The sequence below is a fragment of the Mastacembelus armatus genome, chromosome 24 (assembly GCF_900324485.2).
Source record: "Mastacembelus armatus chromosome 24, fMasArm1.2, whole genome shotgun sequence".
NCBI lineage: Eukaryota > Metazoa > Chordata > Actinopteri > Synbranchiformes > Mastacembelidae > Mastacembelus > Mastacembelus armatus.
Window position 1 is genome coordinate 3,892,866 of NC_046656.1, and position 144,179 is coordinate 4,037,044.

At 39.3% G+C, this 144,179-nt stretch overlaps 1 protein-coding gene across 2 annotated transcripts; it reads right to left on the reverse strand.

The window, feature by feature from the left end:
* Nucleotides 1-11,705: 11,705 nt before the first annotated feature.
* Nucleotides 11,706-99,841, reverse strand: epha7 (eph receptor A7). 2 transcript variants are annotated; one of them, XM_026318114.2, is made up of 17 exons: nucleotides 99,652-99,841; nucleotides 98,013-98,077; nucleotides 96,745-97,414; nucleotides 77,831-77,986; nucleotides 69,602-69,937; nucleotides 39,242-39,366; nucleotides 37,652-37,820; nucleotides 30,489-30,597; nucleotides 29,111-29,166; nucleotides 26,154-26,279; nucleotides 25,510-25,695; nucleotides 25,111-25,172; nucleotides 24,674-24,883; nucleotides 23,862-24,011; nucleotides 18,707-18,900; nucleotides 17,913-18,068; nucleotides 11,706-16,246 (listed from the first exon to the last, which is right to left on the reverse strand). In XM_026318114.2, the coding sequence occupies exons 1-17, from the start codon at nucleotides 99,743-99,745 to the stop codon at nucleotides 16,132-16,134; spliced, it is 2,979 nt and encodes a 992-aa protein (XP_026173899.1). In that variant the 5' UTR covers nucleotides 99,746-99,841; the 3' UTR covers nucleotides 11,706-16,131. The 2 variants fall into 2 exon arrangements, with proteins under 2 accessions (XP_026173899.1, XP_026173898.1); XM_026318113.2 differs by having other exon boundaries at nucleotides 30,453-30,597.
* Nucleotides 99,842-144,179: the final 44,338 nt, after the last annotated feature.

A 144,179-nucleotide genomic window follows, 5' to 3' on the forward strand; every position in this document is an offset into this window, starting at 1 on the left:
CAACCTGGAGAGGAAATTAGAGTGAAAATGTATGAGGCGACTAAATTAATTTATTAGCACCTGCTCCTGCTGAGTGCACGAAGCTAGCGAAAAGCGCAGAGGGTCCCCGACACAAACTCCTCCTCACGCGGTGTCCAGTCATTGTCCACTGGGTCCTTGGCGGGTCAGAGCATTCTGTTACGATGTGGTGGTGGTGGTGGTGAAGGAGGAGAGGAGAGGACCCAAATGCAGGACAAACTGGTTTATTTTCCCTGGATCGTCCAGGGCTCAAGTACAAACAGAAATTATCTCCGCCACTCGGCAGACAGGCAGGCAGGCAAAACGCCACTCGGCGTTACAGACACAAAACAGAGACTCCTTCTCACTACTGCAAACAACGCTAATGCTCTAACACTGAACAAAGGAAAACAGGGGATATAAATAAATTCTGAACCAAGGACTAATCTAACAGGTGAATCTGATCAAACTAATTAACACAAAGCTACCTATGATCAACATCAGAGAAAACAGAAACCTACCAAAACAAGACCGGAACTCAAAAATCCATCCCCATAACAGGAGCTAATCTCCTCTGGTAGGGAGTGGGCTTGTGTGGCCTGCCGGTGACACGGACCATTACAGAGACCAGCTCTAGGAGCGCTGTTCTGTGGTCTGGGTGGCAGCAGTGTGTCCTGTCTGGTCCATGCCTGCCAGGTGTTTGGTCTCTATCAAGGATTTGAGGCCCGTGCTGTGCTATCTGTGGTCCTGGTGGTTTGTGGCATCTATATAAATGCATGTCATTGTATCAAAATCACAATACGATGTCACACTAAGCAGTATTTCGCAGATAGTCCAAAAATAAAATACAGCATGCATACAGGTCTGTATGTTTGGAAAGTCTTTCGTTTTTTTTCATATCTTAATCTATTTGTTTTTATTTATTTATTTATTTTTATTCCTGTCGCATTGTATGTGAACCACAAGGAGAGAGAATGTCTCATCTAGAACATTGTGGCCCTTTAGCTTGTAGAAGTAAGCAGATACCCCAAATCCAAGAGGTAGGCAGATCGAGTCTTAGGCATCTGTTTTTATTCACGAGCACGTCAGAAGGTATTAGAGAAATGCATTTTATTATTGTGTAGGTTTAACATGTAAATTAGCAATAGATACATTAGGGGCGCTGTTCTGTGGTCCTGCGGTCTGAGTGGCACGGACCAGACAGGACACAGAGGCCAGCGGGTGGCATGGACCACTGGCCTGTGTCGCGGCAGTGTGGCCTGTATAGTCCGTGCCTATGGTCAGTGGACATTGTTGACTAAAAAGTAGTAAAAACCTCTCACAGGTCGGCTTTATTTAGATTTTCACTGGGCTGGTCACAATAGTGAAAAGCCGATTAACAAAGAATGAACGAATGAATCAAAAGGGGAAAATCATGTGGAAATACTGTGTGAACATTAGCTAATATTCTGGTCCATACCACTCACACCACAGGCAGGAACCAGACAGGCCACACTATTTCGACACAGGCCAGTGGTCCGTGCCACTCAGACCATGGACTAGACAGGCCACATAGGCCTTTTCAGAGTTCTTAGGTCCTTCAGACCACTGGCGTTTGTGGCCTGTCTGGTCTATGCCTGCGGTCTGAGTGGCACAGACCACTGGCCTGAGTGGCCTGTCTGGTCCGTGCCAGTGGTCCGTGCCAGTCAGACCACAGAACAGCGCCCCTAGCGCTGGTCTCTGCAATGGTCCGTGCCACCGACAGGCCACACAAGCCAGTGGTCCATGCCACACAGGCCACAGAACAGTGCCCCTAGTGTCAGCTCATGTAATGGTTCGTGCCACCGACGAGACAGGACACACTTTTGGCTACAACCCCCTCTCCATTTCAGCCAAACAACTTTCCCAGTAAGTTGGTGGCTCATATTAGCCTGCTACGTGATTAGCTTAATCAGTTTTTTTTTTTGTTTTTTTTTACATGAAATGCATTACCTGCCTGGTTTGCTCAGTAGGACACTTATAATTTCCATTATATGCAAAGAACATCTGAAATGCAGGCCAGCTAATGTTTATAACAGGCTAACACTAGCTAATGTTAAAGCGTTACTTCCATCTCAATGATTCCAGTGAAACGTGTGACATCTGATAGACGCTGTCACTGAGTCAGAAACAACAATATGACTTTAGCTGCTGCACAGGGTTAAAACTGGGGTTGAGCTAACAAACCTGAGCTAACTAGTTTGTTCTGCTGCTGGGCAGAATGTCCACGTTGATATTTGCCTATATGTATGCTCTGTGAGCCAGCCAGGTCTGTGGGTTTCTGGTTAGCTTGTGTTGGGAAAAATATTATAAACAGTTGCTTTCTATTTATCTTGTTAAATATTGTTTATGCACACATTGTTGCAAAGAGTTATGCAGACCTGACACGCTAAAGAAAGAAGGTTAAAAGCACTGTCTCCACAGTGTGAAGAGAGACACAAGGTATTGAAAAGAGCGTAGGTCCCTGCAGAAGAAACACACCGTTTACAATCACACTAATATTGCATACTAATATACCTATGTAGATGTGGTTATGAATAGCAGGTTAAGAATGCTTTGTGACTCAGGGTAATTAGACACTGAAAGCTGAAGGCAGAGAAGAGACTGCACTTCAACACTGCTGAGTGGTGAATAACTCCAAATAAGGGAATGACAGATAAGACTGAAATTTCTAACTTCCTAGTTCTCACAAAAGGGCGCTGGCCCCCAGGGATTGGAGGAGATAAGTGCCAAGGGGCCGGGACTGGCCTGCACACCAACGACAGGTGAGTCAAGTCTAAACCGTGACTTCTCCCACCTGTAGTCAACCAATAAGGTGTGATTTTTGGCTGACATATAATGTCATGTTTTCCTTTGTTTTGCATCTCTTTATTGCGAGGTTGGTTGCAGGTAACTGCTTGCAGACTGCGATTTTCTGACCAAGAAATGGTCCTTGTACAAGAGTTTGGAATTTCAATTAAAACTGTGTGTGAACCGAAAGAACTTCTCCTCTGCTAATTTCCAATAAACGAACATGCTTACACTTGCTACTAGCCTAGCCCGACTAATATGGCATGAGGCAGGTCAATACTGCTGGATTGGGCAGTCCACTCAGTAGCAGAAAAACTAAGCTGGTAGCTGATGCCATTAAAAACCACTAACTATTGCTGTCCTGACTGACTATTTCACGAAATGTTATGAGACTGGGTTGGTACACAAGCAGTATTCGTGTTATTAGTCACATAGAGGGTAAATGTCTTTGAAAACTGAATGATAAACTAAATTCCAGATGTCCTGTGATAATCTCTTGTGCAAGTGCAATGAATGAAAATAAACATAAAAGATATGTTAAATGTGAATGTATTCAATACGTTCCTAGTAAACGCAATCAAAGACAAATTACGTTTCGTAGCAAAACGTAAATGAGAATGCAGTTTAGTTGTATAGGAACGTAATTTTTGGAGACAGGGTTGCAACCTGCAATGCCTGTGCTGAAAACAGAGCTGAGATTTTCTCAGCAAGCACTGAGCTAATGGCAGCAGCACCATCATTCATTCTGCTGCACTCTGTCTTTGAAGAAACCACTGTATCTGCCAAATCCATCAACCTTTCCCACAGAGGCATTTGCCAGCCTGTGAAACTGATCATCTACCTTGAGGATTGTAGACCATAGCGGGGGGAGCCATATTTTACTGCCTCCTTAAATACTTAATACAGGAAGGTGCCATGGGTCCAGCCATAAAAAGGACCCTATGAATCCCAAACAGCCCAGCCAATCTCAGTCAGCCCAAAGCATCCTGAGACACTGACTACAAACATGTGATGAATCGGACTGTAGCTGCAACACTTAATCATTACGAAATTTAGTTCCAGGAAAAAAAAGCAGGATGGGAACGCAGTGTCATCAAGGTAATGCTGCCAGATTTGCAGAAACACATTATCCTTTGGTTTGCCAGGAACACATGATTGTAATCAACTTGTGGTGTACTTATCTATAGTATTCTATCTTTTATAAATAACACTCTACTTAAGACAGATGTCCCATTAAGGAATGGCATTATTGTAGATGAACACCCGTAGACCAGTCTCCTTTGGGGACTGTAGTAATTATAACAAGAATAAAAGAGGAAGGTGATGTAGCATAGGGCCACAGTCTGTCTTAGTTAGGGTGGACAGGGTGGACAGGCAGGTCAGATAGCACATGAGTACTTATTTTAATCCAAACCATGATTGAGTACTGTATATAAGTTGTGTTTGTGCCTAAGCCTAACCCAACTGTAATGTTTTGTAACCTGTACATTATAATTGTGTGTTTATTAGTGTTATTGTGATAACAAAGGTCTGACATGTCTGGCACATTGTTTGTATCAAGGAGTAGACAGGACAGTAGGTTGGAGGTAGAGTAGAGTACTTGCTGAACCTCATTGTGCAGATAAAAAAGCAAGCATTCTTAAAATGTTGCAACTGGACATAAAGTCACTGAATGTAATCAACTTTTTTTCTGTGGGAATGAGAATATTTAATGTTGCAGTGCTGCTTTCTTGGCATTTATTTATTATTATTTATTTAGTTTTTTAACAATATTGTGTTTTTACTGTGACTATACTTTGGTCTGCACCATATCCTCAAAAAAATATCTTCCTCTCCTCCTCTCCTGCTGAATGATATACTACACTAAATTGTGTCTATTTACAATAGACAGCCCTGGTTTTAAGAAAAAAGGACAGGAAATACTTAATCTTGATTAAACGTTTTTTCAAGAAAAAAATATTAATAAAAGATAAATGTTGATTACCAAATTCCTTTTTGAAGATTGCATTTGATTATGTAATGCCACTGCTCATTATTTACTCAAGCCCAGAGATGCAGTTCAGATGCCCTTGTAACTGTCACTTAGGCTTCTTAATTAGCTCTGCTATAATAATTCATTCTCATTTGTCAATAAAGAGCAGTTTCAGAAGAATGCAAATACTCTGTGCTGAAAATATAAGATGTTTAAGCCAAGAGATGATGTTTGATTTCCAGATGAGTGTTGACATCTGACACATGGAGCTTGAGTAGAATTTTAGGGTAGCAAAGGGAATTTTAGTGCAAAGTTCTCCTGTTTGTAGAATCAGCAAGTGATTCATTTTGTTCAGTACTGAAAAAATGCAGCAAGAGGGGGAAGGGGTGACCCTTATTAATTTCCACTGGTTTGATGTAAATGCATTTGTTTGTATTCAACTTGTAACCGATCACTATAAGATTAAAGCTTTGATGTAGAACATCAACTTGAACTTGAGCAAGCTGTGTTGCAGGCATGTCATTAATCAGAGCCTCCACATTGGGGTCACTCAGGATTATACTTGTTTGATATAAAACATGCAAAAGGATATGGTATTTACAACTTGGTCTGATTAGCAAAAACACTGGAATTAGAAACTATACAATCCACAACATAATGAGACTAAATTGATGTTGTATTCCAACAGGCAAGTCAATAGCTAAACTTTTGATGAAGTACCAACTCTTTTTTAGGATATAGGACCTCTTTCTGCAGAGATCACCTCTATTTTTCTTTAAGACAAGAACAACAGATTAGGCATGAAAAGTCTAGTTTGTTGCATCTGTAAATACCACATTATATTTCCCCAAAGGGTACACCTGAACTGTGAAAAGCAAAGCTTTTGTTTTCTAAATGGGTCGTGATCTGTTTTCCCTGTGGAGTCCAACAGGTAAACCATTAGTCAGGCTTGCACAGGCCTCCTAATCAATTTACACACTTTAAAACCATTCATCTCCATATCCCTGTTTGACTTCTTTATTAGATGTAAAATGTCAGATACTGTAATAACAGTGAAAGAGGGCTCAGGATTATTGCAGAATTGCCAAATATAAATGATTTCTTTCCCTGTTATCTTCCCCTGGCAGTCTGCCAGATTCCTCTGTTTTTCTGTGGCAGAACACCATTGCAGAGATCTAGATGAAGACATTTTGTACTCTGATATATAAAGATCTAATGTGTCGTGCATTACCGGCTGGAATCTAAGTTGATTGCTTTCACTTACATGACTGTTACTTTTTGTCACGTTTCTCAATGATTTAGAGGACCAATTAAAGCCAACACCGAACTTAGTGTTTTCTGGTTTCTTTATTAAACAAGAAACAAGGCATGAGAAGATGACTGAGGAATGTGGAGTGATGGTTGACCAGTAGGTTGTGAATGCGTTGCCAGGAAGAATTATGGAAGCGATGATTACTGTCTAGGCCCACTCCCGGTAACCTCGGGGGAGTCTAGATGGATCGAAGCCTGAAACCGGAACTGGGCCCACAGAGCAACATCTGATGGTTCTGATAGTCCTGGTCAGGGAACCCGGATGGTCTGACAGAAAAAACTCAAAACAGTCCGTGGTTACTATAACAGAAAATCTCCTCCAAATAAAAAAACTCAAGATGTGGTTGGAGGGAGAAGGTGCTACTCGCTTGGCTCATTTACAGACCAAGGAACACTAAACTTGAAACGAAACCTCCAGTAATATAAATTGTCCAAAAAAAACTTCTCCAGAGAAGACGAGGCTTCGTGTGTGATAATTTATTTACGGAATCAAACTTAATCCTCTTCAGTCTAATAGGGAAAAGACGTGGCTTACTTGACTCGCGGAGTTTTCCTGGTTTGGAGAAAAACACGTTTTCTTCTTTTCTCTCGGCAGCGGAGAGCAGACAATCGCAAGTATGCATTGATGCATTGCACCAGCATACAATTCCTGGACAATCCGGCGATCTGTCTGTGGCTGGAGGTGAGTATAAGAGCTGTGGGTCATAAGAGAGTAAAAAGACATTAAGACCAGATGTCAGGTGAACAGGATGATTGGGATAACTAACCAATTTGGTTGTTATTCACAACAGGCGAACAATGTTGTCACGTTAATTAGACCGGAACCTGGGAAATGATATGCCGCACGTGGGTCCTTCAAAACAAAAGTAGGAACTAAAACTCGATGTTGCGGAGCGTGACACTTTTCTCTGAGTCTTCAATGTCAGTCTGTTCTATGAATTCAGCACAAAATGAGTAGGGGATGTTTTTGGCCTAACTTAACAGAGAGACCAAAAGCAATAGGAATACTTACTTTACTGTCTAAAATAAAACACAAACACAATTTTCCAATAATTCAAAAGGTCAGTTTTACTTAATTACTGCATTTACTGGACTTATGCAGAGACAGGATGGAGCCTAACCCTAACTTTCCTTTGAAATTGACTAAATTTTTTGTATAATCATAACTAGCTTGATAGCTGCATTGTGTCTTTGTAGATTTGGAAAAAGCGTATGACAGGGTGCCGAGAGAGGAGCTGTGGTTTTGTATGAGGAAGTCTGGAGTGCCAGAGAAGTATGTTCGAGAGGTGCAGGACATGTATGAGAGCTGTAAAACAGTGGTGAGGTGTGTTGTAGGGGTGACAGAGGATTTCAAGTTGGAGGTGGGACTGCACCAAGGATCGGCTTTGAGCCCCTTCTTGTTAGCTGTGGTAATGGAAAGGCTGACAGATGAGGTTAGACAGGAATCTTCGTGGACCATGATGTTTGCAGATGACATTGTCATCTGTAGTGAGAGCAGGGAGTGGGTGGAGGAAAGTCTAGAGAGGTGGAGGTTTGCTCTGGAAAGGAGAGGAATGAAGGTTAGCCGCAGTAAAACAGAGTACATGTGTGTAAATGAGAGGGACAAGACAGTGGTGAGACCAGCAATGTTGTCTGGTTTAGAGACAGTGGAACTGAGAAAAAAACAGGAGGCAGAGCTGGAGATGTTGAGGTTCTCTCTGGGAGTGACGAGGATGGATAGGATGAGGAATGAGTACATCAGAGGGACAGCTCATGTTAGATGTTTTGGAGAAAAAGCCAGGGAAGCCAGATTGAGATGGTTTGGACATGTTCAGAGGAGGGACAGTGAATACATGGGTAAAAGGATGCTGAGGTTAGAGCTGCCAGGAAGGAGGCCTAGAGGAAGACCAAAGAGGAGGTTCTTGGATGTAGTGAAGGAGGACATGAGGATAGTTGGTGTGGGTGTGGAGGATACAGAGGATAGGGTTAAATGGAGGCAGATGATTCGCTGTGGCGACCCCTGAAGGGAACCCCTGTTCCTCTCTGATGCCACAATAAATAAAATGCATAAAATCCTGCAATTATTCTAACTTGTCAGTCAATACCGTTCTTTGGCTTCTGACTGTTATGGAGCTGGCCAAGTCTCCATATGGGGAGAGTCCTGATACTGATTAATGTGCTCATGCCCAGTAGTCACCTGTATAATGTAAACCCACAATTCAAGTTAAGAAACTTTAATGCCATCAAAAAGAAGTACAGCACAAGAAATTTAAACAGTAGACCAAGATGCTCATGGTCCTCATTCTCTTCCTGACTGTTTGCAAGAAGGGAGAAAAGGTAGGCCTCCAGCACTACTGTGAAAAATTTTGGAGTTATTTTTGACCAGGACATGTCCTTTAACTCACACATAAAACAAATCTATAGAACTGGCTTCTTTCACCTGCGCAACATTGCCAAAATTAGGAACATCCTGTCTCAAAATGATGCAGAAAAACTAGTCCATGCATTTGTTACCTCAAGGCTAGATTACTGTAAGTCATTACTATCTGGATGTCCCAGTATCTCCATAAAAAGCCTCCAGTTAATCTAGAATGCTGCAGCCAGAGTCCTGACAGGAACTAGCAAGAGAGATCATATTTCTCCTATATTAGCTTCTCTTGATTGGCTCCCTGTAAAATACAGAATAGAATTTAAAATCCTTCAAAAATCTTAGTTGTTTATTGTTGCTGTTCTTCGCTCTGTATCCACTCACCCCAACCGGTCGAAGCAGATGGCCGCCCAAACTGAGCCCGGTTCTGCTGGAGGTTTTTTCTTCCGTTAAAGGGAGTTTTTCCTCTCCACTGTCGCCAAGTGCTTGCTCATAAGGGATTGTTGGGTTTTTAGTTTTTGTAAAGTGTCTTGAGATGATTTGTATTGTGATTTGGCGCTATACAAATAAAATTGAATTGAATTGAATTGGATGGATAAAGGGCAGCATGGTGGCTGAGTGGTTAGCACTGTTACCTCACAGCAAGTACGTCGTGGGTTCGTAACCCGGCCTTTCTGTGTGGAGTTTGCATGTTCTCCCTGTGCTTGTGTGGGTTTACTCCGGGTACTCCAGTTTCCTCCCACAGACCAAAGACATGCATGTTAGGTTGATTGGTGACTCTAAATTGCCCATAGGAGTGAGTGTGTGAGGTTGTCTGTCTTTGTGTCTATATGTGGCCCTGTGATGGACAGGTGACCTGTCCAGGGTGTACCCCTGCCTTCCACCCGAGAGAGAGCTGGGATAGGCTCCAGCAGATCTCCGTGACCCTGATTCAGGAAAAGTGGGTATAGAAAATGGATGGATGGATGGATAAATGAACACTGACTTTTTCCACTAAATTAATGACAAAAGTGACTAACCAAAACAAAATTCATGCTCTCAGTCATTATAACTGAACTCCTAACCTTAGCTAAATAATATTAGGCAGGAGGATGCTAGCTGGCTAAAGTACCTTTGCCATGATGTTGACTTATGTAACAGCACCATGTCACATACTGACAATTCTAAACAAAACTTAACACCGTCATACCTTCCACGTTAGCCACCAAACTTGGAGACCTAGGCATCAATGCATCACTATGCAACTGGCTCCTGGACTTTCTGACCAACAGGCCCCAGCATGTTCGGATAGATCGCCAATGCTCTTCCACCCTCATCCTTGGCACCGGAGTACCACAAGGCTGTGTGCTGAGTCCCCTCCTCTACTCTCTCTTCACCTATGACTGCAAGCCTGTACACAGTTCCAACACAATTATGAAGTTTGCAGATGACACCACGGTGATCGGACTCATCAATGACAACGATGAGTCAGCTTATAGAGAGGAGGTGGACCTGGAGCTGCGTGGTGCGCTGGCAACAACCTGCTGCTCAACACTACGAAGACCAAGGAGCTCATAGTGGACTACAGGAAGGAGAAAGGTGACACACACATTCATATCAATGGAGAGGTGATGGACTGTGTCACTAGCTTCAAATTCCTGGGTATCCACATCTCCGAGGATCTCTCCTGGACTACCAACAGCTACAGTCTGGTCAAGAAGGCTCACCAGCGCCTATTTTTCCTGAGGGCTCTGAGGAAGATCCATCCTTCTTAAGCTCTTTGCCCTCCTGAATCTGGGAGGTGCTACAGGAGTCTCCGGACCAAGACAAGCAGGGTTAGGAACAGCTTTTTCCCCTCAGCTGTCTCTTTTCTGAACTCTGCCTCCACCGGATCACACACACATTGAGTGAACACATTATTATCAGTGTATATAACCTTTTCTGTATACAGTTTGCATATACAAATTATTTATACAATATCTTCCTCATTTTATATAACTCCTCTGCATACTGTTTACATATTTGCTCATTTGCACTCACTGTGTTTACCTCCCTCTGTATACTGTTTATATATTCAAATTATTTATATATGTTTATATATTGTTTATATATACAAATTATTATAAACTGATTATAATATGCTATTTGCACTGCGAAAATGCACTTTTGGTTAGATGCTAACTGTATTTCGTTGCCTTGTTCCCACATGTGCAGTGACAATAAAGTTGAATCTAATGTAATCTAATCTAATAAAGCATTAGTATAAGAATGAGAAAGCCCTGTATATGTGCACGTCGCACTGTCCATTGCTGGGATTTCTAATGTTTAAACTCTGGCATGGTGAAAGTTGTTGTTGTGTACTGTATGACCTGAGACCCCACAGCAGGTGAAATAAATGTCTAGACCTGCTGACTGAAGGTTTCTTTTCTTCTCCTGGCCCCAGACAAGGCCAGGATTGGCAATGATCATCAAAGACACAATCATGATTTTTATGTATATAATGCCCACCTCTATTAAATTTACTTTCAAGTAACAATTAAAGTAGCCATAAAAAATAAGCATTTTTAAAAACTATTTCAGTATTGCACATCAAAAGGAACAAATAATGGCTGCAACAGCTCTAGAATGTTTATGTTTACATTAGTGTATAAACAATTGAACTGTTGCGTTTTCTTTGGAAATTTAAAATGTGCTTTTGATATCTATATTGGGAGTGGGTAACCATGGACACTGCCATGTTGTGCCACAATGTTTTTACAGTAGCTCAGAAATAACAACCTGCTGTCTCTTGTGAGATAACAGCTAGTTAACATTAGCAATAAAAGTCACCAAAATGTTGGAAATGTCACAACTATATTTACTATCTTGCATGGAAGCCATGACTTATAGTTTTACATACTAAATAGGTTAACTTACTACAATTTCTAAATATTCAACTATACCCTTGTCATAAAGCTACTCAATGCAGTTGTTGAAGATGGCATGGCACCAGATGGTGAGTGGTATTCAGTTCCAATCTGCAACTTCACTACAAGATGACACTAAATCGTACACACTGAACCTTTAAATTCTGTGACAGACACCCTTCAGTATCTGCGCTTTCAAAAAGGATTTTTGTCATGAAATGAAAACTGACTTTAAATATAAAATATGCCATTGTGTAACAGTCAAGATCACAAATGTAAACATCTAAAAATAGCTTATAGCTATAGTAATAGCTATAAGCTATAACAATAGCTTACCACCAAAAATATGAGAAACAAAAAAAAAAAAAACACTGCAAATGACACCTGAAACTTCTAAAGAGATTGTATTATATTTCCAAAAATATATGTACAGTCTATTACAAAGGTTACAAAGCAAAAAGAATTGTCTATGTAACAAGAAATTGACTAATTAAATGATCTTACAGTTCTGCTGTTGGGTAAAATACCTTTGACCAGTGAATACTCTCAATACTTTCATCACAGAAAAATAAATAATAAATTGACGATTTGCATTTCTGTACAACCATTGAAAAGGCAAAATGAAAACAAAGTCAAAGAAAAGATGGAGATCCTATTGGCCGTCTTTGGTCCTAAATGAGAAATTATGTACAACTGAAGTCTTGTGGGTGACAATAATTAATCTGCAAGATAGAAAAATATAGTGCATTTTCAATGTATTCAGAGCTCTCTACTGAGTAATATGTGTAAAAAACAATATAAATAAAATGTACAAGTTTTACAATTAGACCATATACAAAGATTTCCTCAAATCCAGGCTCCTTCTAACACAATCAACAGTGCTTCGCTCTTTGGAATTATCCACCAGCTCTCTGAAGTGGTGAAATTAATTTCCAACTGCGGAACCACAAGATTTGAAAAATAACTTCATACTATCAGCTATTCTTGATTACAACCAGTCTTCTAAACCCTGTAGGTTTCTCTTTTTTGTATTTTATTATTATTGTGTTTTTGCTGAAATAGAGCCACAATAAAAACTCTTCCAGAGCTGAACAACCTGAAGTTCAGAATGTGATGAAACAAGCTGAAAGAGTGTAAAGTGACCTTGTTGGTGAAGGTTACAGGTGGTTTGGATTGGATTGTATCATGGTTCTAATCTCAATTTGGCTCAAACTGCTGTGTCCTCAGCACAAAAAAGGGGACAGAGGCATTCTACCCTGGAATTTGAGGGCCCGGTTTTAAAATCAGAGAGGGAGTCTGGGATCTGGGGGCTTGGAGGAAGTGGGGTGGGGTGGGGTGAGACAGAATGAGAGAGAGTGCTGCCTGACTGGAGAGTTTTGTGCCGACTGAATGACTTCATGCTGGTACTCAATTCAAAATTCTGGCCAAGGTCCAAATGCTGAGCTTTGCTGTATGGATAAACAGAGGGTGTGTTTGACACAGGGGCTCAGAGCTGGTCAGGCCAGATTCCTGTTGTCTCCTCTCCAAGGTGAGTCCCACAATGAAAAGGACCAAAGCACCCTTCCACACTAAGCTTGGTAATTCAGAAAAAAACAAGCTTTTATCAGCGCTTTTGACAGACAAATCAAAAGTTTCAGAGCTGTAATATAGTGAAATTACATGTTATAGAGCATCAGTTATTAATCACTGTATGTCAAGCTGAGCCTGGTGAACTCATTGACTTCTCAGTCTCAGTTTAATATTTGGATGGAAGAGGGACAGAATAACTGGTGTATAATTTATCAGAAACCATCCAAGCGGTATAAAAGCAGTTATCACAGCCCAAAATCATTTTTACTTGCCCAATTAAATAAAATGTAGCCCAATGGGTAAGAAAACACTGCTGGCAAATTATCCAGATTAGGATATAAATTAATTTTATAACTTTTAGATTTTACCCAGCACAGAAATTGCTGGCTAAAATACAAGGTCAAGGTCAATATCAAAGGTCAAGTCACTGGCAGCAGTAATGGCCTGGATTGGTAAAGTGAAATTTTTGCTGATGTCTATAATGTTCTCTTTACAAGCTGTTTGTACCCACCAAAGATTGATGGTGAGGGAAACGAAACATAACAATATGATAAGGACGTAGTCCATTTATTCTACTGAGTCTCTGTTGGTTAATCCTCCATTCAGTCTCCTGTGATCACTTCTGCTGTTTTGCAATACACACTCGTGAGTTCAGAGTTTTAATTTTTCTGTTTGTGTTGTCAGACCAAGAACAATGATGAAATCTCATCTGATGATCTAAGTGTGGTTCAGAATAAAAAAGCAATTTGAAGACATGTTTCACTGTTTGCTGACATCTCAGTCCAAACAATTATTCAATTAATGGAGTAAATACTTGACAGAGACGTCAGAGCGTTGCTTTGTTAACTTTTTACTCACACAGCCCTTAACCATGATGCGCAGACTGACGCCATTGTTTTCCAAAACTGCCATTAAACTAAAATACCAAACAGGAGTTTTCAGCTTTACCCATTCTGGACAGCATTAAGTGTGAACAGGAGGCCCAAGCAGAGAGAAAAAGAGGAGTTGTCAAATTAATTTAGGTTAATGTGGACCTAATCTAAGAGACAATGAAGAGAAGAAAGAAGCTACTGTACTATTAGGTTTACTGCTGTCAGTGAGCTCAAGGCTGAGTCTTGGAGTTTTTTCTATGTATCTGTTTAAAAGATTTGAGGAAATTAATGATGTTTGATAATATAATACTCTCTCAGCACTAAAATAAATTCTAATGGTTTCTGTTACCTCTCTTCTTCACAGGACAGCTAAATAACTGTATTCTCTTATCAAAGAATACTGCACTAAAACTTTTTTTTCTTTTTTGTATTTGAAGTGGTGACAGATGGCACCAAATAGTTTGATTGGCTTTTAGCATATCTTCTACAAAGGCCCCTTGTCTCTGTTCGCCATACAAAGCTTTATGGAAGAAAAGAGGAGCAATTTTAAGAGACACTTTAATGCATCTAAGCCTGTGAGGGATGGGTGGTGGAGATGCATGAATAAACAAGGGAGTAGGCATCGCTGCCTACGGTGGTTGAATGGCTGGGATTTAACATGACAATTTGTGTGTGATTCGGGCTTCATCGTTTGGTCCTGCATTTTCATACCCAAACCCTGAAGGGTCTCTTTGATATCTGGGTGGCGCATTGGTGTCAGAAGATGATGTGAGCATGGCTAATTGCCACCTTTCTAGTGTTTCCAGTGGTGCCTCTTTTATCTCTACAGCCACTCCAACATTTCCATGCTATGTTAGCTTTTCATTAAATGTTTAGCATATCATAGTGGCAAAATGAAACATGATTATTTTATTTGATGACATGACACACACGTTTTTCAGAGCACTTTCCAAATCATTTTTAGGGCAAAGAGGTACATTCCTTTCCTTTCTGATGGTAACTCTGCCCAAAGGGTTTGTCTCAGCACAGCACACATGTTTATACCTAGCACCTTAAAAATCTCAGGTGAGGACCATTTCTACCTGGTAGTTATTGCTCTATTTAGTCTATCTTGTCTTAGCTGACTGTGTCACTCGTGGCATTCATCTGTGTCTGCGAAGTTGATTTCACCAGTTCAAGTTGTAGATCATAAAGACATCACATTATAAAAACAAACAAAAATATCAGGAGCTTGTCCTCTCACATAATGAACCACAGAAAGCATTGCAATTAACTTGCCTAAAACAGAGGCAAAACTTAATCTACACATTTTAAGGCAGTATTACATCTACACCTTTCTTTGATCCACCCTTTAAACTGTATTTGCAGCTGAGCAATGGCCCAAACACTGTGCAACATTTTATGTGAAATGATGTGAAAACAATATGTGGTGGCTTCAATTTCAATACAATCTTTTAATTGTCCTAAAACAATCTACTAAATAACCAGGTAAATGTTTCTGTGTTTCTTGGTGAACACTAAGACAAAGGATATTGCTACTCTAATATAAAAGTCTAGTGATTCAAAGAACAATTCATGTCTTGCATCGTCTCAGCTTGTACTCTTCAGAAAATTCATTAATAAAAAATTCAAGAGGTTGAAACCGCATTAAAAACTGACTCTGGCAGGCCGCACACAAAGCCTGTTAGCATACCATTTTCAACAGCATGAAGGAAACCATGAGTGACTGCAAACAGTTCAAACTGTCCAGCAGGTCTGCACACAAACAGTACCTTTGAATCTGCATGTAAAGAGTTCCCTCCGCATGGGGATTAAGTATACCCTGTTGTCAATTCCAAATAGAAGAGAAAAATGGATCGCTGTATGCACAACGACACCGTGGCAGACACACACGCACACACACACACACACACACACACACACGCACACACACACAAATCAACAAATTAGAAAAAAGAAATAAGTGAATCCACGGCAAGAAGACAAGGTGTTTTTTCATAGCTATGGTGTGCACTTAAATCATTCATTAATTTAAAGAAGCGTCAAACTCCTTTCCGATGCGCCACTTGATATGTGGTTAAGTTCATAAGCGCTTCTAAAAAGAAAGAAAAAAGAAAGTTGTCTCATCCAGGTAGTTTCTTTGTTGTTGCTGTTTTTTGCCATTTTCCTCATTTAAGTGTCCTCTGAAGAGGCAGATTGCAATCCTTCACTGAGGACCAAAGGAATGATTTCACCCTAGACACAGCCGGAAGAGTCAGACATGACAGATGTCCGTTAACTTTGATGATTATCCCCGTTATGTCCCCGGCGCTGCTCCAGATAAGTTCTGCTGAAGTTTCGGCCCTGCTCTAGGCGGCCCGTTGAAGTCTGTCACACTTGCACACCTGTGCCATGGAGATGCAGCATCTGGGCTCTCATTGTCTGTATGCTGCTCATAATCTTTTTCTGATGGCCCACCAGTGTAATTCCCAAGCTCATCACGTCCCTGGAAGACAGGACAATGTATCAGTCAATGCACTGGACCACTCATGGAGAAAAAGAGTGAGATTTACAGCCTCTATAACAAAAAAAAAATCAGCCAGAAGCACTTATGAATCTCAATACATTTTAACATCAACTTCAAGAATAATGCTGCAAAAACTGATCTGAAGTCTTATTTTATTTTCTTGGCTCATATGCCCAGAAAGCTGACTTGAACCCTTAAGATGGATGTTGACATCTGATTGGGACTACATGTTCTGAGTTAGAACTCAAGGGGAAGCTACAGTTTACATTATTATTCATTATTATTATTATTATTCACGTGTTCTCAACCAGTAAGATTTGAAGAAAAGAGTATTCCCACAAGATCATACAGGTTAAGGTGGGAACACGCTATATGAGAATCTTTAAAATGGGATGGTTGGAGACACCCTTAAGGACACATTTTTACAATACATTCACTTTTGTATCTTTAACAGAGATTTCTCATAAAAATTGGTATTGGGTTGATTCAGGTATAGAGGAACGGTAATGGCAAACTTTGGAGTATAGACTGGATTCCTTAGCAGCTAATACCTACTACTAAATAATTTATCTTTAACATTTTAAAACATGTTTTATCTTCTGAGATTTTGCAACCGTTATACATTTATAACATTCATATGCACAGTAGCTTTCAGATAACTATACTGGTGAGTGTACAATGTAACTAAACTAAACTAAATAAAGCTAAACTAAACCAAACTAACATAAAATAAATACTGATTAAAAATAAGCTTTGGGTGAAGTTGGTTCTTACAATGGGCTGAGCATGGCTTATCAGCCCTCACTGGTCATGACAAATTTACCAAGCTAAAATAAAATCTGGAAAGATTATTGTTTCTGTTGTTGTGTTTGTCAGTCATAGATCTCCTCTTTTGTGTGGTCAGTTGCATTGTCATTTATATTTTTTTTAACATAATCACTGTTTTCTATTTTAAATTTCTAGTTTTCCCTATTTTCTTTTGGTGTTAAGCTACAATCAACACAGCCTAATACTTTCTTTCCAAGTACGAACCAGGCGTGGACCTGCATCCTAGAGCTGGCAGGATTGGGCACTTGTGGCCGTCTGCTGATTCTTTTAGGGTTACAATAACAGGCAGTTTTTCTGATATATTTCTATATCAGAAAAATTTCCTGCTTCATCTCAGAAAAATTGCCCTTGTTAAGCTACCTGCTCAGAAAAATAGAACAGTGAGTATAACTGTGCATAAATGACTAGATCGAATCAGTCCTGTAGAAACATGCACTTTATAGATTTATCAAGCAAACAGGTTAACAAAGAGGAAGTGCTGAGTTTACTATAACAGCAAATTAAAACAGTAGCAATTATCAGAGAGGCTTATGACTTTATAATATAGTAAATTAGAAGTAAAAATGTGTCTCATATACAGGCCTGTATTTTCTGAAGTTTAGGAAAATTAAGTCTCAGCTACTATTTGTAACTTGTAATCCTCTTGTGGTGGCAGTCAACTAAGTCTACACCTGAATGGAAAATGCAAGAAAATAGATTTGCCAACTCCGACTCAAATGGTAGAAGGTGAATTGTGAGTGAGCTCACAGTCCAAATGTGGCTGGTATTAATGTTCTCTAGTGATGCTTAACCCACTAGGGGCTTCATATCTACTCACTCGATTGACATCCTGGCCACAGATTCCAGGGAACTGTAGCCAGCTGCTGTGAAGTTGTCTCGGTATCGCTCCATCTTGATGGCTTCCAGCCACTCCCCCACTGAGCAGAAAGCAGTGAAGTCTGGTGTGCTCTGATCTAACAGTGGACTAATTGGTCTGCGGGATGAGCACAGAAAGATGTTTATGGCTTATGTGAAAGGGAAACATTCTGATAAAAACACAGTCAAGCAAGAGATGAGACAAAGCGGCAACGAAAGGGATCCAGCGGTGCAGCAAATTGCAAGAAGGGGGAAAAAACATTGCTGAATAGAGGCTTCAATCAATACAAAATTCACCAACAGATGTTGTATGTCAGCTTTTTGCTTCTGTTAAATATTTTTGTCAGTATCTTTTCAATCTGAATACATTTACCCCATACCGTCTCCATGTAATAAAGTGGTTTTTAACGCGTTATAACCTCTGACTCTCAATCTCACCTCAGGAAAGTATGGTCTGACTGCAAATAGAATTCATTTGACAAATGTCAGACTGAGCTCTGGAGTTCCCTCTGCACTGTAAAGTACCAGAACTCATTACAGAGATTGATTTAAAAGCCCTGCTATTGACCATAAAACCATGGAAACTGCTTTAGGGTATCGATCCCCTGGGATTTATCTTTTATCTGTGAACCTCTGGGGCTAAACGATCCAATGGACAATTTGGATCATCTACAAATGTGCTAAAATAAAAGTTACAGTTCTTTACTACACAAAGCCTTATTATTAAATAAATCATTTATGGGTTTATTTCCTCACCTTGTACATGTTCCCACTGGGGTTTTCAAGGTGTTAGGATTTCGGATCATCTTATCAAGGATGCCAACTATCTGGTCAAATTTGGGACGTTCGGCTCTGTCTTTTTGCCAACAGTCCAGCATGAGCTGATGCAGGCCTGGTGGACAGTCCATGGGAGCTGGAAGACGGTAGCCCTCCTCTATCGCCTTTATAACCTGGAGAATGCAAAACACTTGGATCATTATGAGCATTTCATATCACCCTAGCCCCAAAAAGCCTTTCAGATCAACATCACCCTCTAGCTAAATATAAATCCTAAACAATTTTGTATCAGTCTTTAATGTTTCCTAAAACCAGCCCTAGCCACCCTAACCAAAATGCCTTTCAGGGTTACTAATTGTGAATAGTTTACTATTATTCATGCCCATTTCATCATTTAATCACTGTTTTTGTAAACAACAGTAACAGAGCTTAATCATTTCATTGTTAGCTACAACAGGTGTTATACACTGAAGAATAAATGGCCTAACTGGATTTGATGGTTGTGTGCCAGTGTTGTTATAGACAATGAAAGTTAGCGGCACTGATGAGCTTTGAGGAGGAACTGTGAAGCAACAGGTTTCTCATCATACCCAATTCCATTACACTGATAGTGTATGCCACTCAGGTACTGTACATGGGCAAAAGCTCTAACAGCTCTTTCCATATGATGCCACTACTAGTGTCTCTTCTTTTAATGGAAGTGAAATAATAAATGGGTAGAGTACTCCATTAAGAAACTTATTTTAGTCATATCCTCCAATATTTCTATCAGTTATGACAACAGTTAATTCCGTAGTTTGACTTCTGAGATCTGGGACCTTTATTCAGTTTTACAAATCCCCAGCTAATTATCTAGGCCAATTATTTAGAAGAGAATCTGAATGTAAATGGACCTAAAGTGTCTACAATACAATAGTTGAATACTATGGTAAAGTGTATAGGTAAACTGTTTGTTTTTGCCCTGTGCACTCTGTTGTTGTCCCACTGTTCTCTAAGTCTCTACATCTCATCAGTGTAGCTGGTAAGCAGAATGTTATAATCATAGGTGGCCAAAACAATGAAAATAAAATACAATATGTAAGTAAATTTAATTCGATAGTCATGTTGAAACATTGCAATTCATTCAACTCAGACACATGTCATGGTCTTATGTTTTGGGGTTTCTGGTTTTGACTTTTATTTTGATTCTCCAGTTTCCAGTGTTACCTGTGTAGATCCAAGTAGCTTTATGTTTATTAGTAGAATTAGTTTCACCTGTTTTCCATTAGTTTTGTGCCCTAAGGTATAAATACCTCCTCCCATCTTTTGTTCGCTGTTGGAGGATTAATGTTAACTTTAAATTCATGTTCGTTTGTGTCTAGTGAGGGACGGAGGTTTATTTTGTATGCTTTCTAGAGAGTGTTCTCATTTGTGCCCGAGCCTGGTGGATCCAGGAATAATGAAAAAACTACTCTACTGCATTTGGGTTCTGCGTCTCTTCTCCTTCACCATCACCACCTTACCACCTAACAACACATTATCAAAATCAGACCTTTTCTGCAATTTACTGATTCTGGAAAGGTTGTGCATGTTTCTATTTTGCCTCAGCTAATTGTTGTCTTCCTTTACTGATGGACTGTGAGGTTCTGAATTGATTTTAAGATTTTACCAGTATTGGGAGTAATGCATTACAAAAGCAATGTCAATACAGTGATATTTTACTTCTTTGCTGTAACACAGTATAATGCATTACTAACAAAACCCTTTGCAATATCAGTAACACACAACACAAAACGCATTCTAACCCAAAATAAAGTGTTTTTTTTTGTTTTTTAAAAATAATTCACAAACAGTGAAACATTTAAGCACCAGAGAAAAAATTGAACAGGTAAAATTGCTGATGACTGAAATGACTATCGACAGGGTGTCTACATGTGCGTGATGCACATGCTCCTATTATTTTCAGTCCATCAGAGAAAAGGACAAGACTATAATAGTTAAGTGTAATCTATGTGTGACACCAAAGGTACTTACTACACTGAGAAACAGCCGACGTCCACTGGATGAATCATGGATTAATAAACTACATTTTAGCATTTTATAATGCCTAGTCATACTTTGGTGGTTATTTTGCTGAAAGCAACTCAAAAGGAATGCAAAAGTAGTGTATCTCATTACAATTCAGAGATTGTAATGTAACTAATTACTTTCAAATGAGAGTAACTAATAGTATATGATGTAAGAGAGTAGTTAGTGAGATACAGCAGGTAAAATAATTATTGAACACATCAACATTTTTCTCAGTAAATATATTTCTAAAAGTGCTATTGACATGAAATTTTCACCAGATGTTGGTAACAACCCATGTAATCCACACATGCAAAGAAATCAAACCAAATATACCCGCTGTATATTCCACAGTACAGTCAGTTTCTTCCCAGAGATTTATTTCCCACACTAAACAAAAGGCTGTATTTGTACAGCTGTGATAAAGAAGAATAAAGATCTATCTGCTGAGCCCTTAAAACCTAATCCATTGCAATGTGCATGCACTTTAACACAGAACTCATTAAAAGTTACTGCTGTAAGAACAGTAGGTGCAGCGGGCACTCTGATTTGAGGTTTTAGTTTGCTTCCTTTTTTATATGGATAAGGAGCTCTGTAAATTTCTGCATCAACTATTCCTGTCAGGAATGTTCAGACAAAAATGAGTCATGGGGGGGAAAGGTGTCAAAACTGTTGCTAAAAATGCATATAATGTTCTGCATCCCCAGAGGATGTTTGCTGACAACTTGACAAAGCGCAAAAATTTCTGACAGTGATTTCTGTCAAAGTAGTGAAGTGGCAAAACACCACTTTAATGCCCAGACATCTTGTTTAGCATTTATAACACCTGTTCTGTCTGCAGGCCTCTGCTGTGGAGTACTGAAGAATCTTAATCATGTTTAGCTTTGATGCTTCAAGTGCTGAACGCTGGGCACCATACAGGACTTAAGGCCAGATCTCACTCTGCTTCTACCATCAACCAAAATATATTGACTGTCCAACAATAAGGAAAAGTTTCAAGTGGCCTGGCGCAGTTGGGCTCCCACAGTGGGAAAAGTGCAGGAAAACAGCAGGAAAAGATGGCAACAACACTCAGAACTGCGAGTGACTCAGTCATTATAGCAATTTGTGACGTTTGCAAAAAGGAGTGTGGGACTTCTTTGAGGAAGAAAACCTTAGGCAATGTCAGGAGTCAGCTCAAACAATTTAGTTGATGGCAGGAAATAATCAGTATGAAAGTGATCACCTGGATTATGAGTCATGATTAGCCATCATGATTCATGATTCAAATTAGTTCCATTTCTGCGCTTTTAATACACATTCTTTTATTGATTTACAGAAACTAATGGAACCCCAAAGTCTCACTTTTAGCTCTGGTGCATGTAACACCAGCAGTGAGGTGAGAGAAAATATGGCACTTTGAAGCAGTGTGACTGCTTATACTGTGTATGAATTTTTTGCTACAGGAGCTGGAAAGTAGTGTTTTGCCTATATTGTGGTTGACTGAGGTGCAACTGTATTTGAGTAGCAGCAATTCTGTCATTTATATGGCGATTATCTTATTACTCTGAGGTACAAATACAGCCTGATGTTGCTGGCTGACATAAATATTGTAATTATCCAACATAAATCTGTACAATACAAGAGAGATCTAAACTAATGCCCTAATGCAGGGAATTTAAACCAAAATGAACCAAAATGAAACATTTAATTTTTCAATTAAATGTTCCAAAACACCCACAAAAGGAGTACTTAAAGAGGTACTACATAAAGTTGGGGGACTTCAAGACACAGATTAAAAAATAATGGTTATATTTGGATATATTTGCTAGTATTGGTCCAACTTTAAAAATGCAGAATACCTCATTTCCACTAATGCACTGATTTATATAATCACAAAGCTCATCTAGAGCTACAGAAGAAAGTATTAACCACTGACACACACTGAGAAGTACTACCCATGATGAGTAAACCTGATTAGTGAATTTGTTAGAGATTATCTATGACTTTCTGATTTATATGTTTAAAACAAAACACTGAGTTCAGTGTAACATGTTAAAATGTCTAAAATGTTAAGGAGTTGTTTGTCGTATAATCGGTTCAACACCGCTACTCGCACTAGTCCCCATTACCATAAGTCATTATAAATCTTTAAAGAAATTTGACTTAAAACCTTGCTGTTATTCATACTAGCACCATCCATTCCATGTTTTCAGGACTTCATTTTTATGCCTGTCCCATTTCGGGTTTGTTTCTTCTTCAAATGGATTCAAAGTTCATGAATATAACAAGACTTCTTGAACCAATTAAGACCATGGTTACTGTCCCTGGTGAGCTGTCTTCATGGGGGTCTCATAAAAAACAAACAAACAAACAAAAACAAAACTTTTGGTCTCTTGAGTTTCTGTGTTTAATGGGATGGCTTCATTAGGGATAATTTGAGGTGATTTCTGGGAAACTTTTTTGTATTCTTTCAATTCATGTTCCCCTTTGGATCCTTAGTTAAGATTGCAGTCTCAGAAGAGACAGAGGTTGGAGCTCATACATAACCAGTAAAGCAATATGCTTTTCATGGATTTATAATTTGAGACCTTTAATACACCTCAAAAACACAATACTCCACAGTTCTATACTGTACTAATGACCACTGTCATTTTTGATCTGTTCTGTTTTGTATCAAACTTCCAATGACATAAAAAAATGAAAAATGTCACATTTGAAAACAGGATAAATTTTCACACTTACTATTGATATACTTTTGTCAACTTCTCTATTTGAATAAATCCTAAAATTGAATGTGAAAATATTGTCTATGTGCCATACTGTAGAAATCAAATAAAAAAAGGATTAGGATAAAAATAGGTTTTAAGACTATATCAAAAATATTTTGCAGTCTTTACACTAAATTACTAACCCAGTCCTAACTCAATTTGCTCCCAAATTGCTAAAATTCCTAAATGAACATGAGAAATGAGAAATATTAACTAATGTAAAGCTCTGTTACATCTTCTGCCCAATAAGATTGGTACAAGATTACAGTCTGTGATTACTAGTCCATCAGCAGAATAGCAAAATGTTTGTAATGACTTGTTACCAGGTAATAACTCACGTCTTGATTGGACATATCCCAGTAAGGCCGTTCTCCATAGGACATGACCTCCCACATTACAATGCCATAACTCCACACGTCACTTGCAGAGGTAAATTTACGATACTGGATGGCTTCTGGTGCAGTCCATCGGACGGGTATTTTGCCACCCTGTTTAGTAAAATGCAGGTCAGTGGCTGAAGCAAAGCAAATTTTCTATATCCTGCATCTTCCCCCAAAAAAATCATGAAGGGTCAAAACACAAACTTCCCCATCAACAAAAATAATTAAAATATGTATTTACAGTATAAGGATTTATAAACTGTAACTAATAAAATATTAATGATTAACACATCACCTATAAATGCTTTACAGGCCAATGAAAACTCATAAGTAATAACAACAAATGTCCTATTTTTGGTGTATCTGTAGTGCAACAAAGTATCTGCACCACGGTCAGTTTATTAACATAAAAATCCAACTGCAGGTTTGTTTGCTCATTGTAAATGACTAAAAACAGAAAAACATAATGGCTTATTAGAAAGCAATACGCTTAAATACTCAATCAATACTCAATCAGTGAGTTGTTTTATATAATGGGATATAATGGGGTCATCTAAAAAAAACATTACTAAATGATGATTAACATTAATTAGTTACAAAAATGCTTTATTTGAACATTGTGCTGAAATACATCTTGTGTTGCATATTATGGTTCAATCTAAAAGGCATATACTCATACTGCTGCTCTATTTTTCCGCACCAGCTATGACTGGATTAGAGAATTCACACAGGTCTCTGGGCAGAGAGAGGAAGCACTTTAATTGACTCACAGTTGTTGTGTAGACAGCCTCGGGATCGTCGTCTATCACCCTTGACAGGCCAAAGTCAGATACTTTACATACAAGATTGCTGTTGACAAGGATGTTTCGTGCAGCCAGATCTCGATGGACATATCCCATATCGGAAAGATATCTCATGCCTGCTGCTATGCCCCGCAGCATCCCCACCAACTGGATGACTGTGAACTGACCATCGTGTTTCTGCACAGCACACACAGGAAACACAGGCAGGTCAGCCATCTTCAGTGACCAGCAGGGAAATATAGGTCACAGCACTGTAGCAGCACTAACACAGGATTTATGATTTTCATACAATGCACAGATTCTACAACAGATTGTCTGCTCTTTGGTACACTTTCTGGAAAAAGCAAAGAAAACTTATAAAAGATGTTGCTTTTAGCCTCCTATGCTTTGAAGGTGATACTTACCCTGAGGAAAGCATCTAATGAGCCATTCTCCATGTATTCAATGACAATCATGACTGGTTTTCCTAGAACAAAAAAAGGAGATGATTAATTGATATCTAAATTTTGTTTGCTTACAGAATGCTTCCAAACAAATGATTACGCTGAAACTGCTTCCAAGCTATTTTTAGCTGCGTTTTTCATTGGCTTTTAATTAAAAGTTGCCATCTGCTCCTTTTATTACAGTGTCTAAATGAGAAAATGTTAAACAGGTACTGTGGCTAATTTAATCAGATATAATGTCATTCTAACTATGGCACTTTTACCTCCCAAAGCTAAATATACTCCAATGATCACGGTTTGAATTGTTTAATCGCATCAGCATAGGCTTCACAGTTAACGCTTTCATCTCTGTGTTTATACCTCTTGTCACAACTCCTTCCAAATGAACAACATTGGGATGGTCAAACTGTCCCATGATGCTGGCCTCACACAGGAAGTCCCGCCTCTGCTTCTCTGTGTATCCTACTTTTAACGTCTTGATGGCAACTGACACATCCCGCTTTCCAGGCAACTTCAGACGCCCGCTGCACACCTCCCCAAACTCTCCTGTGTGGGGGGTGGAACCATTCATGAGTGAGGGGTTGGGGGTAAAAAAAAAAAATCCAGCACTTCACAATGACAAATTTATTACTGTATTCTGAGACAAAGCAGCTGTGCTGTGGTGGAATACAAATTTGAGTACAACACCTTGTTATTCACAGGGGAGTGAAACCAAGACCTATAATAAGACATGCTAGAGATGCATAGATACTTTCACTGACCGCCTCTGTAAAACCCATGTGGCAGCAATTTTTCAGCTTTGGGAATCTCTGTGACTGCTACTACTAGAAGCAACACACACATTAATTGCAATGAACTTTTTCCCCTTTTTGCAATTGCACTGTCAATGTACAATGCATAAAACTGTGTCCCTACTCAAGGTGTAAATATTTGGCTGTCAGTGTGATAAATGAGAGCATGGAGTGACTAAACAACAAGAGCTGGGAGACACAGGATAGGCTTACCTGCTCCAATAACCCGCTCAATTTTAATGCATGAGGCATCCAGCTCTTTGGCAAATTGATGGACAGCCCTGTTTGGGTCCTCGTACGTTTCAGGGTCGATGTAGGTTTTGGTGCCTGGAAATTTAACTGTAGAAAGGTAAGAGGATTACTGTAATGATTAAATATGCACACCGTGCACCAGCAGTCACTTGACAGGCAAACGATTACCAAGACCAGTGATTCAGAGGGAACTGCTGAACAGCAAGCGGCCGGTGTCAAAAGGGTTTTTGCACAGGAGAAGTCATCACAAAAACGAAGCAAAGATTTGAATAACCCGTGTATGGTGCATTTTACGATGCTGCCAGTTACCTTTCACCTCCCTGCAGCTGAGACTCCTTCACTGAAGAAAAAGAGTCAGCCATTTTGGTTTATACACCTATCACACTTTCAGTTTGATCAACATTCTTCTTATGGCCCAAGTTGTTAAAAAAAAAATAAAAAAAACTTGTGTGACAGTTTTCTGAAAACAAGGAAGCACTATAATAATTTGAACATTGTAAACTGAATATCTAATATAACAATAAAATTTTAACCAAGATTTAAATTCTACTTTACAAGATTGTACATGGAAAATCTTCATATATAAGACTTGAATTCTCATTAATACCCAGTTTGTTCAGTTTTGTCAAGGCTTGTTGGCAAGTTGCCATTCTATCAACTCTAACTCAGCATATATGTTAATGTTTTGTACCCATGGTGCCTGTATGGGGAGAAAGGAAGAGAGTTGCAGAATAAACTGATTATGCAGAGGAAATAAACATCCTAAACTACAAGAATTTTAATGTGGCAACTAATTCATTGCGTGATAAATCTCTTAAGAGACCCAGCTGAGCAGCAGGAACTGGAAACCTAACGCATTAATGTTAGTGTTTCAGAGTTCACAAAACCCCTGACAACGCTCTGGAGTTTTCACCCTCACCACGCTTTATATCTGATTGGTGGAGATTGTTGACACTTATTTCAGAAAATAAATCATTTCATCTTTATGTTGTTTCCAACATTGCCACTAGAATTGAACATCAATGGCGGATAAGGCCTTTTCAGTACAGATACAAACGCTGCATTATCTACCATAAAATAAGTCTATAAATGAAACTAAATAATATTTTGCAGGGAAGTGGGATACTGTTGGGTGCAGTTCTTTTGTTACAGATTGATGCCTCAGGGAAGACATTTGAGATTTTGTAAAAAAAAAAATTAAATCCATGCAGTTTCAAATAACACTGATATTGAACCAGTTCATGAATATCAATAAGGTGAGAATGTAAGCAGTATTTTAGGAAATAGGGAAAACAAACAAGGTTGGATAAAGGCCAGAGATGGGGGAGTGGGCTATCATTTTAAACATCGCTCCAAACAGCAAATTATAGTATTGTGCACCATTAACACCCCCTCTACGATATACTGACTAAACAGAGTAGCAGCTGCAGTGGGAGACTCATCTCACTGTGCTGCAGAACTGAGAGGTTGAGGAGATCCTTTGTCCCCACAGCCATTAGACTGTTTAATAGTAATTGTTGACATGTTAGTTATATGTTATTGACTGGGTGCCTTTATCTGTTTATTATATTTTATACTGAAATTTCTATGTTAAAGTTATAAGAGCTGCTGGACAATCTGAATTTCCACCAATGGGAGGTGAATAAAGTATCTATCTATCTATCTATCTATCTATCTATCTATCTATCTATCTATCTATCTATCTATCTATCTATCTATCTATCTATCTATCTAGTGAACAGGCCACTTATGGGGCCTATTACACTATGCATTTTAAATTCCACTGATAACAATATAACCTGTCAACATCAAAATTTAATGAGTACAGTCATATTAACAGGGGATAAACACTGGACCAAACAGCCCAACTGAACTCCAAGCTCACCAGCTGAGAGACACTTATTCTTTGTTTTGAGGAAAGGCAAGTGGGACAACCTAACAACAAAAATACAACAAATGCATTGTGCAGCGGATGCTGGCAGCTGAGATTTCCTTCCACTTGGACCCATAATTGTTTCGTCCATCTGAGATGCCAGTGGATCTGATAAGAAATGTCTTATCAGGTCTTCCTCGCTGCTACATGGCAGACAAATTATGTCTACATGTTGAACTCCTGAGCTATCTAGTTCTGTCGCCCAGGCAGCCTCTTGTCATTTGATATTGCATGGCAGATCCCTCCATTAAGCTTGACACCAGCCTTGTTTGTGTTTTCTCCTATTTTCTTTCTTCAGGAGTTGAGACCTGTGAGCTGCTGAGGTGCATCTGTCATATACTTAGTAGTAGCCAACTTGGGCTCCCTGGCACTGCCTCTGCTTTATTCTGTATGTTTTGTGACATCCCTGACCCTTTGTTTCCAAATCAGCAGTTTGCCTACAGCGCACATCATTATGGCTCCACTTGGGGAAGCTGTCTACAGCTGTGTCTCCAGGGGCGTTATTAGGGTGGTGGATCAGTGTTAAAAAAAAAAAAAAAAAAAAAACATCTAACTGATAGAAGGTGCCTAGAAGCAGCACCTGGCACAGAGCAAACCATGTGTACACCAGAAATCCTGCTACTTGCTAAAACCTTTTGAGCTATGGCTTTTACATTTTTTTTAAAGAACACTTCCTCCTCATGGGTCAACCCGTTGCTGCCTCCCTGACAGCTGTCACACTCATGTGTTTGTAGTTTCCTGACTTCTTCATATCTGCAGATTGAGTCAAGCCAATCAGCAGATGACGTGAATCTTGACTGTCCCTGGCTTTGACTCACATGAAATAAAGTGGGACAGTCATACATTTAGGGCTTTAAAGCACCCTTTCTGTTGAGTATGCAGTGATTGAGATGTCTCTACATACAACATGTGTGCATATGCATGTACATACACGTGTGTGTGCATGTGTATGCGTGTGTTTGTGCAGACACATGCAGCCTCTTACACTGGAAGTAGAGCTCTTCATCTCCCTCCTGATCTGCTTTGCTGTACCCACAGTGCCTGCACGGGGGGAGAGGAAAAGAGGAGCAGAATCAACTGACTGTATGGGAGAAATAAATGCCCTAAATTACAAGAATTGTAATGTGGCAACTAATGTCGTGCCTGACAAATCTCTTAGGAGACCCAGCTGAGCAGCAGGAGCTGGGAACACAACATCCTAGTCTGGTAACGTATCAAATCATGTAACATTTCAACAAATACATGCACTGCAAAGGATTGTTTAGCCTGTAATATTAATTTGTATCCATTTGCTGAAGGGTCCCTTGAGCAGTGGATTTGCTGCACAAGGTTGGTCTTTGAGTACTAACTGAAAAAAGCAGTGATGTGAGAAGGTGAAATAAATCACAAGTGATGAACATGCACTTACTGCAGATAAAAGAGAATGCATGTGTATCGCAGGTTTCTGTATACTTTAACTCATAGAAACCCAATCTCTTTTTACTTGGTTTTCACTGCTTTATTTACAGGAATGTGGAACTATCACTACTTGTCTTAGCGCTGCACTTCTAGTTAGTTTTAATACATTTTATCTGTGGAAAACCTAGCAAGTGGAATTTTAGTTAAGATATTTAGTCAGACTATTGTTTTCAATGTTGAGAGAGACATTCTATACTCATGCAATAAGTTGTTTTATTCACAAAAATTAGGCTACTCAAAAATGTCATCAAAGACAAAGACTAAAAATGTTAAATTGCATAAAAGTGAAAATCACTGTATTATGCAATTATTTTGAAATTGCTTGTTTTTTGCCTGCTTTTCCACTGATTTACCTTAGAAGGTAAAATAAGAATTGCTTAGAGTGTCAGATGTGTATGATATGTGTATGTTCTGTTTAGACTAAGTTAAGACTTAGAGAAGAAGACAGGCACTTTTTGATATAAAATAGGCCAAAAAGAAACAAATACTGATAAACCCACCATTAAAAGCAAGCGCTGATGAAACGCCATTCATGCAGATAAAAACACAGATAGGGTATGAAGTATACAGATGAATGGTATAAATGATAGTGGGAAGGTTATTGTGAAAAAAAACATTACCATACTTCATCCTGCCCTCAGCAACTCACACACAGGAATGCAGAGCCAAACCTTTCTCATTCTGTTGTATTTGTCTTATAATGGGTCTGCATACAAAAAAATATCTGGGCTGGGGGGAGTGATGCATCACAACCCATTAGCACAGCATGCCACAAAATGATGGGTGCATGTGTGTGTGTGCGGGTGACAATTCCACAGACGTGGAGGCCTGTGAGTGACAGAAAGGCTAATTGACAAGCGCAGACTCACAGGAGCGGAGAGTCAATGGGGCCCGCGAGAGCGTACCTTCTCCCAATGATGAAGCCGAACACCATGAACACCAGGATGATGGTCCCCGCCACAGCCACCACCGCAATGATGATGACGGGATTCTGCTCGCTGGAGACAATCGCAGCTGATGAGACGGACACACAGAAGCAGACAGACATGGACAAAGACAGAAAAGCTCAGAGTGAACAGCACATCAAAGTCTACAATCTGCAGGATATAATTGAGCCCAATGAGCGGCATGGAGATTGATAACCTCCTCCTCCCCCCTTCCCTCTGAGACAGTGGAGGAGGGACGCTTCTATTTTTGAGCCATCCTTATACACACAGCTCTACTGTTTCAGAAAGTGGGCTTAATAGTCCCAGACGGCAATGGCAATGCCCTTCATCTCAAACAAAGACACATTCAGGTTGGATTGTTTCCCATTCAGAGCTCTCACAGTGCTCAGACTGTTTGCGTTGACAAACTGCTGATTGCTCCAAAGAATGGCTTACCGTAGCATTGTATAAAGTCAATGCAAGTGGTCTATAAGAGCGAAAATTCATGCATTTTAAATTAAGTAGATCTGTGCTATATAAATACCCAGAAAGAGAACGGAGAGACTTTTTTGTGACCTATCTGAGAAGCATTGATGATAAAAAGCTGCTGACATTTGATCTGTTACTTAGTCAGGCTTTAGTATGTCACCACTTGTCTGTATTCGGAGGAATTAGATAGATAGATAGGTAGAAGTACTTTATTCATTCCAAACTGGGAAATTCCACTGTTGCAGCAGCAAATTACAGGCACTCAACATAAACATAAATCTCACAAGGAAAAGAAAACAATATAAGAAATTATTTTTAAAAAGATAGAGGAATATATAAATTATACACAAAAAACAATATACAATAAGTGTGCAAAAAATTTCAAAGAGAGAACCTGTGTGGAAATATTGCCAGTTCAGACAGTCAGTCCAGGGTGTTATCTGACACACAGAGAAGATGTGTTGTACAGAGTTATAGCATGAGGCAGGAAGGATTTCCTGTAGCGATCCTTAAGACAACAAAGCTGTCTGAGCCTTTTGGAGAAGGTGCTCCGTTGTCTGTCCAGCACAGGATTGGAGAGGGTGGTCAGGGTTGTCCATGATTGATAAAAGTTTGTTTAGTGTCCTCCGCTCCATCACAGCCTCTCAAAAGTCTCCTGTCTGCAGCCAAGGACAGCGCCAGCCTTCCTTATCAGCTTATTCAGTCTGTTAGAGTCACTGGCGGCAATGCTGCCACCCCAGCAGACCACATAGGAGAACAAAGTACTGGCCAGACTGGTAAAAGATTTCCAGGATCTTGCTGCACACGTTGAAGAACCTCAGCTTCCTCAGGATGTAGAGTCTGCTGCAGCCCTTCTTGTACATAGCTGTGCTATTGGCCTTCCAGTTCAGACTGCTGTTGATGGTCACTCCCAGGTATTTGTACTCCTCCAACACCTCCACGTCCCTCCCTAGGATGCAGAGGGGCTTCGAAGCAGTTCCCTTCCATCCTGAAGTCAATCACAATTTCTTTGGTCTTGTCCAGGTTAACCAGCAGGTGATTCCCTCCAGCCCACTCCACAAATCTGTCCACCAGTCCCCTGTACTCCTCCTCCCGTTCACCTCGTATACACCCAAATGCAGAGTCATCAGAAAACTTCTGTAAATTACATGACTCTGAGTTGTACTGAAAGTCTGAGGTGTATAAGGTGAACAGGAAGGGAGAAAGCACAGTGCCCTGTGGGGCTCCTACACCGCCTCATCACCACATCAGACAGGACACCACCCAGCCATACAAATTGTGGCCTATCTGTCAGGTAATCAGTGATCCAGGAGACAGTGATCCACCAACACCCATCAGCTGTAGCTTCTCTCCCAGTAATATAAGCTGGATGGTGTTGAAGGCACTGGAGAAATCAAAGAATATGATTCTCACTGTGCCACCACCACCATCCAGGTGTGACAAAGCTCACTGCAACAGATAGATGACAGCATCATCCACCCCCAGACGCGGCCAATAGGCAAACTGTAGAGGGTCAAGAGATGGTCTCACCTGCGGCCCAAGGTGGGCCAACACCAACCTCTCCAGCACCTTCATCACATGGGATGTGAGGGTAATTGGATGATAGTCGCTGAGGCCAGATGGAGATGATTTCTTGGGTACAGGAACCAGACAAGAGACCTTCCTCAGCTCTTCCTGGTCTCAAGACCTGAAGGCTCTCTTTTTGTTGTTGAGCAGAGTCTTCAGGTCAATGGTGATCCACGGCTTGTTTTTGGGGAAACAGCAAACAGTCCGTGAGGGCATGACGGTGTCCTCACAGAATTTTATGTACTTTGTGATGCAGTCTGTCATGCTGTTGATATCCTCCCCCATGAGGCTGGCAGAGTGCCTCCCAGTCAAAGCAGTCTTGCAAGGTCTCCTCAGCCTCCTGCGTCCATCTCCTCAAACTCCTTATGGACACAAGCTGCCGCTGCACAAGAGGGACATACCTTGGTGTGAGCAGGACTAAGTTGTGGTCTGATCTGCCAAGAGGGGAAGGGCAGTGACACTGTATGCATCCTGTGAATGTGCATACAGTAAGTCCAGAGTTTTATTGTCATGAGTTGGGCAGTCCACATATTGGATGAAATCAGTTAGAGCTGATTATCATGAGAACATTTGGGTGCTCTGTCTGCAGCAGCCTCGGCAACAGCTGATGCGGGGATGTAAACAGTCATCACAATAGAGGATGTAAACTCCCTCAGCAAATAATAAGGACGTAGCCCGACAGCTAGTAGTTCCACGTTTGGGCAACAGAGACATTCCTTGACACGGATATGTCCGGGATTGCACCACCGTTCACTCACATACAGCACAATCACGCCCCTTCTTCTTACCGCTGTCAATCACATCCCTGTCCGCCCGCACAAAGCCGGGTGCTGCCACACTGTTGTCCGGGATGTGTGGGTGCAGCCACGTCTCCGTGAAACTCAATAAACTGCACTCACAGAACTCCCTCTGGGTGTTGATCAGCGCCACTAGCTCTTGTTGGTGAGAGAGTGTAAATTCCCCATAATAATCCCAGGAACAGCAGCTTTATGTCTACTCCTCTTAGCCTTCACCTTAACTCCAGCTCCACATTCCTAGCGTCTCCTCCGTAACTCCTTTGAGATTTCAGGCCTGGCTCCCAGTGGCAGTACAGGCTTTCCCAACGCTAACAGCTGGTCACTAGAGTAAACAATGGGTATTGCCCTCCGTTACAGAAAGTAACGAAAGCAGGAGTAAAACTAACACTGCTGAGACAGGCATCCACCTCCGACGGCGGTGCCAACGATAATGACAGTAACAATTAAGAGCACTCAACTGTCGTATTATACACTTGCAGGTTTCCTTCTTGAATCTTCACTGAGGGTGAAGATGTGAAGGTTGACTGTGCCAATCAAAGACACTTTGACTGGACTGCAAACTTCTAACCTTGTGACAGGACACACTCTGCATGTGGTATGAGTAATTAATGCAGAAATGTAGGATGTAAAGTGGGTAGGATGTACATTTGGTTAGGCAGATTAAAAGAAGAGAAATGAATGAAAGCCTGGAAGGTGTTAGTTCACAGAATACCTGGACCAAAAGTTATTTATTATGCATTCAATAACATTTACATTTGTAGCAATTTAAAATGTCACTTTTTTTTTTTTTTGTTTAACTGCAGTATGTTTGTGGTGCCCTGATGGCGGCATTGTGTCAGGAATGCAGTGATTTTAATCCTCCACTAGGCTAAAGAAATTCAACATGCAGTTCTCCTTTCTGCCACCAGATGTCGCAAAACCTATTAGCCTGTTTGTGGATGTGTAAACATACAGGAACTGTAGTAGATAAATATTTTTAATCTGTTACACCAGGTCTCATGTATCTAAATGATCTATTGAACATGGAACACAACGCCATAAGTTACCAATTACGTAGCCCAGTTACGTATAGTATGTATGTAGTTTGCTAGAATGAAATTGCAAATTTGATATACCACACAGCTGTTGTCACAACCATATGTTGTCTTTAATTTTATCAGCAAAAATATTGCCAACTAGGCTCCATTAAAACACTTTAGAGCTGATCACAGACAGGGGAGACTACAAGTTTAACAGCGTACTACTGCACTGTCTATTTTAAATCAACTTTCCCAGATTACTATTTTATAGTCTACTTCAGCTCAAGTTCGATTCTGGAGTGCTGCTAGAGTTCTGTAGCAGCTGCTACAGAACTGCTACAGAACACTGCTGCCATGTGTCAGTAAACTGACACATGGCAGCAGTGCACATATCGCACACGTAATGGCGTAACTTCATTAATTATTAATATCTACAAGTTTATACAGTTGTTTCTGCAAGGTATACAGTACCTTTGTTACAGAGAGGAGGCTGACGCATAACAGCTGAAACAAAAAACAGCCAAGCTAAGCAGGATATACACAATACAAATAAAATAAAAAAATATACTATAATTAGGGTATAAACACTGAGTAAGCAATTGTATCCAAATTGTGCAAAGAAATTTTGTTACGTTGCGCATTCACATTTGAGGCATTATGAAACTATATTGCACATTTCAAATTTCTATGCTGAAACTGTATTGGACTTTACATTCAGTAAGCTGAACATATTCACAGTTTTACAGTCAGTATGTATGTGTGTGTGAGAGCGTGTGTGTTGTATATACTGTATAACAATATAACAATTGCACAGCTGGTCAATAAAATTATTTTATAACTGCAAATAACTTACTAAGTCTTAAAGAAAGATGGATGTTTACAAAGTAGCTAATGGCTTATTCTGAAATCAATATCACTTGCATGTTTGCATGTTAAGCAAAGACCCTGAGTGAGCACACGGCTAGCTTAGCTCATCCTAAATACTGAAAGCAGTGGGAAAAAATGTATTCACTACATCTAAGCCTCAGTAATTAATCACAGCTATGTGCAGGGAATGGGCACGGTATCCCAGAGTCTTATGCTGTGCTAACCATATCCTATAACACATTGATATCAATTTGATATAAACTTTATCCCCTTGGTCTGGTAAAGCTAATGAGCATATTTCCCAGAATGTAGATTTTCCTGTAGCATATGCCCTGTTATTTACTTATTTCAAATCAGGAGCAACACGATGGTTTAGTGGTTAGCATTGTTGCCTCACAGCAAGAAGGTTCCTGGTTTGAAACCCATCAGGAACCTTTCTGTGTGGAGTTTGCATGTTCTCCCTGTGCTTGTGTGGGTTTTCTCCAGGTACTCTGGTTTCCTCCCACAGTCCAAAAACATGTATGTCAGGTCGATTGGTGACTCTAAATTGCCCATAGGAGTGAGTGTGAGTGTGTGAGGTCGTTTGTCTCTATGTGGCCCTGTGATGGACTGGTGACCTGTCCAGGGTGTACCCCTGCCTTTCACCCAAAGAGAGCTGGGATAGGCTCCATCAGATCCCTGTGACCCTAATAAGGATTAAGATAGATCATGAATGAATGAATCGATTTCAAATCAGCCCACCTGCTGCTAATGTCCTGCATTAATGTGAGGTTTTCAGACAGGCATAGGTTACTAGCCTGATACCCAACCCTTGCAATACCTAGTATTCTGTGGAAATCCCTCATCCAAGTACTAACCATGCCCAATCCTTCTTGCCTCCCAAGGCAGTCCAGACTGGGCTTAACCAGGGTTAAGTAAAAAGATGCCATTCATTGCCAAAATATTTAAAAAAGCCACCCTAGTGGAAAGTTTTGACTACATTTGAAAAAGTCCAAAAGGTGGCAGAAAGAGTAAAAAGACAGCAACTCTGGCCTCATCTTATGTGTTTTCATGTTTACAGTATTTATAATGCTAGACATTATGAGCCAAAGCTCAAACTGCTCACAGACACATCCCTTGCGAAAAGTTACAATAACTTACTGTGACACTCGGCAAAGCTAACATAACTGATTAGATTTAAATCAGCTTGTCCTTCTAGTTAATGATTTTTCAAGACATTTTTTGTTTGCTTTGCTTGAAAGCAAATTATTTCCCTGAGCTACATCACTACAGTAACTAGAAAAATTTAACAGGTAATGCATTCATATGGAGTCATCCGCCTGTGATCCGAAACACTGCGCTGATATACTGATGTGGTCAAATGGTAACTCTGTTGGGGATTTGGTGCCTTTGGAGACATGCTAATGCTCTCTGTGAGCTTCTCATTCAAAGGTTGATTAGACAGGTTACAAACTTGAAGGAAGATTGGAATACAGTAAAAAAGACTATCACAATGATACATCAGTGGTTGCTTAATGTTATAGTAGCTAACAAAGCTCGTACTTTACCACCTGCTAACTAATAGATCCAATTCATCAACTCTTTCTTAGTGTCACTTAATGATGACTTCCTTTTGTAAGTTTAGGACTACGTTTGGAAAAATGAGAAATAGACTAATTATGATGCAAAACCTATCAAAAAGAAGGCTGGACCAAAAATGACATAAAAATGTTTTGGTGGTGTCTTGTTAACCAAAAACATTTCCCCAAGTAAATCAAACCCACTTCAGTGATTCTTTTCAGCGAGCAGTTTGCAAAGGGCTACACTAATGAAATACACTAAACAATATGGCTGTAAACCAGAAGCTTTATATTTATTCAAATGAATAAAAAGAAGGTCTAAAGTTAAAAAACAAATTTTAAAAGGCATTGAGGAAATGGATGTAATAGTTGCAAATAGAAAAGTGTGGGTCTAAAGAAAAAATGCTATTTATTTTAAGGTGCCAGAGGGTTATGGACAGAAGTTTTAAAAGTGCCATTATAAAAGCTATTTCAAGACAGTCCCTAACTTACTCTCTTTGTGGTCTTATCTACTTTCAAGTCTTTCAGTTAGATCACACTGGATACTCATACTGGATCATCAGGTAAAAATAATACTTGTGGAAAATCAGTCAGCTTTATTCTGCACTGCCAAACTAATCCGGTGAATGCTGATAAAGGTACTGAGCATAAACCATGCATACTGAACAGAATATTACAGATACCTGATATCTGCCGAGAGCACATTTTCTGTTCATGTCTGAATAATGTATACATTGATTGTGTACATCCTTATTATACATAAAACATATAATGCTGTTACCTGCAGCAGTAATCATGGAAAATGCTTTTGTTCATGGATCTGTAGACAATGTGTAGCCCCCTACCCGTGGCCTCTTCCTTGGTAGTTATCTCCAGTCTGGGACCATAGGTGCCGTATCCTGCCTCTGTGAAGGCCCTGATCTGGAATACATAGGCCGTGCTAGGCTTCAGGTTATTCACAGTGGCTGATGTGGACTTGGACCTCACTGTCGAGTAGATCCGGTCCTTTTGATCCTATACAGAGAATAAATAATCTTTTTACTCCAAAACATTTTTGTTTACCAATTAGGCAACAAAGGGAACATCTAACTGCTTTATAAAAGGCCAGTTAATAATTGAGTGCTATTGAAATGTTGTTATCTGAATGCTTTTGCTTTATATTAAGCACTGCAGATATATTTCAGAAGATGTAATTACCTGCACTTTGTAAATTAAATGAATGTGATTTAACAGTATTTCATCCAACCAGATACACAGGGGGGTGATTTAAGATGAAACCTTTACTATTCAGTCATGTGTTTCACAAATTGTAATGTAGTGTTTACTGTATCTTATTAAGACTTTACTAATTTAAATTCATTTAAAACAGGCTTTCACACGAAGCATGGCTTTATCATGAATGTTCCCTGTTCTAAGTACCCTATACTAGCATCTACTTTGGTGTTTCTTTGTAATCACTTTTACACTACCATTAATAAAACTTTAAACTTCCTGCATAGATGTTTCACATTAAAAGCCTTCATCTACTGGCTTTTCAATTGCATAATTCCATCACCTTATAGCAGACATAACATGTTTAACAGACAACATTGATTTCTGTTAAAAATAATTAATTAATAATTAATACCAGGTTTTCTTTGAGAATGTAGTAAATTAAATTGTTACAATAAAACATTTTCATGTTTTTAGAAGTTGATCTGATTGTGGATTGCAGACCATTTCATGTTTGAACTAAACATACTGTCTTGTTACCACATAAAGAACATAAGCACATATGAAAACATATTCTCCAATGAAGAATTCCATTTGAATGCAGAGACTGCGTGCATTGGCTACTTTGTTGTTTATCTGTAAATGTTTTTTTTCTCTGCAAAATCCCAAATGGAATGCCAGGGTCTGTTAGTGGTGTAGTCGTTGTTTCCAATTTTCCACTTTTACAGCTGGGCAGACCACAGCCACAGTACGTGACATAGGAGACTGATTTAGTGTGTGTGAGAGGCTGTGGCCAGCAAGACTGGCATCAGAGCTCTGCTGCCCTGCCTTTGATTTGCTGGGTTAAATTCGCTACATTAAACCTCGCTGTAAAAAGCTGATGTGTTCAGACTTGAAACACAGGGAAGCAGCAGTACAATGTATGTGGAAAGGGAAAGGCGATAACAGTAACCAATTACTAATTCTGGCAGTGCAGCAGCCACGGATGCTAATGTGTGCAAGGGGATGACTGTAAAGGACTACAGTGTGATTAAAATCTTATGAGCATCTCATTCATTATTGCAATTATGAGACAAAGAAGGCACTTGCAGAATCTTGTGAATTCCACTCAGCAGCATGGACATGGAATACAAAATGAAGAGTTGGCAAAAGTGAACATGAAGTGAGAGATGGTGATGGGCAGAGGTTTTGAGGAAGAGAGAAACATCTACTGCAAAACTCACTTTTTCATAGTATTTGATTTCGTATTCCGTGATGACGCCATTGGGTTGCTGGGGCTCCTGCCAGGAGAGCTGGATGCTGCGCTGCTGCACTTTCTCCTTGATGACCTCACTGACCTGGGATGGAGCTGTTTAGAAAAGAGCATGTTAATGAATAAGCAGAGGGCAGGCACATGCATTCAGTCAGCTGCAAATCAGCTGCACTGAGCCCTCCACCAACACTCAGAGGCCCTCACCAACTGATGAATATTCACGTGGATGCTTCAAAATGTTTACAGCTAATGATTGAAATTTCAATTATAGTGCAAACAGTGGAAGATGGCGTTACCCCAGCTAGTGGAAAACTGTAACATGTCGATTATGAATAACAATTCAGTTCAATTAATTTCAACATTTCCAGCAGAACAAGCAGTCACTTACTCTCCCTGATGACAGAGCTATTCATAAAGCCTCCTGGAGGGAGAGGGCTGTACCTGTAACCTTCTGACACCAGTCTTATGCACACCAATTATTTCTGACTCTTGACTCATGACTCATTTTAAGTATCTGGCTGTCTGGATTCAGATTTACTAAATAGCACACACACTAATCTTTTAGTAACCAGTAGCTAAAGGTAATTGATGGTGCTGAACATAACAACCTTTTATGCATGGAGCTTAGTCTACATTGGAGCCATGTAATTTCTCAGCATAGGCCTACAGCCTTAACATTTACTGTTCCTATCCTTAATGCGCCTGCTGCAACAACTGGCACTGCCACTGGTGCTGTCACTATTATCACTACTATCACACCAAACTACTGCTGCTGCACTTCTGATTTCATTACTACTTCAGCAGCTCATGTTACACTTACTGCAACTCCTTTTGTAATTACTATTTTTAAATGTACAATTATTGGTACATGTGAATCAAATAAGACAGCTATACAAAATCTGAATTTAATTGAATCTGAGGCTAAATGGTCTTCTTTTGACATCTACTGATTTCTGACTCTGGGGCCAGAGAAAAAGCTGTAAACACAAAACTGAAATATTATCACTTTATAAAATTGATACAATTAATTTGTTTACAAAATTGTCTATTTACACATCAGCAGATATTAGCATTCCTTAGAGCTGTCTTTCTGTCTACCTGTTTCATATAAATCAAATATTTTGATCTCATGTTTTCATGAAGGATCTGACCAACTCCTAACGTAAATATCTGTCTCCTTAGCTGCTAAATACTCCACTATATTCAAAAGCTTGTATCTAACTGTGTCTGGTGTTGTGCTAGGAAAATAGTGTACACTTTTACAATGACAACAGCTCATAATACATATCGATTAGTGCTGCTTTATACTGAATTTTATTGAAACAAGAAAAGATGTAAGATGTAGCTTCTGCAGTTTCAACCTCTTTTTAATTTAATATTTTGTTTTGCAGAATTCCATTTTGCTGTGCAATAAACTGCCTGATTTTATTGCCTTAAGGTGTGAATTCTCATTTCCAGGAAATTTCTGAAGATGATTTTTTTTTACTAACAGGTTAAACTATTCAAAATTCACTTGGAGACTTTTTCACTCTTATAAAATGAGGCTTTATGACTTACAATTTGTTGACATGGAGCACTGGTACTGGTTCAGTAGCTGTGCTCGCTGTGTTGAGTATAACTTCCATTACCTTTACATCATTATCATAATCATCTTAATTATAATCACCATCATTTTTACAGCGCTTTTCTTAAAGACTCCAGTGAGAAAGAAAGAGGGCAAGCTTTTTGGATTACCAAACCTCACCCCAAGGAGATGATGCTTTCAAAAATATGCTTATTGCAAATCTGCACTCTAAAAAGCCCAACTACATCAAAATCTGCTTCTCTTGGGGTAAAACTTATTAATTAACACATTGTAAGTCTGAAAACTCAGCCTTGGGACAACTTGAACTCCAAGGTAAAAGCCACTTGTCAGACAACATGGATGCTTTGTCTCCTGGATGTTTTACTGATTAGCAAATTGCTATCAAATTAAAGGAAATCTTAAGAAAGAAGAATTAACACCAAAGAAGAAAAAAATGAGCAGTTTACAAAAGATAGAGCTGAACAAGAAGCTACGAGGTGTCCACTAGCATAGCATCTGGCATTGTATTAAGTTCCAAAATCTGCTAATCGTGGTCACAAGTGACAAAGATACCCTATATTTTGGAACACTGAATAATAAGGAAGACAAAAGCCATTTCCATAGACAAGCTGAAGTGTATGTGGCATGTTTAGTGACCCAGTGGGAGTGGACCTCTGCAGACCTAATGCAGGCTGACCCCAGATTGTTTTAAGATGACCTTCCACTAATGACTCTGACTGGATTAAAATCTCATTAGGCCTCATCAGCATTCCTGACAGTAGCACACACGACAGCAGACACCCTAGACCTTGTCAAAAACCTGCTGTTGTGACATGTCCCCTCATAATCCATCCAAAACACAGGAACAATGTACCCTTTCTCAGCAGAGTCAGCCGGTCAAAGGGATGATTGCGTTTTCACTCCCTAGTGACAACAAGCAGTTAGTGCAGCTTAACTTCATCCAATTTGGCTGCTTTCTCTGCCCCCATTCAGATGGTGTCCTTGAAATATGGACCTTTCCCTTCCTGTTTCTAATTCTGGTTTGGGTTTATGGGCACTGAATGATGCTTCTTGTCTGTATTTACTGCTTTAAAACGACAGCTGAGATGAAAGCAAATGTGAGGTACAGTTGCTTTCATCTCAGCAGATGTCATTTTATACCCAGCAGAGAGAGTGCATAGGGAGACAATAGTCCACGACAGACTATTTACACTTTTACAAACTCTTGGACTTGGGCTAAAGTTAATGTTAAATTGTTAGGCTATAGTTGTTTCATATCAGCCCAGTGGTCATGTTGGTTGTTTCGATGTTTAAGACCCTGACTAAGAATATGTTTTATCTTTTATAGCATATAATTGCCAAATAGTGATTACATTCACTTTGTCTTTATTTACAATAAAAGGTAGTATTCTATTATCTATTGGTAGTATTCTATTATTGTCCTTAATGTTTGGACACAGGAAGAGACTGTGGCTAAAAGCTAAGCTATACAACATGCTGCATTAAAAATAAATCTCCTGAAGGACAAGAGTGTTATCTTTTGTTGTCTGCGTGACGTGCTCTATTCTTCTTACTTTTTTTATTTAATGAATCAATAAGAAAGGCAAGCATCCCCATTTTGTTTTAAGAAAGAAATAGGAAAAACAAAAGCATTTGGGTGAAATGTCTCTTCATCCAAATGCTGATAACACCACCTAAACCCAGCTGTTTGTTTTTTTCTGTATTGTTTCCTACCATAGACAAATCATATTGTAGACCTGTGCCTGTTGCAAAGCAGCAGACCTATTTTTAATCTTAAAACTTGGCCTTAAATATTCAAAAATATTCAGTGACATATATTAATATAAAATGGATGATTACTTATCACTGACACAAAATAGTCTCCTTGACAAGTACAGTACACGACTCTGAAGTTACAGCAATTTATTACAAAACATCCATGAAATTTGGGGATTTACAAGAGACATAAGAAATAAAATAGTCAAAACTAATGCAGCAGAGGCAGAGGAAGCCAGGGTTTTAGTCCTGTGTAGTCTGAGTAGTGTGTTTGGATAAAACAAGCAGCAGGTGTCTTAAACTGTGTGCCTTTTGAATGCCCAGATACATTTGAGATAATTTTTTTTCAATTTCAGTCTGTTATTGGGTAAGCTTTAACAGTGCTGCATATTACAATTTCCATTGCAAATGCCTCAAACTACTAATCCCAGACACAGATCTGATATCTATTTGACATATCCTGACTTTTAGTCTTGAGCATGAGTGAAGCCACTTTTTGGGTATTACTTTTTCCATCTTTGGCCCTTTACATTCTCAAATACAAGGTAGAAACGTCATACAACATGGAGTACCCACAGAGGTTACAGTGCAATGTAATGTTACATAACTACAATGCTCATCAAATGGGTCCAGCCTGTGGCCCTCATACATCACATAGATAAGAGTTTCATCAACCCATTACTAAATGAAAAAAAAGATGGCAGTTGCAGAGAATTGAGGACTGTTTAGTCATGGTGTAAGTGAGAGCAGTGACATCGCCTGAGCGACACAGGCAGTGAGCAGCATGGTGAGCTACTTTCCCACACAGCTTCTTCTCCTGACACAGTCTCAGGCACCAGACCTGCTACATTTACCCTCCTTTGGCCTGCAGCTGTAGCAGCAATGACTCAGCTCAGTCCAACACCACCCCCTTACGTGAGGCAGAGAGTGTTTCCACAGAGATTATGAAAATAATAATCTGTATCAGCAGACGCTGCGTTCAACAGGTTAAAAGGTGATCAATACAGGAAGGTGATTTTCAGAGTGGAAAAGATGTCATTGTCCATTTCTCTGGGCTGAAAATGAAGACCAGAGCTGAGTACTTCTAAGAAACCCCTGCTCCTCAGACTTTTTCTGCCTCCCCTCTGTAGAGCAGTCAGGCAGCATGGTGTGGTGGCCATTAATGACTGAGTTGATAACATAGAGACCGGAACCAGTCGGCCACACTCAGCCTTTTAACATACCTATGTGGTGGCTTATCATAGCAGACAACTGAATTGTAGTCTAAAGACTCTGAGAGAAGACATTTGTGCATTCGTTTTGCAGTATTATGAAATGTGTTAGTGACCCCAAACACATTCTCCTGTAAAGCTAACTGATCCAGAAGCCAGTTGTCATCGTGCTCTGCATTTGAATATCTTATGAATACATTAGACAGTGGATTTTTAATATCCTCTTCTTTCATTCAGCTGGCTGATTTGGCACAGAGGCAGAAAGCAGAGCGGAGATAGCTCATTACATAAGCATCTTTCTCTGCCTCTCTGCTCACCTCATGGACCATACCAATGCTATAAACTCATGTATTAATTACTGCTGTAAGATGTGCCCATGTATCTTAATGCACCATAATGGCACCATCTATTTTTGAGGTGCACAGCACTGGTGGTATTTAACCGTGTTTTATAGGTTTTTACCAGGATTTTAATTTGAACAGAAAATGTCTGTCTTCTTAAGAAAATAATCCAAAAAATCCTTTGACCCAATAATGGCAAAAAAGCAAACTAAAAGGAAAGAGTGCAGACATGTTTTTCAGAATTTAACTATATAGAATTTGAATAAAAGAGAAAGTTGACATATTAATAAATGTTTTTTATCCATCTCCAGCTTGTGTCTCTAAGAATCTATGTTAACATACTTAAAATCCTGCTATGCCAGTTGGCTGTCCTCTCCATCATATTAAGTATTTCACACACTGACAGCTATTGATACATTTGACATATTGTATAGGTCTAATGAGTTTCCTCTTTCATCGCCGCCTAGCTGAATAGTTACAGTTCAGGGAAGTCTGGTTATTAGATTAGGGTCTTTTTTAAAATATCATCTCTAGAAGTCTGTCAAAACAGACTAGTGACAATTTGTTCCTGGGCTGGGTTGACACTAACGAGGGATGACTTAATCAAGAATACCTCATCTACTTAATACTCGATGTTGTGACTCCCATGACAGAGCAGAAAGGGACTGTTGATCTATGGCTATGGCTGCTCTGGAGAAATGCCTATTGTAGAAGTGTCTCAACATCACACCCAAAAATTATTTGTTGTGAACACACATTTGTCCTTTTGGACTTTCTGAGACATAAAGTTAAAGGTGCACTCTATTTAGAAGACCTCCATAAAGCTGGGAGGCACATGCGACCAAGATTAGCAAAAGAATGGTAAAAATTTAATTATTCCCTAATACGGTGCAAACTGCAAACATGCAGGATCCTACAGTTGTCATGATATATCATGGTAGTGTCTTTGGTTAGACCCTGTGTCAGGATCTACTGGTCAGTGGAGCCAAATCTTGTAGCTAAATCCTACACATCCCTCTCTGTAGAGTCTTTTGTTTCAAAACCACAAGCAAATAGACCAGATCCTGCCTTTCAGATGCCTTGAGATACTTGACAAGCTCCTAACAGCTCAAGAGTGTAGAGCCTCAGAAGACTAGTGAACTGACTTTGATGTGCAAAATTGGTGGAAAATCCAAGGCTAGGCAGTGTGGTTATGTTTTGCTCATCGTTAAATGAAAACCACTTCAGCTGAAAATAAAGTCTTCACTCGAAAAAGTGTCCAGTTCCTGAGTTGAGAATTACTCAGTTACTAGACTGAAAGGCAAGCTGAAGAATCCATCCCTCCTCTGACCTTCACACCCTTACCCCACTCTGTTTTAGTGGCCTGCTTTAAATGTAATCTTGTGACTGTTTCTCTCTGCCTGCATCGAGGATTCAGTTTGCATTTTAAGACAGTATGATCATTCCACCAAATTTCACATGACCCCAGCTGGTTTTTACAATTGGAATGGTCATGTATGTTTGTGTGGGTGTGTGGCTGTTTACTTGCTTGTGTGATCCACAAGAATATGTGTGGATGGATGTTATTTGCCCCCTGGTTACCCTCCACCTGTCAGACTGAAACTAGCTTAGCTCTGAAGGCCATTCATCCACTCAGTGGGCAACAGAATATGTTTAGTGAGTCACAGAGTAAAGGATGGGAGGCGTTAATAGACTCAGGCTCTGATGAATGTCAGAGGAACTGTCAAAAGTGTGCCAAGTTTTTTGCTCCTGGCCTACAGCCACACCAATGGCATTGACCCACTGCGTTTCACTAGCCACTGCCACTCGCTGCCATGTCACTTCCGCTTAGACGCAAACAGGGAGGACTAGTACAGTCACTTTACAATTTTTGAGGGGATCGTAGCTTTAAGTTGCATGTGGACAGCATCCAACAGTGCATTATTTTGATAAAGTTCAATGACTCATCCACAGACATAACAATATGTTTACCATCAAATGACAATGCTATAGGTGTTGCACATAGTGACAAATTATATAATGATTGGTTTTAGTCTCTTTTATTATTTAAATGTTTTCCTCATCCACAAATCACATTCTTATCAAACCCTTTCTATCAGCAGCACCTAACTTTTTCCAGAAAAATCTGATAAACCGAATTGTGTCCCCTCACTTTTGAAACCAAATCTAAACCCTTTTAAAATCTATATTATCCAATCTGCTCAATATAATTCCTTTACAAGTTCTCAATTTGCCCATACATAGCTAAAGCCACAGCATATCCTCCTATCAAAGGGTAGTATTATTATTCCTGGAATACTCTGATAGCACGATGATTCCTATTCACAGCAAACACTTCAGGTGGAGGTGCATGAAATATCCTTGAACCTAGTGTGTTTGAAAACAGTGTTTTAAAGAACCTGGCAGAGGACAGAGTGCTTGCTGCATAATAATGGGGACACCTTTAGTGACCATGCAGGGAGGTGAAAGGCAGCTCTGTTTGAAAGCAATTAGCTAGACCTGATTTGAAGAAGACCTAGTCTGGACATTTTATGTTCTATAGGGCTGACAGCTCCAGAGGTGATGAGATGATTGTTAATATATATCTTATGCTTTCACTGCTGACAGCTCAACACAGCCATCAAATTCACCCTCATTATTTTCCAGTTTAAGGACCTCACTATGATATAGTCATATAAATTCTCAGGATCAACAGTTAGGTAGCAAATCTAATTGTGTTTGCCTCAGAGCCTTTTCTTTTCTATGTAACCGTCAATGCTGAGGTGTGCTGATCAAATGATGGTTTGATATATTTGGCTATAAAAAAAGTACATTAGATGTCAATAAGAATTTCCTCAGTTAATAGAATCCCTACTTGAATTGTCCCTGTGCTCAGGTGAGTAAATGTTTTTTTGGTGTGTGATTTGCTGAGTGCATCACACATACGCACACACGCACACACTCACCTAACAGCCTAAGTATAGCCCTGTGTGCAACTCTGAAGCCAGGAATCAGAAGCACATTGGAAGGTCAGTGAGGGAAATTGCATTCATGCTACACTGACATACACACACAAGGCACACTGTGCATGATTGGCCCTCAAATGCCTCCTGACAGGGAGTTCATTTTAACCTGCAGCAGTGTTCCACACTGCATGCACTAGTGTAATATCAAAATGCCATTCAGTAGTGTAACAGATGCAAAAATCATTGGTCAGCTTCGTTACATAATTGTTGAGCCAGCAGGGACCCCGCTTATTGAAGAAGCACTCAGCTTTCCCATGTCAGTGTCCAAATTAGGGAGCAGGGCTGGCAGCCTATCATCAGCAGCTCTTAGCACACTCCCTGATTTCTCCAAGTCAGCTAGAATTGGGTCTGCAATAGCCATATTTATTTTCCCTCATGCAGGGCAAAAATAGAGTCATCTCAAATCTATTGTACTATGGCCTAAATCTACATGATCAACAGTAATGGTGAAATGATTTGTGCTGGGCACTAAAATGTATCTTGGGGTGATCTTTTCACAAATCGACAGATCTACATAAAAGGCACTAATACTGACAAGCTATTTGGCTGACGGTTTTTGGCTTTTACAGATTTTTCTGAAAAATCTAACAATTTTCACCAGATGAGAACATGCATCTATTGTTGTGAATATAAGTTTATATCAGAATCAGACCCCAAGCAATAATAGATATTTGATGCTGATATTGATAGTTTGCTAACAGCATATCAGTGATATTCAGCTGTTTTGTAAAGAATTACACTCAATGGGAAATTGTACAATATAGTATCAGTGCTCTCTGGTATCACATTGCTTCTATATTGCATTAAAATTATATGTGACAAAATGTTCTTGCACTTCAGTTGATAAACTGAAAACATTAACCATGGGGGAAGGGCAATGCCAATCTAGACAAAGTTTTGCATTGTACAGAAGAATCTGTAAATCCAGTGTTGGGATAAAGCAGTTCTGAATAATTTGTAGCATAGATTGCAACAGCTTTATATACCTGGATGGGACATCTACTGAAAATATGTTTCCAGTGAAAAAAGTGAAGAGAAAATTATAAAATGCAAAAGAGCTTATTATTATCCTGCAGAGAAAGCCAGACTCCACCCATTTTGTCTTGTTAGGATAATGTGGCTGAGCTCATAGATGTTCGAAGACTCAAGCCAGATTTTTAAGTGCTCAGGGACACATGTGACCACATTCCCAGTTCCAAATGTGCGCTTCCTCTTCTCACTGTTCATCCACAGATAACACAATACACGCACTAGTGTAATATCAAAAACATGCTGACAAGCAATCACTTGAGATGTCTTTAATAATGCCAGGTATGAAATGTAATTTCCTCCTCTGTTGTGCAGAAGCCAGGTAAGGTTGTAGGAGGTCATAATTATAAACTGGACAGATGGGGAACAGCAATGTGGCTCTAAGAACAATGACATGGTACATAAACTAAATGTGTGCTGCAGCTTGCTTGTGCCAAAACCATGAGTTTACCACAGACATAAAACTGAGGCTCTTGATTTAAAATCCTCAACTGTTCACACAGGGCACACTTGTTTGTAATAAACATCCCAGGCTGCCAAATAAGAACATTTGTTGACTTACTCTGGCAATCATAATTATGGTGACTATACACAGCAGGCGAGCATGTGTGTGCAGGGTGTAATGCGATGTGAGGTGGCATGGAGGGTTAGAGCTAAATGCTCTGACATGCAGACTTGTTCCAACGAGGTTGCTGCAAATAAATGATAGGGTCAGAAACAGAAGAAAAGCTCTGTGAGTTTGTGCATAAACCTTGGTTTTGTTCACCACCCAGTTCTCTTTTGACATCACTTGAACAGAGTAGCTCTGAAGAAGTGCCTGCCTGCGTGATGTAGAGCCTGATATCCTTGTTCATAATTGCGTAATTTCCTGAAATCTGCAGAATTCATAGCTTAGACAGTCTGATGAAGTCATAAAAATGCTTGTCCAAATCCCTTTTGCTGGTGAGCTGTGTTATAATGATGCTATCTTAGGAATACGCTGCGAAACAAACAAACAACATAGTCCAGATGAGAAATGGAAGAACATTATATACTTTATATAATGCATACACTTGGCTTTGCTTATGTGCCGCCTCACTGACCTTTTTGCTACAAGCAGCTGCAAGTCATGTCTTCTTAAATACATGACCAGGCTAAGCAGTGATATGTGTCTGCATACACAATAGTGTTATCATTTATCTTAATAAAACAAAGACTGTGGAGTGAAAAAGCACTGAGCGAATTACGGTGAGAGCATAGCACAGTAACCACAGATATTTACAGGAGCTCCTAAGCAGCCAAATGGCCTTCCACCTCTTTGCTTCCCTTAAATGTCAAAGCACAGCCCGAGGGCCGCGTGCTCCAATCTGAAATCCCGACTGGACATCTGAGCTCCACAGGGATTGATAAGTGAGATAATTCACAAAATGCACTGTGCTATGGACTGATGGAGCACACCAGGTCAGAATCCTGGGGCACTGCTATTATTTTGAGGTTTCAACCCCCATAGTCACACTTATCTGTAGAGTCACACAGAGGCAGCTGCTCCTCTCTCATCGTCCGTGAATAAATCTAATGCTTGGCATTCGAGATGAGAAATATTAAAATTTCACATTAAACCTACTGCCACCATTTTGCAGAATGGTGGGACATATGATCGCTGAGGGCTGGCATCATAAACATCCATTTATTATAGAAATACTACTGTCATCAGGAAGATCATCATATTAATCAGTGCTCATATGCTCTTTAATCACAGGCTTGGACAGGCTCCATCTCAGGGAAATCACATCCAGGACCCCTTCAGCCGCCTCTGTAATTGTGTACGGCGCAGTCTAGTCTAACACTGCTGATTGCCAACAGATCTAGACCAGGACTGCACCTCTCTAAGACATCATACAGTTAATAGTCCAATTCAAGCCGCTAATTACAACCCTGATCATACTGCTGTGACCAGCTGTGAAAAGTGCTACATCAGTGCAGATTCACGGTGCTCAAAATCCTGAATCTGTCAGTTAGCACCCTGTCAGATGATGTTAGAATCACACGTTCCATATATATGGTAACAATTTTTAATACTGGGTTAGCGTGTTGATTTCATTTTGCAAGAAGTCAGAAAAAAATCTGCCATGCGCACAATGCAAACACACCTTATTCTATGGGGATCCCCCTCATGTCAAAAGTTAAACTTAATGAGGAAAAAAAAAACACAACAGCACAGCTACTGGCAAGAGGTAACCTCTTCAGTTCCACTGATCCTCTCAGTTCAAGCTCATGCCTTGCAGTCAAGTTTTTGTTTAAACCTTTCAAATTCAAGTAGTTATCCCACAATCTTTGTAAGCCTGAATCTTGGGGAAATGGTCATAACATCAAAAATATTTCTATTTGATAGAACTGTTTAAAGTGGACAACTGACCCAGGTATTCTTAAGGGCACCTGATCTGCTGTGGTGTCACAGTCTGTCTGATATCCAGATTAAGTGAACACACAAAAGGGCACATCTTGCAAGGAGTTTAAACTAAATAACATTGTAAAACCTGCTGATAGACTGAACCTGCTACCTGGAGGTATCTCATAAAAAAGGACCATCACTTATGGACAATTTACAACAGTACTGAAATAACAGAAATAAACTTTCCTTGAACAGTGGTTTAAAGGCCTCCAAAGATTTGAACTTGTGTGGTTAATGTCAGTGAATTGCCTGTGTAATTGTCTGTGAATTTGCTTCACTAGCTGTGAAGACCTGACATAATCAGCCTAACTGAACAACCTGAGCACAACTGGTATTTATTAGCTGCCATTTGTTTGTCACCTCTGCCTCCTTCTGAACATGATTTTGAAGTAAAACCAAAAGCTATTAACTCCCACCATGACTCAGTCCTTTATTGGTGTATCTTTTCTCTTGTGTTAAATATCAGTGGATCCCCTGGCATAATTATCTAGAGTCCCTTTCTTGTAAAGGGTTAAATATTCACTAGCCTTGTTTTAGGACCTTTATATTTAGATGAAATATAAGCTAAAAAATCAAGTTAATTTCTGGAGTTCCAGCCTCACTGAACAAAAATGCTCTTTTGTATATGAAGAACTGAAAACATTTATTTAGATAATTTAATATTTTAACTTGAAAAAACTGTATTTGCCATTTCTCCATAAGATCAATAAGATCACTGGTGTCAGTTTGCAAATATGTAGCATTCTTAGTCATCTATGATAATAAATAGAACATTTTTGGTTTTGTATTGGTGGTTGAATAAAATAAACAATAAAATATGTCATCTGGTATATGTTGTTTTACATAACAAGTGAATAATCTTGAAAATAATAATCAGATTATCAGTAGTTTAAAAACTGCTTTTATATAGCACCTACACAAACTGTATATATTATACTGCATAGTGCTAACGAGGTCATGTTCCTCAGGCAGCATGGACTGAGATTGTTTGAACAGCCTTAAAGACTTAAGGAGAAACTAAACGATTAAATGTTTGAAGAAAGGGAACCTCTCTGACCAAGCAGCAACTCCTGATGCCTTTGTGATTCTGATGTCTCCATTTAAAAAATACCTCTTGTACAAAGATATTAATGCATAGCTCACATCTATGGCAGTTATAAGGCATACACGCTGACTTTTTAAATTTCACACTGATACATTAAATGTCCGCTTGGAGGCTCCGCCTAGCACCATGTGATTCAGCCTGAGAAAACAGAAACTGAATGGCGATAATGACCTTATACAGGAAGCGTAGAACTCATTTGACTGCACACTTGGTTTGAGTCAATTGAGTGCATCTACAGAAAATCGAGCAGTACATAGCTGGAGTAAATGCACCTGGTGATATGGGATAAGACTGGAATGGCCAGCCGACTCAGCAGCAGCCCTGTAATCAGGGGGATGGCCTGATGCTGGCAGCCGTGCTCTTGATGAGTAACACCCGAGCCAGACACTCCAGACAGGCCTCCAGCCAGACGGCATGTGGGAGAAAAAAAAAGGATTGCACAAAAGCCTACTTAGTGGCTGACTGTAGTTTTGGGATTGACTTTTTTTGTGTCTGTCATCAGCGGTGAGCTCTTCTATCAGTCATCTGTCTGCTATGAGCTCACTTGATGTTTTCTTTATGTGCAGGCAAAAAGAAAATGACAGGACATGAATAGAACCAGACGGCAGTGCACAAATACTTATGAAGGGTGTGTCGCAACCTACTCAACAAAAACAGCAGACATATCTGTTCTGGAAGAACACTTTACAGTGGAGGCAGCTCATCTGCATCACTACGCAGACAGTGTTGATCCTATAAAAGTCTGACCTCCTTAGCCACAGCTTTTCTTTTTAATGTGCTGTTAACTTATGGAACAGCTAGCTAATTATGATTAACGACTACTAAACAGAGAGAGAGACAAGCAGTGATTCGATCTCTGTGTGGCTTATGAATATTGTGTGATTGCCTCTGAACCAATTTCAGACTTGGTTTGCCACAACTCAGTGCATCTAACAATCTGTTTAGATCAAATTCTTAACTATGATATATTATAGAGTGTCATGTAAAAGCTGTTTGTGGTGCTGAAAAGCTGCCATGTGTAACAATAGCTGATTATTCCCAGACTCAAAGCAATACAGCCTGTGCTCTATCCCTTTAAAAAGTTTTACACCGAAATTGCACTGAATGAGTGGCCACCCTCCTGCCAACCCCCCATTCACCACTGGCTTTGGGTGGGTGTGACTGGCCGTAATCATTGGGTACAGAGTCAGATTCAAGCATGCAGAGACGCCTGGCAATGCTGTAGCACCTGCTAGATAAACAAGAGAGTTCCCAGAGAAAGCGGGAACACAAATCCTCTTCACCATTCTTAAGCCAAGGCTTAGAAATGACCAAATCAGACCTTTTACTGGATAGTGAATCGGAGGAGGCTCAGCGAGACGCTACTGTTTGTCGCTGTATTTGTTCCAAGATAAAGGGAGACTCAACCCAACCCCTCAAAACATGTGAAATAATGGTGCACCTATTAGTAACCAAATAAAGTAGGCCCCAAAAAGTAGGAACATTTCCTTGTCAGAAAAGAGGATTTATCATGCAGATGCAAAAGTCACAAAAATTTGACTGGAGAGGACTGTATTAATCTGGTATATAAGTGGACAATGGGGTCTTAATGGCAAATTTATGCAGGACCCTCCATAACACATGCTTCATGCCCAAAGCTCTAAAACAGGGGTGTCTAATCCTGGTCCTCGAGGGCCACTGTCCTGCTTGTTTTCCAACTATCCCTGCCCTACCCACTGCTCATTACCTGGATCAGATGTGTTCAGTCAATTAGAATCTGCAAGATACCATCTCAGATGAGGATGGAAGTGAGGGAAGACAAAGTGAAATGGTATCCCCCAGCTTCTGATTGACTGAACACACCTGATCTAGGTAAAGAGCATTGGGTAGGGCAAGGATAGTTGGAAAACAGGCAGGACAGGGGCGAGGACCAGGTTTGGCCACCCCTGCTCTAAAGCATCTTCTTCTCATGAACCATCCTTTTACATCATTATTTAACGAATGAATGGTTGAAGAAATCCAATCACAGACGAGAGAGCAGTGCCAGTTTCTCCAGCCACAGAAGTATACTAGAATCACGCACAGCCACAAGCCTATTTCAGTCAGGGTCGTGACTTCCCTCAACTCAACTCTTTCTCTCTATGTTGCTACTTTCACCTGTGCATAAAACCTACAGCTGACATCAACATATTCACACCACCTTTCAGTAGGTTGTCAAAAGCCTGGGAAACCACTTACTCAGAGCAGACAACATATTGCACACCAGAGACAACAATTTAAGAGCATCATAAAGTGGAATTCAATTTTAAAGCTTATGTTTAAAATAATTAATCTTAATAGTAATATGACATAAATGAATACACCTTCAGTTTATTTGGATGTGTGAGTTATTATCTGTGAAATTTTCTCTTTTAGGTGACAAAATGTTGTGCATGGCAGTATGTGTGAGTACTGTGTGAATAATGCTTCATTCTTCAACAGTCTGAGCTCTGGCTTACTATCATTATAATGATGTCATTATTGCGAGATAATTAGCCTTGAAAATGTATCTTGGGAAACAATCTCATACCTCGTGCTTTTCTCCTTCGAGCAAAGGATCTCTGTTTTGCTGCCAACTATATATTGGACTTGATAATGACTCTTTTCTTCTTTGGCTGGTTACAGAAATTTACTTTATAATATCCAGTGTGACCATTTGCCTTAGTGTGGGTAATACAAGTAGCAGACATTCTAATGAGATGTCAGAGATCATAAGTGAAGCTAGGGGAGACAAGTATGGTGATACTGAGAGGGACTTCAAAATGCAACATGACACACCCAGCACAGTCCAGGAGGCACCTTGTGGCATTTTAATTTTTTTTTTTGTAATAGCGCGATTAGTTGTATAATCTTCACTCATTTTTGGCTGTTTCATGGCTTTGTGACAAGCTTATGAAGAGCTGCTTAAAACAACAGAAGCAGATAATAGTCTTAAAACTGCAGGCTGAGAAGATGAATCTTTTCCCTACTGGGCAAGAAAATGGCCTGTACAAAGAATTGTACTTCCTTGAAGCTGGCAAAGTGATTAAAGTTTGGAGACTGGCCAGACAAAATTTAAAATAAAATAGCTCTGCCTGTACTTAACTTCTGTTTTGCTCAGAATCATATTTCTGTTTTGTTTGGGGGGAGGTCGGCAAGTACAACACAAAGAGAAGTTGTCAAAGAGGTTCTTTACAAATATGAAATTAATAAAGGAATAAAAAATTCTTAATCCAGTCCCACCTCATATGCTATCCCCTGGTAGAATAAATCTCCAGACTCTACATGAAAAGAATCAGCAGTCAATGCCTTGACCACACTTTGTTGTCTCCTAAAATGCCCAGCTTAACACAACTGCCATTAGTCACACAGGGACAATTAGAAAAAAGCTGCCCCAGTCTGTCCTTTGTAAATCTGTCTGAATTGCCTTAATCCTTCACTATTAAACTCAAGACTAGTTGGTGGAACTATTCATATCTATATAGACGGCTGCTCTGTGCTGCCTCCTCACAGAGCTGTGTGGATTCAGGCTAAGAATGAAGCAGCAGGGGGTGGGAGGGTGGCAGGCTGTTTGTGATGCAGATTCCCTACTAGAAAAAAGACCACCAGCAGTTTGGAGCACATACACACTCAGTTGGTTAGTTAGTTTGTCAGTACATCAGGCACAGCCTGGCCTTGTAGAAGTCGGACGACAGCCAGTCACTGTGGTGTCCTGGTGATGTGATGGAAGGAGGTTTAAGATTTTACTCATCAGACGGTGGAGGTGTCAGTCTGCCCCAGGCTGCTATTTTCAAACGTAGTCATTACATAGTTCCTGATTTATATAACTTCAGTTCTTGTGGTGAAGCATTTAACATAGGTGGTAGATTTGAAGTAGCTACTCAAATTTTATATTATTGTTTTTAAATGCTACATGATTATTTAATAAGCAAAAATAAGTATGAGCCTTCAAAAAATTATATTGGTCCAGTTTAATCATATTCCCAGACTTATGTTTCCCAGAGTATGAATGCAAATTTGGAAAAACATACTTAGAAGTTTTTAAAGGTAGGAAGCAGTCTGAGTTAATGACCGTCAGTATATGAACTCCCTTACAGATGGTTTCTTTCCTAACAAGGTGCAAATAGCACAATGGCACCATGTACAATTGGGACAAACAGCTTAAAGTTGTGCACCAAAGCAGTGGATTTGCAAATTGAGAAATGAAGCCCAACATCCTGATTATGACCAGCAAGGTCTTCCATCATCGTCAGCCTTTGTGTATTGGCCGCAGTATTTTACCATTACTGTAGTTGGTGATTTCTGTGTGATAGGTGGCAAGGGAGAAAGGCCTAAGACTTAGTGGGAGGGCTCGGGTGAGAGTTTGCTTTTCAGGGTGTGGAGCTTCTCCCAAACCCCATCCCAATTACCCCTGGAACAATGAGACAGTGCCTTTTGGCTCTTTGTGTCAGATGTCCAGTATGTTTACTTAGCATATCTCCAGTCCACTTTGTCACCAGTTAATTGGGAAGCAGTGAGTTATTCTAATGCAAATGCCAGGCATGTTCACACAATTTAAAGCAGGCTATCTTCAGTTTGCCTGAAGTGACAAAATAACAAAAACCATATAGGAAGTCTGGGCGGGGAAGCCTTCACTATGCAGCACACTATGATAAGCTTTTACTGTTTGGGGGGCAATGACTTTACATTATGCACTCATCTGCAGTGCCTGTCGCACTTTAGATTTCCAGACTGCATTCATCTTGTGTTATCACTGCAATTTAATTTCAGCAAGAAAGCACAGGATGTTATCTTTAATATGTCAGTTTAACAAGCCCATACAGCTGAAATGCATCCAGTCAATGCATTAAGCCACTAAATCTTGCAATTTCATTTTACAAGGTAGATAAAATCAAATAATGTTATGACATTAATAGGAGATTATCTTTTTCACTTTAACAAAAGCCAAACCTGCTGAAAACATAGGGGGCTCTGAACGTCTTTAATTTCATCTCTCATATAGACATCTATTGCCAGAGTATACTGGTCTTAACACTCTGTGACATGCTTTTTTGGCAGCACTCAATGGTCACCAGTGTGATACAGAGAAGATCTGGGAGAAATTTACAAATTTAATTAGCTCAGTCTCTGAGGATAGAAGCTCTTCCAACTTTCATTTAGATGTAATCTTACTTCAGAGAATATGTTTCAGCACACAGTTCTCACAAAAGAATAGTTCTCAGTACTTTAATTTACTGACACAAATTTACTGACAGGAAAAATGGTAAAAAATAATACACACCATGAAAAAAACTAATAATCAAAATCCAATTAAAAAAAAATCAAAAATCCAAATAACAGCATACAAAATTCACATCTTGGGGCATAGACTGATTTTTTGAATCAAGTTTTGAATATGATATTTATGTTATATAAAATAATATTTTTACTATTATTTTTTCTGCATCCATTGGTGAAGACAGTAGATAATTGTGGCTGTTTATATGTGTCACTATCTTGTATTATTTTCTGTTGATTCCCATGTTGGGACTCTTATGGTTATTACTTCCTGTCTATTTATTGATACTTCTGCTTAATTGGCAGTAAATATTAAAAAAGTTTTAAAAAACAACACATAACATCACGACTTGCGGTAACCTAGAACTGTCTTAAAACATAGTTTTTCCTCTAACTGACATAAAAAACAATTTGGTTTCCGAAAAAACATTTTTTCTCCACATCTATGTCCATGTAAACTGTTTTTCTGAAGGTCAACGATCTCTGAAATCACAAGGCTAAATGGGTAATTATTTTCTCCCAGCAGGCCCCGTGGTGCCTCAGTCAGATTTAAACACTTCCCACTAACTCTCTGTACCAGATGCAACAGAAAGAGCCGAGATGGCAGTCACTGGAAGGAACTGATAGATGTCACTAAAGCTCTTGGCCATGTTACCTTGTCACAACATCCCTCACTAAGTTCTTCTAAACCAGATGTGAAGCCCATCTTCTCTGCAGCCAATCTCAACGTCCTTCTAGAGCCTCAGCTGCCATCAGCTTTTTACTCTTGTTTTATATCAAATAATTAAAAGCAGTCTACCAGGTGGCTGTCATGCTTTGAAAGCAAAAAAAAAAAGGTTTTGGTACAGTGGTGGTTTAAATCAGAACTTGTAGTACAGTTGGTGAAGCTAGCAGGTGTGCAGGATGAAGCTAAGTCTTGCTCAAGCCCTGAAAGAATCGAGGCAACAGCTTTCGAGGGTCAAAGGGCCGTCCGTAATTGGTAGCAGCCTGTTTGAGTGGAGGCAAATGGACTTTGTGGATTTTTTTCCCCTTCCTTTCTCCAAAGCCAAAGTGGCCTGCCACAAACTCATTATGATTTCCAAGTGTGATGATCTGAATAAAAGGGGAGGGTGGGGGTGAAGCAGGGGGTTGAAGACATAATTAGTTTTCCTCACTGCAGGAGGCAGCATGCTGATGAGATAGTGAAAGACAGAAAAAAGCCCAGCTGTCAGTCTTCTTCAATTCTTTCATCTCACAAAGCTCCAGTGAGTAACGCTGACAGACCCCCCTCCACCAAAAAAAAAAAAAAAAAAAATCTGCAGCCACAATAAACAGCTGTATTCTGCAGTGCAGATCTCAACCAGTTCTACAGTTCTATAACCATAAAACATTTCAGAGACCTTCGGAAAGAAGAAACAACAAAAATTTTCAAGGAGGATGCTTTCTATTAGACATAATCCAGAACATGTTCAGTCAAAGAGTTAGAAGTGAATGAAAATGCTCAAAATTTAAACAAATTAAATTACAAGGTTCAGGGTAATCAAAGTTCTGATAAACCTACTCCTCAGGAAAGCTGTCAGCCATCTGAAGGGGGTGGTTCTTAATCCTGATCCTCAAGGACCCCTGCCCTGCTTGTTTTCCATCCACTATCTCTGTCCTTCCCACTTCTGACTGGCTGAACACACCTGATCTAGGTAATCAGCAGTAAGTAGGGCGGGGATAGTTGGAGGACTGAGAACAGGGGTCCTTGAGGACCAGGACTGAGAACTACCGATCTAAGGAATACAAATGTTTTTAAGTATAAGTGAAAAATGACACACATTTATCAAGAGACTGCTTAAAACAGAAAGAAAAATGGAATCAGCAACTGCCTAGTTTCACATTCACCAGATAGGAAGCAAAACATATTCATTTTGAGTCATGTTTGTGACCACCTGAATGTAACGATGTAACTCCAATAGCCTTGAAAAAAAAATCTTGCTGCTGCAGCTTGAGTGTAAACCAAAACAATAAGCTAGCAAAGGCTGAAAAGCTTAAAACAGCTGAGAGTGCAGAGTAGAGAATAATGCTGTTTTCCTGTGTGGGTTAAGTGAAATATGCCTTCTCTGGCTAACATTGTAACTCTCTCTAGGCTATGAACAATACCTCTGTTCTACCAGACCAAATACCTTTGCCTACAGGGCAGAGATCAATGTTTATCTATTGATTGGTGATTGTTGTGTGTGTTTGTCTAGTAAGGGGAATTCACTGCTCTTAGGCACCTACAACATGCAAACCTGCTATGCTTTTTATTACCCTTGGAAGTCCTTTTAACTCCTTCAGCAGGAAATGAAACACTCGATTGGCTCTACTGCAAAGTGCTGGAGCCATTTGCAGCCAGGGTCATGACATTCCCAAGCATGTGCTCCACATAAAGCGAGGCGCTGTGAGTCACAGGTGCACGTTGACAGGGTGAGTGTGGCATGTGTGGGAGCATTTGCATGAATGTATAAGACAGATCAGACACAGTGCAAGCAAGCAAACACTCAGTGTCAGGACAAAAAGGGATTTTGGTGTTTATTGAGGCCTTACAGTTACCCATAGGCAGTAAACAGAGAGCTGCTGCATTCCAGCACCAAAGGCAGCTCCCTTCACTGACCACTCATCACTTGCAAACACACAGGGCAACCTTAAATTAGGAAGATGAAGTTCTCTCTTCAGTTAGAACTTTCAGAAAGGAAAACAAGTGCAGTGAGTGCTGATTTTCTTGATTCATTGCTAGCCATCACATTACAATCAGCAACTACTTTCATTATTGATTAGCTGTTGATTACTTGATTGATTATTTAGTCCATAAAACTCTCCATAGCAAATTGTAAAAATGTCATTAACAAGTTCAGTCAGTCGGGGTGACTGCTTGTTTTGCAGTATTTTGTGTGATCAACAGTCCAAGATAGTCAATTACCAATAAAAACAAGTTAGTAGCATAAGCTGGTGAATGGCAGACAAATTACTTAAATGATTAATATGCTCTCAAAACTAATGACAAGGAATTTTCAAATGATCATGTAGTGCTGCTTTAATTTCAATAAAACATCATATTCTGGCTTTTGGAGTTTGCTTTTACTCCTATTGCATACTGTGTTTTTCAATGCCTAGCAGCAAATGAAATAAATAAATTTTATATCTTCATCAACTAGTTTCCAAATTAGATTATTATTTATATCAGATTGCTGATCAGAATGCTGATTTAAACTCACCAGCAGAAAAAAAAGCTCTGCAATGAGACCTTTGTTGTTCAGCTTGAGAACATTGTGTGATCTGAATGCTTCATAGCTCTGTTAAATATGTATATTCTCATTGCAGCTCTTTTGTTCTCAGGTCACACTGTTATTTGTCCCACACTTCATCTACTGCACTAGCCTGACTACCTCAATTAGTGGCACTCACTGAAAGACATTAATAAGCGTCCAACAAACCTGAAATGGAATATATTAGAGTTCCATTTTTGTCGACAGTGATATTTCTCATCAACTACCCCTCAGGTCTGTAATTTCACTGAGCAAATTCTTTTAGCTTGTGTCTGCAGCAATGACATGGATATGTCTTGGGCCCTAATCTGCCTGTGTGCTGTTATCATATACACAGAAGAGCTGCTGCTGCTACACACAGGAAGCACATTGAAATATAATCAACACGGTCAGTTCACCCAAATTCCAAAAATGAAAAAACTACTGGTTTTATTTATCCACTTTTTGAGGTATGTCAGTCACTTTGTCATGTTTGACATCTTAAAAAAGAGGTAATTAAATCATGTGTCCCTGTTAATCCAAACATCTGCTGTCAACAGGGACTACCCCTCTGCAGTAAATTCCCAATGTAAACCAGGTCTGAATGAGAGATGAGATATTGGTATTTCCTGGGGAATTATGTTTATAACAAAAAACCCTGGAAAACGTTGTTTCTAAATGCAACATTTTGACATTTAAATAGCATTATTATGGTAATATCACCACCTTCAGATACTTTTCATGCTATAATGATTTGAGTCTAGCAATGTCTCATTGGTTTTTCATAGAGATCAGCAGGTAAAAGTGAGGTCTGTGAACTGCCATGGTTTTAGCAGCGTTCACCAATTTCAATTTAAGACTTTTAAAGACATTTTGTGATATCACAGACAATGCAATTTAAACGATTTTTCATGATCATACTAGCCAAAGCTTAAGACAAACCAACAGGAATAACATGGCCTTGAATTATTAAAGTACTAGAATACATTTACATTTATTTCAGCACTTCAGAGCAGTATATAACACATCTTAATGTCCATGTCCAACACATTCATGTCCAAATGATGTAATTAATTAATAAAAATGAACTGGAGCAGAAAATAGATGGATTAATTTAATATACTCATTAGGTTGATTTTCATACACACATACACACTATTGTGTAAAAACTCACATTAAGGGACAAATCTAAACAGTTTTGCTGTACTCCCCCACTACATCATCAGTTAACTGAGTCTTGACAGTAATTATGTAGGAAAATCAGAAAAATCAGCTCACCATCATCAGCTAGTTTTTACAGTATCCTAGTCTGTCAGCGACTTTCAAAATGATTCAACGGTGATAAGAGACTACTGTGCTTGGCTGTTCAGCTTTGAGAACCAGTGCAGTATCCATGATTTCACCCATTTGCTGCAGTTTCTCCCTGTTTTCTTAAACACCAAGGGGTATTTGCAAATAGTTATTAGGCATTTTGTATATTGACAGTAGATGTTTTCTGCTCTCCCTTTTTTAATAATGAATACACAATAGTGTGACCTGCTTGTAGAGCGAGTTATTTCCTGTCAAACAGGTGTAAAATGTACACACATGTTGGCTGTCAGCTGTAGTGTGGGTGGTGTGTTCAATTGACAATTTTTGGCCCAAGCAAAGGCAACATGAGATGACACGGCCTTTTTCACTAGTAGTTGATTGGTGATGGCTCCGTAAGGTGAACTGTCACTCTCACTACTCGGCCAGCCTGTCACCAACATGTGAACATGCACTGGAGTCTAATCAACATTGTTCAGTGGTAGAACTCACTGACTTAAGCCTGCAGATAAATCCGTATTTGTTTACAAAAGGATTTTAGATACTACCATGAAAAAACACAAAAAAAAATTTAAATTCGTTGATAAGTGCAAGAGTGCTCTGGGAAACTTGTTTGGTGTCCAACCTCCACAAAAAAAATTGTTGTCAAATGTCTGAACTGATAAATGTGAGCAGCTGATGTCTGAGAGAAATGAAGTGATTCCAGAAAGGTGAGGGTCTGACTGAAAATACAAGCTGCTATGTGAAAGGTAAACAGCAGATTGACTGCCAAAAAAAAAAAAAAAAAGAAAAAAAGTTGCCTCAATCTCTTTCAGCTGCAGAGGTCTGAATAATTAAAGCCGTGTCTGTGTCTGCTCCAGGGAACACAGCCTATAGCATGAAGCTGAATGCGAATCAGCACCCCCTTTTCTACTTCCACATATTCCCAGCTGAGCCCAAAACATCAGAATGTTGCAATGTTTCAGACAGTTTTCAGAATGGAATAACATCACTCTGTGCAAATGTTCCAAATTAATAACACTGCATCCAAGCACAAACTCACAGAGTGAAAGAGTTTCTGTGGAAATAAAGTACTCCACAGAAAATAAGGAAGACTTAAACACAAACAGTAAATTAATCAAGACTTATTTTGTTTGCACTTATACTGATAACAGTAATACTACAACAACACAAAATCTACAGTATGTGATGATACAGTACATAAATACTTTATAGCATGTACAATGTCATTTCTTTAGTGACTGTAAATTCAGCTTTAACAGCTACATTGTATTAGAGAAAGGTTTGGCTGGCCAACCAACAGTGACAGGTGTTTCTTGATATTTATGTGTATGTGAGCATCTAAACTACATATTTTCAATCTTAACACAATTTTATTGATAAGGTTTTTCTTGGTCAATAACTGGATACCAACAACCCTTTTTTCTGATTTACTGTAATACTTCCAATTGGAGGTTCCAGTACTGGCACATCTATATTAACAGTATTTACTTAATTTTAGTAAATAAGACTTAATTTGTTCTGGCTCTAGTTATGTCTTGACTTAACCAGGTCTAATTGAATAAATATAACTAGATCTGGTTTTGGAGCCTGGTTACAATTTTGTGAGCATTCCACTGATATCTGATAGAGGGCATATTTAATTTGAACCCTCTGGGGTCTGAGGGGGTTTTGGGGCCCTGGACAAATTTTGACATGCCCTGACATTTGTGCTTTTTTCAGTTGCTTTTAATCATATTAATGTCTAAAGTCTGATAACACTGTAATCAGCACAAACTGGGCTACAATAATATGTGAGCAGCAAGTTTATACATGATTGTGTTTTGGAGAAAACAGTGTTTATGCATGGTTAGTGAAAAACTACAATTGTTAAGTCACTGAAATAAGACCATAAAACACAAACAGAACACTGGTTCACAAGACTTTGGAGAAATTAATCTTGTAGTCTAAAGTGTTTACTTCACAATGATGTGAAAGTCATCTTGTTCACTCATTCAGAGAAAACAATACACTGATTTAAATTTTCTAAGACACTTTTTGTTTAGAAGGCATATGCAGGAAGGTGTGTCTCACCATGAATAGTCGTGATTTGCCTGAGAAGACAAAAGACGCACTCAAAGAGCCGCACAAAGACACGCATAATGAGCCTTTCAGTTATTGTAGCTGAGAGGGGATTAGCGCAGCACAATACAATATCAATACAACATCCAAACGTTCATCATTTGAGTCGTGTTTTACTCCGACGAGAATGTAAACTATTCGTCTCTGTCTGGAACATACAAAGCGCTTCATCACCTGCATAACGTGCCATCATCTAAACGCACAGAAAAAAGTAAGTAAATTCTGTGATGGAGTTTGATGTTTTATGTCATTTCTGGGGGGGCGTGTACAGAATTACCTGGCTCACCTCAGATTACTTCCATATGAACAGTGCGCTCAGTGTGAGGCGGGATCACATTAGCTATAATGAGGTGAGACAATCCGTATGAACGTTCATACGGATTAAATAAAAAGTGATGATTTGTTTTCGACTTGATTTGTTTTATTTAAAAGAAAACATTTCAAGCTTTCTAGTCATATATTTCTTATTTTTATGAGGCAAGTATTTGCTGAGATTCTGGTTGTTTTATTTACGTGTCTGTGAATAGAGATGACAGAGACAGAGAGCACACCCTGTCGGCTTTCTTTATTTAATAAAAGCCCAGCATTTTGTTGTTATTATGAATCTTTACAGATTTGAATGATATATTTATTTTATCTGTACGATCAAAATTGAGGAAGTAATTTAAGTTTGTTTCGGCGTTATCAGGAGAAGATGCCACAAAACGTGCCGGTGCGTTCGTCGACCCCTTAGAGTCAAAGTCAGCTTTTAACCTGAAGGCTATTGCACATTTCCTATAGTAGTAAATATCCATATAAAAGTATAGTAATCACAACCAAGCAATATGTTGCAGAGTGCAACAATATGGCTTCTGACAAGTTTTTAATATTTATTGGACTTCTAAGTTGCATAAGACAGATCAGCCTTTAAATGCAAATACAATACTTGTTAGCAGGATACACTGATGGTGAGTTCAGCTCATTTGATGACAGTATGAAAAGCATGGAAGATCATCAGCCTATCCACTGTTATCAGCCCCCTATGTTAGTGGAGTCCTATTCTTTACATGGATGTGTCTGCCTGTGTCCTTTTCAAAGCAGTGAAACAGCCTGTTGCTCTGACAGGCTGCCTGCACCAACAGAAAGGACTGTCCTACGGCTCCAATAGGGACCAAGTGAAGGGGAAAGAGGCAGCGCCAGCTTCAGTGAGGGAGGGCCTATTCAAGCATGGCAGATTCAGGGGGATTTGGGGAGCTCGTCTGCCAGCAATAAAAGGCTGAAACAGGATACTTGGTTTGATTAATTAGCTAGATAGGCCACGATAATGCCATTTAAATGGGAAAGTAATTAAAGTGCACCTTCCATGAAAATTATTCATTGCTGACGGATTGGGTGACAGACAAATCAGGAGGCATTTACAAAAAAGCTACAGGTTAAGTGCTCTGAGCTGCTGCTCTGAGACCACCACAGTTTTATTGCAGCTGTTGAATCTTACTGCTTTGCCCAGCTCTCATCAAATTACTGCAAACATGTGGAGTTTGGGGGGGGGGGGGTAGCGAAAAGAAAGAGGTTCCAGGTAACATAAAACTGGGGACAAATGCTACAAAGGAGGATCTGCTTAACTAGAAAATTACACTGGCTGGCACTGGTCAGTGGGGACTCCACAGAATCAACCAGTCCTTCTGTTAAAGACCATCATGGCATATCACAATACAAAAAGGAATAAATCAATGACTTTGTTGTTCACAACTGCCCTGAATAATATCCATTTAGTGTTAGAAAGTGTCAGTAAAGTGGTCACATAACTTACGACTGAGGAGCATGAACACTGAATATTTTAAAGGTCAACGCTTTCTTCTAGATGTAAATAATTAACAAGCCACACCACAAACTTTGCTGTCTTTCTAAACTCCAGATACTAAACCACTGGAAGACCGTGAAGAAGACTTTAACTGAAGCAGACAAACTCTATAGGAATATTTGCTTTCAGATTGAAGTACAAAGCTTATCTCACAAATGAAGCAAAGAAGGGCTAAAAATACTGAAGATACCCTAGTCTTCCGATTTCCTAAGTCTTCTGATGTGTGAAAGTTGATTTCTTATCAAATGATGACTATCTGGTGATATGTCCTGGCATTCAAATGTTTGTAATGTAATAGTTTAGATAGACTTAAAGGTAAAAGAACACTGGTGCAACAATCTGAGGGGTACCATGTAGGCAGCCATGGTGTTTGTCAGAGTTGAAATGCATGATAGTAAAGTGGACAAACAAAAACTGATTTTAATAATATAACTTGTAAAATCCAGCAGTGATGCAGAGAGATCATAAAATACTCTGCATTGTACAGTGTGTCTCTTTCCATAAATGCCTTGTCATGAGGAACATTTCTATAGTGATCACCTTTATCTGAATCACAAAAAGCCAATATTTTAACAAATATAAAGTCAGAAATGTCTAAAAAGGGTTTCACACAAAGACAGACCAGGAATGTGAAATGATGTCTCCATTTTATCAAAAGTTTGGATTGAGAGCCATTCCATATTTAACAGACTAAGCATTCCTAGTCAGACTGACTGCAGTCTGTTCTGACTCACCCATGGAGCCTTAAAATACTTTAGAGTACCTCTAAACTATTGTAAAAGTTGATATCTTACTGTAACAGGCTTTGTGCTGCTGGATAGTACAAGCAGTCAACATTAAAATCAATTTCCACAGACTCTTCTTTTCAGTCATTATATTGTTTATACCTTTTGCTGATCGCACCTAAACCCCATTTAACTGGTCTCAAGCTGAATGCGTACACAGCATATACACACAAACACACAGGCCCTGTAGCCTTCCCCATAACCAATTTCAAATCCTATTTCTGTGCCCTTTTCCACGGTGATTTTTCTGGCTCGGAGATGTGAACACCCCCTTAAATAAATATTAATAGTTATTCTATGAGCTGTGCCCACTCACAAGTGTTCCGGAAGAACAAAAGGCCTTGTATACAAGAGCGCTTGAGTAAAGCCAAAGTGTGGAGGGCCCTCGGAGGGCAGCTCTGTGGTGCTGCGACTCACAATGGAGTGCTGATTGAAACACACTCTTCAAGCATACGGCAGTAGTGAAGACAGCAAAAATCCTCAACAGAACAAATTTCTATTCAACCACTGTGAGGATGAAGCTGGAGAAATCAGGCTTACGAAACTCACAATCTCTACTTAAACTCATTTAAGACAGAGCTGAGAGGTAATTAGGATTTTGGGAACAATAAGCACGCAGTACCTTGTGTAGCTCCAACTTTGCTCCAGACACTTCCTTTGGTGTAATTAGGGGACGTGTGAATTCCTCATCAGATGGATCACCATCTGCATTCGCACACTGCGACTTTATTCCCCCATTCCCCAGTTACAGCACAAGCCTATGTTCATGCTGATTATCATGCAGGAGGTGGAGGTGAGAGAAATGGAGGAGAGTACTTTGTTAAGGTTCTTTCAGTTGCACCAGGCTCCAGCACCTTGCCATGCAAAGGTTAATCAATTCTGAATGATGAGCCATAAAAGCTTTAATAATTCTGATTCTCTAATGAGTGGTCCTGCAAGCTTGCTCAGGATGGGCCGATTGTTTGAGAAAGCTCTGACCTTCTAATTACAAAGTGCTCAAGCATTTTGTGACCATGCAGAGAATGCAAACACAGTGAGAGTTCAATGAGCATGAGAATGAGTCATGTAGCGTGCTGATATCTGTTTAGGATAGTAAACAAGGCCCATCACATGGCCATCAACATCAACCTCATACTGACGACTGGCCTGCCAAAAAAATTCATAGAGAGGAGCTTGGGGTAGGTAGATTGATCAGCAAATAATCTTTGCCACAGAGTACTTTTCATTACTCAGTTCCAGTCAGCACTAGTTTCTTTTAACCTTGGCCACAACTGTTCACTAACCTTAACCAAGTAGATCTGTTTTTAACCATGAAGAGACATGGATTCTTAACAAAGTAAGTATTTTTACACAGACCATGATCTTTACCCAAACCTTTCAGTATCTCCATCTTAAGCTTAAAATACAAATCATATATAGAGCCTGTGGTGCACCCATATTTCAGTTCATGTTTCTCAATCATACAAAAGTTCTTCTCAAGTACAACTTGAAAAATGTCCTCCAGGGTAACATTGCTATTTGGGGTAATACTGACCTCTTAACAAGTGCGTTAACTTTCATGCCATGCATGATAAAATATAATAGACCTATGCTGACTTACTTTCTGCACAATTAATTTATTGTTTTCAGTGCTAACTTCTGTAGTTTCAGCCTTTGTTTAAAGGTATTACTCTGTCCCAGAGGCGCTCTACCATTGAACAGATGGACTGGGTCGCTCTGCCTTGAAGAGCTGCTAACCCTGAAGGAATTTAATTAGTCTGGGTTTCAAAGAGGAGTTTTAGTATTGCATCATGGTCTAAATACTGTTTGAGAGGCTCTTCCATAAAACACTTAGGGAAAACCACATTTGCAGATACTGATGATTGGCTTTAACTATTAGAAAACAAATATAATATAATTAAAAATGATCAACTACATGGCACTTAAGCCAGTTAAACTAATTACAGTGTTATAGCAACTCAAGTGGTGCCACTTATTTGAAATGATAAACATGACACTGTCTTGGCCACGAACGCCACACTTTAACAATAGCTAATGGGTAAATAATTTACTGGGTTAAATGAGTAATTGCCTGTTGTCAACATGCCACATATAATTATGAGTGACTCACAAAAAACTTCTTAATTTTTTTTTAATTTATTTATTTTTTTATCCTTCTGTTGATGTCCTCCTGTCCTTGGCCAGAGAACCCCTTGACACAAAAAAGCCCCACCACTATATCTCTCATATTTTATTCACCAGAACTCCTCTTTCTTTCTGTCATCCCCTCAGAAACACACATCTAGTAGACTGACATATTTACTATGTAGTCAACTGCTTTTTGGTACTGTAGCAGTCCACAGCCTATTGACATGGGTGTTTCAAAGAGAAAAGTGACAGGTGAGCAGCTTTAATGGCCTTTATCATTACTAAAATGATGACATACATAGCAGTGATTATTAACAGTGATGATGATGATGTAAAAGCAGCAGGACATGACTATCGCATGGCAGAGGACAACTAAAGCTTTGGTTCAACTTTCTTTTAATCGCCATAGTCAAAACATAGTCTTTTGACTCAACTTTGTTTCATGGATGTTCAATAATAAAAGAAAATTTTGTTGAAGTGGTCTCCATAGAAACCAAAAAAAGGCTTTAGAGATTGTCACTGCAAAATTCATTTTCATTTTAATTACAATACATTCCCTTGAGAATGAGTGGAAAACACAGTACAGGTTCTAAGATGCCACTTACTCTGCATCATTGCTAAGCTAATAATGTTTGCCACTGTAGTGCTGGTATACACATTAAATTCATCTGGGTAATATGCATCCTGGAAATATTATGGATCATATCAGACTATGGTCATTAATGCTAATGGGGAATCATCACTGTAGTTTGCATATGAGAGATTTTCAAAATTAAACTGTCAACCGCCATGTTGGTAATGCCTAATGCTCTCTCAGCTGGAGCAAAGGGTGAGCTGCACACTATCACGCAGCATACCCTGTAAACTGTGTATAGATAGATGAGAGCCAGTCATTTTACAACTTCAGCTCTAAGGAAACAGTTTGAGAAATGCAGTCACTCGGTTTCATTCAGCTTCAGATTAACCTCATGTCTATGCATTATGTACAAGACAGGGCATGGTTAGCCTACTTCCAGCTCCTTCAGAGTAGTTCACAAGATCAAATGTTTCCTACAAAAGCATCCAGTTTCATTCCACAACCATTCAATGAAGATGCACTTTTACACCTAAGAACATTGTAGAGATGTTCCAAGTGCAAATGAACAATGAACAATTTAATCTCTTACCTGCTTGACCAGTAGCGATGCTAACCGCTGCAAAAAGCCTCTGTGTGCGGCTCAAGTCTGACACCCCGTTGACAGCCTCCACCTCAAAAGTGTAGTTGGCATGAGCGAGCAGGTCCATGATGGTCACATAAGTGTCCACTAATCCTGACTGTGCGGGAGAGTATCCCACATTTGGCCCACATGGAACACACTCCTCAGGTTCCCAACTGCAGCGGCGGCATATAACCCTATATGTGACGTCGTTGCGGCCACCTGTGTCGGCCGGTGGGCTCCATTCTAGGCTAACAGTGGTCTGGTTGATGTTGTAGACCAGGTTCTGTGGTGCAGAGGGAGGTCCTGTCAAAGGTGGAAACAGAGGAAGCTCAAATTAAGTGCCAAGGAAAGTGACAGCTAAGAGTGTGCATTGACTGGATCTGTGCTTTCACTGTTCTGTGAGAAATAAAAAAAAAAAAAAACACTTTGGGACATGCTAGCTCCAGTCCTGGAGCCAAACACTGACACTCAATTATAATAAGACTTAGATCCAGAAAAGAAATTACTGCAGGTACATTGAAAGAAATTTTTGGCATCTTTGGCAGGCATGAAGGTCAATGTGAGAGTGAGCCAAATGAAGGAGCCCAGTGTTTCCAAGGAAGGATATTTTCATACTTGAAGTAACAGTTTTTATGTTTCTTTTACAAATATTATTATTTCCATTAATTAATTCTATCAGCTAAAGCTCCTTGCAACTCCTGAGAAAATCATCTTGTGCCTTAGCTGTTCTAAGTGCCCCATGATGTTTCTACATATTTTACCCATAGGAAATACTTGCTACTTTGAAAACATCTGCAGGAATCAGTGACAACAATCAATTCATTATTTTTTACTACTTTGCTTTTCAAAAAGTGTAAGAGCATCCTTGTATCAAACTTGTCAAACCTAGACATGACTCTCCTTGCAACAATAACAGCTGCTCTTATTCACACATACAAAAAAAGAACCTTTCTCTAAACTAAAACTTTTCTTATGGGCAAAAACCCTGAGACAAAATTTGCTGTCAAAACAAAACAGCAAAACAACTACGTATAATTTAGTAGCAGCTCTAATCTAATCATTCCTGTGTGACAACAAAACAAGAAAGAACAAATAACAGATAATACACCAAGCCAAGTTGCTTAGCTGGTAGGTTGTAAAATGCTAAATGAAGCAGGTGCCACTTGTATAGTTTTTGTCTGATCCACTCCCTCACGCAGCTCATACATGTAAACATTCGGGCCTACAGGCACGCACGCATGTAGGCCGTTTGTAGTCCGGCAGTGGTAAAACATGTCAGACTGATGGACTTTATTCAATCAAATATTAAAATAATGATGTGGTCGGTATTGTGGCAACGTAATTCTTCATATTTTAATTCTGAAACAATTTGATGCTTTTTACAGTATATTTGGGCAAAGACAGCTGGTGATTCATCCTGATGGACTAAGGGCTTTGTTTTCATAGCAATTGTTAAGAGCGTAAAAACAGCAGCTGCTATGAAAATGATTGAGAGATGTTCACACAGACACTTAGCAGGGAATCAGAAGCCCCAGACAATCACTCTCTAAATCTTCCTGCTCTAAAATATAGAACAATGACCCAGCTCGAGACAGTGGCTTTACTGAGTTTCCTCGAAAAAGGTATATCATGCAGACAGCAGAACCCTTAAAGTTAATCTCTTCCAAAAAAGACAAAGCCTGACTCATCCACAGAATTTATGGAAAGATTTAAACCTAGATTATCACTGCCCTGTAACTGCCATAAACAATTTCACTTGACATACAATAACAACTGACTTAGTGGCATCAAATGTGCACACAACCACAGACCATTTGCCTGGAAATGTTCACATAATAGCATGGAGATTAGCTCATCTCATAAAACAATGAATAACAAATTGCTGCTTTTATCTTTCAAATTCCAGACTGTTAGCTTTTATGGCCCAGATGTTGATATAAATAACACCCCCCCCTCCCAACACAGTAAAGATTATATGACTTGTACTCTCTGTTTATGAATGTTTTAAGAACATCTTTATTTTGTTCTCTGGGAGATTTAAACTGTTCTGTTTTCTCTGGAAATATTCTTTGAGGGAATCCTGTGGAGGGACCTCTCAACTCATTAAAATTGTCTCATTAACAAAATAGGTCATGCATATTCACAATGTCAAATCTGCTATCACAATAGTCATGCTTATTAATACAGCTCTTGTTTTTCCCTGTTGCACCCATTAGAAACGAGGGCTCAACAAAGACATTTGTATCTTGATTATCGGTTAAGATAAGAGACATGCTGTGAACTGGGAAGATGAAATAGCCACCTGTGGCAGGTGGAGAGGACTGACTGCTGATAGCCCCACTCGACTGCAGCCTTGGCACTGACACTCGACCTGCACTCTCAATCTTCCCTGCAGACAAAGGGAAGGTGTGCCAGTGGCCACATGTGTGCTTAGACACATGCGCCTTCCACCTCCAGTCCAAACCTCAGGGATCTTCTGTTTTGACATTTCTATGACCACACACAATGATATCATCTCATTTTGCTTTTGCCACACTCATTTCTGTCTCAGGTGCAACAGATTAAATGTAAAGGCAAAAAGAAATTAGATTAGACTGACCTGTGTCTGTGTGACCTTTATCTTTTGTCTTGTTTTTGTTTTGTTTTTGCTAAAGGAAGACAAAGCATGTAGGTTACATGCTTTGTCTTCCTTTCTCTGTAGATCTAAGTACATATGTCTGAAACCAAGCCCCCCACACACACACACCGCAGGTTGTCTTATCTTTTTCATGTTCTCTCCTCTCAACCATCCTCCCAAGTCAAGTTTCATTTCATGGATTAGCCTGCCAACCCCCACAGCCTCAAATGTCTCAATCACTTGCTATGTTCCCTCCAATGCTGCCACTGTGACCAAGCATGAGTGAGTGCATGTGTGTGAGATTATTTTTGTTTTTGTGCAAAAATAAGGAATACATGTGTGCATAGTTTATGTTTCCTGCTACATCATTTGCATGCTAACATGCAAAGAATACAGTACCTTATAGAAAACACTGAATGATAGCTGATCATTTTATTGTCATGTTTCAAAGCCCATCTCCACTCTGTGCAGAGTTGTGAGACCTGAGTAAATCCAAGCTTAGGAGAGAAGAATCCGGCGCTTATCGGCCTTGAGAGGTGCTCAGGGCTGCCTTAACCCTCCACAGCATATTAGCTGGCAATGCTCTAATTGGGGAGCTGTGGGGAGAGGGGCAGCAGGGGTGAGTGGTATTCAAATCACCCATGAGGTAATCCTCACTCTACAAATGTGTGTTGTGACCCTGTGACCTCCCCTCTAATGATGTTGCTGCAGCAGAACCTATGAGAGAAGGAAAGGAGAGAAGAGCTCGAAGAAAAGCTTTTTTTAGCTGAAGGGCCCCCAATTGCTGTTGTTGTAATAACCAAAATTTCAATACTACTTCAATACCGCACTGAATTCAATATTGGAATTGCTACCCACTCAAAATGTGTGCTGCAAGCTGAAATGGAATTTCAGCTTGCAGCACACACTCTAGGGAGTGTATGATGACACATGGACAGGAATACAGGATGTGGATTGGAATAAAAAAATAAAAGGAACCATCCCTATAACACTAAGGCTGTGTTAGAACAACAGACATTTTCGAGCACCTTATAACAATGATCACAGCTACTGTGAGGGTGACGCCTTAGTTGCCCTTATATTTGCGGGTATTTGTAAATCTTATTGTGAGTGAAACTGGCTGCAGTCCCCTCAGTTCAGTTGGCCTTATCTAATTACAACAGGGAAAAGAAACAAGCAATAATTCAAACTGAACTTATATGTGAATTAACAGGGCAAGAAGAAAAAAGCACACTGTAAATGAAATGGTAAGGCCATTCTATCTGCATATATTTATCTACTTGGTAATGTAATCCATACTATAAACATCCTGCATCTTTACCTTCAAACTCTTGATGGTAAGATGTATCATCTTAAAATGACCAGTTTTTACATTCTAGCTCCTACTTTCTGATAAAATACTTTTAGAGTAAATAATCTTAGATTAATCAGCCTTTAATGAAAGCATGCCTAAAAAAGGGGACCTGGAAGATATTTGCCACTTACCAATGTAACTGAAATGTGGGAATAAAGAAGACACTGTTGCAACAAGGCAAGTCAGACAGTTTGCAAAGAAGCCAACAGTTTAGCCAGGCTATCTAAAAAGGCCTGGATGTGAATGGACACCAAAATGCTGAAAAAAAAAAATCTTGGACACAGGTGGATTCAGCTGTAATTTTCTCTTAAGTGAATCTGTGTGTCAGATTCAGTGAGAGTAGAATGAAAAAATAATATGTACTGTAAGATTGTTAGATATTGATCTTAACCCCAGTTCTCAAATCTAGTGGAAACACTGGTTCCTATATTCTGAAGCCCTTTTACTGTCCCACTGCCGACTGAATCCTCCAACCGACATCAAGTAGTCGAGATGGCACATTTTTAAGGGGAGGCAGGGGCTTGGGAGGAGGAGACGACTGCCCTTTTCAGCCCCTCACATGCAGCAGTACTGCTCACAGCTGTTGCATGATTGATGGCCACTCCCCAACCTGTCAACAACTCCAGACTATGCCTTGCCTCTGGAGAAAATGCTTCCCTGTGGCTGTTCCTATATGTCTAATTTTCTCATGACTTTGCATATGAATGCCATGGACAAACATTCAGCAAACAAAAGCCCTGCTTCCTTGTGCCCCCCTCTCAACACACACCATATGGGAGGCAACATATTTAGAGCTACATTTTTTGGGACTTCTTCCCTCAGCTTTATTCAGTGTTGATTTGGCTTCTCTATGTCCCCGTATTACAGCTTCATGTAATTTCCTATCAAATCCTCATAGGCACATTCTTAATCTCTGTGTGCCAGAGATCCATCTCTCTGTTTTGCTAAGGCCTACAGTATTGTAGCTTTACAACTCCTATTTAAAGCTGTCAATCAAGCTATTTGTTCAGGCAGTACAAATTCATTTTCAATTCTTATTCTCTCCTGGTCTGGATAAGGCTTAAAAAACGAAATCACAGTAACTTTTAGTCACACTGTCTTAATGCAGCAATGAATGAGGAAACGCACGTACAGAAAGCCATGCAAGAAATCCATTGGATGAATGAGGAGGAGGGCGAAACTATACATGTAAGTTAAAAATACATATTTACATATAATGGTATGGGGCCATCAAGTGTAGACCTGAAGTTAATGAAACTGAATAATGGAAAGTGTGCATTAAACTACTTCAGTAATTACTGTGCTGCTTGGCCAAAGTGATTACTCAGAAAGGAACTGCCAGAGGACGCTGTGAAGAATTTTCTCCTGTTCTTAGCACTGCATGTGTGTCCTGCCCTTGTTGTTAGAGTGAAGCGTTAACATTTGATTAGGATGGTCGAAGACATGAGTAATGGACCTGTCTTTTTAGAACAAGATCTGTGTGGCTGCCTCTGTGCTACACAGAGTAGTTGGTGTTTTGTGGTTATTGGCTGGCCTTAGATTTGCTTAGCCTGAGTTATGTCCTTGTTTATGTCAGACAGTGAAGGGAATGGAGTTAAACACACAAATCTAAGCCATGTAAGGAATTTTAATCTCTCCAAATTGAGCTAACTGATTTATTTCCTGGGACACTAGTCAGTTTGAAATTCTACAATTCCTCCATCTGGCTCTTTTTTAAAAAAAAAGCTGTATTTTCTGGACTGGTCACACTTTTTTACTCCTCTGGCTTGTCCTGCGACCTATATAATGAAGTGACTCATATGTGTATATTTACTGTTCATTAAAATAAAGCACGGCTATGTAAGTTTTGCTCAACAGTTACCATTGCAGCCACATGCAACAACTATGGGATATTAAATTCATTTCCCACTCAGTTGCTTCATCATTAGTTCATTTACTTGTTCTTCCTCATCTATACTGTACATCTATATGAGCTTCTATACACATGCTAATTGCAACATAAAAATGAGACAAATGAAAAGAGTCATAAAGTCAGCAATCTGACTGGTTCAAGGGAAACCAATGAAATGGACATGTCATGGGTTCTTCCCACACTGAAATGCGTATAGTCAGTCCTTAAAGGAATACTAGGTCACTGATGAGTCACAAGATGGAATTCTAAGGCAGCACCTTATAGTGGTGACAGACCAACAACACGCTGTTTTAATGTGCTTCTTGTTTTGTGCTGACATGGAATGACCATGGCTGGATTAACACAGGGCAAAAATTAGCTTTGGCACCAGGTTGATATCTGTCTCCACCCCACCCTGTTCAACTATGTGCATTTGTTATTAGTTGTCACCTATCATTTCAGTTGATGCTACCCTTGAGCTGTGCATATTCACAAACAAATTAGCTATTTGAAATAAACCAGGGCTTCTGGGGCTCCTTAGATTTTTGCAGGAGCTGTAGTCTTGAAAATGATACAAAATCCAATTTTGGAAGGCTGTTAAAAATATTAAATTCAAAAAGTACCTTAGCATAAGTCAAAACAATTTTTGTAACCAGAGTGATCACACCATGAAGCATGAAGTCTTGGTACTCTGGCTTCCTCCCATGGTCCAAACACATGCAGGTTGGGGTTAACTGCTGACTCTAAACTGCCTGTAGTTGTTAATGTTTTGGGATTGACTCCAACTCTTCTGTGACCGTGGAGGTACCAGGAAAGTGTTAGATAATGGATGGATGGATGGTCCTGGATTTCTGTTGTACATTGTACTGTGGCAAGATGAAGTCCTTCAACATTATTCAAATGTGCTTTTGAAGAATGTGATGATTCTCTAATTTGCTCAGACTGTAATCAGGTTAGAGCTGGAACAAAAAGGAAATAACTGACTCTCTCTGACACAGGGTATAGTCTGAGACAGACCCAAACAGTGAGGACATTTCTTCCAAATTGGTCAAGTGGGGAGATGAACCTGAAATTGCTAAATAAAAGTCAGATGTTTTGAAGATACATAACAGTGTGGTATATAAGCTTGTTAATAATGAGAGATAGATCATTTTTTGTTCAGGATAGAGTCTTAACATCTTTCTTGTTGCCTTCAATTTCAGCCCATGTTTTTAATTTAAAAATCTTCAAACTTTCAAGGCTTCTGCCAAATAATTTATGACCAAAGCGCACACTGTTGGCAGGGTAAACACACCTGTGCACCGAGGATATGTTGAAATAAGTGGATAGAAATTTGTGGAAAGCAGAGACAGAGATGTTGCTCAACAAGCTGCTTTGCAGACACCCAGACAAAGAACTGTTTTCATATAAAATTTACAACACTGAATCTAAACTACCATCCTTACAATCCTCTCATTGATTCTCTGACTTAGTGTATAGACAACTGCATAATTTATCACCAGCAGTCACTCTGTCTCTCTCTCTCTCTCTCTCTTACACACACACAGACACACACATACACACACACACACACACACACACACACACACACACACACACAGTTGACTGGCCTACTTTGGGTGTTCAAGGAGAAAGTGAAGCACTACAGCTCAGGATGTGAACCAGGCATGCTGAATGTCCTGCATTTTCATGTCTGTTTTGTGTTGTTTTTCTGTGTTAAACACCAATCACTACAGTTTGAAAAGTTAATTTATTTGCTCTTATGATTATGTTGGGGCTGTTTACCTCCAGATAAAAGCAGTTCTAACATTGTCCTGCTGCGGTGTGCCACTCCCTGTGCACAGTAGTTGAAGGAAAAAAAACATCCAGAAGCACCTTAAAATAAACATGTTGAGAATGGATTTGGAAGCAAATGAGCCCCACCCTTCAGACCAAAGAGTCCCCCTGCCTGTGTAAAGAAGCCATCAATGGGTGTCACACAACTGTTACACTGGCCAGGACAAATGAAGATGTAAGGAGGTTGCCTGAGCTGCCTCTGCTGACTGTAATTGCAATCTTTCAGACAGGAAATGGCAAATTGCTCCTCTCATCATTAGCAACCAGCTAAGACAGAAAACAGACATGCAAGCCTGCAAACATAATTATAATGACATACTGGGAGGCCGAGGGGCTGCTATAGAACACATCTGGGGCTTTCATGAGACCACTGCAGACTGAATGAACAGGCCTGGCCTCGGTTTCAGAGTGTGCATTTTCTAGTGCATGTGTAACTGTTTAAACTCAGATGCCAGCAAGTGATCTGTGCTGTGTTTACCTAGCAACAGCATGACTTACGAGTGCAGGCCACAGACGGAGGGTCAGAGAGCGCTCGATAGTAGCCGTCCTCACAGTCGCAGCGCCAGGAGCCCTCACGGTCGTTGAAGCTGTGTGCTGGACAGCGAGAGCACTGTAGGTCCTGAGAGGAAGACTTATAGAAACCACGGCCGCATGCTGTGGGAGGAAAATAAATAAATAAGGCAATGGGAAAGAGGAAGTTAAGGACAGACAAAGTTTCAAATCAGTTTTGCACAGTCAAGTAGGGATCTCATGCAGTTTGTCTGTTGCAGGTTTGGGGGTAAAACTGCACTGTTTTTACATAAAACAACATTTGGAGAAAGTTTAGAAACTTCTTTCCATCCATCCATCTATTTTTTATACCCGCTTACTCCTAACTATGGACACAGGGATCTGCTGGAGGATATCCCAGCTCTCTTTGGGTGAAAGTTCAGGGGTACACCCTGGACAGGTCACCAGTCCATCACAGGGCCAGAAACTTCTTTGGCTTTCTATTCATCAACAATAATAAATAGTACATAGGGATTCCTATGTACTATTTATTATTTTTAACTGCATTTCATTTTGGCAGTATTCTCTTCAGCTTCTTTCACCAATTGCTGGACAGTCCAAGTTTAAATGCTGGTGTATTGAGAATTTCTGTCCAAGGAAAAAGTGGAATATCATTTCTTTAAACTTACATACTGAAAAATGACATTAAATCCAACAATTTTTATGACAATTAAATTTGGTTATAATAAAATTTTGTGCATGAAAAGCAACACACTTAACAGCTTACAATAATATATCCCCAGTGTGTTAATAGGGCCATTTGGTTATCAAAAGATAACTGCCCCTAAAGCCAGCAGATAGTGGGAATTCTTATAGCAATTTTTATAACTTGAGCTAAGCCACACACTATTATATTCACTGATGATTTCAACAGTCATCATGGATCACTAAATGTCTCAGGGTGATACTAGTTCTGTGCAAACAGAGTCTGAAAAAATCTTCACGCCCAAATTCCCAACACTGGGATAGCATGACAGAACAAACCATTGTGTTCACGTCTCACAAGCAGCCAGTATTTGAAGGAACCAAGGCAAGCATGGCTCATCAAGCAGGATGAGCCATGAAATGCCATCATGTCGAAGCATTCACCAACTGCAACCTCTCACTTTGAGAGGAAAATAACAAGGTTATTTTTATTCTGATGAAACCTCAGGTCAGTAAAGAGGTCTGCCTTGTTTATAACAAGTTCTATCTCTTAGAGGAAACATTCTTCTGTAGAGCAGAGAGATAAGCACACATATCAATCACAAGCTCAAGGATCATTTTAACATTTTACTTTTAACCAAGACAAACAAACCTGAGACTGATATGACTAATATGGAAAGACTGTGCGTGAGGATTCATAAAATCTACTTCATTCTACCAAAGCTATCATTTTTTCAAAGTTGCAATTGATTCCTGGGTCCCAAAAGACCAGTAAGTGCAAGTAATAACAAAGATAGTTAATAGAAAACAAAGTGATCCAAAGCAAACTCACTGTGAGTCACAGATACTAGCACAGATTCCAATACTAGCACATTTTTTATTGTAGGTCCACCTATTTTCCCCTTAAAACTAGTAAAGTATGTGCAAAGCACAGCTATGTAAGCCTGGTGCAAAACTGCAGTCTACAAGAAATCTGAACCTCTGTGAGCTTTGCATACAAACTATTTTTCATGAGCCACCAGAGGAAATGAGCAATGATTTTCATACTGGGTTACACATCTTAATTCTGTTCTGCTGTTTTTTTTATTTCCTTTGCCCACCACCTCTTATGACAGGTCCTGAAAAAGAAGGATAGAGGAATCCAAGTTTTTTCATTTTAACACTTCCAGAGCAGCACGAAGTAGAGGTCAAGTCTCAGGGTATCCCCATTTCAGCTACATGAAAGCTCTGTCATTCTCCATTTTCCACCCTGCCACAGCCTTGTGAAACAAGACAAAAAGAGGAAAAAAGATTTCAGCTTGTGATTTTATCTCTAATCACTCTTTACCTTTTCCAGCTGGTAATTGAAAGCAAAGGCACAAGGAGACTGTGAGCAGTCAGTCACAAATACTGACCAGGTGGAATACAATACACCAGGTGGAGAGTCTACTCTCTTATATTTAGCTGCTTTTTAGTGTATGTGCATCTCTGATGAGCGATAACGTTCAACAAACAGCAGAGTAAACCATGTCAGTTCATTGTATCTGATATGCTGTGCAAACACTCCCTTATTGTATGTATGCTGGTAATGACACCGAAGGGCCTACCCCAGCAGGTTACAGACTGGCTAGATCCTAGTTAAGACGCTGCTTTCTCCCACCATGTGAGGCTGTTTAAACATTCTGATAAGCGTGTCTATGTGCCTTTGGGTTTCTGAGAGTTCATCTGCTGGGCTGCCAGTGTACAGAGGGTTAAACCTAGGGACATGGACAGGGACTAGTGTCATGTCCCACCATGACCATCACTTGATCAGATGAGGACCCACAGTACACATTAAGACAAGCCTAAAGCCTAAGATGCGAGGGCTTTCCAAAGTAAACAAATCTTTAAAGGACAACCAAGTCACTCTTATTCTTGTAGTTTTCTTTGTATGTCTGTCAGGTAGGCCTATGCTTTTTCTTCCTTGATACTGATTCCAATACCCAAATTCAAACTGAAATCAAAAACTAAATTTAAAGACAACCCCCCTACAAGTCATACAACCAGATTTGTTCTTAAGTGGCATATATGAGCAATTTAAATGTATTTGTCAAATTATCCAACTTGTTCATGCTTGAACAAAAAATTTGTGAGTGGGTCAGACCCACTATGTGTCGTCTATCTTGTATGTGTCCCCTCCAGTTATTTTCACTCACTCTCATATTGGTCATAGACTGATTTGCTTTAGAAAGATGTTTTTATTCCCTCTTGATTTCTGTCGGAATGCTATTCTGATGTCACGTCACAGTATGAAATTATTCTTTTGGTGGTGGTGACTTTCACCACTGTGGCACAAATAAAGCTTCACCTTACCTTATAAATCTTTGTGAATGAAGCGATCCCACATAAAAAGCAGCACAGCCAGCATTATATGGCAATTTAAGGAGCATGGATTATGCTACTGATCATGTCTCATGAATATGCACCTCCTTCTGGACAAGTGCCATTCATCAATCTAAAACAAGTGACCTAGGACACTTTGCATTTAAGACACCAGTGAACCTGACTTGGACGCCCTCTAAAATGCAAGCTATGAAGTAATGTTTGTTTGTCTGGGAGCATGTAAAAAAAAAAACGAGATGTTTTGTCTACCAGACAGCTAGTAGTTAAGTAGCTTGTTAGCTAAACATAAATGTCATTGTTAAGATTTCTGGCTTATACTTTAGTGTTAGCTAGTCGTGTTTTTAGATGCTTTTCAGGGGTGCTCAAGCACACCTAAATTTCATCTCAGCACTAGAGGTCGACCAATTGGCCATTTTTTTGCACATTTTAATTTATCAGCATCGGCCCATTTCACTGCACATTAGGTCGATTTATAGGCAGGCACATCTGCGACCAGCTAATCATTGTTGTGGAACATGTGAAGACCCCTCTTGCGACAAGCAGGCTGTCACCACTGCTGTTCAGTGAGCTGATGTTCCTGTCTGCTGAAAAGCATCCAAAAACTGTAAGAAAGTACTTATCTTTCGTTTTTAATTTTGCCTTATACATTTCATTGGTTAAATATGAAGCTACTTCTGGAGAGCGATTGTGAGTAACATTTTGAGTCTGTATTGTTAGTGAGCTGTAGGCACGGGTACCAAAACATGCTAACAAGCCCAGTGGCTAAATTATTATAGTAACATGCGTTGTATGGATAAAGTCATATGTTATTAATTCAGTTTCTGTACCGGAGAGTTTCTCTCCCTCTGCGTGAGAGACGGAGCAACACACACACTGTAGCCGTGGTCTGTTTACATTTTACACACACGGCTTCAGCTAATGATGGCAGGGGAAAACTATTTGTTTCGAACGAGTAATTACATTGTAGCGTATTAGAATTGATGCTGACCATGCTTATCATGTGTGCAACAAATCTGAAAGTAGAATTTTTTTACATATTTAAATTATAACTTAAGTGCAATGATTGGAGATGCTTATCTTCAATAAATGTTTAATTTAAGCAATTTTATGTATCACTTTTTGTTCCGTGTCAGATGAAGGGGGAAAATTAAAATCAGCCAAACAAACCGGCCAAAAGAATCGGCATCATATATCGGCCATCGGCTGCCCTGATTTCTAAATATCGGCATCAGCATCGACCAGACAAAACCCATATCGGTCGACCTCTGCTCAGCACCCCTACATAATAATAAAAATGAATTATTTGGCCTATTATTAACTAACGTTAGATTTTGCAAACGTTCTGACTTGTTTTATAATCAGTCACACATGTAAAAGCAAAGTAGAAGAAGAAGTAGGTAGCAATGAATTTCATGGTGGAGATTACAATCACAAATAGCCTAAGATGAAAAGTTGGTAAATACAGATGTCGACTGGTCTGAATGGGAACACTGGTGTAATTGGTTGTTAAAACTGTGAGTTAGAAAGTGTGTGGTTACAGCTCCATGCTGTGAATATTGTCAAACAACATTAGCTGACTCTGCTGCACACCTGCCAGGTAATGAGCTAACTGCACTTTAAAATTTTAGTGTAAGTAGAGATGACATAGCAGTAACGTGCAGTATTATAAAGCATTGCAATTACTTTTCATTAACAAATGAAAGACGTTTCAGTTTTATGTTGACATAAAATGTAATGTAACTTCACTCCACATGGCTAATTTGCAAAGTATTACAAAGTCCCATATCCATATTAGCTCATAGAATCTGTGACTGGATGTTATTGCTATTGGGTTGACAGCACAAAGAGGTAGAGCGACAGAGGAGGGAGAGAAGAGGAGAGAGCAGAGTGGAGTCAGCAGAAAGAGCGCTGGGCATAAGGCACTGTATAAATGTCACATTCTGCTGAGGAGCTAAGCATCCCGAAAATTCTGATCCTAGAATCGCCCCTGGTGTTAGCTCATCACAGCAAATAGACAGAAAAGATCATAAAATAATGTGATACCTAATGCATCTAATCCCCTTCAAAAACAAGACAAATTGCACTTGACCTTTAACTTAGACTCACAAATAAAGCCCAGATTGTCGTTGCTTTTTTCAGTGACAGCCAATGTGTTTACCAGTGCATCCATCTGGGTTTGGCACCCAGAAATGTTTAGAGATGCAACAGGCAGCCAATGAGGCCTCAAAAATCAAATGCCTCTATGACATGGAAAACTAAGTATTTTTGTAGCTCTCCCCACCGACAGCGTATTGAGTGACAACTACAAACACTGCTTTCCCAGCCCAACATTCCCATCCAAGCAGCAACACATGGACTCACTGCTAGTGAGTTCCCAAATCTGGCACCAGATGTCAGATGAAGACACAGCCCTAGTCCAAGACAGTGGGATGTGATAAAAGTGAGTGAGAGGCTCTTTGTTAAATATCCCTGCAATGACACTTTCCTTTCAAGTGTTAATATCTACCAAGCAATTACACAGTCTGTTCTTTCAGTAGGTGACTGATATCTTACTGGCAAACTCTGACACACAAACATGTTAAAACACTGTACCAAATCCCAGAGTGTTTACAACCCGGCCTGGCTTTGACTTACAGTCCAATGTGTAATTGCATTTGTAAGGGTGAAGAGCTAGAGTGACTCCTTGGGAAAAGGGCCCATTTATGTAAGTCTGGTCTTCTTCAGGCACAGATGAAGAGCAACTAATGGGTTGTCCTTGTTGACACGGGCATGTTCAAAAAGCTCAGTGGCAGCTACAACAGCCAGCTTATTTACAACAATGAGAAATTAGTCAGTCTTTAGAGAAGTGGGTTGAGGTTAAGCAGAGAGAAGGGGAGAAAAAAAAAACAAATCTCACTTTCCAGCCAGCTCCTAGAGAGGCTACAGAACCAGAATCTGTAATTTCCCTTCCAGTGGTCAAACACTTTCACTCAGTGATGTGTGGGAAGACAAGCTGCAGTCAGCAATTTTGCCCAGAGAGAGGAAGAAGAGTTTGAGAAAGGACAGGTCCTCAGAGTAGCAGGATAGAGATAATAAAACCCTCCTGTGACTATAATGTCTCAATCACAGTGCACACTGGCCCACAGATTAAAACAGTCTCCTTATCTTGTGCAGACATACATACACAAAAAATGGGGGGAAATGGATTTCTCTATTTTTGTAATATCTCAGTTTATTTCTTTTTTCCTCTTCTGAGCTGAGCTTCTTATAATTCTTGAATAACATCTCTCATGCCTTGGCAGTGTCATGACACTGGTTTTTGGGACTGAGAGGGAGGGGGAGAACAGAAATAACCTTTATGCGACAGCCTGACATATTCCTTCCCAAGACAAAATAGAAAATAATTACTGTATTTTCCAGACTATAAGTCACACTTTTTTTACTGCTCTGGCTTGTCCTGCGACTTATACAGTGAAGCGACCTATATGTGTAATATTCATTTTCTCGAGTTGTCACTAGTGTTAGATTGCAATCTTGACTTAATTGAAGATAATACTGTACTGCCGAAAAAGTAAAAACATTTATGTTGACGCAAAACTGTAAATCCTAGTGTAACACAAGTGAAAAACAAAGAGCTAGACTGCAGACTTCAAAGTGCAGGTAATAAAGTCTGGACTGAGTGTAGACATTCACACAACCTGAGAGAGGAGGAGGAGACGCTGCTTCATCTCCGTCCACCCCGACATTGGTGCATTTGTTTAATGTTACTTGACATGGATGAATGAATATCATAATGCACTTCTGCTTGTTGTTCTAATGTGTTAATTTAGACTATAATTAATATAATTATAAATGTGCCTTATACACCAAAGCAAATTATATATGTTTTTTCCTGTTCATCAAGGCTGTTTTTGCTAAAAGCAACTAATAATAATTCCGGTGCGATTTATAGCCCAGAAAACACAGTATTTCTCTTGTCTGAGGGTGACTGAATGGCACTTGGTGTTTTTTCCCTTGGTTGATCCTGTGCTTTTGTGGACAGATCAGACTCCATATTTGCCCTTTTAATTTTCTGTGTAGTTTTCTATGTATCTGCTGGGGCTGTTTAATAAAGTTAGCCAAAATACATGAATACCATCAAGAATCCAAAAATGTGATATGTTGAAAGACCACACAGATGACAATTTTTACATCATGTGGTGATGCAATTGTGTATTTTGAGGTTTAGATTGTATCCAAGCCCTAGAATTCACAGAAAACTAAAACGTCTGATATGCATACTTAAAAATTTCTTGTCACACTTAGAAGCAGCAAATCTGATCAATGAATATTACAATATTTACTATCTTTATTACAACTGTGCCATGGGGTGACACCATATTTCAGCTTGTGAGAGATCAAATTGTAGTTTTCTTTTGTATTCTTTAGGACAAGCACTGAAGAATCCTATGTCACAATGTGACAGTGAACCATTCTTGGTCATGTTTGTTTTATACTACAATCAGCTTCTACAAAGGTAGATGTGTTCACACACTCTGTATATTGTGTATGAGCCTTGTGCACAGTCAATGTGCATTTTGGACTTTACTCAGGTGTGTGCAAACTCATTAGTGTCAACCCTTGTGGCAGTGCAGATTTTGAAAATATAATTTGAGCTTTAACATAAAATAATTATAAACTATTAAAGCATTTTCTGGGTTCTAAAACTCAGAACAGAAACTTCTGATGACAATTTGTCTTGGAAAAACTAGAAAGCTTCCCTGCTTGCTTACAAACCACAAATCCAATCAAGATTATAATCCTTTTACTACTGAGCACAGAGAGGACTGGCTTGTCCGAGCAGGGCATCTGGGATATTGAGTTTCTCCCCATCTGTCTCAATATCACTGCGGATGGGGCTCAAAGCAAACTGCAGTGTGGGAATGTGGGAGACTCCCTCTGTCTTTTGCCCAATGCCAGGACCTGGGTGGAAATGACTACTGCAGATCTTTCTGTCTCCACAGTCCTTGCATGATGTCAGGGGTGGGCCTCTCCCTGTCTCTGACCCACCCCCTGTCCAGCCTGATTATGTGTTAAATCCGCTTGTGTGTCAGGACGGATGTGGAAAGAATGCACACTGAAGGGGAGCTGAGCGGGGTTGCAGAGACCCGGAGAGAGCAGCCTAGAGATAGCACCCCATTAGAGTGATAAAAGAGCCAGAGGGAGGAGAGCAGCCGACAGGACCAACATGCAGGCCCTGTCACTGATGAATGCCAGGTGGAAAGGGTCAGGCATGATAAAGGAATGTGTTTTTTTCTTATTTAAAAAAAAGCAAAACACCATTGCTTTCCATAAAACACTTGCTGTGACTGGTGCCACTCCGATAGGGAAATGTCTTTATAAATATCAACTCTAAACACAGGCCTGGTACAAAGTAGAGCCTGTCGCCTGTGGTTTATGTGAGTATGTTTCCTCCCAGTCTCTTTTCCTCTGAGTGTGTCAGAGGAACTCTGACATAAGTTGTTTATGGACATATCAGAGTTTTGGTACCAGTACCAAAATGGTGTGGTGTCTGTGCTGAGTAAATCGCTGGATTGAACTCTCGGACACACTGGTAAGCCCACTTTTTTGCCATTGCATTTCTAAATGCAAATGCTTGCAAATGCAATGGCTAAATGCATTGCAATGTACATTGTCCTAAAATTGTTAAAATTTTGATTTCAGGGAGTAGCTACATTAGTAAAGAATAAATAAAGTCATTCGGGACTGGCTGATAGCTGACTGGCTCGTACTTCATTGAAAAATAAATATTACCCAGTGCTACGTGTAAAGAATAAAATCATATTCTCCCTGAAACATGTCTGATCACTACTGTTACACTGCAGTCCAATGTTAATACTGCCATAAACATTCTCTGCCAACTGTTCCAAAATACCCTGGGTCTAGCTGGATGTTCAGACAACCATGAAATGCTATTTAAAAATGCAACTCCTGCTTTTACTCAGGGCATATGATTATGACCATGACCATGCATTACGACTATAGAAAAGGTTGTCAATAGCTCAACTAGAGCTTATTCCTCATGCAGTGTAGCCTCAGGTCTATGTGTGCTGTTCTGATTGGATGTGACTTATGTTCTTTGCCTCAATAAATAGTAGGCCTCAGTGCGAACATTCATCAGGCTCTGTTTACTGAAATTTTATGCAACTATCGTTGCATTGCTTTTATGGACTGAAGCCTGTGGTGTTTTCCCTTGCAATGTAAGAGGCAGTACATCTTGTGAGTAATTTCAGAGCAACGCAGGCAGGCAGAGCTGGGGAAAATCCTAGCTGAGTATATTTCTTCTACTTGAAAAGCCAAAGGACAGCTCAATTGATCTCATCTTGCAGGTGATGTGTGCACTTTTGCAGCTGAAAAGGTTGTGGAAAAATCAAATGCACCTTGAAGGAAGACAAGAGTTATTTATTAAGCTTTCTGCAGTACTTTCTAACATTTGGTTTATAGCTTTGCGTCATCTAAACTGTTCAGTGTTCTATAATGATGCTAAAGATTTCTTGAGCTTTATACCTTTTATTTCTCATATTGAAAACATTTCGTTTTTCAGTGTGATCACAGTAAGGTAGCAACAGGTGGTGGAAGATTTTTTTCCTTTTGTTCCAAGCTTTTTTCGTTGCTTGAAATCTTTTTTCTCTAAATAAAAAGAAGTGCTCAGCAGCTGGGTTTTTTGCCCACAGACATGTTAATCTCCCACCTATGAGAGCCAAGGTGCCTACCCAGCTCTAAGAAACTGTGGCACACACAAAAAAAGGGAAAGAAGTAAAGCTGTGCTGAAAATCTCTTTGCAGGACAGAGATAGTGTTTCAATGTCAAACTCCTTACAAACATTTATAGGACCAACACCTCCTGTAGGTTTGGGAAGAACTATGTAAGCTAGGAGATGGAAACAATCAGACTTAAAAGGGGAGGTCAGATTTAAAGGAGCCACTGAAACATGAGTTTAAACTGAATCTAATGTCACATTGTGCTGGATCCTCACTCTACCCCACACATATTTGGGATGACTCTGCCTGACTGCTTCTGCACTCCACACATACAGACAACTAGCCCATTCATTCAAGGTACCTGTGCTTAGCAGTAGATAAGTAGCTTTCCATGAAAAACAAAGAGAAGATTAGCATTCCCTTACACTATGTTGGAGGGCACACAGCTTTGCTCTCTGAGCAGGGAAACCCAAAGGAAGTGTCTGCCTGGCTGTACACAGCAAAAATTAAAACCAGCCACTGATAAAGTTATACTAAAAGCTAATGGTTCTGCTGTGATCCTAAAAGTAATGCTAAAGCAGGAACCCAAATGAATGAACATTTCAACAGGCCCTAATCTACTGTTACTTGCAGTAATCTCTATTTTTCATTGTTTTGGTTTGCTATCATTCGGAAACGACTAACTTTAGCCTTGTAAATGGAAAAATGACCAGGTAACAACTGGGCTTCTACCCTAAATGATATACAATAATGAAATATATATCAGTTATACCTGTTTAAATATGACCCATAGGATGCTTCAATTTTCACACCTTCACAAGCCACTAGAGGACACCTAACTATGGCACATTACTGCTGGTCATAATGACCTGCTGGATCAAGCGATTATTCTATTATTCACAAGACAGATTTAACCACAGATACTGTACTTTCTGCTGCTGTCTTCAAAATAAAAACAATTTGAACACCTTTTTTTCCCCTTTCAGCTGTCCTGCTTGATTTACTGCATACACTTAGAAGTGGAAAACGAAGGACATTTTAAGATGAAACCCATTACATCAGTGAATTTACAACCTCTAACTCCGCCTGAGCTTAAGTCTAAGTACTGTCCTCCCAGAGGTCTTTGCTTCTTTAAGTTATCATGCGGAGTGAGCTTTTTGAAATGGATTCTCAGTGACATGGAAAATGTCCCTGCCTAATCGTCTTTTGTTTAGTTCATTAAACTCACATGGAAACAGAAGAGAAGGCCCTTAAGGCCAGCCAGGCGGCTATCTTTAATGGATGAGCTGGTCAACTCTGAAAGGGAGCTGTGCTAAAAGACAACGCCGATGAGGCAAGGACTCTGCATTCTGGGGATGAAAGCGCAGGGTCCAAAGGTCTGCGCATTCCAAAGCCCCCTGCAGCCCAAGAGAAATCAGCACTGAAAATGACCACAGTGAGCAACTGAGCATTGGCACAGTGCCTACTAACCCTCCCGTCCTGGCCTGGGTCCCACCCATCCAAATCCAGCTTCTTCTCTGATCCCAAAACTATGGTAAAAAGGAATGGAATAATGTCAAGCCAGCCACTCATCACTGCAGTGATCAGGTCCCTGTGGTCTTCCCTGACACTCAAAGATGTCAGCATGGCCTCAGATGTCTACAGGGGCTGGTGCAGTCCAGGGCTCCACTTAATTACAAAACAAGATATTTTTCTACTTACCACTTTGTGTTATCAGGCCAAATAGTCTAAGTAAGTACACAGAGAATGTCTGTCGCTCCTCTATCCACTCACCCCAACCGGTTGAGGCAGATGGCCGCCCAAACTGAGCCTGGTTCTGATGGAGGTTTTTTCTTCCGTGAATGGGAGTTTTTTCCTCTCCACTGTCACCAAGTGCTGCTCATAAGGGATTTGTTGGGTTTTTTTTTTTTTTGTAAAGTGCCTTGAGATGATTGTATTTGGCGCCATACAAATAAAATTGAATAGAATTGAATAGAATGTGTCATTTTTGTTACAAATCAGGAACTTGCAATGGAAATTACTTACTATTTTGACATTACGTAGATCAAACAATTAATCTGATATCCCAGAAATTTACCAGCAGATAGTTTGATGCAGTCCAATACCTATTTGTTCTTGTATACTAACACTCCTGTTTTACAATGTATGATTTGTTTTAATACAATTGGAATTAACAGCAGAGTTTTCTTCAACAGAGCCACCCGAAGCACAAGTTCTGCTTCCTCTGCTGTGGATGTAAGTGGGGGAAAAAGTGAAAAGTTATGTAATAAGTTATTGATTTTCTTCTTAAAGGAAGATTGAAGTACAGAGCCAGTGGTCTGAACCCTCCCAGAGGAGCAGCTCCACTGACAACAGGGCCCTCCCTCCTGCCTCTTAAGGTGGCGAGACCCCAGGGCCACTCACATATCACTTTCACCCTCATGCCACAGGGACACAAACAGAACACCAAAGACACTGTCTTCTGACATGGAGTTTGCCTGTCTGATCACATCCCTCTCAAGCAGTCAACAGGCAAGCAATTACAAAAAACGACATCTGTGCCACAGTTTGGCTAGATAAAAAGGGCAAAAGCTTTAGAATTGCAAGTAGGTATGGAAACAGGGATCGATGGGGATGTCTGAACCTGTTAGCGCAAGAGGGGATGAGGGCTGCTGCACCACAGGGAGGACTCTTTTGTCATTCAGGGAGAGGGGGCTGGAGGGGTGACTCTGTTGGCGATCAGGGGTCAACTGCTGCGATCATCCATCTTCCATCTTGACAGTGTGCTGTCAACCGGGGTGCTCATGTTACTAAACACAACAGGCAGGTCTCCATTGTGGTGCTGTGCTGGTCTGCAGCCATGTGTAAATGAAGTTAATATTCACTGACCTCATGCACAGCCCTGTGTGGGCACCAACGTCACCTTGGAAATAACGCTATCTAATGCAAAGTCAAAAAGGTCTCCCTTTTGGGGGGTTGACAAAGTCCCTTACCAGTTTAGCTGACCATATGCCTTTGTTTGCAAGAGAAAGAGGAATGTTTACTTGGATCTCTCTTTTCATACGATGCAACTTAGTGTTACTCAATTTGGACTGGCAGGTCAGATTCTAAGACCTAGATACTGATATCTATCTTTTCTTTTTTTGGCTCTGTTGAAACAGCATTAAATAGCAGGTGAGTGCAATTTGCATCCAAACTGACACCCACTCTTCTTAGTCTGTGTCAAACCAGAATGGAATGCACACACTTCAGAATTAGCACACAAGGCAAACATAAAAACACAGTTTAATCATTATGAAACATGCTCCTTACTTGCAATGCTGCACCAAACCCAAGATTAGGAATAATTTACACTTTATTGTTGTCTGTTGTTTTTTAAACTAAGGCCCAGACAGTTCCATATCACTGCATCGTTCAGAAAGGAAAACAAAAAATACAAGGTTGCTAATACTTGGAAAAAATATCCACAAGATTTGTTTTCAGTGCTCCCACTAGTTTTTTCTCAACAAGGTTTGTGCTTCTACAACAGTTGAGTGGATTGAGCTTTTCCAACAGCTGCTTGATATTCATGTATGCATGAGTCAGTAGCTGAAGCTTATCAGCAGAGGTGAGAGACAAACCCATTACCAGTGACCAGACAATGGCAACCTCCTGTCCGTCTTCAGCCTCTGCTCACTGTGCTTAGATTGTGTTTAGATCCATCAATGTGAAATCTATAAACACAGAAACCTATTGGAGCAAATAATTAGGCTTTTAATCTCAATGTCTTTGCTTCAGCATATAAATAATCACAGCTCTTATAAATATAACTTTGAAACAAATATTTACCAAGCCAAACTACTCCTGGAATGAGCCTCCCAGTGAAAGTTTTTCTTAAGTATAATGAAACATTTGAATTTAATTTGACACGTTGACAAGGTAGTGGGATCCCACTGCTGGCACAAGTTCAAGCAAGTGTATCCCAGGAAACAACATCTTACTGGTCCTCCCCATTGGGAAGTGTATATTTAAAATAGGGGCACTGGATATGGAAGTAAAATAAACGCTCTTCGTTACAGCTTGCCAAATCGGGAATTTAAACATTCTGCCTTCCCTTCATCCTCTGAGGATGTAGCTGTGGTTTAGTGTCTACTAATGAGGGGGAATTAGATAGAGCAGAAGAAACACACGGAATATAATAATATTTTCTGGTCATAAAGACAAGTCTACAAATCTATTCTTAATAGTCTAACTTTCAATGAAATATAACACTCTTTTACTGGATTCTTTGTAATTTAATAGCCATTGTTCTCTCTCCTGGAGAAATGTAGTACTCAGTCTCATTGTTTTATTATTTTGACTACCTTTGTACAACATATAAAGCTCACACACAATACTTTGGGGCAATACATGCATATCCTCTATTAAAGGAAATACATTCTAAGTTAAAGATGGTTGAAGCAACCTTTAGATAAGTGAGTGCAACAAGAAAGTGAGAGCTTATGCTGGATCACAACATACTTTAACACTGAATGTAATGAACATCAATGCACAAATGCTCAACAAACCTCGACAGCTAAACAAATAATTTCAGGTCACTAAATTTTTGATTTCTTTTGTTGCTAGCCTGAAAAAAATAAAAAGGAAACAGCACACTTTTTGGGTGTTTTGCATTCTACTTACAGTGCAAAGGGACCCAAAACAGACACTCTGGCAGAGTTAATTTGTTGTTTTTTTTTTTTTTTGTTTTGTTTTTTTTTTTAATAGATTTTTTTAGTTGTCTAGTTTAGTTTTCTTAGTTTTCTTTTTCTTTCTTTTTTTTAACCCTAGGGTCCACTTAGGAGCCTACAACAAGTCACAATGAACATGAACTTTTTTTTTATACAATCTACATTAGCAATCTAAAGGGACCAAAAAGAGACAATAGAAAAAACAGAAAATCTTGACTGTGGACGCGGAGGAGTGAACATCTCCTGCTCTGAATGCAGCTGGGATGGACTGTCTGCTGCGTGAGGACTGGGCCACCTGGTAGTGCCTTGGGACGGGGGAGGTGCCCACGGCAGCACCCACTGCTCGCTGAGAAGAGTAAAAATGATATGTGCTTTGACATCAGTCTCCAAAATCTAGCACAAATCTCAAGGCACTTTACTAAAACTAAAAACCCAACAAATCCCTTATGAGCAGCACTTGGTGACAGTGGAGAGGAAAAACTTTTAACAGAAGAAAAAACCTCCAGCAGGACCAGGCTCAGTTTGGGCGGCCATCTGCCTCAACCAGTTGGGGTGAGTGGATAGAGCAGAGAGAAAAGAACAGTAACAATAAACAACAGATAGACACTGCAGGTTGGTGGGGCCAGTAACTGCACATCAGCAATATACAGCTCCAGGACCTGGGACAAAGCTGCTAAGTTGGCAACAGTGTGGCTCGCAAGTGTGCTGCTGAGGTCCGTCAGTCATGTAGTCTGTAAAAATTGGCTGCCCACACAAGTGCCTGAACAAAAATCAGCCAATAAACTCCAGCGCCAGCCAATAGCTGATTGTATAAAAACTGCAAATTCGGCCGATCAATGTATCAGTTGACCTCTAATTTAGGGTCTCCAAATCTCAACTCAACTTTTAGGACACTGCCAACTGTTTCAGTATTAACATCTTGAGCAGGGAATACCACATCTGTGTGTTTGACTTCTACCTGCAGGGCCAAGACAGCAAGGAGGTAAAGCCCTGGGCTGTGGAAGAATGCTCGAATTCACAGGAAGCAGACACTGGCAGTGACAGGACAAGCTCCCATCCATCACCAATTTATTTCAATCTTCAATGATTTAGGTCCATTTGGGTCTCCAGTGGATTTGGCACACACCTGTCATGTGCATAATTAACCTCTGAAGCAGTTGTAAAAGATGGCCATTTGGTGTATTAAATTCACACCTTATCAATCAGGGGAGCATAAAGATATATGAGAAGCTCCTGACTCTTGGTTCCTGGCTTCAATTGAAATGCTAAGTGCAGCTATTTCTCCAGCCCTGGAGCTGGGCCTGGCTGCTTGGACCGCCTGGTGGTTTCCATACATGTTAGCTGTCGTGGTCAGACCCTGACCACTCAGCCCCTTCCCTCGGGGGCCAATCATCAATCAGTTTCCAACTAAGTTCTGTCCAACTCCCTGTCATTCAAGATGAATGCACTCTACAGGATGCAGTATCCTCTCATTAATTCTCTTGTTAGCATGCACCGATAGCATTGAGATATGGCCTGTTTTATCTGTTTTCCACCAGACTGAGGCTTCTCACTTTTTTGGGTGAGGGTCAACAGTTAGTCATTTCTCAGGCACTGGTTATTTAGTACCGCAACGATGTGATGTGTCAATATCAGAAAACATACATTCCCAGGGTTGAGCAACACAAAGAGGCCAATGTCCTCCCACAAGGGCCCTCTCTCTGTCTAAACGACTCTGCGGCTCCATTGCAACCAGTAGCCAGCGCTAAACAGGACCAGCGAATGAATGGGTGCTATTTTCACAACACGCACTTCTTCGTAAAATGAAGCCTGTGCAGGCTGCGGGGACACTTAAACTGGCCTTTTTCAACACCCATTACACTGAGCCCACTGAACACAGCAGGCGGAGAAGAAGAGTGACATTTACTGCCACAGATTGCCACACAAAGAGTTAAAGAGAGACAGAGAGAGGGGGGCCATAGGGGTGAAAGACAAGGGGTCCCTCTTTGCTGATGGTGATGAATGAGTGGATCACCATGCATTTCGGAGGAGCCCTTTAAAACCACAGTGGGAGCTCCTCAAATGACATGACTGACAGCTCAACTTGCTTACTCCACCTGCACCCACCCCTGAATATTTTACTCAGTGGCCCTGTTATACTAAAGTAGGCCAGTTAAAGACTGTCTTAAGTAAGTTTGCTTCAAATAAAGTGCCTCTCTGAACACTGTCCTGCATCTGAAATCTCCTTTCAGATGTCTGAATTCAAGAGGTTTTGCCTAGGGTTTGGTTTTTCTAAGAGCTGTTTAGGGCGATAAAGTCAACAGAAAATATATTTGAGAAGCGAAGTGAATATGTCACTGATGACTAAATACCTCAATCTGCTTCAAACAGAGTGCTTGCTGGATCCTCTAACAGAATCTAAAACTCTCTATCCTGTGTTGGAATTATGGAGATTATGGGATAATAATTGTTACTTTCCAAAACCAACATCCAATAAGTGTGCCCACTTCTACACAACTGCTGGTCTGATAGGCTGCAGTGTAAAATTTTAACAAGCTCACGTTTCTCATTTTTCACATCAATCTGTAATGATTTGTATTTAACAAAGTGCAACACCATGAATTTTAGCTTCATGGTTTAGCCATTTAGAAAAGGTTAGAACAACATTTTGTGCAAACCAGTTTGTTAGAAGCATACTGTACCCTTTATCATAAAGATGAAGCATTGCCATGAGGTACCATAAAACAAAGTTCTCTTTGTTGAAAGATGATGTACTCACACAGTATGAGGACAAGTTTATCCAGTATCCAAAAGCACTGGATGTCCCATTTTTAATGGTCACACCCACTTGGACCCATTGCTGCTGTTCAGCTGATAGAAATAGTTTGAATAGCTCTTAGATTGTTCTAGAGGAAACTACTGACTGCACAATTTAATGTCAGTGCACTGTAAGAAGTGCTGATGGTGCACCATGATTCTCATTTTATTTAGATTAACTACCCTTTAATACAAAGGCTTCTCATGCCTCAGCGGAGATAAAGCTCATAAAGGTGCACTATCAAGGCTGGAATTTGATCCACATTCACATTAAGGAATCTTCTTCCTCAGGTTATAAAACAACCTATGGGTAGGTTCCTTGTAATGCTGCTTACACCTACAGGTATCTGACTTAACTGACACATGAACAGATTAATTAATGGAGACAATCAACTTCTTCTGTTCTGTGGGCTTGGCACCAGGACATAATAAGAAGAGGTTGCTAAAATTACTTCTACAAGTCAGAGTTGGTATTCTGCTTCACTCCCCCTGTGGAAATAAATGGTGGACTTTCTTTCTACTTAAGGGTACAACTGGATCTTACATCTATGCATATTAAAACAACAAAAACAATAAAAGAAGCTCCATGGGGTTGAATCAGCAATAGCCTGCTAACATTAGAGACATAGCACAACTTGAGGCGGGCTGTGCTGCTCTAAATTACATGGCCTAATATACTTCATTAACACACCTCCCTCAGAGGGGTCCCTAATGGATGACAGCATGGCGTAAAAGCTTGTCTGCCAGGGACACTAATTTGTTCTTAGATGCATTCTGGTCAATTATTACTGGGTGTTGCTTCCCATAAGCTGCTTAGATTGAGGCTGCCCACTTTGCAAAAAAAAAAAAAAAAAAAAAGAAGAAAAGGATTCACTGACAGGACAGGCCACTTAAGTTCTGTGATCTAAGACACCCTCTTTTAATCCACAGTAATTTTTATCTTTCAAGTCAGGTGGCCACTGCAAATAATCCTCTGAGCATACCGCTGTTAATTGTAGTTGCATGATCTGGCATCGCAACAACACATAATTGAGCCACAGCAAGGCTGTGTTTGCCCTTCCTATTAGACTCTTTCATAAATATCCTGAGGCCTAAATGCCACAGTATAGAAGCTATTTGTTTTCACTACCTCTGTCAGGGTCATTTGGTCAGAGCAGAGAGACACTGAAAGACTGGCTGGACTTCCTCTAGACCTGTATATTCAGCTACTGATTGTCTTGGCTCCTCGCCAGTGATTAAGATACAAGTGTTGAGCTGAACTGAAGTTATTATTTAATCCCAGTGTCAACAGCATCACAGCTGTAAATGAACAGCCTCATAATCAATTAACACGGATTCCATTTATTATACTGAGGCCTCAATATTTTATACATCTTTACTGCTGACGAATCGGCTGCTTTAATCCCATTTGCAAACACAACTATACAGACAGCGATGCCTAAAATGTCATTTACCTCCTTTGCATAATCAAATTACAAATACTCCTCACTTTATTGCCTTTTTCCCCCTTTGGCACACTTTTGTTGTGTGAAATCCAGGATGCCCCTGACTGAAAAGCTAATTCAGCAAGAAACAACTCAGGGAATGCTAACAGGTAAATTAAATTACTAGTAAATGTTGCATTCACATCATGAAAAAAGGCACAGCCACTCACGTTCACATGCGTCCCCTTTCTGATGAAATCCAGCTTTGCATATACATTTCCCAATGGGCACCAGCCATTCCCCCTCGGCACTGCAGTGCATTTTGGGAGAGTTGTCGGCTTCCTCCTCGGCATCGCTCACACACATGCCCTCAACCTCCACCAGCGAGGAGAACTCTGATCCAGTCACGGTGTCTGGGAATGTGGCCAGGTTCTCGATGATAGACCAACACTTCTTGTAATAGACTTTGACAGAGACCAGGGCAATGCACGCCCCTACATCCTGAAAGGCCAGGTAGAAGCCCCGCCTAGACAGGGGGCCAATTATGCGCACTTCTGTATTCAGCTTCATCTTCCTCTCACCCAGGTCACCCTGAGTGAAGCTTTCATCTGCAGCAATTGTGTCAATTTTTACATACTGGTTCTCCCGTAAGCTCCTGCCCACTTCTGAATCGGTTTCTTGATAATATAAGTTGAACGTCTCCTTGCAAGTGCCCACCACACCAGGTAGACTGTTACAATCCCTCAATGTAAACTTCAGTTCCACAAAAATTCTCTGGGCATTGCCCTTCTCTATCCAGTTAGTCCGAAGCCAGTTATTCTGATTGGGCTCCATGACTTGGCATACCTGATAAGTGCGAATGGGTGTGTAGTTCTCATCCAAGCCACTGATCTCTTCCCACTGGAACAAGAAGAAATGCATTGTAATGAATACAACCATCAGGGAGCATCACCATGCTGGATTTAAATGCCATCAAACTCAGATATGCATCTAATGCTTAGCAATCAAACCAAACTGGAGGTGATTACACTGCAATAAATATGACAAAGGTTTATGAAATACAATCATTTGAGACAGTGTTGTGTATAATAAACTTCCGTAAATGAAAGGAGCTAAGCAGTTGCATTTTCATCACACAAAAACATCTTTAAAAAATGACTGTGCTCAGTTTATCAGTTTCTAATCACGTTATTTATTGAAAAAGTTTTTCACTGCCTGCTTTTAATCAAACAAGTAAGTTGGAAGTGGTTTGCTTAAGGTCTTTGTGCTCTGAATGTCAAAAGCCATGAGAGTTTAGTAGTAGAAACAACCTGTGTTCTTTATTTGTGTTCTACAAAGACTATTGTAAACAAAGAAATATGTGGCACTGATCCCTATGTATATTTGCAAACCTCCTTTAAAAATATTTCCTCTCTCACAGATGTAGGACAATGGAAAAAGCTAGGAAAAAATACAAATATGGAGTACATTCGTGTGCATTGCAGAGACGCAGACTTACCCCATTCGGAGGATAAGAGATCCACTCCAGTTCTGTCTGTTGTGCCTTGGAGTCCAGCAGAATCACTAGTGACAGGAAACCAAGAGGCAAATGGTTAAATCTCACCAGCGCACGGGGCTGGGTATTAATGAGAGACCACACAAATATGTCTATATACCTGTGACCCAATTTTAATTTCTACAGTGAACAACTAAAGCAAAAAAAAAAAAAAAAGCAATACAAATATATACACTGCAGCAGACAGGTTCTCGTGTGTGGGAACTTTTCAAAGGATAAATTAAGATACTGACTGTTCATAAGAAGAAATAGCGTATAGAAACAAACACACAAAGCTTATTAGATTGTGTTTCGAGTCATTACGCGTTAACATTTGCGCGCATTTAATATATCTGTTACGGGTGTGTTTTTACGCATTAGTTATTAAAACTCATTTTTGGAGTGGAAGTTGTCGCGTTAAGTCTAAGCTGCCGCTTCTGTATGCATTCAGAACATTGCCCTACGGCCACAAGACTACAGTGAAATCACGTTAAGAGGCGGATTTTCGGTGTTTTTAATCTGCGAAGGACTTTCGCTTCGTTTTATGGTACGACTTTCATATGTATATATCTATCTATATATATATAGATATATACATATCTATCTATATATATATATACATATAGATATATATAAACACACATATGTGTGTGTGTGTGTTTATTGCATTCAGGCTACTACAAACAGACAGCTGTAAAATAAACGCGGAATACAGACGTCCATATTAGACGTGTCGTTTAATACATTATAATTTTTTTAACAGCGGTACGTTCTGGCTGCTAATTCCACCTTTATCTTACAGCTGTCTGTTTATAGTAGCCTAAATGCAATAAACAAGTCATATCAGTTGTTCCATCCAAACCCGCTCGTTTATCATACTGTAGTTTGGGTAGCGAGAACCCGCAGAGTGATTTTCTGTTTTTACGCATAGCATTATTTCGTTAATTTAACCATAATCCGATCAATCAAAAGTGTACATTTTCGGCTATTTATAATTATTTAGACCGTGTCTTGTTTTCGTGTTATATTGTCTGTGGTCAACTTAAGCGTCTGAGGCGGTATACGGCTCCGCATCAATCTGCTGTATTTCCCTTCCAACAAACAAGACTAGACAGGACTGTTAGAGTGGAGGCCACAGGAAACAACCATCCGAAACTGCGTCCAAATAGACTGCTCACTCCCTTCCAGCTAGCAGAGCCTGCTGGGACGATCGATACGCTGATGTAACCTAGTTTGTTTTGACAGATTGTTAATCTATAATGAACAGGCTAGTTATAGCGACAGGTCACCAGTGCTGTAGTAAAAAAAGACAGGAGCTCCTGCATCTAATCCGTGCTTTACGGCTTGAATAGCCGTGCGTAAAAGCACCGAGAGCTCGCTCGCAAACAGCCCGGGAACAGAAAGCGCTGTCAAGCCCCCACACATCGACCTCATCCGACTGCGCCGGCCCTATAGAACATTCAGATTTTGAGTTATTAAATCTGCGTGAGATTTAATGTAGGAAAAAAGCAAGGATGCTGTCTGCAGGATTTGGACACATCTTTGTGAAGGATGTCTTCCAAATGCGGTCGGATGGAAGAGAGTCCAAACTTTAGGAACTTACCTTCCTTCGCATTCTGTGCTTCCCCGCTGTCTACATAACAGCATAAATGAAGGCAAAATGTAATCCACATACACGGGATAGACCTGGAGAGCATGGTGCAGCCGCGGATTTCAATGTAGACCGTAATTCGCTTTGCTACCGTCTCGTGTGCTTTCCATTGACGACACTAAACCGGCTCTATGTACAACAATCCGCTGGTTCACACTCAAATAGCGTCTGCTGCCTCTGGGAGGAGACTGTGGCTCCGGTGTGTCTGTCAAGGAGACAGACGGAGGGATTGTCCAATCATAATCCAGAGTAGGTAACGTTATAAACGTAACGGGGCAGTTAGTCTGCGGAGGTGGCAGGGCATTTGCGGGTTGGATGCACGGAGGAGGAAATTTCACTGCAACTTTGATCAGATATTTTGCTTTCTATAAGAACGGTAAGGGATGTTCAAGTATGGCAGACTGTGCAAAGACGAGTCTGGGTGGTTGAAGCAGCTCTTCTAAAAAGACAATGATACTGACATTAAAGTTGTTAAGTATGTTTTATTTTCCTATTACTGCGTGTCACCTGAGAAACTTGGTTAAATATGAATCTGCTCAACCCAACGAGCCACTTCCATCTAAACACATTTGCCTATTTCCGTATTTTTACTGATGGTAGGCTACTTTATGTTTCAGAGCTCAGTGGCTCCTGCATAATGGACATTAAATATGATGTTAGTTTTAATTACACCTTTTAGATCTTGCCTCCATCCCCGCAGTTAAACCAGTGTAGTGGCCCAGCTATGTTGGTGGTCAGGAGAAGGAGGTGGGCTGTTATTGGCTATATTAACCTGTCACAGCGGCAAAGGAGGCAGCTGTTTATGGGACCTCCCCCACTGGTTGTAGTCTTTTAAGATGCAATAAATAAAGAGCAGCATTGCAAACCAACGAAACACAATCAGTCTGTAACTGGCAACCGACTAAAACATGCTTTGGTTCTTTAAAACATACGGATTGAAGTATGCAATGCTAAAGCAATCTTAAATAGAAACTCTGCTATTTAAAAGATGAGTTGTAGCAGTCAGTAAACAACCTTGTAATCACTTTCCAGTAATAATAATAATAATGTTAAACATTTTCTAGACACACTAAGCCAACTTGTGATAGGAAAACTGGAGAAAACTTTTATTTGAAGTGTCGGCATTGAGACCCTTCATTTCAGTAAAAACAGCACAAAAAACGAATGAATGTCCCTTCTGACTGATCTTATTCTAAATTACATGATTAGAATGTAAATACTGATGCATCAATCAGCATTTTACTGTTGGAGCTCCTGGAGCTGCAGACAGTTTGAACTTGCAACCTTGCTCACATATGGTCCATATGACCACAATACAAATTTGAGGGGTCTTGAGATGATTTATGGAAGAGGAAAAAAGAAAAAACATTGTTCTGCTCCAAATTCTTTTATTTTTTGATTTTTTTTTAAACTTTTTTCCAAGTCTATCAGATAATGCAGGTCAATATATTAAAACCCTCTGATTTAATCATTCAAAATGTAATAAGCCTAATTAAAACTAACAGCTGTCAGATAAATACTGAAATCAAATCTAGCCGAATTCAAGTATACATAAAAAGTAAGAAATATTCAAAAGTACAACAAAATAAGTACAGTACATAAGTAAAGGTACTTTGTCAATTTCCACAATCGCATCGTGACATTTTGCAACATTGCTTCACAGTGAGTAGCCTCCGTAAATCAGTATTTTATCAGCATAAGAGTTTTCCTTCCATTTTCTTTTTTCCTCAGCAGCAGTGTGTTTCATGTAATACTGTCATATTCTGTCATGATACCTATTGTCCAGACTACAGGTGAAGGAAGGACATGGGAGAAGTGCTCATTTCTTCCTGTAATTGGTTTGGATCTTAGTGGGCTGTGCGTGTGTGTGTGCGTGCGCGTGCGTGTGTGTGTGTGTGTATATATGTGTATATATACACGTACGCGCGAGGAGAATCTGTGTGCTCGGCTCTGTGACTCGACCATAAGTTCTAAGTTAACCCACGGTTTTCAGCCTGGAGTGACACCTCCGCCACTAGAAAGATTTCGATAATTCACATTTAATACAAAAGAAGAAAGAAGTTGAAGAACAAAAGAAAAGAAGAAAAACGTTGGGTAAATTTTATTTTTACATGCTAAAATTACTTAGTTTCAGTGGGCTGTACAGTCTGTAATGACATATAGCATCAATTCTTATACAGTTCATTTAGATAAGAAACAACTACTCAAAATATATTGAATGGGAGAAAAAGGGAAATCTGAGGAAAAGTCCCAGGTTAGAAATGTAATGGGGAATCAGAATGTCTGCATTCATTTAAACAAGTACAAAGATATAATAAAAGCCTTTCCATTCAGCTAACATGTGACAATGTCTTTAATGTCTCAGCCAAATATAGTGTTTGATGGAGCTACATTAAATGGTAGTTTTATCTAGGGAAGGTCATCTTAAGTAAGGGAAAGTCCCATTGAGACAGGCCATTCACTCAACAGGACCTCACTCATTATTGCTCTGCTGCTTGAGAGACTTTCACATTAAAGATGAAGTCACCAGGGGTCTTATATAACAAACTATTATAAACAAAGAAACACAATTAAAAAGACTAGAGTTAATTCCCCAGTTTCTCACATGACTTGGCATATCACTTGAGCATAAATCAGAGCAAATTATCCCTTTATACATGCAATATTTGCTGCAGGTCACTAAATAATTTCCATTAGGTTCCAACAAACAAAACAGCTGTAATTATGGCCAACAACTATTGATTAATAAACTGGACAGCGGCAGAGAAGAAAGTTTATTTACCTCTGCTCTTTCTTGTTTGTTTGTTTGTCTGACCTATTATGCAAATTATTATGCAGCTAATCCTTTTTGCCCTTGGAACACACCCAAAAGACTCCTGTATGACAGTGTAATGACTGTTGATTTAATCTGGATTAATGTTACCTTCTCCATAAAGTGGTGGTATGACACTGTCTCTACAACACTATTCTACCAGTATAAAGAGATTGTGAAAGTTCCAGAATTTAACTGTGCAAAAGTCTTTGAATATTTATAATAAATGCAATAGTCATCCCCACTCAGCTGATTTTGCTTTCTAGAGGATGGCACGTACTTCAGATGCAAGCTACCCTCCTGGGAAGGTGTTTCTTAAAATGTGAAGCTAAGATGAAGTCCAGTAAACCCTATGCATCCTATCTTTAATGTTTGTTTTTATAAAAGGTGATTTTAAAGTTACTTTGGTATTTAGCTAAAACTTCAGTCAGAACTTTTTGTAATGGTCAATGTTTGGGCAAACCTGGGAAAATTGTTAATGCAATGTTTATAGTAATCATTGAATTTCAGCAGAAACATTTTTTTTAAAAAAAGTGTTATTGTGTTAAATGTAAAGGACCAGAGTTACTTCTATAACATTCCTGAACTTCTTATGTTGATAGGCCTTATGCTAGTTGCCATTGCGAATTTTTTAATTCTCAGACCTTGCAGTAACACTTAACAGTTCACAACCCAAGCCTTAACAACAACTCCAAACAACTGAGTGAGGGTCTCAGAATAAAGCTAACTTTCCCACTGTCTAAATGCATTATGAAATGGCAGTTAATGGTGAACTGTTGCAGTCAAGGTAAGATGTGGAAATCAAGAATAATCAGAAAGAAATCTAACCTGTGACCTCATCATGAAAGTCAACATTTAAGTCTACAAAGCAACACCTAGATAAGCCAGATGTGGGTTTGAAAACAGCGTGTGTGGACAGATGACAAATGAATTGAGCTCTTTTTGACTGCAGTTATGGTTTAAAAAACACTAACTACTGACTAATTTTACCATTCAGCATCATTCATTGTGAGTTTGACTAACCTAGGGTGTGTTTCCAACCTGTCTGATCCCGATCCCAGACTATCATACAATGGCTCATGATCCTGGCTCACCACCTTTCCTAACTTACATTTTAGTCACTGAGCACCTTTTGAAATGTGTTCCAAAAGTGAATTAAAAATATGAATTGATGATATGGCAGGTATTCTTCTGATTTATGAGGTGGAGAAAATGGTGTCATGTAGGTGCAATACAACAAAAACATGATCAAGAAAGGTCTGTGTTATTGAAGTCAATACATTTTACAGTATTCAGTAGTATTGCTGTAAACCTACTGAGGAGCAATATTTGCCCAATCTGACTTTTTTAAAAAAAATCTAAGCAGTCACTGAGACCGCCAAAATGAGACCAGCAAACAGAACTAATACAGTAACACCCAACATGTAATAAATAGGATTTATCCTCTAAAATGTGTGATGTGGTACAGTACTGTACATAAATTCTGCAGTGTGTTATAGGTTTTTTTCAATAGTATTGTCACTGGACAGTAGTTGAACATTTTTAAGTATCTCTTCCTGCCTCTTCACAGGCTTTGCGTCTGCTGTGACAGGCAGTCTCCATGTCCTCTCTTGAAGTTGGAGTATATTTTAAAATTAAGAACAATCCCAAGAAGGATTCATAGTCTTTGTCACTTTGTCATTTTTGTAACACCCACTAACACGAACTGCTTGCCTAATGTGAGATATATCACTAAATTGGAAGCTGTCTATTTCGCCTCATTGTACATAAACATGCACACTGTTGCCATGGTGTCCTCTAATTATAGCCTTCCTGTTATCCTCATATGATAGTGACACTAAGCATTAGTGGTATTATGTTTGCCACTGACAGTAATGAAGCAGCTATCGTCTTGCCTTGTTGCTGCCAAATTGATTGGCTAACAGAGAAAAGTGTAAGTGTGACACGGCAAAAGGTCGGCTGAGGCAGTTGGAGATGGGAAACTGCATGTCAGCACACACCAGCTCTCTGTCACTGGAGTCTTTTTAAGCTAATTTAGGCCCATCGGGCTCTGTCATAACATGCAACAATGACATGGGAGTGGCTCCAACAAGATGCAGCTGTCGCAACAATACACACTGAGGCAAACTGTTATGGCAAACCGTGGACGGACACACACTTAATGGACCCTGTTAGTGTTTTTGTGACACTATCACTGACAATGGACACAGCTGTCAAATTCATGTTTGACTTTTAACCATAGCCAGTGTGTGTCTTCCAGTGTGGGTCTGACAGATTTTAGACTCTCACCAGTAATACTGTATAATGATTCAGCATCAATTCAGCAGCAATCATACAAATGACAAAATCTATTCACTGAAATGAATTATCAATCACTTATTTGATTTAACCAGGATAATCTACACAGTGTCAATACTGTCGAGCAAATTAATACATTTCAAATCAGTTTTATTATACAAAGAAATACAATATTGTCATTCCACAATAGTTCAACAGGCTAACAATACAGAAAGACAGGACAGTGGAAATAAAAACTTATTAATTACAAAGTGCAAAAAAGGAACACATTTTCACAAAATAACTACAGGACACAAGCAATAAAGAAACAATCAGTATCATTCTGCAGTCTGTTGGTCAATTGAGCTGATGTCCAGATTTAAGTTGAGATAGAAGTTTACATTAAATATTTCTCACGTGCACAAGTTGAAAGAATATAAATCAAGGGCTACTCTGTAAAGTAAGAAAACCACATTCCAAAACCTTAAATGTTAAAATATTATAAATAACAAAAGAGAATATAAGGTTATGGGTCCAGAAATTACCCGACCCCCACGTTCTGCCCAGATGATGTGTTGAGAAGAATCTGCAAGAACTCCCAATTCCAGGGCTGCCCAAATTTCTCGCTTCTTGCGGAGTATGTACAGGCCTTAAGTGTTAGAAAAAAATTCAGTATCAGTCAAAAAAAAAAAGGGTTTTTAACTGCAGAATGTAAACTGGGACCATGTTTTTACACACTAACAAAAAACACATAAAAATATAAAAGGCATAACAAAACATAGTTATGTTTTTCTGAGTAAATTTGTGCAAAACAAATAATTCAGAATAAAATGTGTAGGATGTATTTGTGCTAGAAATTCAAATTATCAGATGCAGGTTTGACACTAATTTTGTGTAGTTGCTTTTACTGCTACATTTTTAGAGTACATCTCCATATCTCCAAATATGTTGTTCAATGTTTGTCATATATATCCTAAAGTAAACCAAACAGTCATAATATTTAAGCAAAGCTTTTAATGTTTCCTTGTGAAATTTATATCCCTGGAGATGGTGCCATGTAAGGACAATAAGATAAAAAAAAAATAAATGCAGTACAAAGTAAAAGGTTTGCTCACTGAGCATTAATGGAGGAACAGTATGTGCAGAAAGGTTAACTGGGCTGTTGATTTTTAACACAGTACATTGAGTAATGCGCTTTTAGCGCGCTGAGAGCAACATTTAGTTAGTTAGCTACCTGGCTAAACGCCCCGCTTGCTAACAAAAACCGGTAACACCGGTTGTCATAGCAACATTTTGGTACATAGATCACACACTGCTATAGTTAATGTAATGTTAAATTCACTTAAGAGCAACTAAATAACAACGTCAAACCATCCTCTTAAAAATCGACAACCCAGTTAACTGTTGTGCACAAACTGTACCTGGTGTCCAGCCATTAGTCAGGCGTCGTCTGCAGGTGCGCTGGAACCCGCCCTGGTCTTCTGCAAAGTTTCAGATCTGTGGTCTGTGAAAACAGGGTCAGAAATATGATCTGACACTCAGCAAAAAAAAAAAAAAAAAAGAGTTGAAACTGAAAGAACAGAGTTGAATGTTTACAAAGCAAGTTTCAGAATAAGCAGATCTGAAACTCTGAAAAAAGAGTGTTGAATGTCTGAAAAAAGTGAGTTGAATGTTTGAAAAGACAGATTTGAATGTTTGCAGAGAAAGTTTTAAAACTTGAAGAGATTTGTAACACTGAAAAGTATGAAGCATTTTTTCACATATACATAGCTTTCAGTTTTGAAACCAAAATTTTCACATTTAAAATGTATTTTTAAACATTAAAATCCTAGCTTTCAGTGTTGCTGATTCTGAACCTATTCTCACTCATAAAAATAATAGCTAGCCCATACAAAATAATACACATTTTTTAACATTTTCTTCCTACATTTTGTAGGAAATTAATTGGTGTCTATCACCACAAATGACCAAGTAAACGCAAAATCTCCAGAAAATGCATCCAAAAGGGGAGATTTGTTTTCTGTTAAAAGAGGCAAATTTATGTACAAAGTTCAGTGGAAACATGGTGTTTTGTAGTGGTGTGTGTTGCACTGTAGGTGACTTTGAACTGAATATTTATAAAATCTTGGCTATGGCCCTGATCCCTCTGATCCTTCCCTGATCCCCTCTTCCTTATAACAGGTGCAGCAAATCACTGATGTCCTTATGGTTTCACCAACCCATCCAAAAAATGTCACCAAGTCTGGCGTCAATGGAATATTTTAGTGTCCTTTGAAGGTCTAAATGTTTTAGATCTTGGTTCTCCTCCAACTTCTTAAAATAAAGTCCTATTAATTGGCACCAAATCTATACTAACCAAAATCAACAAATCCTTGTCAATAGCTTGGTTACCTCTCTACTCGATTACTGTTAGTCTGTATGGTCTACCTCATAAATCTCTCCACAAGCTACAGCTTCTCCAAAACTTCTATTAACCACATCACCCCAGGCCTGCAGCAGCTCCATTGGCTTCTAGTTAAATTCCGCCTACAGTACAAGATCTTGCTCTTCACATTCAAGTCTATTCATAAGCTGGCTCCCACATATCTCACAGATCTCCTTCATTTCACCACACATTCCCACTCTCACAGATCCTCCTCCCCCATCCAACTCGCTGTCCCCCCACCCACCTGTCCACCATGGTGAGCAGAGCATTCAGCCGCTCTGCTCCCAAACTCCGTAACTCACTGTCCCCTGACCTCCTCAATATTGACTAATTTCGAGTTTTCACAGGTCAAGAAACACCAGTTTAAAAAAAGCTTATTCCATTAATCATTTTTAAATATAATTTTTATTTATTGTATTGTAGAGTAAAATGTATTATTATTATTATTTAGAGGCCTTCTCATTCTGAGAAGTGCAGTTCATTGGAGGGGGTATGTGTGAAGTACAAAAGCACATACACAGACACTTAGGCTTTGTATGCCTTTCCAGAGAAATGTGTTAAACATTCCTCCCGTGTCCTCATCAGCAGGCAGCACTTAACTCCTCTCCCTGAGTTTTCTCCCTCCAGGCTCAAATTACATGTCTTAGTCCCACAGACTGCTGAGATGTGTAAAGAAGTTGGGAATACTTATGTACACAGTTGTATCTTGTTCCCATGCACCTCTCAGGCTGTGTCAGTAAGTAACGAACAAGCCGTCCTCAGCTGGTGGGTCCATGAGTGTGTGTGTGCAGGCTGATCTTGGCAACCAGCAGGCAGGGTGGGGGCAGTCTGAAGTCTGCCTGTCAGGCCCTGGAGGAAAACATCATCCAGAGCTTTAATAGCGACCATGAGAAGCAGCCTAGAGGCCCTGTCAAATGGCGGTTTGGTTGTGCAAGCAGGCAATTTGCTTCTTTTTATAGATCAGTAATATGGAATGGCTGTCCCAGAGGAAATCTCAAGTGTTGAAAATTCAACTGGTATTGTTGTGGGGCAGCTCACAGCCATTTGCACCTGACACCATTTTGTTGATATAATCACATTCCTGCTGGAGTCTGTCTGCGACTCCCATGAAGTTTTAAAATGCAAAGCACCAAAGAAAGAGTAATCATTCCACTCAAAATTTCCCCAGTGTTTAAACTCATGCGCCTTGGGTCACAATTATGAAAATTGGTTCATCAGGAGACAAGAAAGTACACCAGAAATCCACATTTCTTTGTGATCCAATTAGGAGATTCAAAGAAAGTATGCAGTTGTATTTTTTAAGCACATTTCTGTCTGCATGTTGCCCCAGTTTTTAGTTATGTAGCTCCAACAGAAGTTTGGTGTATTGTTCCTTAGTTAACGGGTCACAGGATGTGTGATGATGCACCTTCAGAATGAACAACATTTTTTTTCCCTAAAAAAATATACTTTTGTTGTAATTACAGGAAGAACAGCAGCCTGAGTGAAAAGTGAGACACAAACAGGACTAATGGAGTTTCAAATGCCTCAACATTCTCACTATTTATAAAACACAACTGCGATAATTGGTGTATTCACATTAAAGACATGAATACAATCCTGTTAATTCCAGTTTGATATTTTCATGCAAATGAAAATGAATTAAAGAGCTAATTAATCTGTCCTGCTCACATAAGACACTGCTTGTATAGCCCATTTTTAAATTATACCAGGATCACGGCTGTTCTTTGATTTTAAGCTAATACAATGGCTTGACAAAAAAATCCCTTTCACTCAGTTAAATGTCACAATGTTGCAGTAGTCGTAGATGTTTCATTTCCTACGTCACTGCTCTTTTAGTACAAGTGAGGGATTGTTGGAATCGGTGTTGACAAATGAAAATCTCCAATGTCTACACTTGTGGGAAACGTGGTCAGTCTCACTTTACTTCTTTCATGCAAGTGGTTCTTCCTCCATCACCGGGTTGCTTATTTATTTAGGAGTGATTAAAATGGCTTCCCTTTAGCTATCACCGAATCCCACAGCCGAGATGCCTCTAAACAAACTCCAGTAAAACAGTAGTGGTGGAAGGCATGAACTTTTGTTAATGCAAACAGTTCGACAATGATAATAGCTCAGCTACATGAAGGATAGATTTTTTTTATAAGTATATATTTTTACCTACAGACAGTGTAGGCATAATATAGTATAGGGTTGCCATGCATGCTACTACAATGAAATACGTGGCAATGCAATACAGTTACACATTGCATTTTCATTATGTTCATGCTGGTGCTGAAGTCCACAAGGTTTCAATTGTTTATCATCATCAATCTTAGTCATGCTTTATTATAATGTCTATATTCCGTTACTGGCCTTTCTGGAGTTTCACAACACTGGAGCTGTCAAGGCACAACTGGAAACACAGTTTAGTGATAGGATTATTCAGCTGCCTGTCCAGCAGTAAATCTTTTTATGAAATGAAATAGAAGAAACAAGTTTCCACAGGGTTCCCTTTGCAGGTATTGAGGAAATCAGATATACTGTATATCAACCAGAGTCAAATGTGGCAACAGTGTCATGTTACTGTAGCATCTCCTATGAACGAAATTCCTCAGTGAGAGTGCAGCATTCAGAGTGTAGGGTGAAGGAGTCAGCTAGAGTTGCAGTGGCATGTGAGAGAAGACGGTGCCCCCGTTCCCCCTTGCATCTGAAGGATGCTCAGTAGAAAAGTGTTTTATTTCACTGTTTCTCCAGCTGCCTGTGCTTCAATGCTGACAGCATCCAGTTTAGACAATGTTTGGCCTGCATCTGGAGTCTGTCCAGCCGCTGTCCTCTGCCTAGGCACAGCCTTGGCACTCATGGCCCCTGAGAAATGGATTTCCTTTTTTTTTTTTTTTTTTCTTTACAATTGCTCTTTAATCATTTCCGTGCACAATGGGCTGACCATTTTAACATACAACTAAAGCTGTTGCAGGTATGGGAAAATGTAATTCTGTGCCCAGCTCTGCAATCAAATGTCTGATTTTTTGCTGCAGTTTGGCACTGGAAAAAAGTTGTTTTTTTGTTCTGTAACTACATCCAACAGGCAAAGGCCATTTTGAAATGACTTCATTTTCCTGTAGTATGCAAAATTAGTATACGCTACAACACAACAAAATATTTAGGTCCTTGCAAATACTAAAAGCTGCCTTAAAGTGCACTGTGTTCTTTTGATTCTCTGTCATCAGAGCTTTCATCAGAATCTTATGTCTTTCACCAGGTGCAAATATATAACAGTTTAACCATTTGTCATCCAACCCAGCATCTTTAGGAAGTATACTCATGTTCAACAAATTTGGACAATTCCAGGGCAATTCCATTTGCTCTGAATGAGGCAAACTTACCATTTGTCGCCTAGGGCCCCGAACTACCAGGGCCACTTAATTTATGGTTAAGGTATTTTTCATCACTTAAAACTAACCTTGCATTTGAATATCAATTCATGACACGAATTGCAGAAGTGTTTCCAGCATGCTGAGCCAGGCTGCACGCGCCTGCATGGACTACAACCACTGAATGCATGATGGGAAATGGTATCGTTGTCAACACGTGCACTGACAACTGATTGGATGCGAGTTGTTTTGATCAGAAACGTGATGTACTGACGATCATGCCCCACTTTTCTAAAGCCCTGCGGTCTACTTTTATGGTAATAAACGTTTCAGATGTGATGGAAACTGTTCAGGGTGTTGTTAAATATGGAGGACATAATTATCTCATTGAGAATAAATCAACCTCTGATCATAGATCTATATAAATTATTTCAAATCAAAGCTGGCAGACTGTACAACTAAACAGTAGGGCTATACACTTTGCTGTGTCTAATATATAAGAGACAACAGTGTGTAAAGGGGAGCATTCATACACTTTGAAAGGGTTTTTTCTAGCATAATCAGTTTCTCAATTTTATTTTTTTCTTATAGAATTGTGGAAACGTGTGTTGTAATATGTTCCTGTGTCTCTGTATAGTGGGCTTTGTTGGACTCACTTTATGGATCAACTACCTACACCCAGATTAGGGACTTGGGTGGACGCTGTTGACTTCCTGTTCACGTCTCTTTAAGATGCTCGAAAGTGTCTGACTTAAACACAGCTGTTTGTTCCTGCCCACTGCTGTGTGTTCTCGTCTACAATCCAGGCAATCTCGAACGCACCTACAGTTACAACCATGAAACTGAGCTACCCAAGCAGTCCTGAGAAGCAGAGAAAACGAGAGGAGAGCAAACAGTTAGTAGGATATTTTGCAAAGGTAACGTCATATTTCAGAGACAAAAAAGGAGAAAGGAGGAAAAACATGAAAATAACAATTGAGGAGGAGAAATAACAGAGAAAGAATGAAAACTGGAGGAACACAGTGACATCGGAGGAGAAAAGGAGGAAAGACATGAAAATAACAGAAGAAGAAAAAAAATATAGTGATGGCATAGAAGAAACAGTGTAAGACATGAAAAAAAAATTCAAGAGAAAGTAAAGGTCAAAGAACAGCAGTAATATAAGGATAATACATTGCTTTGTGAGGTCGAAGAAGTTGAAGTGAGAAGAAGTTAAGGGCATGATTAAAAAAGCCCTCAATGTGGAGGGCCCCATACAGATGCTCACCTTGGTCCCCAAATTGCTAAGTCTGCCATTGTTAGCCACTGCAGGAAGTATGGTGGATGGGTGTGTAACACTCTTGTTCCATCATGGACCTGCTGTTAGCACAGTCAAAATCTGTCTCTAACCCAGACATGTAAAAAACACATCGGCAATGGATGGGATTACTGATACGTCATCTAATATCAGCCCTCTGTCTGGGGGTCTCTGACATGTCAGAGGAAGTGTAAGCTACTCAGCAGGTTTTAGTCAGGCCCACAGCCTTCTGACTGCCCTGGGAGAGACCTGCTTTCATTACAACATTAATCACAACTCATCTCTGTTAAAACTCCTTTATCATCACCACTCGTTTGAACTGCTGTACATCAGCAGTGACTGAGATATTATGAGAGCAGGTAGTCATCCTTTAACGACGACTCCATCCTATGCGTATATATTAATTAGACGCCACTGGCTAACTCCAAACTTTTGGGCTCAGCTTCGTCATTAAAACACCCGACATGCACTTTTGACTCCAGTCTGAGTTCTTTTTGCCCTTTAGGGAAACAAAAGGGGTTATGTAAGATTAATAGTGATCAGCTGACATCTAGCCCTGGCCCCACCACTCCTTTTATCTTCTGATAGGGATAATTTTTGGACACTGAAACACTGGGTGGATCATGGCTTTGACACAGGAAATTAAGTTTTGGAGAGCATCTCCCACTTTCTAAATTCACCAACTCTTCTACATTGTTTTAGGCTTGTATTGGTGTGGGTCAGCTTTTCAGTGGTCCTGGCAACAAGGTTTTATTTGTCAACTATGTTTATCCCATATTCAACATTGAAATGCAAGAATAGCAAAGTGTTTTGAAAAGGCACTTTCTGAGAGTGAGATGGGCAACATTGAACTCATGTTTGTGTGATAAGTACCAAGCTGGACTGAGCATTAAGACTGGAAGTAGGGGAAAGAAACTAGCCTGGGTCCAAAATTTCAAAAAGACATCAAAAATCATATCTAAAGCTGACTGATTAACAAGGTGTGGCTTTAAGCACAGGCCTTTAGCTCTGTGCAGGCACATCTCACCAAAGCTGGACAATGTGACAGGAAATTGAGCATCATGATTTGCACCAGATATTATGTCTGTGTTTTGTAGTCTACAAATTGTAACAGTGTAATTATGCACATTCTGCAGATACTTTATTTCTTCATAAACACAATTTGCCTTACAGTATTTTTCCATTGCCCATAATTTATAACAATAACTTATTGTTGCTGTTCTTTTCTCTCTCCTCTATCCACTCACCCCAACCGGTCGAGGCAGATGGCCGCCCAAACTGAGCCCGGTTCTGCTGGAGGTTTCTTCTGTGTGAATGCCTGAAGGAAATGTCATGAAAGCCAGATTTTTGAACAAATTTGAACTTTTTAAGGTTATGGTCTTAAACTTTTGATCAGCTGATGAATAGCCTGTTTGAGTTTAAATGCAATTTTCAATACATTGCCTACTCTATTTTTTGTCTCTTGCTCGTTTCTTCTCTTTGACATAGTTACAACCTGGTTACGATCCAGCAGCATGAAATGTAATACTTATAGTAATGTCTCCCCTGGTTATAAGATTTTGTTCAGGATTGTATGTTAGATGTGTCCTCTTTAACAATTATAGCTTGGACTCACCACAGTGAGATTTAGAGAATTCTCCACTGAAAACAAACAAAGTACAAACATCATTTAGATTCAAATGTAGGGGATGCAGCTGTAGTATTGTAATGTAGCCCTGAACTATGTTTACATTGGCATTAATATGCCGGTGGCATACTTTGACTCAGAGGGAGGTCAGTGTTGCATGCCCACTTCCCAGAGTGGCTGAATTAGCATGTGGAAATATGCCACTTGTTAACTTGTGTGACTTTGGGTGTCACAAGGCTGTGACAACCCCAGAAGCAACACTTTGTTGTTTTGTAATGTAGATAAAATGGGGAGATTGGGTGGGGGTGGTGGTGGTGGTATGTACAATTTTATATATATTGTACATAAATGTAGAACATGACTTAGTAAGTTTTTTTTACACTGAACCCTGGCAATGCTTCCATAGATTTCTTCCAAATCTTTTTGGGCCTTTTGGGCTCTCTGGAATTAACTGATTTGCATGTTTACTTGTATTTGCATACAGCAGATAGCAACACAGCGCAAAATGAAGAAAGGAACATTGTGTGGGTGAGAAACAGAAACCTCAATGGGTTTTTGAAAAACACATCTCAAGTACAAAACGAAGAGCCAAAAAAAAAAAGAATCAAAATAGAAGCATTCAATAAAAAATCAACCTCAAATGAGAGATTAAACAGAGATACTGTAACTGTGACAATTATTTTGCAACACTAGGTGACCAATATAAAAGAAGAAACGAGAGAAAGGAGAAATGATTTGATAATAATAAAGTTGTAAAGTAGAACTGTAAAACCTTTGAGGACCCATTTTTAATGTGTTTGATAGAAGGTGAGGATTGAAACCACACATTTGTGATTATGTGAAATCTGCCTGTATTATTGTTAAGCCAAAAATGACTGTTCATCTTCCAGTGTCTGCTGCTGGGTCACCCACTCCCCCTAAAAAACATGTTTTATTACTTTCCTATAATAAATCCATATGGATTCACACTTTTGAATCCATTACAGCCCACTGTCACCAAACATATCCACTGTGAAATAGTGTGAAGCCCATGTTTCATGCATAAATCCTTCCACTATGCCAATAAGCATTTGCAAGAGGAACCAGTAATGGGTTTTATTAAAGTCTGTTATGGGATGTTGAGACAGATGAGACAGTTTGAGACATCAGTCCAGAAAGGAAAGACGTTTTATTAAGGCTCTTACTGCAAAATGAGAAATATGCTTTAGGACATTCATTTCTTGAACACTGATGATTTGATATGATTTTTTGCTCATTCTGTTTAATTCAAAATGGTAATGTAAAAAAAAAATAAGATGAATAGACTTAAATAAAATAAATCTGTGTAGTACAGAAATTCAGGTAAAAATTATTTCATGAATTGTGTTCAAATGGTATCCTTAAACTGACATAGTGTTAGAAATTCTAATCATTAAATTGTACTATCTCCAAATGAAAACCCCTCCACCAAATTGCCATTATCACTGACATGGGTTAGTGAGGCCCTACTCTATCTATCTATCTATCTATCTATCTATCTATCTATCTATCTATCTATCTATCTATCTATATCTATATATATATATATATACACCATAATCATCAGCTCAACATTTTTGTATATATATATATATATATATATATATATATACTCTATATATACAGTGGTGTGACAATTGACAATTGTGTCAACAATTCTGCAAAGATGAGTGGGCCAAAGTTCCTCCACAGTGCTGTAACAGACTCATTACAAGTTATCGCAAACGCTTGATTGCAGTTGTTGCTGCTAAGGGTGGCCCAACCAGTTATTAGGTTTAGGGGGCAAACACTTTTTCACACAGGGCCATGTAGTTTTAGATTTTGTTTTCCTTTAATAATAAAAACCTTAATTTAAAAACTGCATGATGTGTTTACTTGTGTTATCTTTGACTAATATTTGAATTTGTTTGATGATCTGAAACAAACTGTGACAAACATGCAAAAAAATAAGAACTCAGGAAGGGGGCCAACACTTTTTCACACCACTGTACTCTCTCTCTTTCTCTATGCACACATATATATATATATATATATATATATATATATATATGTAAAACATAACACTGCATTTAATGGGTTGGTTATGAACTTCTATATCTCTGTTTTGGACTTCATCCACACTAAACCAAGGTAACGTCCAACTTTTGGACAATACTATGTAATGGGAATACATTCAATGAATTCTATATTTATAAATGAATGTAGTAAGCTCTCTTATAGATAAAATGATGGTTATAATAACTTTATAGAGATGTAAAAGCATTCCTTTTGTTTTTTGTTCTGTTTGGTCTGAATTTCAACAGATGTGTAAGCAAAATGATCCTTTATTGAGTGGAGTTCAATGGATATAAGTCTAATCTTTTCTCTTTGAGAAATGATGAGGAAAGCATATTTGGCCAACTGTGGCTGTCTGGAGTATTGGTGCTGAGCAAGCAGTGTACAGTGGGTTTTTAGTACTCCCTGTAAACAGCTGTCTTGCAGATGAGCATAACACTAAGAGCAGCAGTGAAAATGGACTACAGCAGTAATGTTCTAATAAACAATGAAATGAAATTCAGAAGTTACTTAGAAAAAACTGAGAAAGGCTGACGAGACATGACATGGACAGGACAGGAAATTTACATCTGGAAAAGCCACACTTCATACAATGCTATCAGATAATTAAGTCTCAAAACAATTGTGCCTCACATCTTCTTATATGTTGGATTCAACATTTGAAACTGAAACTGCCACTGTGAAAAGGCAGAGTGTAGACAGATTCTTTATTTTGAGACATACCACAACATCGGAGGATTATATAGACCAAGAGGAAGCACTTATTCCTTGTTTTAGACCTTTGCTTAATAATATCCACCATATAACCAAGGAAGTGTGAAAAACGCACTTTATGGATTGAGCTGCTGTAAAGTTATATTTTCCATTAAATTGAAATCCTGTTCCCCTGGCATAATAGATATGGCATTTGAAATCATAATAAGTCACTTTAACAGCTCATCAACTCTACAGTAGCCTCTGGCATGTGTGCTCCGCAACACTTTCGTACCTTTAGGGATAATGTTCGACCTGTCAAAAGTGCTGAAACATCCCATGACAGAAAGTCAAACATGCTGGCTTCTAAGCATCTCTTCACACAGGTTTATGAAGATGAGGAGGAAAGAAAATGCATCACTTTTGAAAATGCTGGCTCTTTTCCCCTTGGTGGTTTTGCACAATAATTGTTTTTCCACACCCTTGGGCTAGTCATCAGTGTAGCTGCCACATCACCACATGATATTCATGATAATCCCATTAGTCTCTCTGCTGCAAAGCTTTTCTTCCAAATGTGATACAGTGGGTACAGTATTTTTAAATGTGGTGATTGCTTTTTGGTTTCTTGTCAGGGCTTGATGATCTTTCTAGACTTTTCAGCTTTTTTCTGTATCTGATTACTTAAAGCAGCAGTCGAGGGAGCATAGAGCCAAGTCAAGCACAGGCACGCTGATCACTGTACTGTAACACTTCTTTCTGTAGTAAAAACATGTTTCCATAATGTATGTATGTAGGACACATCCATCCACAAGACTTTCAATGTTTAAACAGAGTAGCCTGCTGTGCCTCGTACATGCAGTAAAGAGAGCTTCTCTGCTATAAAGTTTAAAGGACTGCTATGGTTCATTAATAGTGCAGCATAAATATCATCATTGACCACTGATGGAGGAAACAAGAATTCAAAATGAATTTGAACATTTTTATATTTTATATTATGCTTTTAAAATAGAGACATCATTGTGCACATGGTGTCTGTTTTGTTGCTTTTTCTATTTTTCTTTTAAATTATACTGGATAAATATGTCCATATGTCAAAAAAAAAAGAAGTTATAAACACCATATTTTATCTTTTACCATGCTTCAGTTTTGGCACTTTCCCTGTGTTTATAGAATATGTATTAGGGCAAAGTCAAAGTTAAGGCAATACGAATGAGGTAATGTAAAGTCCTTTTAATGCCACAAATTGTTTGGTATGCAATTTCCTGTTTCGGCCTCCATATTGTAGTTGTGAAGCACAGGGGAGACTTCTGCACCAGGACCAAAGTTGTCACCCCCACCCCACCCTCTTTATACTCCACATCACCTGTAAAGGAGCTTGAACAATTAGCTTGGGTCTTAGGGAACTATAGCATTTAATAGATGTACACTGTACCTTACAACTGGACATTTTCTGTCTGCAGTACTGCTAATTTTTCTGCTCCAATCAGCTTTTTTACAGTACCACATTCCACTGTCGTGGAATCCCCCTTCTCAAACTGTATAAATGAACATGAACAATAAAGTGCAGGATGAAGGTCTGTCTCCTAGGTTCAAGCAAGATGCTTATAAGTAATTGTGGTAATTTCCTCAATAACATGGGTATCTACTCCCATTCTCTTGCCCTAAGATGACAGCCCCAAAAGGTTATAGCCCCAGGAGAGGTGTAGGAAGCCAATGGCAAAGACTATATTTTAACAGAGATGAAACGGACACCATACTGTCAGCCAGAGCCAGCAGCAGATGAGGATAATAATGAGGAAAATTATGCTATAGATAATGAAGATGAGGTTTTAAATTCTATTCTGAAAGGAGGGAATGAAGAGAAGCCAATAAAGGAGAAATATGATCTCTCTTGCTAGTTCCTGTCAGGACTCTAGCTGCAGCATTCTGGATTAACTGGAGGCTTTTTATGGAGTTACTGGGACATCCGGATAATGATATGTTACAGTAATCTAGCCTTGAAGTAACAAATGCATGGACTAGTTTTTCAGCATCACTTTCAGACAGGAAATTCTTAATTTTGGCAATGTTGTGCAGGTGAAAGAAGACAGTTCTAGAGATTTGTCTTATGTGTGAATTAAAGGACATGTCCTGGTCAGAAATAACTCAAGAGGTTTTTCACAGTAATGCTGGACCAGGGCTATGCCATCTAAAGCAGCTATATTGTGAGATAAGATATTTCTGAGGGTTTTTAGGCCCAAATACAATACCTTCTGTTTTCTCTGAATTTAAATGTAGAAAGTTACTGGTCATCCAGGCCGTTATATCCTTTAGACATGCCTGAAGTCCGGCTAACTGGTTTCTGGCTATCAGGCTTCATATATAGATATAGTGTCATCTGCATAGCAATAGTAATTAATAGAGTGCTTCCTAATAACATTACCTAAGGGAAGCATGTATAAGGTGAAGAGAATCAGTCCTAGCACAGAACCTTGTGTGACTCCATAACTAACTTGCGTGTGTGTGTGTAAGATTCATCATGAACATGAACAAACTTGGATCTGTCTGGTAAATAAAATTTAATCAATTTAGCACTGTTCCTATAATCCCAGTCACATGCTCCAGTCTCTGTAATAAGATACTGTGGTCAACTGTATAAAATGCAGCACTAAGGTTTAGCAGGACAGATATAGAGATGAGTCCATTATCTGAGGCTAAGAGAAGATGCTGTTTGTATTCTGGTGTGCTCTAAATTCTGATTGAAAATCTTAAAATAGCTTATTGCTGTGTAAGTGGTCTGATAGCTGCTTAGCAACAGCTTTTTCAAGGAATTTAGAAATAGAGGATATGTTGGATATTGGTCTATAAATAGCCAAGACTCCTGGATCATGACTGCTGATGTAAATTCAGAGATACATATGGGAGAGAAGCAGTCTAAACATAACTGAGGTCCTACAGATGATTCAAGAGCTACTGTAGTAGAAGATTCATTTATTGCAGCTATAGGAAGCATCTGCTGAATTTTATCTCTAATAGTTGTGATTTTATTTGTAAAGAAACTCATAAATTCATCACTGCTGAGAGCTAAGGGAACACTGGGCTCAACAGAGCTGTGACTTTTTGTCAGCCTGGCTACAGTGCTGAAAAGAAACCTGGGATTGTTCTTATTTTCCTCTATTAGTGATGAATAGTATGCAGTTCTGGCTTTACGGAGAGCTTTTTTATATGTTAATAGACTGTATTTCCAGGCTAGATAAAATTCTTCTAAATTTGTGGAACGCCACTTTCTTTCCAGCCTTCATGATGCCTGCTTTAAGGTATGGATATGTGAACTGCATCATGGAGCTAATCCCCTTTGATTGACTAATTTCTTTTTCAGAGGAGCCATAGTATGAAATGTATCATGCAGAGAGGCTACAGCATGGTTTACAAGATAATCGGTAGGGAGTACTTGGTAGGGAGTAGGATTGAAGGAGCTGCCCTCCACTGTGTTGGCACATGGCATAGAAGTAAATAAAGATGGAATCATTTTCTTAAATTTATTAACAGCATTGTCAAACATCTGCTGTCTTAATTTCTGATTTATAGGATTTAGATGTTCGAGGAGCAGACACGATCTCTATGACGGCTCTAAGGAAACTGCAGAGAGGCATTTTAGACTCTGTCTCTGTGTCCCGACCCCCACTCTGGATTGTCAGACTTTATTTTGGCTAATAAACTCAGCCAGATTTCAAGAGATGAGAGCTGCACCATCCACAGTGGGATGGATGCCGTCTCTCGCTACCAGACCAGGATTTTCCCAGAAAGTGGCCCAATTGTCTATGAAACCCACATTATTTGCTGAACACCACTTAGACAGCCAGTGATGGAACTACGACATGCGGCTAAGCATGTCATCGCTGCTGAGATTGAGGAGATGCCCAGAGAAAACATTGTCACATTGCCAACATTGTTTTGCCACGTCACACACCGACTCAACATTAATTTTAGTGACCTTGTATTGGCGTAATTGGGTGTCATTCCTGCTGACATGAATAACAGTCTTACCATATTTATGATTAGCCTTAGCCAGCAGCTTCAAATTTGACACAAAGTTGCCTGCTCAAAGTTGCCCAGTCACAGGAAAACATTTGACTATGGTCGCTGGTGTCTCTAGCTTCACGTTTCTGATATTGGAATCGCCAATTATCAGAGTCGGTTTCTCAGCGGGTGTGTCGCTGAGCGGGGAAAATCGGTTAGAAACGTGAACAGGCAGGTGATGAGTCGTGGGCTTCTGCTTAGGAGCATGTTTTTCCTTCAGACCGTCACCCAGGCTAATTCTCTGGGCTGCTCCGAAGCTGCCATCGGACAGCTTACAGGCCCAGAGATTGGTGGTTTCACACTTGCTAATGGGGCTAGGCTAGCTGGCTTTTCTTCAAAGGTGCCAATTCAGTGATCCTCGCCTCCAAAGCTACCTGAACCTTACACTTATTACAGACACCATGATCATTAAAGGATGCAGAGGAGTAACTAAACATATTGCACACCAAGCAGGAGAGAGAGGGAGAAGGAGAGGGAGAGGCCATGCTGTCAGCTAGCTAAGCTAACTGGTAGGCCAGTTAGTCAGAAGTAACAAGATAAGTCTGGAAATATTAAGAAGTACTGGACAAAAAGAAGGGTACTTGACTAGTACAGGAATATGTAAGGATTAAGGAGTTAAGTTGTAAAGAGAATCTAGTTAGTTTTTAGGTTTAGTTTTTAGAGATAGTCTGTAAACAAGCTGTACAGAAACACACAGCACACCTAGCAACAGGAACTGAATTTGCTTACCCAGGAATCAGCTTGTTGTGAGTTAACTATGGATTAACACAGTATTAATCATGATCAAATATTTTAATTTGACTGAAGACTACAGCCATAAATGTATATACAGCTGTCAATTAGACTTTACAAGTTGCTGTGGCTTGGCAGAATTTGTTGACCTCTCTCAGTTACTTGACTCTGGTGCTGCTTCTGAACCAGTCCGTCTATTGTTTATCTGTGTATTTAATTCTCAATTTGCTTATTTCCTTTTTCATTCACCAACAGTTTCTCCCCTCTTTCTGTAGATATGCTAACAATTTATGAGGAGGGTAAACTGCCTTTACATACCTTTACAGTCCTGCCCATACTCTATTGAATCCACTGCATATTATGTATCTAGTATAAGTACCTTCATAAATCATATCTAGCCTACAGTATTGACAAGTGCTCCATCTGAAAAATATTGTTACACATAAGCTATAGTTTTATTCAGTTTCATTTTATTTTCATCTCATTAATGCATTCCCTAAAAGAATTTCCCTTAAACTAAACCTGTTGTTACCTTCTTCTTTTCTATCTGCCTAGATTGTTGTTACTGCTTCTCATCTTTCAGATCCTGATAAATATCTCTTTCAACATTCTTTCCTTTCATGAGCTGTCACCCACACTTAACCGTGAAAGTGTGAGGTATGAGAGTGGGCACGTCAACTTTTTGCATGCATCACACCCACAGAATTTACACAAATTGATGAGTCCCTGCGTCCCCCCTCCCTGTCCCCCCTTGTCTTTTATTGCAGTTAATAATCATTTGTTTAGAATACCACTTATCCCATGCTGACATCTGTCAGATACAATCATTCATCTTTTTGATGTCTCACAATACTAAGCACTTCAGACATATCAGATTTCTGCCAACTTCATTTTTACCTGCAATTTGTCTTCACAAGAATTAAAGCACACACACACAGATATAGAAGCTGTTGCTTTCCTAGCAAATACTAAAAATATGTTCAAACTTGCAGTGGAGCACTTACACAACAAGCTCAGGAGGCCAAAATCTTTATAAAGTGCTCCTTTGGGATGTTCTGGTGGCTCAGTTAGCTGAGGTGTAATTGTAACTTCTAAGTGCATTATCATCTTAAGACCTCTGTTGCACTATTCCCTGTTTACAACTCTATGCACTATGAACTGTTCAAAAACCAAACATGATCTTTGAAAGGGCATTTCTTTACAGGTGGTTGCAGGTTGTAGAGATATGCTTCCCTTGGAGGAAAATAAGATTTTTAACCAGATAAGGGATAGTATTGTGTGGCAATTGCTCAATAGGTCTGCCCATCCAACAGTTTGTTCTACAGCAGGATATCTCAACAACTACAGGACAGATTTGATACTGGCAAATATAATTTGGGTTTTAACCCTCTGGGGTCTAAGGGTGTTTTTGGGCCCTGCACAAGTCTTGACATGCTCTGACATTTGTGCTTTTTTTCAGTTGCTTTTAAACATATTAATGACTAAAGTCTGATAACACTGTAATCAGCACAAACTGGTCTACAATAATATGTGAGCAGCAAGTTTATACATGATTGTGTTTTTTTGAAAACAGTGTTTATGCATGGTTAGTGAAAAACTACAATTTTTTAGACACTGAAATAAGACCATAAAACACAAACAGAACATTGGTTCACAAGACGTTTGAGAACTGCATCTTGTAGGCATAAAGACTCGCATAATGAGCCAATCAATCAGGAATGTGGCTGAGAGGGAATTAGTGCAATACAGAAGAAGAAGAAGAAGAAGTAGTCAGTAGTCGAATCCTATGCAACTACTCATCGATGAGCTGGCCAACAGCACTACATTAACCAGTAGTGAAAATATCAAGACGGCTTGTCCTGCATAAACATTCATTTCTATTGTTTCAGTTTGAAAAGCGGCCCCAAGAACAGACACACAAACATGCAAGTGCATATAATGAACACTCACACTCTAGATTAATATGTGCATGAAATGAACAGCTCTGACTTTGGCAAGGAAATCAACACAGATTGGTTTATTTGGATGGTTTCCATTTTCACGTTCACCAATAGTGTTCTGTGCTAAAAAAGTCTTAAGCTTAAGAAGTAAAGATGGGCAGAGGTTCACCATTCTGTGAAAAGCTATGTCTACAAATTGTCCAACAATTTCAGAATAATGTTCTTCAACATACAATTGCAAAGACTTTAAATATATCCTCATCACTCCAATTTAGTACTGTCCTGTTAAAAGATATATCTAAAAACAATAAGCTCATACAATTCCCATTCAGAGAACTACCCAGTGATTACTGGTATATAGGTAAGTATGGAGCTAATTCGATGTCTTTAAGTTTTGGCATTGAAAAAAGGAGCATTGGCAGTGAAACACATTTTTGAAAATGGGCATTAAAAATATATTATTTTATTTTTGTATCTTTTGTATTATGGTGTCTTTGTCATTTATAATCTTTTGATACTTTTTTATTTTTTTCGATGACATTCTTTCTTTCTCGCTCTTTTTTTTACAATGTCAATGACTGTTTTTCAGTTCCAACATTCTGACACCGTTTTGGCATGCACATCCCCCTCCCGGCTCCCCAAAGAACAACCCAGGCAACAGAACAAAACACCATCGTCATTACAATATATATATATATATATACATACATGTATACAAATAAAAGTTTAAACCACAGCCCCCCATGGCTTAGCCAATAGTATTCATTTTTGCGTTCACATATATCCTCATGTAACTCAGGAATGTCATTTCTCTTTTGTGAGGTTGGTTGCAGATTAATAGCTTGCTGGCTGTGATTTCCAACACAGGAGAGGGTCCTTGTACAAGCTTTTTGGAATTTCAATTAAAATATATTTTTGAAAGAAGTCTTCTCCTCTGCTTTTTCAACTAAAGAACACACCTTAACAATGTCCATGGTGAGCAACAGGCTAAGTTGACCACTTCTCCTTTGGTTACTCGATGGACGCCAAAAGGGTGTCAGAAAGTTGGAACTGAAAAACATTGTAAAAAAAGGAGCAGCATCATACAAAAAAGAATGTCATCAAAAAAAAAGAAACAGAAAAGTATCAAAGGATTATCACTGAAAAACACACCGTAATGCAAAAAGATACAAAAATATATTTTTAATGCCCATTTGCAAAAAAGGTGTTTTAATGCCAATGCTTCTTTTTTCAATGGCAAACTTTATTTATAATGCCAAAACTTAAAGTCATCAAATTGGCTCCATAGGTAAGATAATACACATATAATCGTCACAATTGTAACTGGAAATAATTTTATAATTATTATTATATTAATATATCATATAATAATAATAATTTTTATAATTTTATAATATTTTATAAATAAGTTTATTTTTTGCTGCCAGCTCGAACAAATCATAAATTTATCCATATTCATCTAATTTTGCAGATGTGGGATTAAGTTCACTACCATAAGTAGAATCACTTTATTCATTCAGGAATTGTTTTTCATTCACTTATAAATGTTACTTGATACAAAAACAGTGATATATTAATATGGGGAAGCTCTGATGGAGTGTCTCACCTCATGTTGCTGTGAGGGGTTCAGGAAGTCCTACAGTAAGGAGAGCTGTGTGTGTCTGATAATAAGCTGCTCCTCCCACAGTACTTCCTTTGTTTGTTTGGGCTGCTGCAGGCCCACCTATGGAAGCTGGATGCCTGAAGGACGAGAGCTGTTTAACTTTTTCACAGGCCTGCAGCATAGCAGGTGGGGGCTCAATACTCACAGGACTTCACTGCCCAGTTCTCCCTGCAGAAATGGACAAGTAACAACTTGATATGGTGTGGGTCTAATATCCCTTTTTGCACTTCATTTCTTTGGTTTTTCATGTACTTGAGTGAATGTGTTTTTTAAAGCACAATACTCCATATTGTGTCAATGTAATCTGTCTTTACACCTGAGTAACACCAACAAAACTCATGACGTCAGGTATTTCCCACCACGTGGAATCTGACTTTTCATTTTGCTCTAGTCCAGACCTGTATTTTAACTGCACAGTGACTAATGCATGCATGAGTCTCCACATTACCGCATGATCACTTCTTTACTCATTTCACTGTGCTGACTCAAATCTATCTGTTGCTGGTAAGAGCTGTTTATGTGTTTATGCACTATGTACCAGGAAGGACAAGGTGTGTGTTTATTTCATTTGGTGGAAGCCATGACTCACTGGCTGTGATGCTAATACAGCAGATCCTGAACAGCTGTGATGAGGCACGCTTCATGGACACACAGTAACAGTTCGGCAGCAATGACAAGTTTGCTAAGTGCATTTTTTCATTGCCACAAGATGTCTACAGCAGGTCACTATAACAATCAGTGTCAGATGAAAACCTTGTATCACTTGTTATTAAGTTTTACTATATTTAATGTGAAGGTTTTTACAAAAAATGCAAAATAATATAGCTAACAATCATTTGCTAATAACAATATGATAATGTTTTATAGAACAGTAATATAATTCAATATGACCAATGAGTTTGTGAGAAAATGTTTAACTGCAAATGATTAACATTTATATATTCAAGCTTGATGTTTAATTGTTATTACTAACTGAAGCCACTGGAGCGGGAAATGGTTATATGTTTATTCATATTCATATATTTAGCAGCGAAATATATTGTTGCATTATTCCAGGAAATCCAGTTAAAGTAACAGATGCATGGGTTTGGAGATTTATAAACTACCACAACCCAGTGTTTTAGAAAATAAAAAGACGGTCAGCATGACACTACCAATGATTTTACCTTTTGTTGCAATGACTGTGAGAAAACAGTCATGTTACAATGCTACGCTATAAATGTGCATACACACTTACTGTACCCTTATGTGCATATGTACATACATACAGTACACAGACGTTACACAACATAATTTACACATTTGAGTGGAATAAAAAATCAAATAAAAATTCAAGTCTTCTGTGCTGGGTGTCAAGGTTTCTATCTATAATCCAAGTGAAGGGAACCTGTTCATTTTGGTGACTTTCATGTTTTCAAACAATGTTCAGTTGTGTTGAATGGCACCTCTAGTCATGAGGTAAAACTATTTGAACTATGTCAAAAATATGTCAACATACAACTAAAAAAGAGCTGTGTAGATGAATTATGTATAAGAATGTTGTCTGGTTGTCATCTAACAAATGTTTCCTAGTTGTAGTCTAACAAACTAAATTAACCACAATTATTCTTCATGTTATAATTTGCTTTTAATTTTGGTTATGTAAACTTGGACCTGAGCAGGTCAAACTTTACCAGCATTTTGTAATTTGCCAATTACCATTCCAAAATTCTTGATTACCCAAAATGAAGGGAATCGCCAGCACATCCATTTGTATTCAAAATGTTACAACTCAGTATTTCCATTGAAATGCAAGACAAAATAGCACTTAATCTGTCTGATTAGGCAATGATTATTCCATTATACACACTACTGTCAATAATGTTGAAATCTGCAAATAAAAGGACCAGTGATGTTTGTTAACCAATCACACACAACACTGGAGGCCTCATCTCTCTTCACTCAATTAATCCACACTCATATGCGCTGAGAAAATAATTGTGTGTTCATGTTCCATTATTAACAATTTTTTGCAAAAAGAAAAAAACATCAACACTAATCAGGTTGGAATAAAAGTGATCAAATAAGTGGAAGGGTGTATTATAGTGTGGAGAAGAAATTACAATAATGAGCATCGCACTTGGGAGTTACAGTAAATCAGCTAGGGGCTTCCCCAGTGCTCATTTATGCACTTCAGAGAGCCTAGTGATGTTTTCTGGATCAGGCACTCCATTCTACCATTGGTCACATGGCACTTATATCAAAGAGAATTGTCATTAACCTTTGCATACTAAACCAATTCCCAGTTTGACTTCTTATTGTCTCCACCTTATTATTTCCAAGTTAAATTGGCTAAATAAATCACTGCTTTGCAACATTGGTGTGAGGTGCATCTCTTGAACTAAAAGGCAAATGAGTCAATTGAATCCTGAGATCATGTTGACATATTAGAGAAACGCCAGGATTAGCTGCATTAGGAGACTGTAGCTGTGTGTATAGGTTCCAGCTCAATGGTTCATCCAATTCACTGTATATCTTGTGGAATCCAAATCAGGGCACACTGATGTTGTGTCTGGACCTGTGGCGACTTAGGCAGAGTGCTGCTCACTTTGTTGGTTATGAACAGACAGCGCTGTGATAGGGCTCTAGACCATAATTATTAGTGATTACACATAGGGTCTATAGGCTTCTATGCAGTACGTTGTGTAAAAGTAATATTAATGGCAACTAAGACTTTATTGGTAGAGTGTGACATGCAATGAACATGCAAAACTACCATTATAGGCAGTGTGAAAATCTTCTTTTGTAAAGGGATTGTACCACATTAGTTTGTATGCTAACACTATAGCCTACTTGCAAAGATCTGGACAAACACATGACAATATCACTATAATGAAGTACAATGGGGCAAAAAATATATTGCAACAGTTTATCCAGAAGATCTAACTCACTTTGTATTCATTTAAATATCAGCAATAACTCTTCATTGCATTTGTGCAGGGGACACTGCTCTGTTTTAAATCTCAAGTCTATATATTGCTTGTGCCAGCAGGCCGTGGCGGACTTAGCAATGTGGGGGCCCAAAGCGTACAGCTATATCGGGCCCTCCACATCTAGGGCTTTTTTAGTCATGCCTTTAACTTCTTCTCACTTCAACTTTTTCGACCTCACAAAGCAATGTATTACCCTTGTATTACTCCTGTTCTTTGACCTTTACTTTCTCTTTCTTGAATTTTTTTTCTCATGTCTTACACTGTTTCTTCTATGTCATCACTATATTTTCTGATTTTTTTCAAGTCTTTCCTCCTTTTCTCCTCTGATGTCACTGTGTTCCTCCAGTTTTCATTTTCTCTGTTATTTCTTTCTCCTCCTCAAATGTTATTTTCCTGTCTTTCCTCCTTTCTCCCCATTTGTCTTTGAAATATGACGTTACCTTTGCCAAAGATCCTACTAACAGTGGACAGTTAAAAACAGCTGTGTTTAAGTCAGGCGCATCTTAATCCTATGGGGTCTAAAGGTGTTTTGAGGCCCTGGACAAGTTTTGACATGCCCTGACATTTGTGCTTTTTTCAGTTGCTTTTAAACATTTTATTGGCTAAAGTCTGATAACACTGTAATCAGCACAAACTGAGTTTGTTCTTTCAGTAGCTCTTTGTGTTTTTACAAGTGGACATTTCCTTTATAAAATCTGTGATGCAGAACACATTTCAAAGGTGTGTCACACAGTCAGAAATGTGACCCTTGCATTCTTCCACAATCACAGATCCATGCATTTTATCAAAGAGGAATTCTACAAAATTGCAGGTGTCACTACAAGCAGCAATTGGCACATTCAGCCTGACACTTTATGCATAAATCAATTGTATATTTTAGGGTTTCCAGGCGTGATCGGCTGCATAGATGGGACTAATATCCCTGTCATGGCTCCCTCTGTAAATGATTAATGTAGCAGTATTAATGTGCAGGTAAATAATGGCCTTTAGCATTCATTATGAAAGATAATTCCATCACAGCTAATGCAGATTTTTTGTTCTGTGTGCTTAAGGTCATATGTGATACATCACATGTGATAACGAACATTGAAGCAAAGTGGCCTGGGTCTGTGCACACAAATTTTTCATTTCAATTCTGTTTTGTTAGGACATTAGGAAGGTTCATTAGGAAGCATAAAAATACTTACAACAGTAGGCCTATGGAGTTCTGTCATGTAGAAGGCTCAACCAAACATATTACACCATCAGTTACTGTTTGGAGACAAAGAATATATTAAATTGTACCCCGCAAATATCACAGCAATGTAAGCGTGGAGCCCACATCAACTCATAAATGATCAAACTTAAAAGCCCCTGTACATTATGATTGGTCTGTACTGCCTGAGAATATCTAAAGACATTACAAAGAAGTAACTTATGGTATTCATCAAGTAGGGACTAGTCTTTTACCACTACAGAAGATCAGTGTGACACCACAGATATGTTGAATCACTGAGAAAATGCTGGAAACGGATAGAAAACCAACCTTTTACAAAGACTGATGGGTCCCTCCAGTGTTAATTTTGACAGCAGATTTTAATTTAGTTTTAGTCATAGTCTTTTGACTAAAATGCAATTTTATTTTTAGTCATATTTTAGTCATCTGCTTTGTTTTAGTTTTAGTCTAGTTTTAGTCGACTAAATAGCATAAGATTTTAGTCGACTAAATCTACTGTAGATTTAGTCGACTAAAATCTTATGCTATATAAAATATATTGTATATATATAAAATATATTGGGTTTAATTTAAGTGTAATTTAGTTAAACTATTGTAATATACGAAATATTCTAAATTAAAATTAAATAATAAATAATAAATAATATGGCCTTTCCATAAAAGACCAAAAATTTGATATGCATCATTTATAACCTGCATATGACACTCTTCATTCTTTAAAGCAAAAGTGCAACTCCAAAATATTTAAGAGAAAAACTGTATTTAGCAGTAATGCCATTGCATCAAACGTGAAACTGACCCATATATCTTCTCTTTGTTTTCAGCTGTTTCCTTTTCATTATAGTTTAAGTCAGACAGAAACCCAGTGTAGGCTATGATGATGATGTCGTGTACTCGCGCATCCCGCGTCACTAGGTGGATCAGTTACTTTTCAAATGTGCATGTGTGTCTAAGAAGATTGATTCTGATTGGATCTTTTCTAAAAATGTCCCTCACTCACATTTTCGTCTCGTTTTTATTAGTCAACGAAAATGTCAGTATATTTTTATTTAGTTTTCGTCGTCATCACTTAATTTTTTAGTTATCGTCTCGTTTTCGTCAGTGAAAACTTGTCGATGATGAAAATTATAACGAAAATACTTCATCAATGAAATTAACACTGGTCCTGAGAGGTGCTTGGGACAGATGAGGTTCCTCTGGCAATGCCTTCTATCATGGGTCGGCTGCTGTTCTGGCTGAGGATCATCTCCTCAGCCTCTGTGAGGAGACCTGTTGTCTGGTCCTTAGCCATTAAAAATGACATAAAACATGACATGCAGGACATGCTGAACACTGCAAAATATTTATTTTAACCTACATAGGATATATCAGGCTACAAGCCCTACATATGTAATGGAAAACAATTCAATAATAATATCTACCTGTTTGAAGGAGATCTTTATATTTCATTTTAATTTGCTGCCACGTTGGTTTGGCACCTGTAGGGTTGTACCTGCATGGACATTGAACACGCTCAGCACATCAATGTTGGAACGCAAGAGGTTTAAAAAAATTTCTTTAAGTATTTCACAAAGTTTTAATAACAGAGTTTTAATGGTGGGTAAGGTGATATGGTGCCACTGATGTTTGATGGTTTTAAGAACATAAAATGACCATTTATTGTATCTGTACTTGCAGGAAATAAAGAAGACTTGATACATATATGTTCTCTGTTTTATTATGCAAAATGATTAAAACAAATTGTGTCCCTAATTATTCTGCCATCTGGCACATCTTGAGGGTAGTCAAGATGGACTGTTTGGACTGGTGCAGGACATTGCTCTCTTCGCATTGTTGCTATGTAGTGAAGAACCACACAGGCCACAATTATATCACAGGCCCTTTCTGGTGTGACCCTGAGGCTGCAACGGCACTGGAACTGGGCCTTGAGTATGCCTATGGTCATTTCAATTGTGGCCCATGTTCTGTTGTGCGCTGAACTGAAATTGTGCTGTGGGCCAGGAGGTGCACGATCAGGATAAGGTGCAAGATATGGCTGGCAGGGGTATCCTCTGTCACCAAGGATGTAACCACCAAGCTCTCCTATAAAAAGTAGAGCATGCAGTTTACCGTTTTTATATACATATGGAGATACATGGATAACAGAACATAGAGAGGTGTATGTTAGTACTCATCACGGGCAAATCTGTGGCTTAGTGCACACTCATCAAAAAGAGTCATGCACAGATCCAGGCCTTTGCTTCCACATTCGTTATCACGTGATACATCACATATGACCTTAAGCACACAGAACAAAAAATCTGCATTAGCTGTGATGGAATTATCTTTCACAATGAATGCTAAAGGCCACTATTTACCTGTACATTAATGCTGTGGAAGAACTTCCTATTGACACAATCACCTTCATTTACAGAGAGAGCCATGACAGGGATATTAGTCCCATCTATGCAGCCGATCACACCTGGAAACCCTAAAATATACAAATTGATTTGTGCATAAAGTGTCAAAGCTACAGGCTGAATGTGCCAAGTGTTGCTTGCAGTGATACCTGCAATTCTGTCTGTGATTGGGGAAGACCACAACGCTGTACAGCAGACGTTTGAGTGTAAGGGTTACATTTCTGACTGCGCGACATGCAGTTGCCTTTGAAATGTGTTCTGTATCACAGATTTTATAAAGGAAATGTCTACTTGCAAAAACACAAAGAGCTACTGAAAGAATTTGTTCTGATTTCGGAACGTGCACGAGAAGTCATATGGGATATGTAAGAGCTGAGGATATCATTAAGATAATGAAGCGAACTGGCAGAAAAATGGTATCGTTCATAAAGATCTTCAGGAAAAGAAAAGACGTCTATATGGGGTTTGATTACCCCTTGAATTCTGCAAAGTAAAAGGGCATGCCACGTTTCCTCCCTCTTCTTCAGTCTGAATGCCAATTGGTTCAGAAACAACTCAGGGTTTATAAAAGCTGCCAGCGAGCAGGTTCTTCAAGTGGGGTCTTTGGAAAAGTGCAACATTTAGACCTCTCCCAGTGCATATGCAAAGGATTACTCTAGACTGATGGGACTAAACCATAGCTTAGCACTAAGTTGGATCTGAAAGAATTCTTGTATCCTTTGGGTGCAACTACTGGTGAGAAATGTAAGTCTGTTAGAACTTAGGTGTGCTTATCAAGTGGTAAATGCATTGTCAAGCATGAACCTGAAATTGAAGGACAAGATCGGAGGTACTGATCTCGTTTCATTTCTCTGCCACTTACTTTAAACGCTGTGAATGGCCTGTGCCAGTGGAGCCAGCACTAAGGTTAGATAAAACCTGCAGTGCATCTCTGAAATACCTTTCTAGAACTGTCACAGATGAAACCCACATTTAATAAAAGCAGGGTGTTGTCAGCTCATAACCACAGAGAAGTTTTCACACCATAACAGCTTATCCAAGAGGATTTTCCTGTTCCCATGCATCTACTTAAGATTTTGTTCAAGATGGGATTTTTCTCTTTTTGCTGTCTCTTTGTGAGCCAGGAAGTCCAATGCTTAGGTGAACAGAATGAGTCTTGTTCTGTGTGGGAGTATATATTAGGAAGTAAATTGCTTTGATGCATACTTTACCAACTATTTCTTTGTGATAGAAACCAATGAATAAAAATCAGAAGCTATTTGCTATCCACAAGTGAACAGTCAAGGACACAAGAGGGTCTTTTAATCCATGTAATGGGTTATTGACTTTGACCCCATGGGGGAATAAATTTGCAGACATAGGATGACATTTTTTTTACTTACACTACAGTTTAAGCAATAGAACTATCCAAATGGATCTACACCTCTATTTTCTCACTTACTCTTATTCATTGAGGATTCTGGCACAAATGCAGATACACCATTTTACTGGAGAGGACTACAGAATATTTTTTGTACCCATTAAATAGTCAAAATAGATGCTCTGCTACTGCCTCTAGGTGTACGTATTGAAAGTATCAAAGAGCCCAGAAAAACCAACGTTGATGGTAAAATTGAATACATGCAGTATAAGCCCTATACACCTCAGAGATGAAGGAGAACAGCACCGTGGAACAGGTAGTAAGCGTGGATGGAGGTTTGATAGAAAAATAATTCTGAAATATTGATTAAAACCATGCAAAAATAAGGTTAATCATTAAAAGAGATAATCTGAATCAGTAAGAAGAGAAATGATTTCATAATAACTGTATTATGTGATTTTAATGTAGTTGATTACATGACATATAATGATGAAAATCTGATTAAAAATAACCTCTTTTAAAGGAAAGAAGTTAATGTATGAAATAAGTGTATTAATGAAATAAAATAAGTTGTGTGCACAGGTCAATAGGGAAGCGAAAGCAGGCTGGATGAACAGATGGCTAGGAGAAAAAGGGAAACACCTAAACTAAAAAAGAATTAACATTCTGAAATTAAAGTAATGACCAGGGCAGAGATCTAAAGTGTCATGTAGTTTTGAGTTGCAGGACATCCACTGATCACACCATATGCTTTAGTATAGGCTATGCACTGATCATGCCATCTGACATCACAAAGACTGCATGGTAACTGTTGAGGGAAGCACATATTTGGTTAATCAAAACTGTAAAATAAGCATTACCTAATGCAGGAAAAATAGAATATAAACCCTAGAATTTTGCTGGTTGGTACAGACTTTTCAGTTCCTGGGGGAAACTCTCAGTCTGCATCAAGATATTTGCTGCTATCGGGAGTGCATTAAGGCCAAATGGAGACATCCAGGATCTGCCTAACCAGGCGAGACTGCCCCATAGCAGTCAGGCCTTTAGGCCCAGAGGAAGGCCTCCAACACAGAGGAGAAGAGAAGTTGATGGAATCAAGCTTAAACCAGAGACTTTCAACAATTAATTTTTACATTTTTGATTTTTCTATTCATCAACCAGCCCTATTCTTCAAAGACCAAGGAGGTCGTGAGTAAAATGATAGTTACGATAGGGAAATAATAGAGATTATTGATTTATTATTGTACTGTTGATTTTTACTGATTTTTAATACATTAACTGATTTAAACACATTTATTGTTTGCTGTTAGTTTTTGCATCTGCTAAATAAAGTATAACATTTGCAGTTAAAATAAAAGCTTCTTTGCTTTAATTGTAATCTTATAAGGGTTTCTTTAAAGTGTCCGTAGCCTCTCTCTCAATTATATCACTAAAAGCTTTTGTCTTTGATTAGGAAAACTGTAATGTTGGTTAAATATAAAAAGTATACAGCTACTTTTCAGGGTGTAATTAGGCACAATAGTTCTTTGAGAAAACTGTTAACTTCAGCATGCTAATTTTAAATAGCATGCTGATACTAAGCAGGCAGACATGTAATCACTATCTTAGCTTGGCGTATCACCATGCTAACATTTGATCTGGAAGAGCCCCACAGTCAGTTGCTGAAAGGCCCCACAGCCAGCTACTGGAAAAGCCCCACAGCCAGCTGCTGGAAGAGCCCCACAGTCAGCCACACTGTGAGGGACCAGTGGGTGGGCCACAGAGTGGGCCGGCTTCCTCATCTTTACAACCCTACTCTTCTCTCTGTTACTTCCCCACTTGTTGCCCATTCAGGCATCATTCAGTTTTTAGACTGGCTTACTAGTGCCTTATGCTCCTTGTGTTCAAGCCTTTTGTGTTTCTATTTTTCCATAAATCTTCAAGCAAACTTACCTTTTGACTGTGTCCTTCTCCTGCAATTGGGTCCAGCACCTACTTCATTCCTTGATCAACAACACAGTATGTAATGATCATTAGTTTTGATTTTAAATAATACTTATAAACAGTTTTACAGCTTTATAACACGCTGATTTGATCATGGGTGATTACAGTATACAGTATTATGAAAAGCATGGTTCACAGCCTGCCCTGACTTAGTGCAGGACAGGTTGTTAGGTTCATATGGAGACTACAGGAAAGGCTTGCAGACAGTACTAAACAAAGTACATATCTGCATGTTTTTGGATGAAAATTATTTAAGGATATTTTTAGCAATAACTACAGGAATTTCCCCCTACAAAATGTAGACTTAAACATAAAGTAAACCATTTACCATCTATCATGTTACACACAAACACTTGCAAAATTAATTTTGATTACAATTATATTATTATGTTAAAAGACAGAATGTTCATTTGAAAAATAAAAGTTGTTGGCCATTTAATGAGTTATTTTAGGAAGCTGAATAGAATTTTCTTTTCTTGCCACAGTCAAAATCCCATGTCAAAGGTTGTTTCAAATCCACAAAACAGGTGTTGCAGAGCAAGAGACAGATAACAGAATCATCAACCACATTTGCAAAACAATGACCGTAATGCAACAGATTTGTCTGTCATTTAAAATACTTTGCATAATTATGCTCCTGTTGAATAACTCTCCATAATTACTCATGCACTAATGCTCAACAAGAATAGAGCAGTGTGCCATGGACGTCATTGAGAAAGTGTATTTGCTGTAATTGCCATCCAATCTTTTTAACCTTCATTTTGAAACTCCAAATCTATTTGAATCTGTCTTTTCAAATTATTACGGGGCATCACATTGTTGGAGAAAATGCAGGAAACCATTTCATATGAACTAATGAAAATGAATGTGTTCAACCTAAAGCAAGGTGAAACAGGGTAGCAGTTCAATCTTGCCCACACAAGCATTTATTCAGTGGGAGCTCACATTGAGATCACCATGATGACATAGTTTTTTCTCTTTTCCTTTTATTCCTGAGATAATTGAAGGTTTGCTTGGACTTCAAGTCAATTTGAATGCTCTATGACCTAAGAGGCATTCATTATATACTCGAAAACAATTTAACTTTAGTATGTATCCCCTTAGAACTGCAATAGAGAAACTTGTGATTATAGTGCTATGTTTTTTACCAAGACAAAAGATCAATCCAGGTCCATTTGGCCTGGAGAACCTGCTTAAGCCATGGTCAAGCTCCAGTCGTTCTTGGCAGCCCCAAAGGGTCCGCAAGGTCTGACTGAGGTGTTTTGAGCTCCAGCATTGTCAGTTTCTGATTCCTGTCTGGGAGAGGTAGAAACAGACACCAGCGTTTTTTTTCTTTGAACAGGTGCCAACACCAGAAGGTAAACAAAATACAGAAGGGCAGCGGGTTCAGAGCAACGTCTGGACTCAGCCTCTCTCCACAGACCCAGCCTGTCAGAGCCTGGATCTGCCCTGTCTGGAGTGCAGAAAGGAGCTGAGCCACTGCAGCACCTGGTTTTGACACTATGTCAAGTGCCATGGCAAGGACTGTCAGGGAAAAAGGGTCTGCCTCCTGAATCCTGGGCTCAGTTTTAGTATGCATACCTTGTGCAGCAGGACTCATGTTTGGCAGGCCCCTCCAGTCAAAGGCTTTGCCAGGGTAACTGACTGGCCAAATGAACCCATAATCCCTAGCTCTAAATTTATGGATGAGGGAAGAGGACAGGAGGCCTGTGCTGTCTCCCAGGATGGTGCCTGGACATATCAAGGTTGGAAACATCCACAAGCTTGTATCAACAATCTCATCTCTAGCCCTGCAGGTGCCCTCCCACACTGAAAACTGGAGACATGTAGAGCTAAAATAAAAGCGGCTGTGTTTCTGCTGCAGAACAGGGATGCAGCCTACACTGTCAAAATAGCCAGTATCAGTGTCAGAGTTATGGCAATCCATAAACATATGAAGAGTGAATTGAACTGCTGCACAGCAACTTCCTTGAAATAGACAGGGATTCTGCTGGCGGTAGAATATTTCCATTCATTTATTCACACTTGCCTCCAAACATAGGTTTGGGCATTTTTTTTTCACTTCACATTTGTCACTACTGCAGTCAAATAAAAACATTGTGATCTGCTTTAAGATGTTAGTTACTCCACACACGGTGTAACTGCTTATTTGCTACATAAATAGGCTTAACCACAGGTTTGCTGCTTTAAATCATGGAACTAATGCAAGATACTAGCTAAACAGCTTTTTTAAAAAAGTAATGTTCCCCTTAGCAATATTCACTAGCTATAAAGCTAGCAAAACATTTTTGTAACTGCACACATAATCCAACTCTGCCAGCATATAGCCTATGTACCAACCTGCATAGTTTTTTTTATAGCATTTTAAATGATAAAACAAGGACGCCATCAAATAAGGGGTTTAGGACATAAACGTATATTAAATTATATTAAATTATAAATTTAATACTCCACAAATCCTACAAACAAAGACAAAGAAACCAAGAACAATCAGACCTGATGCAAACATATCTTAGTAATATGGCTGATCTGAATAAAGAGGGAGACAATAAACACTGGCAGAAGCTGGATGGGTTTCCAGTTCATTTCATGTATTTCACAATTCCACCTCTCCATCTCTCTCTCTCCATCTCTCATACACACAAACACACACACACACACACGCACACACACACATACACACATACACTTTGGTGATTGTGACACTACATGATCATGATAGACACATATTTGCATACAGACCCATGAAAATGGGGTGATTAGACTAAATATAATTTGGACCCATGCGGTCTAGAAATAAATTCTTGAATGAAGATTATTATCTCAGAAATCCTGAGAAAGAAAGGTTGGGAGACTTTTGAAGAGGTAAACAAGTCAAAAATTGGACAGTTATTCTATATTGCCACAGCTGAAGGCAGCTGGAGCCGAGCTGTGGTTCCTGGTTCCAATTAAACTTCTGTATTATGAAACTTATCCATTAATATTACAATCGTTCAACTTGTATACCCCAGTAAAGCAGCTCTAAACTTGCTCTTCCATGTCTTGCTCAATCAAGAATGTACTGCAAAACAAAACAGCCACACACAGTTTCTTTTCAGGGCAGTGGCAAAACAACCCCATAACATACATACACATAGAGAGAAAAAGAGAGAGCTCTACAGTGTGCCAACCGTTTGTATCCTTAGGTCAGAGAGATATTGCACAATAAGCACAGAAATGAGAAGAGAAGTTCAAATACAGCTTCAGTGCAACCTGTATCAAATTCAACTTTGTTACAGTAAGCAAACACCTTTCCCACTTCCCAACATTTATCCCATTGCTATAGGTAATAACTAAACAATAAATACGATGAGCCATAAAAGGTTTGTTTGTAACACTTTCTTTCCTCTGCACAAGAATTTATCTTTACGAAACATTTAGGTTTCCTAGGAGTTGCACCAGATAGTGTTTGCAGCAACAGGTTAGAAGAAGAACTGAGAACAAATCTGGCTAGACAGTCAGTCAGACTTTCACAAGAAATTCCAAAAAACATAGTATTATACATTAACTCGTGATTAATGAAATGGTATGTTCTTTCCACTCATTTTCACTACTCCTATCTTCCATGGTAACAGTGAGTGTATCACTGGGCGCTATTTCAATTGTTCATTTTTAGATGTATCATCCTGGGCTGGTAGGATGGCTAACTACACTTGTCACCACAGAGGCCATCTGCCCAGGTATCTGGGTACTGTAACCATTCCACACTCTAACTTATTGAAGGACATTTTGACAGTAGCAAACTCTGAGGAACATGAATGTCTATACCAAATTTCATGATTCAAGAAATTTTAACCTGAATGTGCAGGACCATCTAAGCAACATTCCCTTCCTCTGGCTTTAAAAAAGTATAAAATCATGTCTGATTAACTTCCACCTCACAAAGCAGTTGCAGTAACTTCCCAAATCCTACAAACATACACAAGAGTGTCCATGTAAAAGATAAACATACCACACTTTTTTTCCCCATAATGTTTTTTTTATTCTTGTGTAATAGCATGTCCCTTGTAATGGAAATCAGGTCTTCACAAAAATGACAAGCATCACTTTGGTAATTATAATTTTTCAATTTCTGTGTGTTTTTTCTCATTTTATGAGCATTAGAAACTAACAGAAAACATACTGTATGATTACAAAAAGTCACAAAAATCTTCAACTTCAAATGTATTAATTTTATTCAAAACCTTCTGCTTAACTGGTGAATGACAGTGGGGATCAGTCACAACATATTAACATAATCTTGTCTATGCATTATTAATAGTACATCAGAAAACAGATCTCACCCCATTTTCATCCCCAAGGCCACAAACACTGATGCTCTGTGAAGTACCTTTTAGTAGTTTTTGTTCCTATACCTATCTAAGCAGCTTAGTTATAGGTAGCTTTATGTTTCATTATTGGTATTGCTTTCTCCTGTGTTTAGTTAGTCTTTGTTTGTTGTCTATATATACATCCCCTTTTTCCTTTGTCGGTTGTTGGACTGTTTCCAGGTAAGTGATTCCACTTCCTATTGCAAGCTTGTTGTGCTGTGTGTGCTGTATAGCTCGTCTACAGATGAGCAACAGAATGGCTTTAGTCTAACACATCTAAAAACTAAACTCTCTAAACAATTCATTAACCGCTACACATTCTGGTACTAGTCGAGTACCTTTCTCTTTTGACTGGTATTTATTGCTATTTCCAGACTTAGCTGGCTTCTCCCTCTCCTTCTCTCTCCTGCTCGGTGTGCCACATGTTTAGTTATTCCTCTGCCTCCTTTAGCGATAATGATACCTGTATTAAGTGTAAGGTTCTGTTAGCTTTGGAGGCGAGGATCAATGATTTGGAAGCACGGCTCCGCACCTTTGAACAAAAGCCAGCTAGCCTAGCCCCGTTAGCAGTTGTGGAGCCACCGAGCTCCGGGTCTGTTATCTGTCTAAGGGAAGCTCCGGAGCAGCCTGGAGAATTAGCCTGGGTGACAGTCCAACAGAAACATACTCCTATGAATGATGTGGGCTTCGTAGACAATTGGGCCACTTTCTAAGGAAAACCCGGTCTGGTAGCAAGGGACAGCATCCATCCCACTTTGGATGGTGCGGCTCTCATCTCTAGAAATTTTGCCGGGTTTATTAGCCAACCTAAAGTCTGACAATCCAGAGTGGGGACTGGGACACAGAGACTCCTTAAACACAGAGTTTCCTTAGAGCCTTACAGCTGTTCTGACCTATGGCATCGAAATTGAACATTTAATCATTTTTTCGCATAATCCTATTTTGTCAAATTATTCTTTAATAACTTTTGAATTTAAGATGATGGATCATGCAGCATTCGGAAGAAAATTCCACTACAGCAGATGTTTATCTGACAACGCTGTTAATAAATTTAAGGAAATTATTCCATCTTTATTTACATCTGACAAGTGCCAACACAGTAAAGGGCAGCTGCCTCAATCCTACTCCCTACCAAATTGATCATGTTGTTGACAGTGCTGTAGCCTCACTGCATGAAACACTTTATACTGTGGCCCCTCTGAAAAAGAAGTTAGTGAATCAGAGGAGATTAGCTCCATGGTACAGTTTACATATTCGTACCTTAAAGCAGGCATCATGAAGGCTGGAAAGGAAGTGGCGTTCCGCAAATTTAGAGGAATTTTATCTAGCCTGGAAAAACAGTCTATTAACATATAAAAAGCTCTCCGTAAAGCCAGAACTGCATACTATCCCAGGTCCTGGCAGTTATGTACTGCAAAGAAATCCCAGGTTTCTTTTCAGCACTGTAACCAGGCTGACAAAAAGCCACAGCTCTGTTGAGCCCAGTGTTCGCTTAGCTCTCAGCAGTGATGAATTTATGAGTTTCTTTACAAATAAAATCATAACTATAAGAGATTAAATTCAGCAGATGCTTCCTATACCTGCAATAAATGAATCTTCTACTACAGTAGCTCTTGAATCATCTGTAGGACCTCAGTTATGTTTAGACTGCTTCTCTCCCATAAATAACACTGAATTCACGTCAGTAGTTGCTTCGTTTAAATCATCATGTCTCTTGGACCCCATCCCGACTAGACTGTTTAAAGACACCCTGCTTAACTCATCTTTATTAGACTTAGTAAATTTATCTCTAGTATCAGGCTATGTACCACAGGCCTTTAAGACTGCAGTAATCAAATCCTTACTCAAAAAGCCTAGTCTTGATCCAGGAGTCTTGGCTAATTATAGACCAATATCCAACCTACCATTTATTTCTAAAATCCTAGAAAAAGCTGTTGCTGAGCAGCTATCAGACCACTTACACAGGAATGAACTACTTGAAGATTTTCAATCAGGATTTAGAGCACATCATAGTACAGAAACAGCACTGTTAAAAGTCACCAACAATCTTCTCTTAGCCTCAGATAATGCTTATTTCTATACCTTAGTGCTGCATTTGACGCTACTGACCACAGCATCTTATTACAGAGACTGGAGCATGTGACTGGTATCAGAGGAACAGCATTAAAATAGTTCCAATCCTGTTTATCAGACAAATTCCAGTTTGTTCATGTCCATGATGAACCTTCCACGCCCACAAAAGTTAGTTATGGAGTTCCACAAGGTTCTGTGTTAGGACTGCTTCTGTTCACCTTTTACATGATTCCTTTAGGCAATGTTATTAGGAAGCACTCCATTAATTACCACTGCTATGCAGATGACACTCAGCTGTATCTATCTATGGGCCTAAAAACCTCAGAAATAGCTTTTCTAAAATTATAGCTAATTTAGATGGCATAGCCCTGGCCTCCAGCACTACTGTGAAAAACCTTGGAGTTATTTTTGACCAGGACCATGTCCTTTAACTCACATAAAACAAATCTCTAGAACTGCCTTCTTTCACTTGCACAACATTGCCAAAATTAGGAACATCCTGTCTCAAAATGATGCAGAAAAACTAGTCCATGCATTTGTTACCTCAAGGCTAGATTACTGTAACTCATTACTATCTGAATGTCCCAGTATCTCCATAAAAAGCCTCCAGTTAATCCAGAATGCTGCAGCCAGAGACCTGACAGGAACTAGCAAGAGAGATCATATTTCTCCTATATTAACTTCTCTTCATTGGATCCCTGTAAAATACAGAATAGAATTTAAAAGCCTTCTTCTCACATACAAGTCCCTTCATGATCAAGCTCCTTCATACCTTAAAGACCTCATAGTACCATATTATCCCAATAGAGCACTTCGCTCTCAGAGTGCAGGTCTACTTGGGGTTCCCAGAGTTTCCAAAAATAGAATGGGAGGCAGAGCCTTTAGCTATCAAGCTCCTCTCCTGTGGAACCAGCTCCCAGTATGGGTTCAGGAGGCAGACACTCTCTGTACTTTTAAGGCTAGACTTAAAACCTTCCTTTTTGACAAAGCTTATAGTTAGGGCTGGCTTCAGATAACCCTGAACGATCCGTTAGTTATGCTGCTATAGGCCTAGACTGCCCAAGGACCATCGATGCACTGAGCTCCACTCCCCTTCCCTTCCCTTCTTTTCCCTTCCCTTCCCTTCTCCTCTTCTCCTCCCTCTTCACATGTATATTCCACCATTGAATGTCACTAACTTTGTGGTCTCTCCCTCTCTCTCTCTCTCTCTCTCTCTCTCTCCCTGTACCTTCTGCAGGTGTCCCTGGTCCTGGAGCTGTATATCGCTGATGTGCAGTTACTGGCCCCACCAACCTGCAGTGTCTATTTGTTGTTTATTGTTGCTCCCTCGTTAAAGGGAGTATCTTTTCTCTATTGTTGCCAAGTGCTTGCTCATAAGGGATTTGCTCGGTTTTTTGTTTTTTGTAAAGTGCCTTGAGATGATTGTATTGTGATTTGGCGCTATACAAATAAAACTGAATTGAATTGAATTGGAGCATTAATACTTGATAATGTCAGTAGGTTTGTTCAGGTCAGTGGGGAAAGAGTTTTGTTTTTGCCGAGAAGTGAGTTAGAGTTTGTTTTTGCTGAGTGGCGAGTTAAGCCTGATACATACTCAAGAAGTGAGAAATTTGTTCTCTCTCCCAGGGCTGCGAGAAAAAAAATGACATCATCTTTTTCTTGCAGCCCTGGTTTGGGAGATCTTGCAGCTAGTTCTCGACACATCATCTGGGCAGAACTTTTTTCTCGGGAGGTATTCGAGAACTATGGTCAGAAATTTAAAGTGGGCTTGGTTAAAGCAGAAATGTTGCCTTCTTGCTGCTTTTTCCACTGGCGGTTGTCATAGCAATGAATAGTTTTGACGAACAGCTGCCAGAGGCGGTGAGGAAGTATGAAAATCTTTATAACACATCTTGTAAAGCACATGAAAACACACAAATGGCAAAAAACTTGTGGATAGAGGAAACATTGTGTACGGAGGAGCGCGTCTGTTGTAAAACATGGCGATATCTGATATCTTATCTGCTGTTTCTGTCAGATTCCCACAATGCTTAGCGCAATGCTTTTATGACAATTTTATGATGTAAGCTGCAGTGAGAGGGACCTCCCAGGAGTTCAGCAGTTGAGTTTCTTGTGGAGTAAGAAATGTCCTGGCGAGAGCAAGAACAAAGTTCATTCTCGCCACCACGAGAAAACGAACAAATTCCTTGCTTGTTGTGAAGTATGTATCAGGCTTTAGAGTTTAGTTTATACGCATAGTGGTGGAGTAAACGTGCTTTGCCTGTTCATGCCGAGTGGTGGTCTGGTTAGGACAGAGGTTATTTTGTATGTGCCTGAGCCCTGGTGTGTCCAGGGGAATAAAGACTGCATGTGTCCTGCACTTGGGACCTCGCCTCCATCCTTCACTCACCTTCACCATCACACAACGGCCTAAACCTAACCATGTATAATTGTTGTGCCTGAAGGTAACAACATAGATTTTGTGCTTAAACCTGACCAGATATTTTATGTAAAATTACCTTCACCACAAAATCTGGCATTTCAGTAGGATGCCAAAGGTACGTTTTCGTGTCTATATGAGATAGGTTACCTGCCATGTATTAACTGCCTTGGATTGAGAAAGTGTCACAGTTCTTTGATTTTGAGACATAAGGAAAGATTTCCTACATCACAAATTTTCATCATAATCTTTTCTGCCTCATTTGATGCTCTTTTTCCTAAAAGGAAAGTGGGTGAAAATAAGAAGCAAGTTGCGTTGTCCCCTACAAAGGACATGGAATAAAATGTGTATTTTGAAAGCCTAAAATTAACATAAATTTCTTAAAATTTAATATTATATAGTTAAGACCATAAATTAGAATAATTATTATGCAGAAAAAGTACATAATGTCTATAAATTTGATAATTTACATCTCTTACTGTAAGGTAGCACCACTTTAAAAAGACAAAACACACTCTGTTGGCCACACCTTGAGTGACATCACTAGAAAGCTCAGGATGTCCTTTTTGCTGGACATTAGGACACAAACAGACTGCAAGCATGGTGTTTAAAATAAAGTCCGCACTTCATGTTACAAAAATGAATTGATGGGTCTAATATATTGAACTGAAGTGAACCCTAAACAGGGAGACAACATAAAGACATGCTGCAAATGTGGCTGTGGGGCAAATATGGTGACAAAGCGGCGGCATGCCTCT

Coding starts and splice junctions, on each gene's coding strand:
- epha7 (XM_026318113.2), bottom strand. CDS start 99,745: ATGCTCTCCAGGTCTATCCCGTGTATGTGGATTACATTTTGCCTTCAT. Junction 24,012..24,673: donor AGGCTGTCTACACAACAACT/GTGAGTCAATTA, acceptor TTTACTAAACAG/GGTGGCAAAATACCCGTCCG. Junction 18,069..18,706: donor CCAGTGGGAACATGTACAAG/GTGAGGAAATAA, acceptor CTCATCCCGCAG/ACCAATTAGTCCACTGTTAG.